General features: G+C 39.1%; 3 protein-coding genes across 4 annotated transcripts in view; 1 reads left to right on the top strand and 2 right to left on the bottom strand.

Moving 5' to 3' along the window:
* Positions 1–5434: 5434 nt before the first annotated feature.
* Positions 5435–83786, bottom strand: RFTN2 (raftlin family member 2). Its single transcript, XM_032860152.1, has 9 exons — positions 83141–83786; positions 56867–57050; positions 55005–55119; positions 50797–51076; positions 46824–47027; positions 37802–37923; positions 36497–36600; positions 20497–20575; positions 5435–6317 (listed from the first exon to the last, which is right to left on the bottom strand). The coding sequence occupies exons 1-9, from the start codon at positions 83277–83279 to the stop codon at positions 6048–6050; spliced, it is 1497 nt and encodes a 498-aa protein (XP_032716043.1). The 5' UTR covers positions 83280–83786; the 3' UTR covers positions 5435–6047.
* A 9528-nt stretch (positions 83787–93314) lies between these two features.
* MARS2 (methionyl-tRNA synthetase 2, mitochondrial) lies at positions 93315–98167 on the top strand. Its single transcript, XM_032860151.1, has one exon. It carries the CDS (start codon positions 93330–93332, stop codon positions 95112–95114), a length of 1785 nt encoding a protein of 594 aa, XP_032716042.1. The 5' UTR covers positions 93315–93329; the 3' UTR covers positions 95115–98167.
* Positions 98168–114829: 16662 nt separating this feature from the next.
* The window catches only part of BOLL (boule homolog, RNA binding protein), a 56507-nt gene continuing 44393 nt past the window's right edge, over positions 114830–126943 (bottom strand). Inside the window, exon 11 of one of the 2 annotated variants that reach the window (XM_032860149.1) lies at positions 114830–115618. In XM_032860149.1, coding sequence (XP_032716040.1) covers positions 115595–115618 — 24 coding nt within the window. In that variant the 3' untranslated portion in view covers positions 114830–115594. The remainder of the gene's footprint in view (positions 115619–126943) is intronic. The other variant, XM_032860148.1, reaches the window with a different exon arrangement.

Genomic DNA, 126943 nt, shown 5'->3' with positions numbered 1-126943 from the left:
TCAGTCACAGCAATATCTTGCTAGACACGTTTCCAAAGACAAGGGAAACAAAGGCAAGAGTGAACCACTGGGACCTCCTCAAGATAAAAAGCTTTTGCACAGCAAAGGCAACAGTCAACAAAACCAAAAGTCAACCAACAGAATGGGAGAAGATATTTGCAAATGACGTAACAGATAAAGGGCTAGTATCCAAAATCTATAAAGAACTTATCAATCTCACACCCAAAGATCAAATAATCCTGTCAAGAAATGGGCAGAAGACATGAACAGACATTTCCCCAAAGAAGATATCTAAAAGGCCAATAGACACATGAAAAAATGCTCCACATCACTCGCCATCAGGGAAACACAAACCAAAACCACAATGAGATACCACCTCACACCAGTCAGAATGGCTGAAATTAACAACTCTGGAAATAACAGATGTTGGTGAGGATGCCGAGAAAGGGGAACCCTCTTACACTGTTGGTGGGAAGGCAAGCCGGTATAGCCACTCTGGAAAACAGTATGGAGGTTCCTCAAAAATTTGAAAATAGATCTACCTTATGGCCTAACAAATGCAATACTATGTATCCAAAGGATACAAACATAGTCTTTCAGAGGGGCACCTGCACAATATTTATAGCAGCACTGTCCACAATAGCCAAATTGTAGAAAGAGCCCAGATGTCCATTGACAGATGAATGGATAAAGAAAATGTGGCAATAATATACAATGGAATATTATTCAGCCATCAAAAAATGAAATCTTGCCATTTTCAAGGACATGGATGGAACTAGAGGGTATTATCCTAAGTGAAATAAATCAGTCTGAGAAAAAGAAATATATAATTTCACTCATGTGGAATTTAAGAAACAAAACAGGTGAACACAGGGGAAGGGAAGGAAAAAGAATACAAAATCAGAGAGGGAAACAAACCATAAGGGACCCTTAGTTAAAGGAAATAAACTGAGGGTTGCTGGAGGGGAGGTCAGGGGATGGGGTAATTGGGTGATGGACACTTGGAGGGCACTTGATGTAATGAGCACTGTGTGTTATATGCAACTGATGAATCACTTAATTCTACCTCTGAAACTAATAATACACTATTAAACTGAGTTTAGGTAAAAAAAAAAAAAAAAAAGACGATAGCCATCTGTGTATAAGGAAGCAGAGTTTTCCAGACACTGAATCTGCCAACACCTTGATCTTGGACTTTGAACCTCCAGAACCGTGAGAAGCAGATTTCTATTGTTTAAAAGCCACTGGTTCACGGTATTCTGTTACAGCAGCCTGCGTGAGCCAAGTTAACAGTCACCCCCCCTCCACCGCCCCAACTCCATAAGCAGCCAATACTGTGATTTTCAACATCGAAGATTGGTTTCACCTTCTTGAAGGTTGGTTTGTCTCTGAACAGATTTGGGAATTTTCAGCCACCCGATTCCCTTTCTCCAATACTCCCCCCAGCCCCTAGAACTCTAATGATGTGAATATTACACCTTTGTTGTTTCATTACAGTCCACAACCCTGAAGGGGTTGTTCTTTTTTTTTTCTTTTTTTGATCTATTTCTCTCTGTTGTTCAGATCGAGTAATTTCTATTGCTCTTTCAGTTCATAGATAGCCCCCACCCCCATCCCCCGTTTTTTTTGTTTGTTTGTTTTGTTTTTGTCCTCTCCATTCTGTGCTGAGCCCATCCACTGAGCTTTTTACTTTGGTACTGCAACTCTCAGTTCTAAAACTTCCATTTGGTTCTTCTTTATATACTCTATTTCTTCACTGATGCTTTCTATTTTTTTTTTCATTTGTTTTAAGCACATTCATAATTGTTGAAGCATTTTTCATCGTAGGTTCTCCAAACACTTTTAAAGTTAATTCTGATGTCTCTGTACTGTTAGCATCTATTTTTTGTCTTTTTTTCATTTAGCTTGGGATCTTTCTAGTTCTTGGTTTGAGGGATAATTGTCTCTTGAAACTGGATATTTTTATATTATGAGATTCTAGATCTCATATATACCTTCTGTATCATCTGGCTTTTTCTGACCCGACTCAAGTGTGGGAAACGGGGTACTGCTTGCTCGGTGCTGAGTAGAGGTAGAAAAGTTCCCCACTCAACCTCTGTTGATGCCTGATGTGGGTATTCGTCTCCACTGCTGGCCTGTGCAGGGCTGGGAGTTCCAGTTGCGTACATAGTCCCTGCTGATGCCTCTGTGGAAGTGGCCTCATTACCACAGAACAATAGCTAAAGTCCTGACTCTGCACGAAGCCTCCTCTGAGGCCACCACAATGGGGAGAGAGAGACATACTCATTGCTACTGGATGGGGGTGAAGTCCAAGCTTCCTACATGATCTCCACTAACACTTTGGGATAAGGTTGGGGGGCTCTTACTGGCCAGTGGGGTTGAAATCATGGTTCCCTGCTTGCCTTTCTCTGACATCACCCTATCCAAGGTATTGGGGCCCCTTCGTATAGACCTGTGAGGGTGGAAATCCATGCTTCCCGTTCAGTCCACACTGGTTATAGGTAGGGGTGAGGTCACAGGTTTTATTGGAGTTTGTCTGGAGTAGAGTGGCTATTGTCTGAATATTTGCTGTCTTGCTAGGCTTTTGTCAGGGTGCTTTGATCTGCAACATGGGCATTTCTAGATTGCTGGCTTCTTCAGGTCTCAAGTCTGAGATATGTGAGGAAAAATAAAACCAACAAATTTGACACTGGTCATCTTGTGTTTGTTTTATATATAATGTTCAGGATTTTTAGATATACATATTTCATGGGAGGAATCTACTCCATCTTTCTGGGAGCAGAAGTCTCTGTATTTTCTTTCATTAAGTGTGTAAGCCTCTTGCCCATTTAAAATTGGGTACTGCGTCTTTTTGTTACTGATTTACAAGAGCCATTTATATATTCTAGATACGAATCTTTTGTCAGGTATGTATTTTGCAAACATATTCTCCCAGTCTGTTGCTTCCTTTTTCATTTCTAAAACTGAGTTTAATGAACAGAAGTTTTAAATTTTGATGAAGTCCAATTCTAGATATGTTTTGAAATAAATTTTGAAATTAAATTTTGAGCCAAGGTCAACTTCTGTTGCTTCTAACTAAAAATGCTGCTTGTATAAGCCTACCAAGAATCACCTTGATACTGATACATACAATGATATGAACGGTCAAAACATTTTTGGAATCCATTTTTGGAATGGATTTATGACCATATCAGAAACCGGGCTCATTATTTTAGAGTTTTACCTAATTTTCCACCTCAAGCCTCATCTCAGAACTTAATCACCTGTCAGAACTGGCTCTATAAACTTTAGGTAATTGCACAAATAAATTTCACTCTCAAGGTATGATAAATAGCCACACGGAATATTATGTAAATGGATGTGCTCCGAATTCTGATGGTTGGTATTTTAGCCAGCTTTCCTACATACCTGCTAGTGAATTGATTTCGCATGTTTAGTGACAGACGCTTTCCGTTTTTAACACATATTCCATGTGAATTCTCCGCTGATTAGGCTTTCCATACAGGGGTACTCTGGGGCCCTGAGGATCTGGGAGAAGGAAATCCTTTTTAGAAAGATGCTGAAAGAGCCACAGTCCTTTGGGCCCAGAAGGCATGGTGGTGAGGAGTCAAGGTCGTGGGGAAAGGCTAGGAAAATGAGACCGTTTCTCAGCTCTCCCAGGATGAAAGAAATGAAACCGCTTCTGGTACATTTATATTCAAATATATAAACACTTGCTCCTGCTGAATAACTTGACGATAGCTGTGGTTTGGGTTGACTATACAGCTCTGCCTCCTGCTTGTATGGGTGTCTGAAGATTCTTGAAAGCCTGTTTATCTGTTCATTTATTTAACACTGAAGGGAACGGCTGTGACATTGATAGAGCTGCTCATCAGCTCAGAGGCGGTTTCTCTGGGGAGCAGGTGTTAAATGTTGCTCATGGAAGATAAAAGGGTGACCTTCAGTTCAAATGGGAAGGAACTAACAGCTGGTCTTTAAGACCCCGGACAGAAGTCCTGGAGATACTATACCAAGGCGAACAGCAGAACTTGACACCCACATTTATGATCCTAATACTTTTTTGTTATAACTTATAGGTGTTAGTAATTCATATGTTCACATGCTAGGGCCCCTAGAATTACATAGTGTTATGAAAAGAACTAAATATATAGTTGGCAGATAATCATTGGTCACATTTAACTCTTTGGGCATATAGAGTCCAAGTTTTGTTATCTTTTTTTTTTTTTAAATAGACTTGGAGCTACTTATATATATTTAAGATGCTCTAGAACCACTTGGTCATTATTTATTCACAGTAATACAGTTTTGCCATGTAACTTAAGGGTAACTGTTGGAGTAAATGCTTATAACATAGGTTTTGGGGATATAACTGCTAAGTTTTCATATTAAGTTTTTTTTAACAAGAAGAAATAACATTTGGATTAAAAGCAAACTGTAAAAAATAGATGCTTAACACAATTTTTAAAAAATTAAGTGATTGATAGATTCCCTAGTTTTCCTTTAAATTAGAAGTATAAATTTCTATCTCTGTTTTTAATACTTGAAATCCCTTCTGTGTGGTGACAAAATGATACAGGAGTCTCTTTTAGATCTTGGTATTGGAATCACTGACCTTTCTGAGAACATTCTCTGTGCTTCATAACTCATGGCACTTTGTGGGCTCCAGAAGTAATGTTTGTTTCTACCCAAAACTCACCAACTCTTAAATATGGGACTCAAGTTCATCTGAAAATCAAAACAAACAAAAAAAAACATTTCTACAGATATTGTTGATAGCTATTTCCATGGAATAATACTAAGCAAAATGATCTTCAGCTCATTTATACTTACAGAGGTAATGCTTCTGCATGGTAGAAGTAGAGTAATTCCATGTTGATCTTGTTAACAATTCATGGAGATCTTCCCAGTTTAGTCATACTTTATATTTGATAACATGTAATAATTATCCATCATATATACAAAGCATATTATGAGCATTTGTGATAAAAAAAAATGATAGCCCAGTAACAAATGACATTTTATTATTCAAATGATCTTATAATGTCAACACCAATGCTAATAAAAATAGATAATAGGCTGCATTCATCAGTGGCAAAGTCAGTTGTATTTCACTTGAAGATTCCCACATTTCAAAGTAAGCCTTTCATAGATAGATGAAAATCCTCTATGATGTAGAATTTTAATCTTTATGAAAGACTGGGCAAGGCAGAGCAAGAAAAGCAGAGATAGAAGAGATGGGTCTCCATACACATGGACTTTGAGTACCTTTTTATTCTTCCAATTTAAGATGAAGAAAATTATTTCATTCTACTAAAGTTTTTAAATGTTGAGATTACGGATTGAAATATTGAATTTTGAGGAAGACTGCTTTGCTCTATATCTAGGCCATTAGAAGCAATAAAGTTGAGCTCAATAAAGTTGAAGCTCAACAGGGTTGGTAACTTGGTGACCCTTTCTTTAAAAGCAAAGACATACAAAATGATGTTTTTGAAGAAAATTTTAACAAATGGGAGCTTGCTTTGTATATACATGTCATCACTAAAAGACAAAATTTGGATTAATTGTTATATTCAGGAAATAGGTATTTCATTACTTTGCCCTTTACAGGTATGTGAAAGAGAGAGAGGGATTTCAAAAAAGAGAGAGAGATTGCTTTTTACCTTAAGTAAGATTCTGACTTCCTGAGAACTTTCTAATTAGGTGAAATACTGGTTGATCTATTTAGTTTTCTCTCCAGGAACTGAACGAAAAGTATATCCTGTACATTCATGAGAAACTGAAGTAGATTATTGGTTAATAACCTAGTGAAACATCTGTTTCAACAGATGTTTTCGTTGAGAGAGGTGTAAACATGATTCTAAATTTATACATATGTTGGTTATGTTTCCTTGTCTGAGGTTGAACCAAAGTTTATGCAGATTAGAGGAAAGCCCGAGTCTGGAAAAATTTAAGGTATTACATAAATGCAGATGAAGTAATATAATAAAGTCAGTTGGCGATTATTGGAATAATTATTTACAGGGCCTTCTGTGGCGTGACCTCGTCGGTCACATACAAGTGACTTGAGTCACTCCGTCTTCCTGGTCAAACTGCCCGTCGTCCAGTTCCCGCAGCGCGCTGTCGCTGCTGCTGAGCCCGGAGCCGCCGTGCGGGCCGGGCCTGCGCTCGCTCGCCCAGCACTCCCTCGACGGACAGAGGCGGCGCTCCTCGGGCAGGGTTCTGCTCGCTGCCGGCGGCGATGCGGCCGTGTCCGACCCGATGCTCCTGCTGGTGACTTTGCTCCTGTCCTCACCTTTCACGTGCCGGCTGGCTCTCCTCTGAAACACAAGAGATCGGCAACCGGAGGTGAAAAAGGTGGGGGCCTTCCTGCCCTTCCGCCCTAGCCCAGGCCACACTTTGCCCAAAATGTCCTTTCCGCGCTTCCCTTCAAAATCCTGCTCGTCTCCCAGGACCAGCTCCGAGCCACCTTCACCCCCCACCCCCACCCCCACCCCCACCCCCACCCCCACCCCCGCCCCAGGTGAGAACGAGCTCCTGTGTGTTGCACACGCCCAGCAGCTTCCCGGCGCATCCTTCTGCTCATTGATGGGTTGTGTACGAGTCTGGTACACGTACAGGGGTCCCTCGGGCTGGGGGAGAGAAACCTGCCGAGATCGTACTTTGGGGAACAAAACAGGGTAAAAATACATCAAGGTTCCATTTTTCTTCTTGGTGTCGCTTAGGAGCCAGACGGCACAAAAGTTCTGCGCTGGCCACCTCACACCCAGGTCCCATAGACACCGGCGGCGCCGAGGAGTCTCCGTGATTCCGACCACGTTTATACGCAGAGTGGCTGGAGGGTCTTCCCGGGTCGCGCTGCCCCGTCTCTCCTCGTCCTGCCGCAGCCCGCCGGAGCAGCTCGGTCTGCGGACTCTCCGAGAAACTGTGGGTGTGTTTGCGATGTCCCTGGTGCAGTTCAGAGTGAGGAGGACATGGTCTTTGCCAAGGTAACAAGTCAAAATAAGGTATCTAAGTCAAGAAAAGGAAATCTCGGGGAGAAAACTGTAGCAACTTAACAAGTGGATGTTCCGGGGCCTGATGACATTCCCCTACAACGGCATCTTTAATACTGATAACGGCACATACTAGAATCTGATCACATCCGGGACGCCTGGGAGGTTCAGTGGGTTAGGCCTCTGCCTTCGGCTCAGGTCATGATCTCAGGGTCCTGGGATCGAGCCCCGCAATCGTGCTCCCTGCTCAGCGGGGAGCCTGCTTCCCCCTCCCTCTCTGCCTGCCTCTCTGCCTACTTGTGATCTCTGTCTGTCAAATAAATAAAATCTTAAAAAAAAAAAATATGATCACATCCTCTTAGGTACAAAAGTCTGAACAAGGATAAACAGAAAAAGATAAAGATAAAATTTAAAAAGATAAATAAAAAAGCATAGTAATTTCCCAATTTACACAGTTTATTTCTTGGAAGTTCATTTACATGTTAGTTAGAACCTAGGATTGTATTTTCCTAAATGCAAGAGGTACAATTATAAAACTTAGGAAAAAAATGTAGAAGTCAGATGCCCAGGCTGGTCTGAGAAAACTCTGTTAACCCATAGGTTTGTTGAATTGTAGTGTGTAAAATACGAAAGTATTGTCTGCTGGTTTTCATGGCAAATATACAACGCAAACAAAAGCCTTATTAAATTAGATTTACTAGGCCAACATGGAATGCAACCACCACGTGTGACGTTGCTTGTGTGGGAAGCAGCAGCCCCCAGCAAGTCGCACAGAAGGCGTTTATAGTTCTTTTTCTTGGCAGAGTTACTGCAGGCCTTGGGCGAGTTTAAGGCGAGTGGGTCCTGCCTCAACAAGAGCCTTCATGGTCCCAAATCAGACAAGGCTGTGCTGTGACACTTCCATTGGCTCCCTTGTATTCACCAAATGCAAATATCAGATCTCAGATCCTTTCCTTTTGGATTCTCACACCAGAAGTATGGGATTTAATGCAAGCAGTGGAACCTGACGGCTTTATCCTCGGGTGTTAAGTTTGAGAATGGCACATTCTCTCTGTCCCTGGGAGCTGGTCAGTGATGATTCGGCCTCGCGGCTGCAGGAAGGACTGATGAGTGCGGCCAACCGCTGGCGCCCTCTCCCACACGCAGGAGGAACGCGCTCACTCTTGAATGACCTCTCAGTGCTGACTGAGAGAAAAGTAGGAAGGCAGGGATGCCTGGGAGCACTTGGCTGCCTGGATCTTTCCTTTCTCACCAGGAACAGGGCCAAACGTAAATTCTGCAATAAATTCCTTATTGTATGTCAACCAGTTCACATACTCAAGGAGAATTTTCTTTTTCTTTCTTTTTTTTTTTTAAGATTTTATTTATTTATTTGACAGACAGAGATCACAAGTAGGCAGAGAGGCAGGCAGAGAGAGAGGGGGAGGCAGGCTCCCTGCTGAGCAGAGAGCCAATGCGGGGCTCGATCCCAGGACCCTGGGATCATGACCTGAGCCGAAGGCAGAGGCTTAACCCACTGAGCCATCCAGGCACCCCTCAAGGAGAATTTTCTTAATAAAATGTGAGTGTTATTCAGAATGATATGATACTCATAGTAATTTACTTTTAGATAAGTATTAATAAGCAAGTAGCCACCAAATGTAAATTTCAAATATTAGAAGATGACAATACCTAGCATGCTAAGTCTAAAAAATATTTCAGAACACTTTTACTTTTTTACCATATGATCTTAATAAATACATCTTCAGCAATGCTATTGCCTCCCCTACCCCACTTTCCATGTGAGCTAATAGCTTTTCCAACAGATCAAGTTGCAATGTTCTCATAATTTAGAATGTAGGAGCCTGACCAGTTCTTGAGAGATCATCTACTATAACTCGTCATGCTATAGAGGTAGGATCCAGGCCCAGAAGAAAGACAGGATTTGCCCAAGGTCAGGGAATTGTTGGTCTCAAACTAGATCCCAAGTATCTTATCTCATTCTTTGAACTCAGTATCATCCACAGCTGCAAAAATATGAGTAGATTTAAGGTCAAAGATTTGTGTGTTTCCCAAATGTAATTTTCCTTCAGTTACAAAAATAATACATGTTCAGTGTAGAAAGCCTGGCAAAAACAGAAAAACAAAACCCACCCACAATCCTATCTTGCAGAGATACCTCTGTTAAAATTTGCCATATTTTACTGTTTCTTTCTGTAAATATGTATGTATTTGCTTATGCACACATAGATGTGTACAACACACTTTTTAACTTAGCACTTTATTTTTAGTATTTCTCTATGTCAATAAGGAGAAAATTTCCATGATACATGGTCAGGCTTATTCATGTAACTTTTCTTTTTTTTCCTGATATTTTCACTATAAAATTTAAAAATCTATTAACTTTTGAGAATCAGTGTCAATATTTGCTAAAAATGGGTGACCCATTTCAAATATATGAGACTCAATGACAAGTCAGTTGAATTTAGGGTATCCTACCATTCTGGCTTCCATTTTTCACTGTCAGGGTCTTAAAAACAAAAAGGAAAGAATGAAGTTTATAAAGCAGTAAAAACTTGGAGTGAACATTCAGGACGTGTCTTCCTTGTGTGTCTCGAGCTTGGGGGGCTGGGATCAGAAAGACTCTGCAAGCTGAAATGTAGCTCCAGTACTACATGGAAGAGTTTGAAAGATTTTTGAAAACATATGGAGAGACACAACCCGTGCTTGCTCACAGAACTTGTTCCTGGGGCATCCCAGTTTGGGGTTGTCAAAATTATTCAAGTCTGGGAAGGAAAAGCCAGCTTTCCTATCCACCTTCTTCTCTGCTGCTGCATGGACACATGGCCCAATCAGATCCAATCCGAGTCCTTCCCTGGGATTGCTAGATGGACTGTAAGATAAAGAAGCTCTTTATTTTTTTAGAGAAGAGGGTGGGAAAGGGCAGAGGGAGAGGGAGAGAATCTTTTCTTTTTCTTCTTCTTCTTTTTTTTTTTTTTAAGATTTTATTTATTTATTTGAGAGAGAGAGAGCGAGCGCAAGCAGAGTGGCGAGGCAGAGGGAGAGGCAGACTCCCTGTTGAGAAGGGAACCTAACATGGGACTCGACTCCAGGACCCTGAGACCATGACCTGAGCTGAAGGCGGATGCTTAACCAACTGAGCCACCCAGGTGCTCCGAGAGAGAGAATCTTAAGCGGGCTCCATGCCCAGTGGGGGCTCAGTCTCAGAACCCTGAAATCATGACCTGAGCCTAAATCAAGAGTTGGATGCTTAACTGACTGAGCTACCCAGGCACCCTAAGAAGCTCTTTTCGGTGAGGTGGCCATGCTCACCTTATCCGAAGCCCTCTGCACATACGCACATAGAAGATGAAACACGCCGATGAAGAACATCCTGGCAATATTGAATCTCTCATGTCAGTACCTGAGGGTTCTTATAGACCTTTTTTGATGTTGTAAGCTATGCCAGTATCCTTCCCACCTAGAAGCCAATAAATTCCCTTATATACATAGGCTGTCTGAGCAGGGTTTTTGTCCCTTACAAGCCCGGGGAGGGACACCAAGAGGTCATAGCATGGGCGGCCTCGAAGAGAGCTGTTTTCCAGCCTGAACCTTGCCCTGTGGCAGCAGGAACCACTCCTCTTCCGCTCATACCAGGAAAAACCCATTTGCTTCGAGTGAAAGCATTCCCTAGGTGAAGAATATCATTAAATATAAAAGCAAAATGCTTTTATCTTGAATTTTACTAAACGCTCTTTGAGACACGCAACATCCTCTGCTTACACTGGCACCTGACTTGATTTCACATGGACCTCAGTTGAGGGTACTAACAGTTGATGAGTAAAGTATGACCCTTGTGATTTTCAGATAATTTCATATCAACTTCAGATGACTGAAAAGGTAAGAACAAAGTCTAGTAATCGTCTCACTGTAAGGTAAAGAAAGAAGTTAAGGTGTACCTTAAATATTTCTTAGTTTTTTATGACCTTATTATAGCTACTTTGGAAAAGATCTAATTTAGAACATTTTCCTGCTGCTGCTTCTTCACTTCTAGGTTTGTGTTAGAGAAAGGATTCCATAGATGTGCCCAAGAAGGCTTTACCTCCTGAAATCATTCATTTTGAGGTAAATTTTAAAGACAAGAATATTATTTGAATGTTAAACTGCTCTAAAGAAGGAAAATAAAATAAATTAAACATTAAACTCATGTCTCCCTATTCTCTCCTTCTTTCAATAATGGGACTCCTCCCTGCTGATGCCTTGCAATTTGTGGCCGGCCATGTGCTATTTCACTGTGGCACCAGCACATGGTTGCCCAGATGGCATATCCCAGCCTCCCTTGCAGATCCTCATGGTGGCATAGATAAGTTCATGTCAATGGGATGCGAGAAGAAATATGTGACTTAAGGGTCAGTGCCTTTGAAGAATGTCTGGAATTCCTCTTTCCTTCTTGCTGGCTGGACATAGCAACAACTGTGACCAGCCCTGGGTCCAGAGGTAGAAGCCAAATGTTGAGGGCAGCAGGGCTGACCAGTCATGAAGCAGAGCCTTGCCCTACCCTGGAGGTCCTGCCCATCTTTAGACGACTGGGAGAGAAAGACTCATCTGTTGTATTAAGTCATTCTTTATGGGCCTTTTTGGTATAGCATCTTAGTAACTAGTTAGTTACTGATTAATAACATGAAAAAGTTGTTGATGACTAATGCTTTTTAGCTTGATTTTCCCCAACTTTCTAATTATGAAAAATTTCAAGTAGACAGAAAGTTTAAAGGATAATACAACAAACACTATACACTCATTACCTAATTCTAAACATGTTAATATGTTACCATATTTCATGTATATGTATATGTATATGTTTTTTGGATAATCAAAAACATTAATACACTACATTCCTGCGTACTAGCTGAAGGTAATTTTTAGCTGGAGAATGGAGTGTCATTACGAATTTCTAGATTCTTCTTCACTTTTTCCATAGAATTATTGTAGTGTTTAATTATCGAGTATTGAAAGAAAAATGTTCCTATTGAAAACAAAAGCGACATTTCATATGACCAGCCATTGTGCTAAGCTCTCTACATGTATTCTAATTGAATCCCCCTCACAACCCTGTGGTAAGTACTAACATTGTCCATATTTTATAGATGAAGGTATGGAGGCTTGGGGAGTGTGGCACGCTCGTGCACACATGTGTGCGTGCGCACAAACACACACACACACACACACACGCACCCCATCCCCTGGAATCCTTTTCATGTTTTGTTTTCTACTCCTGAAAACACCACTGAGTGGAAACTCTACTCTGAGTTAGTGGAAACTAAATACTTTTCTATAATTATCAAAGAGAAATGGGCTGAAGAATTTAACTGAAATAGAGACTTTTAGGTAATAAAAAATTTTGATTAGTTTTGAGTCTTCAAAAGAAACAAAAAAGAATCTTGAAATTCTTTTCTGGGGCACCTGGGTGGCTCAGTGGGTTAAAGCCTCTGCCTTTGGCTCAGGTCATGATCCCAGGGTCCTGGGATCGAGCCCCGCATCGGGCTCTCTGCTTGGCAGGGAGCCTGCTTCCCTTCCTCTCTCTCTGCCTGCCTCTCTGCCTACTTGTGATCTCTGTCAAATTAAAAAAAAAAAAAAAAGATATCTTCTCCCTTAAAAAAAAAAAAAAGAAATTCTTTTCTGAATTCCAAAGATCTTAGAAGAAAAAATCTTGGAAGAAAAAGTTGGGAACATTTAATAGATGGAGTTAAAATCCTGGTTGGGAATCTCTTATCCTACTGAATGTCACATCCTTGAATTCATTTAGGGGCCTCCCACCAAAAGAAAAATAAGAATAGATAAAAGGAACAAGATAGGAAGGACATTGCTTTAACCCTGCGTAGCCTTACTTCATGAGAATTTCATTATCAAGGACAGTCTTTTCTCTTTTTTTTTGGCAAGATTGTTTTTTTAATTGAATTAATTTACATATATTATTAGTTTCAGAGGTAGAGTTCAGTGATTCGTCAATCTTATATAATAACCAGTGTCATGTGCCCTCCTTAATGCCAACCCCCCAGTTACCCCATTCCCTACTCCCCCCACCGCCAGCAACCATCAGTTTGTTTCCTATGATTAAGAGTCTCTAATGATTTGTCTCCCTCTCCCATTTTTTTTTCCTCTTCCATTTTTTAAAAAAGATTATTTATTTATTTATTTGACAGAGAGGGAGAGATCACACGTAGGCAGAGAGGCAGGCAGAGGGAGAGGCTCCCTGCTGAGCAGAGAGCGCAATGCGGGGCTCAATCCCAGGACCCTGAGACCATGACCCAAGCTGAAGGCAGAGGCTCAACCCACTGAGCCACCCAGGATCCCCGTCTCCCTCGCTCATTTAGACTTGTTTTATTTTTCCCTCCCTTCCCTATGATCCTCTGTTTTGTTTCTTAAATTCCGTAGATGAGTGAGAACATACGATGATTGTCTTTCTTTCATTGGGTTATTTCACTTCGTATAATATCCTCTAGCTCCATCCCCATCATTATGAATGGCAAGATTTCATTTTTTTGATGACTGAATAGTATCAGTTGTATATTATATCTACCATATCTTCTTTATCCATTCATCTGTCAATGGACATCTGGGCTCTTCCCATAGTTGGGCTATTATGGACATTGCTGCTATAAACACTGGGGTACAGGTTCCCCTCCAGACACTATATTTGTATCTCTGGGGTAAATACCCAGTAGTGCAGTTCCTGGGTCACAGGGTAGCTCTATTTAAAACTTTTTGAGAAACCTCCATGCTGTTTTCCAGAGTGGCTATACCAGCTTGTCTTCCCACCAACAGTGTAAGAGGGTTTCCCTTTCTCGGCATCCTCACCAACATCTGTTATTTCCAGAGTTGTTAATTTTAGCCATTCTGACTGGTGTGAGGGGTATCTCATTGTGATTTTGATTTGTGTTTCCCTGATGGCGAGTGACGTGGAGCATTTTTTCATGTGTCTATTGGCCTTTTAGATATCTTCTTTGGGGAAATGTCTGTTCATGTCTTCTGCCCATTTCTTGACAGGATTATTTGATCTTTGGGTGTGAGATTGATAAGTTCTTTATAGATTTTGGATACTAGCCCTTTATCTGTTACGTCATTTGCAAATATCTTCTCCCATTCTGTTGGTTGACTTTTGGTTTTGTTGACTGTTGCCTTTGCTGTGCAAAAGCTTTTTATCTTGAGGAGGTCCCAGTGGTTCATTTTTGCCTTTGTTTCCCTTGTCTTTGGAAACGTGTCTAGCAAGATATTGCTGTGACTGAGATCACAGACTTAGCTGCCTGTGTTCTCCTCTCAGATTTTGATGGATTCCTTTCTCACATTTAGGTCTTTTGTCCATTTTGAGCTATTTTTGTGTGTGGTGTAAGAAAGTGGTCCAGTTTCATTCTTCTGCATGTGACTGTCCAATTTTTCCAACAGCATTTGTTGAAGAGACTGTCTTTTTTCCATTGGGTATTCTTTTCTGCTCTTTTGAAGATGAGTTGCTCATAGAGTGGAGGGTCCATTTCTGGCTTCTCTATTCTGTTCCATTGATCTCTGTGTCTGTTTGTGCCAGGGCCGTACTGTCTTGATGACGACAGCTTTGTAATAGAGCTTGAAGTCAGGCAATGTGATGCCACCAGCTTTGGTTTTCTTTTTCACCATTTCTTTGGCTATTTGGGGTCTTTTCTGGTTCCATACAAATTTTAGGATTGTTTGTTCCAGTTCTGTGAAAAAAGGTGATGGTATTTTGATAGGGATTCCATTGACTGTGTAGATTGCTTTAGGTAGCATAGACATTTTAACAATAATTGTTCTTCCAATCTGTTAGCATAGAACATCTTTCCAATTTTTGTGTCTTCCTCAATTTCTTTCATGAGTGTGCTATAGTTTTCTGAGTGTAGATCCTTTGCCTCTTTGGTTAGGTTTATTCCTAGGTATCTTACGGTTTTGGGTGTAGTTGTAAATGGGATTGACTCCTTAATTTCTCTTTCTTCTGTCTCATTGTTAGTGTATAGAAATGTAATGGACTTCTGTGCACTGATTTTATATCCTGTTACTTTGCTGAATTCCTGTATGAGTTCTAGCAATTTTGGGGTGGAGTCTTTTGGGTTTTCCACATAGAATATCATGTCATCTGTGAAGAGGGGAGTTTGACTTTTTTGTGGATTTGGATGCCTTTATTTCTTTTTGTTGTCTGATTGCTGAGGCTAGGACTTCTAGTACTATATATTGAACAGCAGTGGTGGTAGTGGACATCCCTGTTGAGTTCCTGACCTTAGGGGAAAAGCTCTCAGGTTTTCCCCTTTGAGAATGATATTTGCAGGGCACCTGGGTGACCAGCCATTAAGCGTCTGCATTTGGCTCAGGTCAATCCCAGGGTCCAGGGATCAAGCACCACATCTGGCTCACTGATCAGAGGGAAGCCTGCTTCTCCCCCTGCTGCTCCCCCTGCTTGTGTTCACTCTCTCAGTGTCTCTCTGTCAAATCAATAAAAATGAAATCTTAAAAAAAAAAGAAAGAATGATATTCACTGTGGGTCTTCATAGATGGCTTTTATCACATTGAGATATGTTCCCTCTATCCCTGCACTGTGCAGAGTTTTGATCAGGAAAGGATGCTGTACTTTGTCAAATGCTTTTTCTGCATCTGTTGAGAGGATCATATGGTTCTTGTCCTTTCTTTTATTAATGTAGTGTATCACATTGATTGATTTACAACTGTTGAACCATCTTTGCAGCCCGGGAATAAATCCCACTTAGTCATGGTGAGTAGTCTCTCTCTTTTTTTTTTTTTTTTAAAGATTTTATTTATTTATTTGACAGAGACAGAAATCACAAGTAGGCAGAGAGGCAGGCAGAGAGAGGGGGAAGCAGGCTCCCCACCCAGCAGAGCACCTGACTCGGGCCTCAAACCCAGGACCCTGAAATCATGACCTGAGCTGAAGGCAGACGCTTAACCCACTGAGCCACCCAGGTGACTGGTGAGTAGTACTTTTAACGTACTGTTGGATCTTATTGGCAAGTATCTTGGTGAGAATTTTTGCATCCATGTTCATCAGGGATATTGGTCTGTAATTCTCCTTTTTAGTGGGGTCTTTGTCTGGTTTGGGGATGAAGGTCATGCTGGCCTCATAGGAAGGGTTGGGAAATCTTCCTTCCATTTCTATTTTTTGAAACCACTTCAGAAGAATAGGTATCAATTCGTTAAATGTTTGGTAGAATTCCCCTGGGAAGCCATCTGGCCCTGGGCTCTTGTTTTTTAGGAGATTTTTTTTTTCAAGAGAATATTAAATCGTTTATTGATTACACATGATAATGGATGATACACAAGCTTTAATCCCATCTATAATTTTATCTGATACCATAATTCAATTTAGATATATTGCATAGGATGTGCCAACAATCATATTAATAACCAAATAAACTCCAGGACTTTGCTTGGGTGACCTTTTAATGGTGAACTCCAGGTCACAACACATTAACTGTCAGTTCAACTACACCAAGGTTTGTGGAGACAATGGCTTCTGTGCCCAAGCAGGTTGCAAATAAATTTCGAATGGAACCTCGCATCATCCTGAAGGAATTCTAACTTCACACTGTTGGGGTAGTATACCAAGATGGCTTCAGAGTAGACTAGCCTTACACAGCACATTTTAAAAAAAGACACATTTTTCAGTGTCATGATCAGACTATTACATTTAGCAATCAACAGCATGGGTGCAAAAAAAAAAATCTACATTAAAACCCTTTGTTGGAATGCTTTACACTTTCCACAGAACAGAAACTAAAATAACCTGTTATACAATTAGTCACAAATACAGTCCTTGAGTTTTTTTGCCCATACACATGAGTATTGTCTAAAACATGTCTTCTTTGTAGCAGCTAGGCCCTGCCACCACTGTGCTTGGCTGAGTTCACAAATCTGTTGTAACCTGTAGCTTCCCTGTCACTTCTCTGGCTCTCCTCTCCTGCTAAGCTTTGTTTCCTGGCAGTAATTAAAACCTTTTGCCACTGCCGTAGCTGCTGCTGCTGCTGGAACCACCATAGCCACCTTGGTTTCGTGGTTTGGCGAAGTATTGGCCCCCACCACCATAAGGGCCAGAGCTTCTGCCTCCAAAATTGCCTCCTTTCATGGGTCCAAAATTTGAGGATTGATTGTTGTAATCGCCAAAATCATTATAGCTTCCTCCACATCCAAAGTTGCTTCCATCATTACCAAATCCATTATAGCCATCCCCACTGCCACCATATCCACCACCACCTCGACTGCCATCAAAGCCACCTCGACCACTGAAGTTTCCTCCGCGACCAAAGTTGTCATTCCCACCAAAACCACCTCCACGACCACCACCAAAGTTTCCAGAACCACTTCGACCTCTTTGGCTGGATGAAGCACTAGCCATCTCTTGCTTAGAGAGCGCTTTCCTTACTTCACAGTTGTGGCCATTCACAGTATGGTATTTTTGAATGACAATCTTGTCTACAGAATCATGGTCATCAAATGTTACAAAAGCAAAACCCCTCTTTTTGCCACTGCCTCGGTCAGTCATGATCTCAATCACTTCGATTTTCCCATACTGTTTGAAATAATCTCTTAGATGATGTTCTTCAGTGTCTTCTTTAATGCCACCAACAAAAATCTTTTTCACAGTTAAGTTGGGCACCAGGTCTTTGAGAATCTTCTCTTGAGACAGCCCTCTTTGGTTCCACAACTCTTCCATCCACCTTGTGTGGCCTTGCAGTCATGGCTGCATCCACCTCCTCCACAGTGGCATATGTGACAAACCCAAAGCCTCTGGAGCGCTTGGTGTTTGGGTCTCTCATTACCACACAGTCCGTAAGTGTTCCCCATTGCTCAAAATGGCTCCTCAGACTCTCATCGGTTGTTTCAAAGCTCAGACCTCCGATGAAGAGCTTCCGCAGCTGTTCAGGCTCTTTGGGAGACTCTGACTTAGACATGACGATGCTTACTCGGCGGCGTCCACGGGCAGAAAGGAGTAATCTAACGAACGTATCTCTTTTAGGAGATTTTTGATGACTGATTCAATCTCCTTACTGGTTATGTGTCTGTTCAGGTTTTCTATATCTTCCTGTTTGAGTTTTGGTAGTTTATATGTCTCTAGGAATGCATCCATTTCTTCTAGGTTGCCTAATTTCCTGGCATATAGTTACTCATAATATGTTCTTATAGTTGTTTGTATTTCTTCCGTATTGGTTGTGATCTCTCCTCTTTCATTCATGATTTTATTTACTTGGGTCCTTCTTCCTTACTTTTTGATAAGTCTGGCCAAGGGTTTTTTGATATTATTAATTCTTTCAAAGAACCAGGTCCTAGTTTCATCTGTTCTACTCTTCTTTTTGTTTCTACCAAGGAAAGTCTTTAATGAAGGACAAAGACATAAGAAATGTAGTCTATGTGATTTATAAAGCAATCTTTTAATTTTTAGATTATTATACGCTAAAAGTATATATAGTTCTATGAATTTCTACAGCTATGCATAGTTTTGTGTAACCACAATAGGATACAGAACAGTTCCATTATCTCCTCTAAAACCTCCATAGGATCCCTTTATCACTTCCCTTCCCCAAAACTCTAATTCCTAGCAACCATTGATCTGTTCTCCACATTATAGTTTTATCTTTTTGAGACTATCATATACATGGAATCTCTATAATATTTTTATTTGATTATTTATTTATTATTATTATTATTTTAAAACTACAGTATTGGTAATGCATGGTAGTATTGGTAGTGCTATGTTAGTCTCAGGTGTACAAATAGTGATTCAACAATTGCATCCACTACTCAGTGTTCATCAAGATCAGTGCACTCTTAATCCTCTTCACCTATCTTATCCATCTCCCCACCCACTTCCCCTCAGTAACCACAGGTTTGTTCTCTATATTTAAGAGTCTGGTGTTTTTTTGTTTTTTGTTTTTTCTTTTTTCATCTGTTTTGTTTCTTAAATTTCACATATGAGTGAAATCATATGGTACTTGTCTTTATCTACCTGACTTATTTCACTTAGCCTTATATCCTCTAGATTCAGCCATATTGTTGCTGACCGCAAGACTTTATTTTTTTTATGGCTGAATAATATTCTACCGTATATATACATATACATATTGAGAGAGAGAGAGATCGCACCTTTTTTATCCATTCACCTATTGATGGACTGTTGGACTTTTCCCATATCATGGCTATTGTAAATAATAATAATGCTGCAGTAGACATAGGGGTGCATATCTTTTTTCAAATTAGTGTTTTCAAATTCTTTGGATAAATGCCCACAAGTGCAATTACTGGATCATACGGTAATTCTGCTTTATTGTTTTTTGAGGAGACTACATACAGTTTTCCCCAGTGGCTGCACCAATTTACATTCCCACCGACAGTACACAAGGGTTCCCTTTTCTCCACATCCTCACACTACTTCTCATTTCTTATCTTTTTTATATTAACCATTTTGACTGGCGTGAGGTGATCTGTCATTGCAGCTTTGATTTGCATTTGATTAGCGATTTGATTTGCATTTGATTAGTGATCATCATCGCTTTGATTAGCGATGCTGACCATCTTCTCACATGTGTGTGGGCCATCCGTATGTCTGTTGTAATATTAGACACTCACAAAAATTTTCCTCTACCCTCTTATCCCATGAGGCTTGCAAGTTAAACTAACAAAAGACAGGTTAACATGAGAAAAGGTTTGTTTTGGATGTCTATGGGGGCTTCACAAAGAAAAAGTGAAAACTTAAAGAGGCAGTTAGACCTGGGAGCTTATACATGATTTTAGCAAAGTGACTAGACAAAGGAACAGGGCTTTGGGCTTCTATGGGCAGCAGACTGTGGAAAGGTGCATATGTGGTGAACCTAATGGAAGATAAGGGTTATTTTAGTAAGATTTACTTATGTAGACTCAAGTCAGTCCCACATCTAGCAATAAGTCATCTCTGATGATTAGTAGGAGTCTTCTCTTCCTAGTACAGGGAAGGAGGACAACTTTACAAATGGAAATTTATGTTACTTTTTTTCTTTTTTTCGAGATTTTATTTTTTAAGTAATCTCTACACCCAACATGAGGCTTGAACTCACAACCCTGAGATCAAGAGTCAGAGTGAGCTCAAGATGAAGAGTCTACTGAGTCAGCCAGGCAACCCTGTGTTATCTTTAAAAAGGGGAATTTATTAAAAAAAAAAAAAGAAATTTATGCCCTGCTTTTTATCACAAAGGGAAGGGATAGAAAGTTACTCCTATGTCTGTGATTCTTAACTGCGTTCAGCTGAAAATTATACATTGCCCACGTGGCAGATTTTGGGGTGACATATTTTGATCCCCTTCAGAACTGTCTCCCAGCACTGAGTTACTGACACATTTCCTTTGTTGCTATATGTTGGTTTAGAGAATATTTCCATATCAAGTCCACATTTCCTCATCTGTATTCACCATTTAGAATCACAATGAGAGTTAAGGATTAAATGCTTCAATAGAACATTTAGTAATAAAGCATCCGTTTTACTCACTTCTGGTGTTTGAGCAGCTGAATTCCACATAACTGGTCTCTGAAGGAACACAACTTGTTTTGTAGCCAAATTCCCTTCACTGCAAATTAAAGCAATAACATTAGTATTTGCAAATTAGTAATTCTCAATTTCATCCTTGGCTAGAATATTTCATATGTATCCTTTGTAAATATAATCTTCTGATCCAAAAATAATTATGAAATATGATTTTATATAAGTTCTAACTGGAAAAACAAGAAAAAATGCCTAAAAGCTGAATACAGTCCTTACCAAAGAAAAATTTGTTTAGAACTTGTAATCTCAATATGCTAATGTAAGTATTTTTATATATTTTTTGCCCCCTCCTAGTCTTTATCAACATGTGAATTTCCACATTTGTGTTCTATGCTTTTCATTAAACACCCTTTTCCTTGTTTGTACACTTGTGGTCATATTCTTAATAGCTGCAGTCTCTCAAAGAATTAAGATACTAAAATGCATTACGCCTTTCCTGTATTTTTGGAAAATTAGGTTGTTTCCAATTTTCCACTAAATTTTAAATAATGCTGTGTAAAATATGGATAGTCTTCCTTATTCTTAACACTTATTTCTTTGAGATAAAGTCTCAGGAGTGGGATTATTAGGTCAAAAGGGCATGATTTAAGCTTCTTGGTATGCATTGTCAAATTTGCCTCATAAGAAGAGAAGACTAATTTAGGCTGCCACATGTGAGAGATTTTATATACATTTTCAGATGAGGGGCTTGAGCCACAGCTAGTTTTATTTTCAGATGCTTCTTTGTAGTCAGCTACTCAGTATTCTCCTTATTTAACTATCATCATGGCAAATTACCCCTTGCCAAAGACTCCTTGGGGTTTGTATTTCTCTGAAATGCTTTTCACAGTCTCCATGGATTTATGGGAGGAGTGTCTGTAGCTAATGTTGCTCAGTTACGACTTTTATTATGCAAAAAACCCAAACAAAACCTCACTATTAGCTGCATTTTATGCGGAGCTCTTTTTCTGGAAAACAAATGCAACATTGAAACTCCGGCCCTAGCGGTATATGTCAACCCGACGCCATCTGAAAATCCCAAATTTACTGCTACTGTTGGATTTTGAGAAATAGCAAAATTTTCCCCAAAGTGGTAATGAGAGACTGCTTCTTTTTTATTTTTAAAAGAATGCTTCTAGTCTAATATCAGTTTAGTTTAACTTTATCTTTGATTAGAAAAAAAGACTTGGTATGAAGTGTAGTTGACCCTTGAACAACGTGGGGCTTAAGGGCATCAACCCCCTCCCCTCCCTACCCCAGTCAAAAATCCACATGGGGGGCCACTTGGCTGGTTCAGTAGGTAAAGCATGTGATTCTTGATCTTGGGGTTGTGAATTTGAGCCCCAGTTTGGGGGTAGAGATTATTTAAAAATAAAATCTTTTTTTTTTTTTTAAGATTTTATTTATTTATTTGACACAGAGAGAGAGAGAGCACAAGTAGGCAGAGAGGCAGCAGAGAGAGAGGGGGAAGCAGGCTTGCTGCTGAGCAGAGAGCCCGACGTGGGGCTTGATCCCAGAACCCTGAGATCTGACCTGAGCGGACGGCAGAGGCTCAACCCACTGAGCTACCAGGTGCCCACAAAATAAAATCTTTAAAAAAAAAAATCCACATATACTTTAGACTCTCCAAAAACTTAACTACTAAGAGCCTGCTGTTGACTGGAAACCTCGCCAAATATATTAACAGTTAACTAACACATATTTTGTATGTTAAATATATTATAAACTGTATTCTTACAATAAAATAAGCTAGAGAAAAGAAAATGTTATGAAAAATATCATAAGGAGGAGAAAATACATTTACAGTTTTGTACTATATTTATCAAAATAAATCTGCTTATAAGTGGACCCGTGCAGTTCAAACCCATGTTGTTTAAGGGCCAACTGTATTTTGTTACTTTTGGGAACAAGCATCAGGAGACATGGGTTATGACATAGGCATACAGGGAAGAGGCTAACGGTGTGCAGAATAGGCTGGTCTGTGTTTGGGACGTACAGGATATGCTGGAAAAAGCAGTGGCTTTGGAGCCAAAGAGTTCCTGGGTTTAAATCCCAGCTCTTCCATAATAGCTGATGATACCACCTCATAGCTGGTGTCTTTAGCAAAGTTTTAAAATTCTCTAACTTTTTTTTAACTAATTTTAACTTTCATTTTAAAATTCTCTAACTTTCATTTCATTCAAAGGGACTTTGCGAAGGGTAAGTATGTGGATGTGTATGAAGACCTCCGCTGTGCCTGCCACTAGAATGTGTACAACAAATGTGATTTCCTTCTACTTTGTCTATTCCTTCTGCTTTTCCTATTCATTTAATGAGATGTACGGTGGAGTTAAGTGGAAGGGAAATGTCTCAGAATCTAGAATATCTTCTAAGAGAAAAGTGAGGGGAGAGGGTACCCCTCGTTTCTGGGTACTGTTCAAAGTGTATGATTCAGCTAGAGAATCCCACGAGGGAACCAGGCCTAGAACTATGCAAAGATGAGGAGGGATTTATTCTTCTTGAATAGAAAGCAGGAGAATGTCAGGGCAGGGATTGTGAATGACCCCTGTAGTGAGTTTTTTCCAACCCATTATAGGATGGTACAGGTCTGAATGCTCTAGGGTGTGATGTTTGAATTAGAGCAGGCTTCGCAACCTTTCCTAATGGGATAAAACAGTAAATGAATAGATGACTTCTTAAAGGCCAACTGTCTTAGGACAGTCTCCAGAAGCCCAGGTAAGACTGTGGGAGGACAGTCTCTTCCCATATCTTGAGGAGGTCCTGAGAACAAGCTCCTCAATTTGAAATATGTCTGAGACTGCTATGTTCCTGGCTTTCTGAGAGCCATTCTGAATTTTTTTTCACATTAAGTTTTATTTTTAAAATTTTTCTTTTGGTGTTGTTGTCTTTGTTGTTTATTTACTTTAAGTAATGTCTGTATCCACTGTGGGGCTTGAACTCACAACCCTGAGATCAAGAGTTGCATGCTTTTCCAACTGAGCCAGCCAAGCCCCCCAGGGCCATTCTGATTTAAAATGTGTCCTGCTATTTTCAGAACGACTGTGGGATATGGAACTCTTTCTGGTCTGAAGTATTTAAACATGGCGGAACTAAGGGAAAGAAGTCTGAAGCTTTACAGAGGGACAACTAGTTGGCAGGATGAGTGCTTCAGTCTCTTGTGGCTCCTGAAGTAATTCTATTTACTGAACTGGGATAGAATATTTGCCCCATAGCACAATTCTGAAAGGATTTGACAGATATGGCATTACAGGACCAGAGAGTTGTTCAAATGCCCTGGATGCTTAGAGGACAGAACCTTTGTCTCCTATTCCCTACAGCAATTTTCCTGCGAGGAATTTAAGAATCTTCAAATTCTCTTTTATACTATTATTAATAGACAATCATGCTTTGATGTAATAGAAATGAACGCGGCTTTTGAGAAACGGTTGATTTACACACAAGCTCTGAAAGATTTCTGGCACAACCTGTGTTGGTCAAGAGTATAAGCTGCAAGGATAAGCTGGTCAAGGGAATAGTCTACAAAGATGCAAAAACATCCACTAGTTCTTCCTTCCCGAGGGCAGCAGATAATCCCTTGTGCCCTTGTTAGCATGAGGGCACAGGCAGCATGAGGAACAGGTCAGCCGGGGCAGGCCTGGGGTTGCTCAGTTCCCTGCAGGCAGTGGTGGGGAGCAGGGAAGGCATAAAAGGGCCCAGTCTGGGGAAGGGGAAGGAGGGTCATTAGTGCAGAAAGGGGACCAGGAAAGTAGCATGACTCCAGAGGCCAAAGTCCATGTGGGATCTGGGACATTGATCCAGATTAAAGGAGATAAGGCAAAGGTCAGATGGTGAGGCCTCCTGGAAAATGAGACTGGTGGGAGAGCCAGGTCAGGTCCAGGCATCTTGCCAGACCAAATCTGTTGAAGTAGAGTGAAAGGTTAAAGCCCCAGTCAGCTCTCAGTTCATACCTAGGATCAGGCAAAAACCAGAGGGCAGGTATAGACCTAGAAGAAGCAAGAGAGGCCACCAGCACTGCTGCTGTCCCATGGGACAAGGGCCTTTTGCTCTCTGTCTTGGTATTACACTCACCTTTCAATGTGGGCCAACACTAGCGTAGGATCTGGGGAAAGTGAGCCCAGGATTGTATTTACAGCAGAAGCAGAGGAATCAGTCCACAGATGGGAAAGAAAATGGGTTTTTGACCAGCTTTGAAATGTGCGGACACATCATTGGTCGGTGACATATTTATTGGAGAGGTAGTCGAGTGTGGGGGAAACAGCATATATGGCTTTCGAGTCAGACCAATGCTGGGTTTGCATCCCAGTGTTGCCACTTACTAGCTACGTGATGCTGAGCTAGTCACCCAGGCTTTCTGAGCCTTCTCTTTCTCTTCTGTAAAACAGAGGTGGTTCTTACAGTACCGGTGAGGTGGTGGAAGAAAAATTCTTAGCACGGATCCTGCAGCGTAGTAGACGCTCAATAAATTTTCCTTCTTCTTCCTTACCTCCTCCTATGCCTTTCATGAGAAGACAAAAGGAAGACTTTCTGTTTTGGTGTTGTTTAAAGGAGTGGGGTTTGCTATGGCCTCAACAGACTACCAAGAAAAAGAACGACTTCCAACAGCAGAAGACCTCATGGACTGAACTAAGAAGGGTAACTTGGATTTGTGTTTGCTTTTGATGTACTGAGTCCTTTCCATGTAAATGAGCACGCTCGTTTCTTATCATAGCCCCCCACCTTCTAAAAAGATTTCATTTTTATGTAATCTCTACATCCAGGCTGGAGCACGAAACTACAACGGTGAGCTCAAGACGTGCACCCTCCACTGACTGAGCCAGCCAGACACCCCCTTAGGATTGCTCTTTAACGTGAGCACAGAAGATATTATTTTTCTCATTTTATGGATAATGAAATTGAGACCCAGAGTTTTTTCGGAGTTTTGTCTTGAGTCTCCTGTATTTCCTATAACACCATACTATCTTTACAAGAAATGTAGAGGGGCGCCTGGGTGACTTGGTTGTTATGCGTCTGCCTTCTGTTCGGGTTGTGATCCTGGGGTCCTAGGATTGAGTCCCACATCTGGCTCCCTGCTCGGTGGGAAGCCTGCTTCTCCCTCTTCCACTCCCCCTGCTTGTGCTCCCTCTTTTGCTGTCTTGCTCTCTGTCAAATAAATAAATAAAATCTTAAAAAAAAAAAAAAAAGAAATGTAGAATGAACTCAGTAAAGCCTTGACTACAGAGAGGAGAGGCCTTATTTAATTCCATTCTGACTGGAAAACTTCGTAATGAATGGATAAGCACAGACTGTTTTGCAGAAGTTCAGACATTATGTAGCATCTCCCAAATGTATCATTTCAGCTTATAATGTTTAGGAGTTGTATGGGAGAATAATGAAGAAAATAAAGACAAGTGTTCATTTTTTCCTTGGGCCAATTAGACTGTTTAAACAGACCGCACAGGTTCTGGTGTTTGTATGGCAAAAGGAAGGAGAGACAGGAGTAAGTTAGTTATTGGCCCGTTTGGCATTTAAGTACCACATATAAGGTGTATTATGAAACTGTGCCTTAAAAAATTTACCCCATGAATTCAGTTAAGAGTGAACAGCATTACTTAAAACAAGCACAAAAACAAGATTGAAAAGCAGTTCTATCACAGTTTGATAGTATCTTTAGTGATACTTAAACTTGTAGATTATTTTTGCAGGAAGTTATGAGGACAACATGAACTTGTGTTTGGTCCAATATTTGCTTATGATTTCAAACATCTTTTTTTTTTTTTTTTTAAAGATTTTATGTATTCATTTGACAGAGATAGAGCCCAAGCAGGGAGGACAGCAGGCAGAGGGAAGGGGGAAGCAGGATCCCCATTCGTCAGGCCCGGTGCGGGGCTCAATCCCAGGACCCTGTCACCGGGAGCTGAGCTGAAGGCAGACGCTTAACGGACTGAGCCTCCCAGGTGCCCCTCACGGATCTTTGAAACAGAGCTGAAGCACATAGAATTTGTGGGTGGATGGGAGCAAGTCTTTCTACGTTTTTTAAAGTGTAAAAAACCCCCAAGATTGATAGTCCTGTGTGAATTGTCAGTTGCTCATGTCTCATCTCGGAATTCCTGCTTGTGGCATTCTCCCACTGGAGTGCCCATGACACCAGCTCTGCCTCTTTCCAGGCTGCTCATCTTTTGAGATTCATTTTGAGGATGACCTCCTGCAGAAAGTCTTCAGTCTTCAGTCTTCAACTGAAGAGCAACACCTCCCTTTGAGGCCCCCATGGAACATCACATAGAGCTCATTCCCTTTCCCGGGGTACATGTTTCCCTGCTACCACGTCTGAGCTCCCTGAGGATCTTATCTCCCTACCTCTGCATCTTGCATGTTAACTAGCAGGAGATCCCCTTTCTAAATGGTGCTCAGTAAATATTTGAAGACTCAAATACTTTATGAAAAAGTGGTCACTTGGTTTCTATGATAATGTATTGGTATCCACAACATGCATTAGAAAAAAAAAATCATAACAAGTGAGCAAAGTCTTGGAGGCGAAACAAAAGGCTTCTTAGGTATTTTTACATCTATGATGTTCATTGATGTTTAGTATGACTCTTTTAAGCTTTAACTCTTCCTTCTCCTCCTCACAAAACTTACTCTTTAGGTACACCAGCTTATGATAACTGTACCTAGAGAATTTTATGTTAATTAGAGATATTAAAATGTCTCATATTACAGCCAAATGTAAAAATAATTCACTTCTCCCCTTTCCCCTTTCTCCTGCTTTAGGATAGGGGAAGATTCTTTTTTTATTTTTTGATTTAATTTATTTATTTGACAGACAGAGATTACAAGTAGGCAGAGAAGCAGACAGAGAGAGGAGGAAGCAGGCCCCCTGCTGAGCAGAGAGACCGATGCAGGGCTCCATCCCAGGACCCTGGGATCATGAGCTGAGCCAAAGGCAGAGGCTTTAACCCACTGAGCCACCCAGGTGCCCTGGGGAAGATTATTTTTAATATACCAAGAAGGGTGAAGATAGATACATTTGCCTATTTTAAAATTAAAAACTTCTGTTAATCAAAAGATATCACAAAAAGAGTAAAAAGACAAGCCACAAAGAATTAGGGAAGATAATTTCAACACATGTAACAAAGGACTTATATCCAATATATATATAAAAAAAGTCTTATAAATAGAACTTCAAATGTAGGAGAAAGATTTAAATAAATTTTTTACAAAAGAAAAATCCAAGTGGCCAATAAACATATGAAAATATGCTTAATCTCAGTAGTAACTACGTAAAAACGAATTAAAACCACACCGAGATCATACTGTATCCACACTAGGATGGCAAAATGTAAAAATCTGACAATATTTTTATTGGAGCAATAGGGACTTCCTGTTCTGTGGTTAGGAGCACAAATTGCAACATTCCACTTGGAAAGAGTTTGGCCTTTATCTAATAAAGCTAAAGAAATGCCCTATGGCCCAGCACTTCCACTTCTAGATCTATACCCTTGAGAAGGTCGTGGCCCCGTGCGCTAGGATCCCTGCTCATGTCCAGGACAGCGCTGCTTGTCAGAACCGAGCGTTTAGAGGCAACGCCATCACCAGTAAGCAGGATGGATTAATAAATTGCTACAGGAAACAACAAGGGTAAATCTTACAATGTTAAGTGAAAGAAACAACACGTTGAAGTATATTTTATGTATGTGTGTGTGTGTGTGTGTGTGTACATATATGTATGTATTTCAAAACCAGCATTGTTTAGGTATACATACATGAATGATCAAATTCTTAGGCCAAGCACGGGAGTGATTATCCTAAAAACTGGGATGTTACCCCTGAGTGGAAAGAGTAGGAAATACACAGGGTGCTTCTAAGGCGCCAATAGCGGTGGACTGTCCAGTGGAAATTACACAAGTGGTTACAGTTACCCCCGTTTGTGTTTTGGGTACTTCCTCCGTGTGTGTTGAAGACAGACTGTTTCAGGAGTACATGCAACGGTGACGTGCGGGAGAATGTTTGTAGGTTTACACGTGATACATATGCTCCCTCCCCTTTCACATTTATTATCTGGCAAAAATCAGTCTTGAATTCTTTGGGTTTTAAATTAGAGGAGGTCTTTAGGAATTCATCGGCCTGTATTCACTTTTCCTTGAATATATCTTGCACATTCCTGTTTTCTCTTGTTTGTTTGTTAATTTGTTTTTGCTTAAGGTTGCCAGAGAAAAGAGATAACTTGGGGTGCTCACACATCAACCTCCCGCCTTCTGCGCACGTGGCAGACGTCACTAACCGGTCATTGTGTTCCTTCTTGCTAAGCCTGGTTCTAGTCTCAGAATCCTTGTGTTTTAGAGTGTTAGAGGCGGCCACTAGATGAATGCTGCTACGGGAGGTGAAACTGAGTGATAAATACTTAGCCCTGTCTGCCATCGGGCGTATTCTCCTCTCCTCTGCTTTGGGGAGATCTGTTCTTTCCTGAAGGTCTCCCTCAGACACCACAGTTTTCTTAGCCCAGCCCTCCTCCTTCACTGAAGTCCTCAAGCATATCACCTGTCTTCTGCTCAACTCTTTCATTATTGCTTCCTCAAGAAGACTTTTTAGATATTTTTCCTCTAATTTCTTTTTAGATGTTTTTCCTCTAATTTCCCACATCCCCCATTAAATTTTTTAAAAAGATTTTATTTATTTATTTGAGAGAGAGAGAGAGAGAGAGGAGGAGCAGGGAAAGGAGCAGAGGGAGAGGGAGAAGCAGACTCCTTGTTGAGTGTAGAGCCAGGACCCTAAGATCCTGACCTGAGCCAAAGTCAGAGGCTTCACTGACTGAGCCAGGGGCACTGTGTCCCCTTCGCCCCCTTTAAATTTTAATACTAAATAGGGGTACCTGGGTGGCTCAGTTGATGAAGTGTCTGACTTTGGCTCAGGTCAGGATCTCAGGGTCTTGGGAGCGAACTCTGAGTCTGGCTCCTTGCTCAGCAGGGAGTCTGCTTGTCCCTCTGCCCCTCCCCTCCTGCTCATACTCTCAATCTCTCTCTCTAAAAAATAAATAAATAAATAAAAATTTTAATACTGGGGTGCCTGAGTGGCTCAGTGGGTTAAAGCCTCTGCCTTCGGCTCAGGTCATGGTCTCAGGGTCCTCGGATCGAGCCCCGCATCAGGCTCTCTGCTCAGCAGGGAGCCTGCTTCCCCCTCTCTCTCTGCCTGCCTGTCTGCCTACGTGTGATCTTTGTCCGTCGAGTAAATAAATAAAACCTTTAAAAAAAAATTTAATACTAAAGATATGCTGTGTTTGTGTTTATGTTCTGTGACCTTTTAGAGGGCCACAAACCACTGTAGTATCTTAAGATTTTTTTCACCTCCTCCCACAACCAATTTTCACTTCCCCGGGGCAGTATCACTGCTCCTGAGAATACATGTTCTAGCCCTCTGCGGAGGCACCTGTCACAGTCGGTTCTGTATTGTTACTTGTCTGTGTGTTTAAAATTTTTTTTTATTTAACTTCAGTTTAGTTAATATACAGTGTATTATTAGTTTCAGGGGTAGCTGCATTAGTTACTTGTAACTATGTTGTGTCTCCAAGACAATTATGAGGCCACAGTCAGCCTCTAGAGTGGGTAAAATATTGCCTTGTACATACCAGGCCCTCAGTAGATATTTGAGTTGAACTGAAAGAACATTTTAAAATAAAATGTGAAAATGTGGTTCGGTTTGAATACAGCTAAGCTGGTTCCAAATGAACTGGTTATCTACAACTGCCTGGTCATTTATGAAATAAACGTGCTCTTACAAAAGCGTTCATTGTTGGTTCCAAAATCCATTAGACTAGAGGAAACAGAATTGTTAGGTTAATTTATATTTCTGATTAGTTTTGCACCATTTCATTCATTCATTAATTGCCATGTTTAAGGTTTGCAACTCAGATAAATGAGTAAATTCTTGCTTTTAAAACAGGAAATAAAACTCACTTTTTAAAAAGCAAAATTATAAAACTCAATTTTAGCATGCACCTTTTTATATCTATGTGCTTAGTCACAAAGTTCCTTTGCCTGATGACCCTGGTTTGTTTCTCAGGGTCATACTCACGTTAGTGTGCTTGCATTACAAAACTAAAAAGAGCACTCCCACAGTTTAGCTCCTCCCAACCTCTCTGCCTGAAAAACGTTACAACTTCAAGTTCAGATGAGGAAGGGACAACTGGAAATATCTGCAGGAGACGAATAGATTATTTAAAAAGACGTGGCCTTATCAGAATGCTGCTCACTACACGATTACTATGAACTTAACTCTGAATTACAGCGTACTGTTTCTACAGAATTTAAATTAGAAGGGGAGAGAACTGCATTAAAACGGACCAGACATGAAGCCCTAGCCTGTCCCTCGCCTGTCTATAAATATGCAGCCCTGGCTTTGGCTGCCACTTGAGGGTTGAGAGGAAATCACGGGGGCACTTAAGTGTCTCAAATGGCTACATAGACTTCTCGTGCTTCTGGGCTGTGGTGACCACAGGGCTGCTGAGAATGCAAGATGGAGCAGGCCCCCCTCTCACCCCATCACAGAGAGAAGGCAGTTTCCTCTTTTTGTTATTCAGATCTTGTTCCTAAGGACCAGATTTTTTGTATTCTTGGAACAGTATAACTTGATTCATGGTACCCAAAAGACCCTGTCTTTAAATTTTGTCTTCTAAGATAAAAACAAGGGTATACAACTTTCTTCTGTTTTATGTTTGCTTTCTCTCTCCGTAAGGCTATAATTCAGTGTTCTGAAAGTACATCAGAATCACCTTGGGTTCTTGTTAAAATGCTCCCTCCCTCCTCCCTTTCCAGATTATTATTCAGGAAGACGGGAGTGACCTTGCTGGTTTGAGATAGCCAAACAGAGGGAACTTGGGCTCCTCTCGCATTTTATTCTGGTGATTATTTTAAGGTCGGCAATATTAGCTGCTCATTGAGGTAATTTGATCCTCTACCAGATTTGCCCTAAGAGTTTAGTGTCAATTTTCATCTTGATTTCTGGAAAAGAAAAGAATTGGGCCCATTTGTATAATTACATAGTGATAACGATTAAGAAGGGATTCTGGCAAGTTTTCACAGCTGACAACAAAAATCCTGGAATAATGTAGTGCTATCTGATTACCACATTATGAAGTTTCCATGGCAATGTCGCTTTAAACGTTGGTGGTGTGATATTGCCTAGGATAATGAAGCAACAACCTTAGTGTAAGGACACACTGGGAAAATACTTTTATGCAATCCAGGAACAATATAATTGAGTAATGAAAGAAATGCGAGGAAAATACCTTATGTATAGACCATTCAAGTTATGGTTTAAGTGACAGAAGAGTGGGGAAAAGTTGAAATTGCTTAAGACACTACTGTTGTGTAAGAGGCAAAAACATTTAAAGAAGAAAATTTTTATTGGCAATGGTTGGTTCTAAGTCATGTTTGCAGTCATGTGGGCGCTCCCAAAAGATCATAACAAATACTGGCTTTTCTCAGTGCGGGTATACTTGTATGTCTATATCTTTCTCTCTCTCTCTCTTTTTTTTTTAAACATTTTATTTATTCATTTGACAGAGAGAGAGAGAGAGAGCGCACAAGCAGGTGGAGTGGCTGGCAGAGAGGGAGGGGGAAGCAGGCTCCCAGAAGAGCAGGAGGAGCCTGATGTGGGACTCGATCCCAGGACCCGGGATCAGGACCTGAGCTCAAGGCAGTTGCTTCACTAACTGAGCCACCCTCGTGCCCTGTAAGTCTGTATCTTTATTTATTTATTTATTTTTAATTATTTATTTATTTGACAGAGAGAGATCACAAGTAGACGGAGAGGCAGGCAGAGTGAGAGAGAGAGGGAAGCAGGCTCCCTGCTGAGCAGAGAGCCCGATGCGGGACTCGATCCCAGGACCCTGAGATCATGACCCGAGCCGAAGGCAGTGGCTCAACCCACTGAGCCACCCAGGCGCCTAAGTCTGTATCTTTATAGCTGTTATTTATTTCTGTCCCTTTATTTGGCTTGTAATCCTTAGGGCTGATTTGGCATAGAGTGAACTATGGTATCTACATTTTCTGGAATATCCTGATTTAGGACAGGTGGAGTGATCACCCTTGTGTAATTAGTATAATTAGGTTCAGTTTCTTCAGGATTTTGGCTCTGCTAAAGGATTGGTTTCCATAAGATAGCTCTAACTTATTAGCCTGGTTTGCAGAGCCTCTGGCATGGGTATTTGCAGGTATGGTCTTGCTGAATCATTATGACAATCCAGTGAAGTTGATATTATTGTACCATTTTCCACATGAGGAAAATGAGACTTAAGGAGGTTGGGTGACTTTCCAAGGTCCCATGGCTAGTTCACGGTGAGACTGTAATTAAAATGAGCTGTTCTTAGTTCACAGCCTGGACTCTCCTAGTTTTAGAGACCAAAAAACTTTTCGGCTCTACCCTCTACCTTGACCAACATGAACTGTCTGTAGTATTTCTCTTTATGTTTAAAGATGGTATGGCTGACAGTGAGTACAACCTTTGTACGTACTGAAGCAGCCAAGACAAGATGTGACTGTGGCGAGATAGCATGTTTGGACAAAGCAGAGGATTAACAGGTTTTACCAATCATCTTTGTTACCAGATAATAACAATGAACTTTCACTTTCATCCTAGGCCTTGCAGACACCTGAAAGGACCCAAGTTACAAAAAGTGAAGGAAACAAAATAAATATCAATATTACATGATGTTCCTTGCATATGGGAGAACAGTAGAATAAACAGTGGTTTATTCTAGTGTGCCTTGTTGCATAAGGGTGATTATTGTTAAAAAGTATTTTTCCAGAGTGCCTGGGTGGCTCAGTGGGTTAAAGCCTCTGCCTTCAGCTCAGGTCATGATCCCAGGGTCCTGGGATCGAGCCCCACATTGGGCTCTCTGCTCAGCAGGGAGCCTGCTTCCTCCTGCCTCTCTGCCTGCCTCTCTGCCTACTTGTGATCTCTGTCTGTCAAATAAATAAATAAAATCTTAAAAAAAAAAGTATTTTTCTACTATCTTCTATCCAGGGTAAATAGCAGATTCTAAGTGGGGATCTGCTAAGTGGGGATGCTTTTTTAATCTCATTACTAAGTGAAGATTCCATCTAAATTGGAAGTTTAGCCTCTCCTTTTCACTGCTCTTGTACAAACTGCACTTGCTGAGGTACGTAAGCTTGACCTGCTTCAACCTGAATGCAAGCCTGGTTATGTACTAAATTCAAGCTTAACCAGTCACAGGCTCCTTCAAGACAGACACTATCTATAGGTTTCACATCTTTTAATTAATTGATTGATTTTTTTTAACTTTTTAAAATTGTATGTATGTATGTATGTATTTAAAGATCTTATTTATTTGAGAGAGAGGGAGAGTGAGAGCAGGAGTGATGGGAGGAGCAGAGAGGGAAGCAGGCTCTCTGCTGGCAGGAAGCCTGATGTGGGGCTCAATCCCAGGACTCCGGGATCATGACCTGAGCCAAAGGCAGACACTTAACTCACTGAGCCACCCGCGCCCCTAAAATCTTTTTTTTTTTTTTTTAAATCACAGAATAGATATGTATTCCTTGTAAGAAGACAAATCACAGAAAACTTATAAAGACAAAGTAGTCCTGACCCCCCATCTGTAATCCCAGGAGCTGACCATTTGCTAGAATTTGCTGTGCAGCTTTTTAGCCCTCACACACACCACTCCTTTCGATAGACATTGATATTGCATCCAGTTTTTTGCTATTACAAACAGTTGTTAAATAGGCAGTCCTGCAACTAGCTTTTTTGCTTCTTTACGCATTAGATGAGGCTTCACAAGGACGGCCTGAGAGCCCTGCTCTGACCCCATGGTGCCTCAAGCGTCCTAAGGGGACAGGAGAAGCTGGGATGGTGGTGAGATAGTGGTGCTACCTCTGCTTCAGAAACAACGTGCAGCCACTCCTCTTTCCAGCGAGCCGAGCCTTCTACTCAATGGGGACAGCCTGTGACCTTCTGGAGTTTGACACGCTGGACAAGATGGTCAAGTCCACTGTGGCTCCAGGTTCCGCCACCCTCTCCTTTCACATTATACTTGAGGGCTTTTCCTTCCCACCTTCAGTCTCAGTCCTGTCCTCATCCCCAAACCAACTGGAAGCAGGAGATGCTGGAGGAGCCCCAGCCCAGCCTGGTAGGCTAGACCTAATCCATGCCCAATCAGTCATTCATACCATTTTAAGAAAATATTTAAAAAGTTTTTATTTTAAGTAGGCTCCACTCCCAATATAGGACTTGAACTCAGGACCCCGAGATCAAGAGTCACATGCTCTACTGACTGAGCCAGCCAGGCGTCCCAAGAAAAACTTAGACTCATGAGAGTAGAATCCCTGAGTAAATGGAAAGGTGGTGATAAATATATTTTTCATTGATGAAAAAGGAAAATGAAAGGTTCAGAATTCAGAGTAATGAGCTGGATGACACCCTAAATTATACACCTGTGAGAATCACCAAAAAGAAATGAGAAGGCCGCATACACAAGTCACTCGGAGGGGTGTGGGGAGTGGAATAGATCAATGCTTGGGCATGATTGTGCGGGGTAGAAAGGCAGGGATGAGGTGTTCCTTTCTCACTACCTTCTGCAAAATTCCTCTAAAGTTAAGGAGCTTCAGGGACTTGTGAAAATGCAGATTCACAGGTCTCACCCTCGAAGCTTCTGACTGTTCCACTTGAGTGGGCCTCCAGCGTTTGTCTGTGCATGGGGTCCCCAGGGGGCCCACACTACTTGGTCTGAAGACCAAATCTTGAGAATTATCTCTGTACTGTGACCTAACAGGAATATCCCAGGTTTAAAAAGTTGGGAAATAATGCATCAGGGAGTTGTCACTCATCATCTGAGAACAATTACCAACAGATCCCTGAGACGAAAAGCAGACCAATTGCTTACCTAACCCCTCCTTTCAAAGCTTGAGTATCTTTACTTTGCATCGATCTTTGTCCCTCTCCCTGTCTGAAGAAGATGCGGTTTTATTACAAAGCCATGGCAATCACATGTTTTAAAGTTTGTGAGGAAGTTGGGATACCGGACAGGGGTAAATCCTGGGCTGGAAAACCCAGAGAAGGCGGGAGGGTGGGTGAGACCGAGAAAGGAGTTGCCGCCTTTACCCCTGACAGTTACTCAGTGTTGATCGGTGGGTCCCTGAGGCCGCTGAAGGGGAAGGCCATTGGCACTGTGCTGTCCTCTGCAGGCAGCCATGCCCAGGCAGAGCCAGGCTGGCACTCAATCATTCTCTGGAAGCCAAAGAAGGTAAAGGGAACATGGCTGAGTCCCTGGGACAGCAAAGCACTTTATATAGAAGACTTACTGGTTTCTGTCTTTCTCTCTCTTAAAAAAAGGTACGATTCATTTTTTCCTTCCCAGGAAAAGAAATAAGAAAGGTTGGTATTGTGGAAGTAAAGGCATTTTGGTTCTAATGTGCGCACTTCATTTGAGCGCGAACAGCTAACAAGTCTGGCGGGGGCGGGGGTGTGTGTGGGGGGGGCGCTGAGCCACCTCACTGGAGGCGGGGGAGGCCGCAGTGCCTGCGCTTCTGCATCTGGGCCTCCCGGCCTGCACCGGGGTCCTGATGCTGGCTGTGCACTGTGGCGAGGGCACATTTGCACACACAGTACCAAAGAGGACAAAGAGGTCTACAGAGGGGGCCGAGTTGTTTTGCTGATTGATGTCGACTCCATCTGCACTCGAGCAAGAGCTGGTATCTTGAGTAGCCCTGATCTGGGAGTCAGTCTCCACACCCCTGCCCGGTTCTGCCTGGTGAACCCGAGCTTGCCCGTGCCCCTGCCCGAAGGAGATGTTGTAGCTGGTACATCTACAACTGGAGGGGATTAGATGAGCTGATCTCCAAGGTTCATGAAATCAGATCGGAAGTTCGGTGAAATACCTTTTGTAGATATGAAATAAGCATTCGTTGAACTGAGTTCTCTAATAAATGAGCTATGTTTTAGGATTAAATGAGAGTTTGTAAGGATCCTTTGGCATTACCTGTCATGTCTTAGTACAGGTGTGGGCAACACGCTTGTCAGGAGCCATCCAAACTCAGCCAGAGTGTGCAGCAGGGGGCCGTAATCCGTTTTGATTTCATACCCCTGTGTGAATAAGCGTAAGAGCTCACAGTCTTAAAGGCAAAGACAACCCGCTACACAGGGGATTGCGATGAAAGGAGGTGGGTGTGACAGGAAAGGGAATTCATGCTCCATGAAACACGGTTTCACCAGCTGCACTCTTCCTTCATTTACTGCTACCTGCTGCCTTCTAACCCTGAACCAAGGTAGAAACACTGGGGATCAGCGTGGAGAGAGGTTTCTATATGGTTCTCCAGAGTCTGCGCCTTCCTTCTCTCTTGTTCCCCTGGTCTTCTTCAGGCATCAGACTTTAAGGTAGGGGCTTGGGGATCTGCATTTAAAAAAGCTCCCTTGTCATTTGGGTCCAAGTAGTTCATAGACCACAGTTTTAGAAGCACTGGTCAAGGGATTGGGAAGTGAGGACAAGAGTAGGGAGTGGAGATGGGGAAGTGAAAGGTGAGTGGGGCTTAGATGTGGAGTCGTTTTCCTGCTTTTTACTCATTTTTTTTTTTTTACTTGGAGCTTTACCTCTCTCCCTGCTCAGTGGGATTTCTAGTTTCTTTGAAAATGAGCTATGCCTCTCTCTATGCCCTTAGAAGGCCAGAACTGCAACCATGTCCACGAAGGAGCCCGTCAGTGAGGGCCTCATACACACAATGCGATATACCTGAATTCAGTCTGTACACCTCAAGGGCAGTCCACTCGGGGACATCTGAATGCAGAGCGCACAACATCAGCAGCAATGTCACCTCTGACTAGGAAGGACAATGCTGTGTGTACATATTTGGCCTGGCGAGAGAGAGAACACCTTTTGGATATTTTTGCCTTTGAAAGTCAATTCACAAGGTAAATAAAAAGTCAGTCACATTGCTTGCTTGGAGATAAAATCGTAGTTATTGACTGAGTTTTTTTCAGTTTTAGCTGGTTGTCATGGCATGCGTCAAGAGAATCTCGGTGCCAGGGAACTTTACTTCGGATTAGCATGGGGACCTACTGCTATCTAGATATAGGTAATTATTTTGCTGTCTTATAATGAAGTGGGACATTGAGTAAAGGAAATCGCCTTTTCATAAATGCGAACAAAGTCTCATTTTGTTGAGATGAAATTCTGAACCCTGCACAGACACGTGTTTGAAGGATGCTGCCTGGATTAGTCCATGAAGATCTTTGTCATGTGAAACTAAATAAAAAAGTAAAGCTAAATTGTCAGAAAACTGCAGTTTACCTCAATAACGGTCCATTGTTCTACTACGATGGCATCATTTCCTTTCCTAATGGAACCTGGAACTCCAGAACCCTCTTCTTCGTAGATAAAGAATCCTTCCAAAGATTTAGGCAGATGGTCCCCTGTGAGGAAAAGGATACAATTAAGAAGAGTTGCAAATACTGAGTGTCTCTTAAGATCATTTAAATCCTTAGATAACACTTTAGTAAGCAGAAATGAAAGCATACAAATTAATAAAATCTTGTTTTGGCTGAATCAACATCCCCCTCCTCCTCCTCTTTGAAGGTTATTATTATTATATTTTTTTGTGGGAAAGCCCAAGACAGGTTTGCACTTTACTGAATTAAAATCACACTGTAAATATGAAAACTACGATAAGAAAACCAAGATAAAATAATATTGTACAATGGGAAGCAAGTGGATTTCCTAAGCCTAGAAAGCATCGGGAAATGACCTTCACCTTGAAATCAAATTTTGGTTTCCGGTCTGTATGTTTATGCGTATGAATTACACCAGTAAGAGAGAAAACATAAAAAATGTTAATCATTGAAGTTACAGGTGTGATATTAAAACTAATGTGAGGTAAGACCACTTAAAAAACTGTAAACACAAAACAATTCTTCACCTCCATGATGCTTTAAAAAAATCATAAAAGAATGGTAACAGGAAAATCTTACACAGAGGTCATTGTCAAAAGAATTCCTGCTGGGAAGGAAGTTTTAAGGGAGGGCCTCTGACATTTTCTTGAATAGCTGACAATAACCAGCTGGTGAAAACTTAATTGATTTTATGGACGGTCTTTTGTGTCTTATTTTGCAATAGGAGACAATTTTCCCATGGTCACGTGCTGGTTAAACATTTTGGTTTTTTATACTGTACAATGTCACATCAAGGTCTCCCTGGTGGACAGTTATCTAAATTATAACCTACAAAGTTTTCAAGTGATCTTTTAAGTTTAAAGATAAAAAAGACAAACATAATTTCAATGTAATTTTTAGTTTTGATTTTTATTAATAGGCTGTGAACTTTAAGAGAAACTCCTTACTATTATTATTATTTACATTACTTACAGCTAGGGCAGAACATCATGAAGAATTTACATTGTTCAGACTGGTTCCCAAAAACCCGGTAAAGTTTAATTTACTAGTTGGAATTAGTTTTCTGATTACAGCATATGTATATGTTCCACTTCCTTTAAATGTACTTGTCCACTGTCACCCCAAAGTGACCAGGGGAAGTAAATCTTTCTGACTGTAAGTTTAGAGCATCATAACACCATCTATAAAACTATGTATGCCCCAAGTCCTTTTTTAGAACGGGGGTATGAATTTTAGAAATAATTATATGCTGTGATAATTGTGTAATTATAATCTGCCTCTTATTTACTTGGGGATTATATAATGTGAGAACCATCGGGTTTGGGCTCTGTGTCTGTTTCCTTGTTCTCAGTATTGGGGTACCCTAGTACTTCTAAATTCTTTTGGTTTAGAGAGAATGAAAGTGTGCTAGACTCATACAGAGCAATACCACACAAGAATAAACAAGCAAGACTCACTGCTGTGTAGCAACAGGGATGAATTTCAGATACTATGTTGAGCAAAAGAGACCAGACAGAGAGTACATACTGTATTTGTCAATCTGTGTGAAGGTCAGAGACAGGCAAGACTGGCTGTCAAAAGGGTGCTTACTCTGGGTGGGGGGATATTGACTGGGAGGGGTCATGAGGTGGTTTTCTGGGATATTGGAATTGTTCTGTACCATTTCCCTCCCCTCCAAATTCCCCCCTCCCAGCTTTATTGAGATACAACTGACCTATAAAGAGATGTTTTATATCTTGAACGTTTGTGTTCTATTTGGCTGTACACGTGAGGTTAACGCACTTTACTATGTGGATATTATATTTAGGTCCCTCCCTCTCACTTTAGAGCTCCCAGAGCCCTGGCTGATCTTCTTGGGGCCCATGCCAATGCCCAGAGCAACTGACGAAGGATAATTATAGCAGAAAGTACTTACATCACTTGAAAAATTCGCCCTAACGGAAGTGGTGGCAAGGCAGGGTGGCAGGGACGGTCTCATGGAGAGTGACTGTTTGGGTGCTTGGTGTGTTAAATCTTTCAGGTAATGGGGTGAGGTGATAATTCTGACCAATTACTTAATAACTGTTCCTGAACTGGGTCAATTCTTAACATTACACATCCCAGAGCTTCCCACCCAGTATGCCTTGGCTCACTGGTATGCAGAGAGCCTGCTACAGGAGTGCCAAGATATAGGGCGCCCCCTCCCACTCAGAAAAACGTTATCCTCTTCTACCTGTATGCTTTATATAATATTACCATTTTCTATGTGTACGTAATACGAAAAAGTTACAAGTCGTTGACCTGATGCAGTGCTGCTTAATTTTTTTTTAAAGCCAAATACCACCAATAGCAAAGGCAACTAGACCTTTGTCCTTGAGGATGGTCTCCAAGTACAGTTGGAAGTGTACTTCGGGTGTGGCAAGAATAATCCTTTCAATTCTAATGCTGTATCTTAAAATCCATGCAAACTTTGCATTCTTTTCAAGTATGTTCTTATATGTAAAAAAGTGTGGTTCTCCATCTCCCCATCTTGAGTAATACTGATACTCTAGGAAGAGTCTTATCCTGTGAACCTTTGTACGCCCTAGCGCAAGGCTGCATACCCCCAGGGTACTTGGACCCTGGTTTGAGAAGCACAAGCTTAAAGGACTCTCAGGGAACGGTTTACTTGTCTGGACACGTGTCCTGACACATTCATTTCAGCTATACGTGACATTGACATTTCTGTAAATGCGAGGAAAAGTAACCTTTTGTTTTAGTATTTTTGGTTCACGTGTCATTTTTGGCCTGGACCATCTCTGAGGACTGGAGAGCACATATAGAAACTCTCTTTTGGAGATTATTCATAAACATTCTGTCTCCAAAACAAATCTCAGCCTGTTTATTTTTCTCCGTCTCTACCCTCATCTCTGTATGAGTCAATGCAACAGCCTCTTAATGGCACCCCCCTTCCACTCTTGCCCTCCCTGATCCACTTCCCAAAATGAGGCCAAAGAGGTTCTTTTAAAAAATGCAGATCAGGTCATAAGTCCTTCTTTAAATTTTCAGCAGATGACTTGGAATAAAAATCCTGGTAGGATGACAAAAAAAGGAAAAAAAAAAAATCAATCCTGGCAGGACGGCTAATTGGCTAAGAGCCGGACTCCACCTAGATGCCCCGGTGCCTCACTGTCTCGTGACATGAGCATGGGCACATTTTTATTTAATATTTCTGTGCCTCAGCTTCCTTATCTATAAAAGGGGAATAATCATGCCAAACTCATAGTGTTGCCGTGGGGATTAAATGAGTTAAAAACTGTAAAGTGCTTAGAACAATGCTGGTATATAATAATAAGTACAAATACAGGTCAGCTCTTGTTGCGTTTTATTAAGACCAGCTGCCACTCACCTCTCCTACCTTGCCTGGAGCAGGTCTCTCTTCATACCCTGCTCCAGCGACCAGACATTTTCCCTGATCCTCCTTCCCGCCCTGGGGTTTCTGAACATCTGGGGGTGTTTCTTCTGCCTACAACGGTCTGTCTCTGGCTCTCGAATGCTGGCTTTCCAGTCTCGGTGTGACTGGTGATTCGTCAGGCAGGACCTCTCGACCCTCCTTACAGTATCACGTTGGGTAATGTCGCCGCGCTTCCCTCAGCTTTGAAGTCAGACATGTATGCTTCCATACCGTTGCTGCCCGACGGCCTTATGCCCCAGGGCCAGCTTTCGGAGAGGAGGGAAGATGTCCCTACTCTCGTCTGAGTAGGGAAGATGTCCGGTTTGCTCATCACTGTAAACCAGGTGCCTGGGTACATGTGAAGTGAATTAAGACATGTTGCTTTGTCAGTACTCTACCGCACTCCTCATTCTGGTGCGGCTTGCCTGCTAGCTCCACACAAGCGTTTTTATGGGGGTGAAGAGATCGAAATGAATTTAAGTCTAAAAATTCCTAAAAAGTAAAAATGTAGCCTTGAAATGTGAGTGTACTCAAGGTGGGGAGAGGCTATTCTCTGACAATGATGGGGGCGTTCATAGGCTAGTCAAGTATGAGGACCGTGTGTGTGTGTGTGTGTGTGTGTGTGTGTGTGTGTGTTTTCTACCAGCTGGCAAAGCTGCTCATCTCAGCCCGTGCCAACTGCCCACTGAAACTCTACACATTCTGGTAAAATAAAGTGCTTTGTCTTTGTTGGCTCATCTGGGGAAGCCTGTTGTAGGCTCTCCTGGGACCATTTGGGGTTTTTGCCCTACAGTGCATATGCAGTGACTCCAGCGGAGGACCGGTTTGGTGAGGGCCCGGCAGTGCTGGAGAAGGTCAGATACAGGAGGCCGCCGCAGTGGGAACCCTCAGGCTGTAAGAACAGCAAGTGGGCCACTGGGTGCCTCTCCCGGGGAGCTTTTCGAAGCAGAAAAGGCTTTGAGGGTGCGTGGGAAAGGACACTGAAGAAGAATTCACAGACCTCACGACCCCTCCACCGCGATCCCACCAAAGGAGAAAACTTTTTAAAAGTTTGTTCCTCCTCTCCCTGTCTCCAGAGGAAGATATTTTATAAAACGAGATTTGTGCAGTAATGTATTTAAACGTCTGTGCAACGTCTGGTTTTGTCCGTCTATTCCTCGTGACAGGCTGACTTCTGACAGGATTCTGGAAGAGGATGGAAGCGAGACAAAACAAAACACACATTGTGTCCCCCGCGCTCTAGCTGTCAGGCATCACATATCCCAGAACAAAGCAACCGATTCAGCCCTGCTTCCGCTGACTTGCTTCTCACAGTGGCACAGGCGTGGGTCACAGGTCCCCTCCGCTGCTTGCCTGCGCTCGTCGGGAAGTCCCGAGTGACGCACCGACTCGCCAGACCCCACACACCGTGGTGGCTCGTTAGGGCCTTGGCAAAGCCCTCCATGTAAGATGGCTAATGAGACGTTCCCAGTTGCTGAGAGGGAGAGCTTCTCCCCCGGGCTCTCTAACAGCTTCTGAGGCTTTGCAACAAAAGGCCTCCCGAGCCTCCGGCTGGCAACTGCTGGGGCTAATTTTATTTTCACCAGGCGAGGCCCAAGGCCGGCAGGCCTGAAAGGGATTTTGAAAGGAGTATTTTTCGTTTTTCCTTCAGCAGTTAGTCACGAACCAACATTTGAAATGGCTCCAACTTAGACTTTCTGGGAGGAAGAGAAGGAGAAAGAGAAGAAAGAGAACTACAGAAGCGCACACCGACCTCCGAGCGGGCGGCCCGCGGGGCTGTGAGGGCCCTCGGTGAGCGGCGGGGAGAGACAGCGGAAAGGAGCTCTGGCAGGGGCGGGGCACTGTGGAGTCACTTCGTACACCCTGTGTCTCACTAAATTTTCACAGCAGTAAAGTAGGGCATATTTTTATTTGCCTTTCAGGAAAATGTGGCTCCGCAAGCTCCCTAACTTCTCCACATCACCCGCTCCTAAGTTGAGGACATAACGTTTAAACCCTGGTCTTTCTTCTTACTAGATTTTGGTGCTTCCATAAAAGGCCAACTTGGGAGAAATTTATAATAACCAAAAATACTAAGGAATATCTATTGAGCACAGCTCTGGGCTGTGTGCTATGGGCCATAATTTCTGGGTGTTCCAATGGCCTAGATCCTTAGTCTTGGTTTCTAGTTAAAAGAACCTATTGGACCATGGTCCTTTTTTTTTTTTTTTTTAAAGATTTTATTTGTTTATTTGACAGACAGAGATCACAAGTAGGCAGAGAGGCAGGAAGAGAGAGGGGGAAGCAGGCTCCCCGCTGAGCAGAGAGCCTGATGCAGGACTCGATCCCAGGACCCTGAGATCATGACCTGAGCCGAAGGCAGAGGTTTAACCCCCTGAGCCACCCAGGTGCCCCTGGACCATGATTTTTGATAATTTTAGATAATTACCCAAAGCCTTTAGTTCTTTTTTTTTTTTCCCCATTTAATATATGTTGTATTATTTATTTCAGGGATAAGGGTCTGTGATTCATCAGTCTTACACAATTCATAACGCTCACCATAGCACATACCCTCCCTGATGTCCATCCCAAAGTCTTTAGTTCTGTTAGTTAAGGTATCCCTGGTTTACTGATAAACTGATTTTCTTTTTTTTTTATTTTTTAAAAAAAGTATTTAAATTCTAGTTAGTTAAACATATACTCTAATATTGGCTTCAGAAGTAGAATTTCGTGATTTATCACTTACATATAACACCCAGTGCTCATCATAACAAGTGCCTCCTTTTTAAAAAATTTTTAAAAAGATTTTTTTTATTTGACAGACAGAGATCACAGGTAGGCAGAGAGGCAAACAGAGAGAGAGAGAGGAGGAAGCAAATTCCCTGCTGAGCTAAAAGCCTGATGCGGGACTCGATCCCAGGACCCTGAGATCATGACCTGAGCCAAAGGCAGAGGCTTAACCCACTGAGCCACCCAGGTGCCCCAACAAGTGCCTCCTTAATAATCATCACCCATTTAGACCATTCCTGCCCTCCTCTCCTCCAACAACCCTCAGTTTGCTCTCTGTAGTTGAGAGTCTCATGGGGCACCTGGGTGGCTCAGCTGGTTAAGCGTCTGCCTTCTGCTCAGGTCATGATCCCAGGTTCCTGGGACTGAGCCCCATGTCTGGTTCCTTGATCAGTGGGGAGTCTGCTTCTCCCTCTCTCTCAGCACCCCCAATCCCTGCTCATGCTCTCTCTCAAATAAACAAATAAAATCTTTTTTAAAAAGTCTCTTAAAGGGGCACCTGGGTGGCTCAGTGGGTTAAAGCCTCTGCGTTCGGCTCAGGTCATGATCCCAGGGTGCTGGGATTGAGCCCCGCATTGGGCTCTCGGGAGCCTGCTTCCCCCTCTCTCTCTGCCTGCCTCTCTGCCTACTTGTGATCTCTGTCAAATAAATAAATAAAATCTTTAAAAAAAAAGTGTCTTATGATTTGCCTCCCCCTTCTTTTTTACTTCTTACCCTATGGTTCATCTGTTTCGTTTCTTCCACTTATGAGTGAAATTATATGGCATTTGTCTTTCCCTGACTTATTTTTCTTCGCATAATACACTCTAGCTCCAACTGACAGTGTTGCAAAAGGAAAGATTTCATTCTTTTTGATGGCTAAGTAATATTCCATTGTGTGCATGCATGTGTATATATACACAAACATACATACATCTTTATTCATTCATTAGTTGATGGATTTTTCGGCTTTTTCTCTAATTTGGCTATTGTTGATAGTGCTGCTATAAACATCGGGGTGCATGTGTCCCTTCAAACAGTATTTTTGTATTCTTTGGGAAATACCTAGTAGTGTAATTGTGGGATCGTAGTGTAGTTCAAAGTTTTAACTTTTTGAGGAAACTCCATACTGAATGATGGTCTTTTTTTTTTTTTAAGGATTTTATTTATTATTTGACAGAGAGAGACACAGCGAGGAAAGGAACACAAGCAGGGGGAGTGGGAGAGGGAGAAGCAGGCTTCCCGCTGAGTAGGGAACATGACATGGAGCTGTATCCCAGGACCCTAGGATCATGACCAGAGCCGAAGGCAGATGCTTAATGACTGAGCCACCCAGGCGCCCCCGGAATGATAGTCTGATATAATGATAATAAGGTATATTGAGATCTCATCTTATTTGCTTTTTTTTCTTTCCTCTAATCTCATTGAGGTAATTAATTACCCTGGTTTTCATAGCCTTCATCCTTCCTAACTTATTTTTCAAATCTCCTGACCATGAATTTTTCTTTTCTTTTACCACTAATCTCTTTTTCAAAATAGTTTCTCTAGAAAGAAATTTTTGGAAAGATTTGTTTGTTTTAGTGATAGACATGAATGATTACATGTTCCATTGCAACTAAGAGGAAGGCTAGGGGAAGTTGAAAGATAAAAGGGGGCAGAAATAAATAGTGTCAATATCATTTTTGAACCAAAGGTTATTTTCTATACAAATTATAGAGTCAGATATAGACTAGAATACATGGTAGATAGTGTCCAAATTTGAGATAGTGTGTAAGTTTGGACAGTAACTGTCAAATGCACTTACAGTCCTCCTAAATGGGCTGTTATAACGCATCTTATTTGGAAAATCCTAGTCAATCATACAGTTTTGTCTATTCCTGACAGTTACAACCCAACAGCAAACATTCCACTATAATTATACCACATATGACGGTTAAGCTTGCATCTGTCTGTCTATCTATCTATCTATCTATCTATCTATCAATCATCTATCCGTCTATCTATCATCACAATCTCTTTATTATGATTCACAGGGGGAATCTGTGCCGAGCCTCTGGGAGCATCAACTTCTTCAGGAGAGAAAGCTGAGCCCTGGGGAGGAGTATCCAGCTGTGGTGATGGGAAAACAGGGCTTGAGGATGTTCTGCTCATCTTACTGTCAAATTATCTTGCACAAAAAGGAACATAGGAAAGGCACAAGGGACCAGAGGGCATTGGATCCTCCAGGTTCTTAGTGTTCTCAGAGCCCCACTCACAAGCCTGTGCTTGGCTCGGAGACAGATCACAGGCCATCTCTTCAAGGAGGCTGAGCTTAAAGACCTTTGTTTCACAGGGATGTGGAAAGGCCTGCTGTTTACACCTTGCTGTTCTCATTTATGGTCATGCCAACCCATGCCATACAAACTGGAACATGATTGGGCTTCTTAGTCACTGGCCCAGACCAGATATGACACACTGTCCAAAATCTGGGTCATCAGGACCTGTGGCTCAGAGGAAAGGTTTTCCTTAGTGCTTTTTGGGTCTAGTGGAAATTCTGTCACCTGTTTATTTTCTTTCCTTTCAAGGATGCCAAAAGCAGCGGCAACAGGAAAGCATGATGGTTAAACTTTTAAATTAGAGCTACATGGCTATGTCATAATTGCAATCTAATTCCTAATGATTAATACCTGTCCTTTTAGCCACAGATCTTGAAAGGCAAAAACATTTCCACCAGCTCTGACACAGGTCAAATTCTTTAGTTATGAATATATCATAATATATAACTTACCTTTAGATGTTTCCCAGCATACAAAAGAATCAATTAAAGACAAGCCTTGCTTATAATAAAATGTAGTTAATTCCAGCCAATCAGCATCAAGCGTACTAATGACAGATCCTTTTCTTGTTACTTTCATTGACAGGACGCCTTCCTGATAGGTCCAACAGGTTGATTCATCATCAAAAACATTGAATACCATATACAATTTGTTATCTGGGGATAGATGTTCAGAAAGAAGAAAAAATATTTGTTTATTCACTTATTAAAAAGGTTCCTAAAATTTTCTTTTATTACTCATGTATTTCAAACAAACAGATAAGCATAGAGAATTAATAAAATTACCTACCACTCAGCTTTATTAAATGTTAACCTTATGCCATGTTTCCTTTAGACTTTTTTCCAGGAAATGAGAAATGGATGTAGTTGAGGCTCACTTTGTAATCTTCCCTAATCCAATTCTCCAGAATTAGCTACTATAATGATTTGGTGTTTATTATTCTCATTCAAGCTTTTACTCTCTTAATGCACATTTATATACCCATTAATATATATCATGTTTTGCAGTTTAAAAAAACGTTTAAAGCAGTATGATATTGTATATATGCATCTATAATTTTTTTTAATAGCTTGTTTGTCAGTCCCTTGTTTGTCAGTCAGGGATTTTATTTTTTTTTTTAAAGATTTTATTTATTTACTTGACACACACAGAGAGATCACAAGTAGGCAGAGAGGCAGGCAGAGAGAGAGGGGGGAAGCAGGCTCCCTGCTGAGCAGAGAGCTGGATGCGGGGCTCCATCCCAGGACCCTGAGATCATGACCTGAGCTGAAGGCAGAGGCTTAACCCTCTGAGCCACCCATGCATCTTATAAATTGATTTTTTAAAAAAGATTTTATTTATTTATTTGACAGAGAAGTCACAAGTAGGCAGAGAGGCAGACAGAGAAGGAGGGGAAAGCAGGCTCCCTGCTGAGCAGAGAGCCCGATGTGGGGCTCAATCCCAGGACCCCGAGATCATGACCTGAGCCGAAGGTAGAGGCTTAACCAACTGAGCCACCCAGGCACCCCTATAAATTGATTTTTTAGAAAGATTTTATGTATTATTTGAGAGAGAGAGAGAGCAAAGTGTTGTGAGGGGAGAGAAGAGAGAGAGGGAGAAGCAGACTCCTCACTGAGTAGGGATCCCAAGGAGGGGAGATGGGGGGAGGGGGCCTCGATCCCAGGAACCCAGATCATGACCTGAGCCAGACGCAGACACTTAATCAACTGAGCCACCCAGATGCCAGTATAAGTTGATTTTTTTAATGCTTGAGGTGGAATTAATACATATAGACATTCATTTAGTTAAACTGCAGTTTATTATTCTCGTTGATATATTGTTTCCAAAATTTTGTTATCGTAAGCATTATGCATGCCTCTCACGTAAGAGTGACTCTAGAATACTTATTTAGACATGGAACTGCTGGGTCATATCTTCTAGTTTTCCATAAGTTGACAAATTCTTTTTTTTTTTTTTTTTAAAGATTTTATTTATTTATTTGACAGAGAGAGATCACAAGTAGGCAGAGAGGCAGGCAGAGAGAGAGAGGAGGAAGCAGGCTTCCTGCCGAGCAGAGAGCCTGATGCAGGACTCGATCCCAGGACCCTGAGATCATGACCTGAGCCGAAGGCAGAGGCTTAACCCACTGAGCCACCCAGGTGCCCTATAAATTGACAAATTCTTAATTTAGGGAGTGGTCTATGGACCCACCTATATGGTTATGTTTTGGAAGACCAACGCCACTTGTATTGGAAAAGTACTTGGAGGTATGTATGTTATGTGCATTTTTTTTGTTATGTGCATTTAAAAAAAAAGATTTAATTAATTAGTTTAGAGAGTGCTCAAGTAGGGGAAGGGGCAGGGGGAGAGAAAGATAGAGAGAAACTCCAGCAGACTCCACTCAGAGTGTGGAGCCAGATGCAAGACTCGATCTCATGACCATGAGATCATGACCTGAGCCAAAACCAAGAGTTGGATGCCGAGCGAACTGAGCCACTCAGGTGCCCCCATGTACATTTTTCTGGATTGAGTCTCCATGGGTTTCAGCAGATTCTCTAAGACGTCTTTTGTGTGTGTCTCCCTCAAACTCATGTTGCCACCATCCCACCCCTGCACACAAAGTTAAGAAATACTGCCATAGACAAATTATTAAGAAGTTTATGATTTAAACTATTTAGAAAGTGGAGCCTAGGGGCTCCTGGGTGGCTCAGTTGATAAGCGTCTGACTCTTGATTTCAGCTCAGGTAGTGATCTCAGAGTTGTGAGACCAAGCCCTGGGTTGGGCTCTGCACTGGGCATGGAGCCTGCTTAAGATTCCCTCTCTGTCCCTCCATCCACCCTCTAAAAATTTTTTAAAAAATTAAAAAAAGAAAGTAGAAACTAAAGATGGATAATTTAATTAAATTGGTAGCATATTGGATTTAGAACTTAAAAGGACTGGAATAAACACCTGATGTTATCGAAGTTAGGATGGGAACCAGCAGGACTTTAAAGATAGCATTGTATGGAAGATAGAAAATAGGTCTCTGACCCTTTTGTTCCTAAAATGTTTGCACTGCAGGAAAATCAGGATGGTTGTTAGCTAAGGAGCTGGGGAAGAAAATGGGAGGGTGGTGGTGGTGAGGAAGGGTGAGATGATGAATTAGAAGATGCTTCTGGTTCATTCTTAAAAAGATGGTGCTGATCATGGTCGAGTGGGTCTCTGCCATCCTCAGAATGTTGAGTACATCTCACTACAACCTGGAAGGCCGGTGTGTGTGTGTGTGGTGTGTTACACCAGAGTGTGCAGTTTCAGCCCTGGCACGGATCAAAGGATCAGTCAACAACAGTTAACTTAATAAGGAACTGATTCTGCGGCAGGCACTGGACTAAGTGTCTTATCTTTAGCAACTTCTCACAACAACCCCCTTTCTATGAAGAAATTGAGGCAGTCTGACTCTAGAGCTCTTAATTCTAAGGTATGCATCATCTTTGACTTTCTCTAGTAGTGCCTTTTATTTTATTTTATTTTTTAAAAATATTTATTTTTATTTTATTTTTTTTATAAACATATGATATATTTTTATCCCCAGGGGTACAGGTCTGTGAATTGCCAGGTTTACACACTTCACAGCACTCACCATAGCACATATCCTCCCCAACGTCCATAACCCCACCCCCCTTCTGCCAACCCCCCTCCCCGCCAGCAACCCTCAGTTTGTTTTGTGAGATTAAGAGTCACTTATGGTTTGTCTCCCTCCCAATCCCATCTTGTTTCATTTATTCTTCTCCTACCCCCTTAACCCCCCATGTTGCATCTCGTAGTGCCTTTTAAAGCACGCCTGTGAAGGTAGCAGAAAACTCTGAGCAGGCCAAAATACATGAAAAAGCAGTCTCAATTTTTTGGAAGACTTGCCAGTTGGCAAAGTAGAATAAGACTAATGTTTAAGGTTATTTTAGGATGCAGGCACTATTGTTATATTAATCATTTCATCATGAATTGCATTTTCTTATTCTAACTGATGATCAAAGAAAGCCAATTAACTTCAAAGGCAAAAACCATCCATGAAATGGGAAAAGCCAAAACTAAAATTCTCACACACTGTTTTTAAAAACAAACATGAGTCAGAACAGCTCTCTATGTTTATAGAATCACTTTCTGTGCACACACAGCCTCCATTTTATGCAGGAGCTGGTGAATGACTAGATGGAAACCAATTTTCAAAACAAAACTTCCTTATGTGGAAGGCATTGTACGACCATGCCACGAGCAGCTGTTTGAAGAACTGCCCTATCTTATTTTTGGCTATAATAATTTCAAAAAAATTCAAGACAAGTTTGTATTAGTTTATTCAGTATTTATAATCTTTAGAAATTTACTTTGCCTCACATTTCTAAAAAAACATGAAAAATTTATTTTTGCTAAATTTAAACTATTGCACTATTTCTACTTCTCTTGTCTATTACCTTCTCCCCTTCTGGATTTAGAGTAATTGGGGCTGCCATCTCGGTCCATTTGACACTGTCCACTTTCATGATGAAGTTCTTCCTCAATTCCACTCTCAGATGATTGCCCACTCAATGTTCCTTCGTTCCAACTTTTACAGTTTTCCTCTGAAGTGTGTCTCACAGACAGTGTTGATTCCGTATCTCCATCATGGTTGGTTCCATTGCAGAATTTAAGTGGTGGGTAAGGCTGTGATATGAATCCAACAAATTTCATTCCTCTCTTAGCAGCTATATTAATCTGAAAATAGATTATAGAACAAAATGTAAAATTCATTTACATTGATTACTACATCAGTTAGCCTATAGGCTTATTAAGGAAACCCATAAGAAGAAATAAATTGACCACTAAGCAAAGACCCATTCATACACAGAGTAATAACCTCCAATAAAGCACTCCTCCTAAGTTACTATTACTGTGACTTCTTCAAACAGAACTTCAAACAGATACGCTTTAGAAATTATGAGAACAGGAATCATGTTTTTCTTCAAAAAGTTACTATTTGGGAAGAACTAATAATTCTATAACATGATTTTTACAGACTTGTTAACAATGGTTTCTCTCATTGAGGCAATATTAAAAACTATTCCAAGAAATCTAAAAACAACACAATCCTAATTAATAAAGAAGAAACATGAATTTCACTTGATCTTAGCCAAAAGGCCGAGAAGCGATGAGAAGAAACATTACTTTAAAAGCAAAAACATACAGCATTGTTTTCTTGATGCAGGTAAAGAAAAATGTTACAAGTCTAATTCTTGACAAACGTGTTACATATAATGCGTAGGCCTGATTCGCTCTCAGGAAGCTTTCACGTATGCTTATATCTTGATGCTGTTTCTATCGGGCCAAATGTACATGATTAGATTCAATCATGTAAGTTAAAGAACAGGATTCAGGAGCACATAATATAATGAGGTGAAATAATGTGAGACCTTGAGAGTGATGATTTTCTGCTAGGCACCTTTCCCTTACTCTGCTTTTGCTTCATTTCTTTGTTCTTTTTGTATCTAGTTTTTCTCCTCTGTTAAACTGGCAATTCTTTTGAGGGCTAGGACTGTATATACATATATATTATATATATATATATATGTGTGTGTGTGTGTGTGCGCGTGCGTGCGCGCGTGTGTGTATGTGTGTGTATATATATTAATTATTTCTGTATTGTGCTGTTTTGTACCTGTGGGTGCTCTATAAGTACTTGTTAAATAAGTAAAAATGAAGAAATAACAACATCTTTTATTTGGTCACTGTTTTAAACATTTAAATTAAATGATTTCTTTAAAGACTTATTTATCATAGAGAGAGAGAGAGAGACCATGTGTGGGGAGGGGCAGAGGGAGAGGGAGAGAGAATCATCCAGCAGACTCCTTGCTGAGTGAGGAGTCTGGTGTGGGGCTTGATCTCATTGACCCTGAGATTATGACCTGAGCCAAAACCAAGAATCAGAGACTTAACCTACTGAGTGACTGAAGCACCCCTAAATTAAATATTTTAAATGTTATTTGGGAGGGAAAAAAGACTTACGGTGGATGTTGCAAATGCAAACACCTATGGTCAGAAATGAAATAAATGAAAAGGGCCAGGAACAATTGGGGCAAAACCAGACAGCAATGCCCACAATGGTCATTCAGCTCCAGCCAAAAAAGAGAATTCTGAGCAGGACAGAGGTGTGGGTGTGTGGAGCTGGGACAGAGGCCAACACTGACACAGTATCATTTACTCTTATAAATGAACATACTGAGGTTGTAACAATGCATGAAGCCTTAAAAATAACCACAAACTGTCCTTTGTATCAGATGTCCTGGGGGAGGAAAGAGAAGTGGTAAGGAGGCATGGTGCTGCAGGTGGGAAGGGGTACATTTATTGTCAGTTCTTTCTCTAGGCCTTATTAGTTCATTTGGGTGAAAAAGTGCAGAAGGCTTTTTCTATTTTCTATTACTAGAAAGTTTTATCCGGAAAAGTCTGGTAACAAATAGAATATTAATGTTTTTTTTCCATTTTTTTTAAGTTGGGAGATTGATATTTTTTAAATGTTATTTTTATTTTAAAATCCCGAGAAAAAACACTCATAAACCTAATTTTAAAAATAGAGTAAATATTGATATAATGATAAAATGACTTAAAACCTAGCTATTTAACAATAAACTCTTTTTGTAAGACAGCTGTTCCAAAATAACTTTTGGCATCGTCTATGGCTCTTGTCCACACATGGAGCAAATGTTCAAAGAGCTCACGTGCTATGTTTCCTGAAGCTTTTCTCTTCATAAAATAACCCCATTACTCTAATTGCTGGAAGAACAGTTACTTTCCTGTTTAAATAGATCTTTAACTGTGTCCAGGAAGTTAAATGCAAAACAAGGGCTCTGATGGTGATCTATCAAGACTAAATTAGTAGTTACATTTTTGTTTCAAAAGAAATTTTTTGGAGTGATTTATTTCCAGAAAAACAAATTGAAATTTCCCAGAATAGTAGTAGTAAACAGTATGTGTAGGTTGTTTATAAAAATCTAGTCTCAAGGACTGTTCCTGAAAACATTACTGAATGGTGACATTATACCTAAAAGGGAACATCATTAGCAGCTATAACTGGCTGTACACTAAACTATAGACACACATGGCCATTTAAAACTTGGTGACAATAATAGAAACAGTGAACAAATTTCACAGTTGCTTACTTGAAATGCCTTAGGTTTTTGGCTGTATTCCTTTAAAAAAAAGCTAAAACCTTACAAATACATCAGTGCAACTAAGAACAAACTTTCACTTAAAATCCCATCAATTTAGAATACTCATGAATGTATAATTTTTCTGGGTTTTAATTAATATGTATATATACTGTTCAGTTTTTCATTTGAATTTCAATTAAGTTATATTGTGTAGACTTTTCTAGGTCAACAGCCAATATACTTGTTCAATCTCCATAAACTGTTACATTGTATGGATGTACCATTGCCGCCTCCTCGGTTTTCCGATATTGAGAATCTGGCCCCTTATTCACTGATCATTAAACTATCTTCATATAAAAATTATTTCCCTCCTTTTCTTTCTTCTTAAAAAGAGATTTATTTATTTATTTTAGAGGGAGAGTGCACATGCATGAGCGAGGGGCAGGGGGCGGGACCAGGGAGAGTCAGAGGGAGATGGAGAGAAGCGGACTCCCTGCTGAGAAGAGAGCCCCACTTAGGGCTCGATCCCAAGACCCTGAGATCATGACCTGAGCTAAAATCAAGAGTTGGACACAACTGACTGAGCCGCCCAGGCGCCCAAGTCTTTCCATTTTTTAGTTAATTTCTTGGATAGAGTCTAATAGAAGAGGTAAAATGGGATTTATGATTTTTATCACCAGACTGATATTCAGAAACACTGTACTAATTCATTACAATGCCAGTTGCAATATACAAACACTTTCTTAAAGCTCTTTCAACACTAGATTTAATATCTTCAATTTAATTTTTCAGTTAATATTGGTGAGGTATTAATACTGTTTTACTTAAAAAAATTATTAGTTAGGTTGACCCTTTTTCCAAGTGTCTTTCGTGTTTGCTTTTGTATTTTGCTGTCCATGGATTCTGTCTTTCCATTCAAGACTGGGTATTACTTTCATGTATTTGGATGTTTCCTGTAAATTCTAAATGAAGCTCCCATAGGACACATTTGTTGGGAATTCCTCCCCACCATTCTTTTTTTAAAGCTTAGTTTTCCTAGTATATAAGTTATATTTATATACTCAAACTCCTCAACCTATTTATAATTGAGTATGTCTACTCAGTATACTCTTTCATTTTCTTCTGGACTTTTTTTAGGTAAAAAAGTTACCCCTTTATCTCATTTAAAATGTGTAGAGCCTATTTTTCTACAGAACAATTATCCATTTTCTGAGCAGCACTTACTAAATGATGGTTGTACCCCATTTTATTTCATCAGGTTTATTGCCAAACTTCTTATATGTGTGTAAATTTATTTCTGGCATTTCCATTCTGTTTCATTGGCCTGCATTGCTGTTTCCAAGTGTACAATTTGGTATGTGTGCTTCAGTATGTTTTAACCTTTGGTAGGAGAAGTCACTGACCATATTTCCTTGTTTTTTTTAAAGTAAGAAAGGAAACTGATGAAGAAGAAATACCAAGTATTTCTCAATACCACATGGAAAAGTATATACATGTACCTTTTCTATCAGTTCTTTTGCTATGTCATTTGTTTGTGTCTCATCGGTTAGAGGACATTCCTCAATCACAAGTCTCGGGTATCTTTGTCCACTGGGTACTGCCGAATGCTTCGGGCTGTAACAGAGAATATATTCATGTTAAGTTAGTTGATTATTTTCAGCTAATATGTTAAAATGAGTGAGCAACTCATAAATAAGGTCAAGACTATTTTTTTCCCCTTAAGCCTAATGGTTGTTTTCTTAGGTAAAAATATTAGAAAAACAGAGTAACTTCTATTAATTTTAATTTTCTTAGTTTAAACCTCTATTAATTTGTTTTCTAATTTAATATGGAAGAAAAAAATTCACCAGTCATTTTAATAAGAACTGTGAGAAATGGTTTCAGATCACTGTTATACCTCATTTTTGTACAGAAGCACACATAAGTGTCCTATTTAAGTGCAAAAAACTATCATCCTGTCTTTTTCCTTTTTTCCTTTTCTGATCTTTACCCCTTGCTTATTCTTAGTCTTGTCAGAGCACTGCTAAGTCCACTGGAAGTTATGCTAAAAGAGGAACAGTAATTTATACATAGTTTAACAGATTTGTAGTTAGGATATAAGCGTTGCTACCCTGAGATAAAATAGCATGTTTATTCACTAATGCTTGAAAAACCAGATGAAGTTCCATCTCATGGTGAAAGCTGGGGCCCGTACAAACCCTCTCAGATTTCTATAAGTTGGCAGTTACTGAGTAGCAGGGCAGTGTCCCTTAAAAGCACAACTGGAATTGTTTTTTTTTAAAGATTTTATTCATTTATTTGACAGAGATCACAAGTAGGCAGAGAGGTAGGCAGAGAGAGGAGGAAGCAGGTTCCCTGCCGAGCAGAGAGCCTGATACGGGGCTCGATCCCAGGACCTTGGGATCATGACCTGAGCCGAAAGCAGAGGCTTTAACCCACTGAGCCACCCAAGTGCCCCACAACTGGAATTTTTTAAAGTCCTTTTTTGTTTGTTTGATTTTTCAATTCTCCTGTTTTTTTTTCCTTCTATTTTCATTTTTTCCCCTCTATTTCATTTTTCTTTCCTTGCTTAGCCCTTTCCTAGTTAAAGTGATCAATTACTAGGCCAGCACTAAAAAGAGAAAACAGTGTTTACCCTGGTCTTTGAGATGGCTTGATACAGTGCCAGAGTTGTGTAAAAAAAAAAAAAATTGATGTTATTGATATGTTATTGGTTATTTTCATTCTTCATTGGAAAGGGCAACTGTATTTTGAAAACTATCAAACTTACAAGCGAGGCTGACAAAAATGGTTGCAGTATTGTTTGGGAAAACAGCTATTAAAAAAAAGTTAAAAAATGGTTTTTACATCCTACTTTTTTTTGGAAAAAGCTGTTAAGTCTATCTGATTTGTGAGAACTTGGCAGGTAGGTCTTTTCGCTGTGAAAGTTTTAAAAGGGAGAGATAGTTTCTGTCGCTACTATAAATAAAATACTATAGGACAGTTAAAAAAAACAACGCTCAGTGAAAGTGGCCTTCATTGGTCCAGTCAGCTCTTTCAGTCCAGTGACAGGACCTGTAGCTGACGGTTACTCTGCTGAAGGTTCTAGGAGCTTTTTGAGTCTATTTTCCTTTTCCTTTGTTCACGGACATCCTCAGGTAGGACCCATTTTCTGCAAAGCACTAAAATCAATGAGGAGCTTTAAAAGGAAGGAGGTGTAAGTTTCCTTCTCTAGTCCAGGTTGAATTACTGGAAAATGTGCTCTAAACCAACCTCCCTAATTATCCTTTAATCCTCATCACTACATTGAAACTTCCTTTTCTTGTAGCTGAAGAAACTGTCTCAACAGCTCCTCGTCTGTGTCCTTGAGCCCCAGGCTTACCTTGATTTCCAGCGCAACAGCACCACTCTGTACATGTAACTTGCTGGTAGGTGTTTCCTCTGCCCCACAGGTTGTATCACAGGATGAATGGCTCCAACAATGTATCCCTTAAGATAGTAGTCTTCCACTTTTGTTACTATATCTGGAATTGAATTTATCTTGATGACTTCTGGGTTCGGCGAAGCTGAAATAGCAAATGCAATGAGAAATTTGCACATTTATAAAATATTATTTTATAAAACATTATTTCTATCTATGTGTGATAATTCTAATGAATAGGAAGCATATTCATATAATTTAATCTCAAATAAAGTTACACTAACATGTATTATATCTAAATTAATTGTGGAAAAAAGCAAAAGTAACCTTCTAAGGTGGTAGATATGTAATATTACCAGTATGTTTTAAAGTAGAGTTGCCTTATACATATTTTTCAATTAAGGTAGCTTTATTCTTTAGGATTTCCTTTGAGTGACTGTATTCCATTAATAGATACTGAAGACATACATAAGAGAAACAATATTAAGTTGAAGAGCTAATTGTTTTTACAATTCTGAACAGGATAAGATGCATATTTATTTATTTATTTATTTATTTGTTTTTAAATTAAATTAAACTTAAAAAAATATTTTATTTATTTATTTAACAGAGAGAGAGAGCAAGCAAGAGAGCACAAGCAGAGGGAGCAGCAGCAGGAAAGGGAGAAGCAGGCTCTCCACTGAGCAGGGAGCCCAATATGGGACTTGATCCCAGGACCATGACCTGAGCCGAAGGCAGATGCTTAACAACTGAGCTACCCACGTGCCCCTGATGCATAATTTTTTAATATAAAATTAATACAAATCTAAAAATTACAAGTGGATGTAATGATATTTGTTAAACAGAGGTCATCACGTGCTTTCTTATTTCTATCACGTGTAATACCCCGTGCTCATTTCTGGCAAGTGCCCTCCTTAATGCCCATCACCCATTTAGCACACCCTACCTTCCTCCCCTCCAGCAAGCCTCAGTTTGTTCTCTTACCTGTAAAGTCTCTTACGGTTTACCTTCCTCTCTGTTTTTAAACTTATTTTTACTTCCCTTCTCCTGTGTTCATCTTGTTTTTTTTTTTTTTTTTAAAGATTTTATTTATTTCTTTGACAGACAGAGGCCACAACTAGGCAAGAAAGGCAGGCAGAGAGAGAGAGGGAAGCAGGCTATCTGCTGAGCAGAGAGCCCGATGTGGGGCTCGATCCCAGGACCCTGGGATCATGACCTGAGCCAAAGGCAGAGGCTTTAACCCACTGAGCCACCCAGGCGCCCTTCTTGTTTTGTTTCTTAAATTCCACATGAGTGAAATCATATGATACTTGTCTTTCTCTGATTTACTTCACTTAGAAGAATACTGATTTCAATACTTATATAAATGCTTGAGGAAAGGAATTGAAAAGTAAAGGAAACCAGAAATTCTTTTTTCCCGAGAGAGGGAAAGAGAGAAAAAGAATTGGGGGAGGGGCAGAGGGAGAGAGAACCTCACGCAGTCCCACACCAGCACAGAGCCTGACACGGGGCTTAACCACACAACCCTGAGATCATGACCCTTGGTGAAATCAAGAGTTGGACCCTTGGGGCACCTGGTTGGCTCAGGCAGTTAAGCGTCCGCCTTTGGCTCAAGTCATGATCTCAGGGTCCTGGGATTGGGCTCCTTGCTCAGCGGGAGCCTGCTTTGCCCTCTGCCTTCCACTCTCCCTGCTTATGTGCTCTCTCTGACAAATAAAACTAAAAAAAAAAAAAAAAAGAGTTGGATGCTTAACTGATTGAGCACCCAGGTGCCCCAGACGTTCTTTTTTAATAAGTAAAATTCCTAAACGTAGAGGAACTTTAAATGCAAAATTGATACGCAGTTGAATTATCTCTTTGAAGCAGAGCAGATCTGTAGAAACTACAGAGCAGTATGTTGTGTACAGTTTTTAACAAAAGGAAAAGGGTGTGTTATTTGGGAAAATGTTCTTCATGTTCAGGCAGAATTAATTTAAAAAACAATTTTATTTTCTGTAACAATATTCCTCATTTTCTGGAAAACAATCAAGAATTTGTATCTAGAAATAGACCTGCAATTTGATTCTCTTGAGTAAAAAAACATATGAAATTAATTCCAGGTATAGGCAATGCTGGCTGTTGGCCTTCTGTCAGTTTGGTCAGCGGAGTCTAGCAAAAAAACTGCTGCTAATTGCCTGAACACAGGAAGGAGGTTAAGAGGCAGACAAAGAAGAAGGGTCAGAGGAAATCCCCACCTCCCCTAACACTAATATCCACGTGATGGAACAGAACCTCCAACACTGGGTATTCTTGCCAACTTCCCAAAAGAAAATAAAACACTCAATAGGAAAGTTAAATAAACCAAGACAGATCCGTTTCCTCAAATTCTGATCCTCCTTTGGATTTACACGAATCTATTTACAATATATTTTCTTTATCGTTATGTATAGGAATGAAAACACAGAGAATCATCTTGGACTTTGAAGGAACAGCTGGGTTTCATGGCAAAACGGCCCTGTCCTGCGTGGTTGTGTGGTGATCACTCTGCCATTCATATGGTTTTACTCTTTAACGACCAATCCTGATTTTCAAACAAAGAAAAGGACAAACTACAAAACAGAATAAACTGTTAAGACTAAGGAATGAAACATAACCTAAACTTATTTTTAGAATTGCATACCAATTCCACAACATTTTAAAGAAATGCAATCTTTTAATAGATCTTGTTGCTTACTGTCCAAAGTGGAAATGCTTTGGCATGATAGCAAAGAATCTTCATGGTCTGGCCTCTTTCTTCTCATTCAGCCTTCCCTCTTGTCACCGGTTTTCTGGTGCGTCTTGCTGGGCGGGCGTGTGCTACTGCACTTCCTGAACCTTGCACACTGTCTCACGCCGCCAGGCTTTGATTTCCTTTCCCGCTCCATGCGCCTAGTGAATCACCTCTTCCCCTGTGCTGTGGTTCTGCTAGTTCCCTTTCAGACTTGATGAGAGTTACTTGTTTTTATGTTTGTCTCTTCTTCAGGACAAGGAACCTACCTTATGACTCTTTCTGTGCCCAGTGTTTTCCTTAGGTTATTACGTTAAGTTGGAAATTCTGTTCATAAGGGGATCTAGGAGGTGAAATTTTTGCATAAAGGAGGGAAAGCCGTCAACGTTAGCTAATGGAAACCAAAAAAGTTATCTAGTAAGTTCAGGAACAAAAGTACAATTTCTCTAGGACTTGTTGGAGGGAGACACCACAGGGAATGAACACATGGGCAGTGTTGTGGAATTGCTACTCTTTTGATTGTAAAAGTGAAGGTGGTCAAGAACCTGGTGAGAATCTAACCAGGGAGAGTTCAAGGTCATATTCACTTCAGACGGCTCTAACTTCAGGCCCCATTTTATGGTCCTTACATTAGTAATATTGCGATGAGAAAACCACATAGAAAAGGAGGTTAAAAAGGAATGAGAGGTGGAGCCACATCGGGTGTAATTAGCTCCATCTTGGAGTAAAAACTGGAGAAATTTGTCAAAGGGCCACATCCCATACACAGAATGAAGCTGTAGGCTTGGAGAGCTTCTCCATCCTGCTGCTTTTGCTTCCCTTGCTGCTGTGCTTGGAGTCACTGTTTGGTCCCATGTTGTCTCACCTAGTCTACTCTCATGCCACAAGTTGGAATGAAACCCCAGAAACCAAGAACTGAGGATTGGGAAAAGTCTGCTTTCCTCAAGCAATTCAGGCAACCCTCGCTCTGCTTGTTCTCTGTGAAATTGCCCCCATCCCAGGGAATGGAGGGCTGCAGCAGCCGATATATAAGAGGTACTTACTGAGTTCAAAAGGCACTTAAGTTGTTAGTAAATACAGAATATTTGAAAATACTTCAACGATTCTGTGTTTTACCAGGTGCTCAGCCGTTCATAATAATTAATATTATTTATTTTGGTTCCATAATGCCACCTTCATCATTAAAGATTATATGGTATCTGCTTATAATCTTTATCTGCATATAATGTGTATGTACTTAATGCCACTAACTGTACACGTAAAAATGGTGAAGATACGGCACCTGGGTGGCTCAATTGTTAGCCTCTGCCTTCAGCTCAGGTCATGATCTCAGGGTCCTAGGATCGAGTCCTGCATCGGGCTGTCTGCTCAGGAAGGAGCCTGCTTCCCTCTCTCTCTCTGCCTACTTGTGATCTTTCTCTCTGTTAAATAAATATATAAAATTTTAAAAAAAATGGTGAAGATGGTAAACTTTATATTTTCCCACAATAAAAAAGGTTCTATGTCAAAGAAAATATATATCCTATATGTACATATTAAAATCTACTTTCTCCTTCTGAATTTGATGACCTTAGATACTTTATATAAGTAGAATCATACACTACAGTTGACCCTTGAACAATGTGGGGTTTGGGGCATCAGCCCCCACGCAGACAAAAATCTGCGGATAACTTTTGACTCCCTGAAAACTTAACTACTAATGGCCTCCTGTCAACTGGAAGCAACATAGTCGGTTAACACGTTGTATTAGGTACTGTCTCCTTACAATAAAGTGAGCTGGGGAAAAGAAAATGTTATGAAGAAAATCTTCAGGAAGAGAAAGACATTTACAGTACTGTACTGTATTCATAAAAAAACCTGCATGTAAGTGAACCGGTGTGGTTCAAACCTGTGTTGTTCGTAGGTCAACTTATTTTGTCTTTTTGTGACTGGCTTATTTCACTTAATATAACGGCACATGGTTCATCCATGTTGTAGCATGTGACAGGATTTCTTTTCAAGACTGAAGAAGTTTCCATTGTATCTATATACCACATTTTGTTTATCCATTCATACATCAGTGGATGTTTAAGTTGATTCTACTTGCCTATTGTGAATACTGCTGCTATGAAGGGAGATGTGCTGATATCTGTATGAGATCCTGCTTTCAGTTCTTTCGGATATATACCCACAAGTGTGATTGCTGAATTATATGGTTAATTCCATTTTTAATTATTTGAGGAATGGCCATATTATTTTCGATAGTAGTCGCATGATTTTACATTCCTGTCAACATGATTTTACATTCCTGTCAATGGTGTATATAAAGTATCTAAGGTCATCAAATTCAGAAGGAGAAAGTAGATTTAAATATGTACATATAGGATATATATTTTCTTTGACATAGAACCTTTTTTATTGTGGGAAAATATAAAGTTTACCATCTAATTTCTTTATATCCTTGTCAACACTTGTTTTTAGTACATTTTTTTTTTAATAGTAGCCATCCTAATGGGTATGGGGTGATATTTCATTGTAGTTTTGATGTGCATTTCCCTAATGATTAGTGATGTTGAACATCATATGCTCCTTGGTCATTTGTGTATCATTTTTGGAGAAATGCCTATTCAAGCCCTTTGCCCATTTTTAACTTGGGTTATTTTTGTTGTTAAGTTGTAGGAGTTATTTATATATTCTGGATATAATATTTACTCCCATTTCATAGGTTGACTTTCTACTCTGTTGATTGTGCCCTTTGATGTACAGAAGTTTTTAAGTTTGTTATAGTCCCATTACCTATTTTTGCTTTTGTTGCCTCTGCTTTTGGTATTATATCTGAAAAATCTTTGCCAAATCCAATGTCATGAAGGTTCTCCCATATATTTTCTTCTAGGAGTTTTATAGCTTTAGGTCTTACATTTAGGTCAAAGTTTTTTTTTTTTTTTTTTTTTTTTTTTTTTTTAAGTATAATGGCACTAGTTTATTGGTTTAAAAAGTTGTTTTTTTTTTAAGATTTTATTTATTTATTTGACAGAGAGAGATATCACAAGCAGGCAAAGAGGCAGGCAGAGAGAGAGGGGGAAGCAGGCTCCCTGCTGAGCAGAGAGCCTGATACTGGGCTCGATCCCAGGGCCCTGAGATCACGACCTCAGCCGAAGGCACCCAGGCACCCCGTTAAAAAGGTGTTTTATTACTTCTTCCTCAAAATGATGACATATAAATAAAAAGAAACTTTGATGCTTTCCCATTGATTTTAATGATGACCTTAATGTACGGTAGGCTGCAAAATGAAAACGTAAAAATTCATGAAAGTATAAGAAATTTTGAAGTTTATGAGAAATACTATTTACCTGACAAAAGTGAAACACAGATGTATGTAGATTACAGATGATAACTTAAAAATACATGAGTAGAGATGAGCATTTCATTTTTATGAAAGTGTGTCTGCATAAATTATAAAATTCAATACAAGAGTAAGGGATATGCCTTGGCTTGAAAATCTATCCTGGCATTAACCACTACTGTTGGCAGGTGATAATGACAGTGGATATCATTACCTGTGTGAAGTTGGGTTGTTTTTCCATATGGCATGCCTAAACAGAGTGCTTGAGGTTTCAGTCAACAAACCGTTTAAGGATCACTTGAACTAAAACAGTGAGTCCTAGTTCCCTGTTTCTTGCCTGAAAATTGCCATTGGTACCTTCTGGCAATATCAAGGAAGCCCCAGTGGCAAACCTGTAGAATGGGTGTCAGGTGCTTCAGAGAGAAGGCCAACAGTCTTTTAAGAAATGTGGCATTTCCAATGCTCCTGACAGCCCAGAGGAAAAAATTATGTGGAAAAAAGGGGACACATAGGCTCTGAGTTTGAAAATGATTTGGAAGAATTGGGGCTTGAGTGTAATTAAAGATGTTTTAAGGATATCTTTATTGCACTTAGTTTTCCTTTTTCTATGTATGTAGGAGAGAGGTGGAAGGAATAATTAATGTTTAAAAATGTCTGAAAGATGTTTTATCATTGGTAAAAATTAACTAAGTGAGAAAGTAGTAAATCATAGTTTAATTCATACATTTTTTTCTCCCTTAGCAGTACATAAAGTAATAATGTGTTTTACAATCAACAATGTTTTGGAGTCAATGAAAAATAATAATTAAATACAAAGAAGTGTTGCAAATACATTGGCTAAGAGAATGAGGATTTGAAGAACTCTTGGTTGGGTGCTATAAATGTTAAAAAAAAATCTGAACAGGGATAAATTCTTAGTTCTTTTCATAGCTCAAAACACAGAATGAGGTTGAGGTCAAGATGGCGGAGAAGTAGCAGCTGAGACTACTTCAGGTTGCGGGAGATCAGCTAGATAGCTTATCTAAAGATTGCAAACACCTACAAATCCAACAGGGGATTGAAGAGAAGAAGAACAGCAATTCTAGAAACAGAAAATCAACCACTTTCTGAAAGGTAGGACTGGCAGAGAAGTGAATCCAAAGCGACGGGAAGATAGACCGCGGGGGGAGGGGCCGGCTCCCGGCAAGCGGCGGAGCAACGGAGCACAAAATCGGGACTTTTAAAAGTCTGTTCCGCTGAGGGACATCTCTCCAGAGGCTTAACCGGGGTGAAGCCCATGCGGGGTCAGCATGGCCCCGGGTCCCGCAGGGTCACAGAAGGATCGGGGGTGTCTGAGTGTTGCAGAGCTTACAGGTATTAGAACGGGGAAGCCGGCTACAGAGACGGAGCCGAGGAGTGAGCTCTCAGCTCGGGCTTACCTTGAACCGGTCGCAGGCTCGGTGAGCTCGGAGCACGGCCGGAGGCCAGGGTGACGGGAGCAATTGGGCGCTGTTCTCTGAGGGCGCACTGAGGAGTGGGGCCCCGGGCTCTCGGCTCCTCTGGGCCAGAGACTGGGCGGCCGCCATCTTCATTCCCGCCCTCCAGACTCTACGGAAAGCGCTCAGGGAACAAAAGCTCCCGAAAGCAAACCCGAGCGGATTACTCAGCCCGGCCCCTGGTAAGGGCGGTGCAACTCTGCCGGGGCAAAGACGCTTGAGAATCGCTACAACAGGCCCCTCCCCCAGAAGAGCAACAAGAAATCCAGCCAAGACCAAGTTCACCTACCAAGGAGTGCAGTTTCAATACCAAGGAGAGCGGCGGAATTCCAGAGGAAGAGAAAGCAAAGCACAGAACTCATGGCTTTCTCCCATGATTCTTTAGCCTTTCAGTTAATTTAATTTTTTTTCTTTTTCAATTATTTTTTCTCTTCTTCTGTTAAATTTTTTTAACTTTTACCCTTTTCTTTTTTAACGTTTTTTAACTAGTTTATCTAATATATTATTTTCCTTTTTATATTTTTTCTTTATTCATTTTCTTCTTTTAATTGTTTCTTTTTTTTTTTTCTTTCTTTCTGAACCTCTTTTTATCCACTTTCTCCCCACTCACGATTTGGGATCTCTTCTGATTTGGTTAAAGCATATTTTCTGGGGGTTGTTGCCACCCTTTTAGTATTTTACTTGCTCCTTCATATACTCTTATCTGGACAAAATGACAAGGCGGAAAAATTCACCGCAAAAAAAAAAAGAACAAGAGGCAGTACCAAAGGCTAGGGACCTAATCAATACAGACATTGGTAATATGTCAGATCTAGAGTTCAGAATGACGATTCTCAAGGTTCTAGCCGGGCTCGAAAAAGGCATGGAAGATATTAGAGAAACCCTCTCGGGAGATATAAAAGCCCTTTCTGGAGAAATAAAAGAACTAAAATCTAACCAAGTTGAAATAAAAAAAGCTATTAATGAGGTGCAATCAGAAATGGAGGCTCTCACTGCTAGTATAAATGAGGCAGAAGAAAGAATTAGCGATATAGAAGACCAAATGACAGAGAATAAAGAAGCTGAGCAAAAGAGGGACAAACAGCTACTGGACCACGAGGGGAGAATTCGAGAGATAAATGACACCATAAGACGAAACAACATTAGAATAATTGGGATTCCAGAAGAAGAAGAAAGAGAGAGGGGAGCAGAAGGTATATTGGAGAGAATTATTGGAGAGAATATCCCCAATATGGCAAAGGGAACAAGCATCAAAATCCAGGAGGTTCAGAGAACCCCCCTCAAAATCAATAAGAATAGGTCCACACCCCGTCACCTAATAGTCAAATTTACAAGTCTTAGTGACAAAGAGAAAATCCTGAAAGCAGCCCGGGAAAAGAAGTCTGTAACATACAATGGTAAAAATATTAGATTGGCAGCAGACTTATCCACAGAGACCTGGCAGGCCAGAAAGAGCTGGCATGATATATTCAGAGCACTAAATGAGAAAAACATGCAGCCAACAATACTATATCCAGCTAGGCTATCATTGAAAATAGAAGGAGAGATTAAAAGCCAGGACAAACAAAAACTAAAAGAATTGGCAAACACCAAACCAGCTCTACAGGAAATATTGAAAGGGGTCCTCTAAGCAAAGAGAGACCCTAAAAGTAGTAGATCAGAAAGGAACAGAGACAATATACAATAACAGTCACCTTACAGGCAATACAATGTTACTAAATTCATATCTCTCAATAGTTACCCTGAATGTTAATGGGCTAAATGCCCCAATCAAAAGACACAGGGTATCAGAATGGATAAAAAAACAAAACCCATCTATATGTTGCCTACAAGAAACTCATTTTAAACCCGAAGACACCTCCAGATTTAAAGTGAGGGGGTGGAAAAGAATTTACCATGCTAATGGACATCAGAAGAAAGCAGGAGTGGCAATCCTTATATCAGATCAATTAGATTTTAAGCCAAAGACTATAATAAGAGATGAGGAAGGACACTATATCATACTCAAAGGATCTGTCCCTTCTTCTTCTGTTAGAAGATCTAACACTTTTAAATATCTATGCTCCTAACGTGGGAGCAGCCAACTATATAAACCAATTAATAACAAAATCAAAGAAACACATCGACAATAATACAATAATAGTAGGGGACTTTAACACTCCCCTCACTGAAATGGACAGATCATCCAAGCTAAAGATCAACAAGGAAATAAAGGCCTTAAATGACACACTGGACCAGATGGACATCACAGATACATTCAGAACATTTCATCCCAAAGCAACAGAATACACATTCTTCTCTAGTGCACATGGAACATTCTCCAGAATAGACCACATCCTCAGTCCTAAATCAGGTCTCAACCCGTATCAAAAGATTGGGATCATTCCCTGCATATTTTCAGACCACAATGCTCTGAAGCTAGAACTCAATCACAAGAGGAAATTTGGAAAGAACCCAAATACATGGAGACTAAACAGCATCCTTCTAAAGAATGAATGGGTCAACCAGGAAATTAAAGAAGAATTGAAAAAATTCATGGAAACAAATGATAATGAAAACACAACGGTTCAAAATCTGTGGGACACAACAAAGGCAGTCCTGAGAGGAAAACATATAGCGGTACAAGCCTTTCTCAAGAAACAAGAAAGGTCTCAGGTACACAACCTAACCCTACACCTAAAGGAGCTGGAGAAAGAACAAGAAAGAAACCCTAAACCCAGCAGGAGAAGAGAAATCATAAAGATCAGAGCAGAAATCAATGAAATAGAAACCAAAAAAACAATAGAACAAATCAACGAAACTAGGGTCTGGTTCTTTGAAAGAAATAATAAGATTGATAAACCCCTGGCCAGACCTATCAAAAAGAAAAGAGAAAGGACCCAAATAAATAAAGTCATGAATGAAAGAGGAGAGATGACAACTAACACCAAAGAAATACAGACAATTATAAGAACATACTATGAGCAACTCTACGCCAACAAATTTGACAATCTGGAAGAAATGGATGCATTCCTAGAGACATATAAACTACCACATCTGAACCAGGAAGAAATAGAAAGCATGAACAGACCCATAACCAGTACAGAGATTGAAACAGTCATCAAAAATCTCCAAACAAACAAAAGCCCAGGGCCAGACGGCTTCCCGGGGGAATTCTACCAAACATTTAAAGAAGAACTAATTCCTATTCTCCTGAAACTGTTCCAAAAAATAGAAATGGAAGGAAAACTTCCAAACTCATTTTATAAGGCCAGCATCACCTTGACCCCAAAACCAGACAAGGATCCCATCAAAAAAGAGAACTACAGACCAATATCCTTGATGAACACAGATGTGAAAATTCTCACCAAAATACTAGCCAATAGGATTCAACAGTACATTAAAAGGATTATTCACCATGACCAAGTGGGATTTATTCCAGGGCTGCAAGTTTGGTTCAACATCTGCAAATCAATTAATGTGATACAACACATTAATAAAAGAAAGAACAAGAACCATATGATACTCTCCATAGATGCTGAAAAAGCATTTGACAAAGTACAGCATCCCTTCCTGATCAAAACTCTTCAAAGTGTAGGGATAGAGGGCACATACCTCAATATTATCAAAGCCATCTATGAAAAACCCACCGCAAATATCATTCTCAATGGAGAAAAACTGAAAGCTTTTCTGCTAAGGTCAGGAACATGGCAGGGATGTCCATTATCACCACTGCTATTCAACATAGTACTAGAAGTCCTTGCATCCACAATCAGACAACAAAAAGAAATTAAAGGCATCCAAATCGGCAAAGAAGAAGTCAAACTATCACTCTTCGCAGATGATATGATACTATATGTGGAAAACCCAAAAGACTCCACTCCAGAACTGCTAGAACTTGTACAGGAATTCAGTAAAGTGTCAGGATATAAAATCAACGCACAGAAATCAGTCGCATTTCTCTACACCAACAACAAGACAGAAGAAAGAGAAATTAAGGAGTCAATCCCATTTACAATGGCACCCAAAACTATAAGATACCTAGGAATAAACCTAACCAAAGAGACTAAGAATCTATACACAGAAAACTATAAAGTACTCATGAAAGAAATTGAGGAAGACACAAAGAAATGGAAAAATGTTCCATGCTCCTGGATTGGAAGAATAAATATTGTGAAAATGTCTATGCTACCTAAAGCAATCTACACATTTAATGCAATTCCTATCAAAGTACCATCCATTTTTTTCAAAGAAATGGAACAAATAATCCTAAAATTTATATGGAACCAGAAAAGACCTCGAATAGCCAAAGGAATATTGAAAAAGAAAGCCAAAGTTGGTGGCATCACAATTCCGGACTTCAAGCTCTATTACATTACAAAGCTGTCATCATCAAGACAGCATGGTACTGGCACAAAAACAGACACATAGATCAATGGAACAGAATAGAGAGCCCAGAAATAGACCCTCAACTCTATGGTCAACTAATCTTCGACAAAGCAGGAAAGAATGTCCAATGGAAAAAAGACAGCATCTTCAACAAATGGTGTTGGGAAAATTGGACAGCCACATGCAGAAAAATGAAATTGGATCATTTCCTTACACCACACACGAAAATAGACTCAAAATGGATGAAGGACCTCGACGTGAGAAAGGAATCCATCAAAATCCTTGAGGAGAACACAGGCAGCAACCTCTTCGACCTCAGCCACAGCAACATCTTCCTAGGAACATCGCCAAAGGCAAGGGAAACAAGGGCAAAAATGAACTACTGGGATTTCATCAAGATCAAAAGCTTTTGCACAGCAAAGGAAACAGTTAACAAAACCAAAAGACAACTGACAGAATGGGAGAAGATATTTGCAAACGACATATCAGATAAAGGGCTAGTGACCAAAATCTATAAAGAATTAGCAAACTGAACACCCAAAGAACAAATAATCCAATCAAGAAATGGGCAGAGGACATGAACAGACATTTCTGCAAAGAAGACATCCAGATGGCCAACAGACACATGAAAAAGTGCTCCCATATCACTGGGCATCAGGGAAATACAAATCAAAACCACAATGAGATATCACCTCACACCAGTCAGAATGGCTAAAATTAACAAGTCAGGAAATGACAGATGCTGGCGAGAATGCGGAGAAAGGGGATCCCTCCTACAGTGTTGGTGGGAATGCAAGCTGGTGCAACCACTCTGGAAAGCAGCATGGAGGTTCCTCAAATTGTTGAAAATAGAACTACCCCATGACCCAGCAATTGCACTGCTGGGTATTTACCCTAAAGATACAAACGTAGTGATCTGAAGGGGCACGTGCACCCCAATGTTTATAGCAGCAATGTCTACAATAGCCAAACTATGGAAAGAACCTAGATGTCCATCTACAGATGAATGCATAAAGAAGATGTGGTATATATACACAATGGAATACTATGCAGCCATCAAAAGAAATGAAATCTTGCCATTTGCGACGACGTGGATGGAACTAGAGGGTATCATGCTTAGCGAAATAAGTCAATCGGAGAAAGACAACTATCATATGATCTCCCCGATATGAGGGAGAGGAGATGCAACATGGGGGCTTAAGGGGGTAGGAGAAGAGTAAATGAAACAAGAGGGGATTGGGAGGGAGACAAACCATAAGTGACTCTTAATCTCACAAAACAAACTGAGGGTTGCTGGGGGGAGGGGGGTTGGGAGAGGGGGGGTGGGGTTATGGACGTTGGGGAGGGTATGTGCTATGGTGAGTGCTGTGAAATGTGTAAACCTGGTGATTCACAGACCTGTACCCCTGGGGATAAAAATATATTATATGTTTATAAAAAATAAAATTAAAAAAAATACACAGACTGAGAAAAATCTGATTTAATACATGTTCATTTGCTGGGGGATGGAGGAAACCCTAGAGACTTCAGCTGACCACAGATTAATTTTAAGTTAGCAGTTCGGGGTGCCTGGGTGGCTCAGCCAGTTAAGCATCTGCTTTCAGCTCAGGACATGATCTCAGGTTCCTGGTATCAAACCCCACATCGGGATCCTTGCTCAGTGGCGAGTCTGCTTCTCTCTCTGGCCCTTCCCCCTCTTATACGGCCTCTCTCTCTCTCTCAAATAAATAAATAAAATCTTAAAAAAAACAAGTTAGCAGTTAATCTAATGTGATTATGGTCATCTGAAAGAAAATTGCCTCCACAGGAAGCTGGCTCACTGAATTCTGTGCTCAGTATAGCAACACTGGAATACTTCGTGTTTGTTTTCCTTCCCCTACACATTTATCACCATCTAAATAATAATCTGAATATACTTGTGTGTTCACCTGGTTATCTTTTCTAAAGATTGATTTATTTGAGAGAGAGGGAGTAGGTACCTGCGTGCACATGCCCATGCGGGTCAGGGGAGGGGCAGCGGAGAGAATCTTCAAGCAGACTCCCCGCTGAGTGTGGAGCCCGAACTGGGACTTGATACCTTGACCCATGAGATCATGATTGAGCCTAAATCAAGAGTTGGAGGCCCACCTGACTGAGCCCCCCAGGTGCCCGTCACCCCGTTATCTTATTTAAGGTCTGCCTCCCTCACCACACTGAAAGCTCTAGGAAGGCAGGGGGATAGTCAGACTTTATTCACCACGACTTCTTTATACCTGGAACAGTGCCTACCACACTGATGCTCATTTAATATTTGTTGAATTAATAAGTGGATTATGTTCAATTTAAGGGCCCAATCAGACGCAGTTTCAAGCTGGGGTACATTAAAAAAAGGTGTTCAGGATAGTGAGGGGTCTGAAGGCCCTTACAGGTATTCCACAATTATGTGTCAAGGAAGGGAGGACCCAGGATGCCATCTGGATGTATGTGGAGGGCTGTCCCACAGAAGCAGCAGGCTGGTGTGGCACTGGCTGAATGGTGGAGGCGACAGCCACCTGGACGAGTATTCACCCCAGCTGCAGCTGGCCGGGAAGCACAGCATGAGTCTGACACACTCAGGTCTGTAAGTGTAGGTGTGGGCCTCGCAAGGATCACCCGCTTTTCCATGAGAGGCCTGGAGCCTTCAGCTCCCCTTACTACCAGGCGTGTTTGGACTGAGGTCACTGAGCAGACATTCACAATTTTTGTCATATCTGAGTACCATTGGATTTCCATATTCTTAAATTTCCTCTTTTAATTTTCTTTTCTTTTTTGTTTTTTAAAGTGTAGAGCCCAGTGCGGGGGCCTGAACCCACGACCGTGAGATCAAAACCTGAGCTGAGAACAAGAGTCAGATGCTCAACTGACCGAGTCACCCAGATGCCTCTTACTTTTCATTTAAACTTCCATTTATTTCAAAAGGAATCTCTATTTCTCATATGACCATAAAGGCAGAATCATTTACCATAAGTAGAAAGCTGTCATACAAAGGAATACAATGAAAATACTAGATTCTAGCCAGATACTGATATCTACCAAAGATTCTGAACCATACCTCTGTTCTCTCTTTGTTGAAAAGGAAAATTAGCCATTAGAGAGGTGTTAAAGATACATTAATTCCAAACTGATTGGGAGGGCTAAAAAGAATTGAAAAGGGCACAACTATGAGACTCAGTGTTATTTAATTCTCTGCCTGTGTGTACAACTTGAAAGCATCTCATGTCCAGTGCCAAGTGATTTGGTCGAGGCTCAGAGACCCACTAAGGAGGAGTAAGGACACAATGACAGTAACAAGGAGACAGATGACATCAGAGGGATAAAATGAATTCTAAAGCTAGATAAAAGAACTATAAAAACTTTACAGTTTAGGGTCACTTAATGGGCTTTCTATACTTCATTGTCCCAAACTGATCATGAAAATGAACTCATTCCCTCCATTCTCTTGTTTCAGAATATGGTTTTCAAAGGCAGAGTTATGTAACATGTTAAAAACTATCACCAAGAAGATAGTTATAACAGAATAACATTGGTGCTTAAGGGGGTTCCTGTTCAGGTGGAGAATGTATTTCTAAGGAACACCTCATTCTCTGGTGATGTCAATGGAACAAGTCCAGCTTTCCAGGTCAACTCCACACCCTCTTGCACTCTCACTAAAGTAAGGTTATTGTCTTGAGTCTCAAAGCAAAAGAAATGTTAATGCACTAAACACACACACACACACACACACACACACACACACAGCGGTTTTGGGAGGAATTACAAACTGAGAAATCTAGAAAGGTTAGAGAGGGAGGAAAAAATTATACAACTATATCCTAACATAAGTTTATGTAAAGCTCATGTTTCTTTGGGCTCAGTGCCTTATAGTCAGTATTGAACTGCCTCAAGTGTGTATGTTCTTCTATCTGCAGCTCTGTGCCTTTTGTTAGTTTGTTTTTAAGATTTTATTTACTTATTTGACACAGAGAGAGATCACAAATAAGCAGAGAGGCAGGCAGAGAGGGAGGGGGAAGCAGGCTCCCCGCAGAGCAGAAAGCCCGATGTGGGGCTCCATCCCAGGACCCTGGGATCATGGCCTGAGCTGAAGGCAGAGGCTTTAAACCCCTGAGCCACCCAGGCGCCCAGGTCTGTGTCTTTCGATAAGCAGCCCTCAGCACAGACATGACAGTTATGGTAAGTGCTTAAGAATACTTACTAAAGGACCAACAAATGAACAAATTAGGTGTAACATATTCAATGAACAGAGCTCCAGGGTTCTCATGGAGCATGGGTTTAGAAAATAGACTCTAGAACCTGGAATCGAATTTTAGCTCTGACACTTATTAGCCTGGAAAGTGAGATTGAGAATAGGATCTGCAAAGTGAGAATGAGAATAGGATCTACCCCTCCCTTCCCCCACCCAAAATAGGATCTACCCTATAGGATTGTCCGAAGGATTAAATAAGTTAATATTTGTTCCTAGAAAGTAGCTGGCGTGCAGTATGTGCCATACAATGGTTGCCTGCTTTGTTAAATAAATAAGGTCCTTACCTCCGGAAAGAGAGGCAATGCAGTATTTTCCTCAGGGTGTTAGGCTCTTGAAGCAAATCACCTGGGTTCAAATCATGATTATGCCATTTACTAGATCTGAAATGAGTTACTTTGCCTCTCTGAGACAAGGATAAGTAACTGCAGTACTTCATAGATTGTTCAATAGTAACATGAGCCCAGTGCCTGGCACAGAGTAAACACTCAGACACCAGGGCTGTGTCTGTCTCTTGGTGGTCCAGTTCAGGAAAGAGAACTTCCAGTGAAGGTGTCTTCAAGGATGTCATTGTTGGTTTAAAAATCTCCAGAAAGGGACGTCTGGGTGGCTCAGTGGGTTAAAGCCTCTGCCTTTGGCTCAGGTCATGATCCCAGGGTCCTGGGATGGAGCCCCGCATTGGGCTCTCTGCTCAGTGGGGAGCCTGCTTCCTCCTCTCTCTCTCTCTGCCTACTTGTGATCTCTGTCTGTCAAATAAATAAATAAAATCTTAAAAAAAAACACTTAAAAATTTTCCAGAAAGAAGATCACTGTAGAGATTTGGATTTATTCCAAAAACACAGCCTGCTTCCCATCCTGTAGAATTCTAGAGGTCTCTAACTCACACTCTAGATCAGAGGTCCTTATGCATGCTCTAGATCTCGTGTCCCAACTCACCCTGTGGATTCGGTGCTCCGAAGCTCACAGTCCAGATCAGGACTCACTGACTTAGTACACTGAGTCCCAGTAAGGACACTTAAGTGTCCAGTAAGGCAGCTGAAGGCACCAGGCTGTTAAAATGAAGAAAGGACCTGTTCTGGAGGGGGCTGTGGGACCTAGAAAAGACTCAGAACCTCATCCAAAGAGAGTAGTAGGTTCAGCTAAGGGCTGCCATATAAGCATGTGGGCCCAGTTGTTATTGGATCTTCTAATTTTTAAGAAGAACCCCAAATCCAGATTCTTATGTAATATTTGCACATTTAAAAAAAAGATAGTTAATTCAAATATTTTAATACTGTGCACACCAAGTGAGACCTGTCTGGAGGCTGAATATGGCCCATTATCTCCTTGGTTTGCAACTTCTGCTGTGGGTCACACCAGGAACTCTGCTGACTAGAGCCTGCTCAGGTCCAGGCCGGGCCACCTAGATCACAATAGACAGTGTCCAGCATCCTAGGACACAGAAAAAATGATCCAATTCTTCATTAATGGGAAGAGGAGAAGGATGGTGATAGAAGGGCTGGGGTTCACTCTTTTAACAAATTGTCCTCCTTATCTGACATTGGGACTTGCTTTAAACATCATTCAAGAAAAGTAAAGCCAGGAGCATAGAGAGGAAAAATAAATCCAGGAATTTTTATGAGGACTTCCCTTCATGTAAGTCCCTTCGATTCTTACTTGTGCTGAGAAGAGACTAGAAGTCTGACTGAGCTGAGAGGTGTGAGGAAGGGGAGAGTTGTGCACACAGAGGAATTTATTTTCATCAGAGCTGACCAGAGTGAGTACTTTCCCTCCACAACATGCTCGGTGTTTGAGGCCAAGCCTTTGATCTGATGTCTTTATACTGGGGCAGTAATATCAGAGGGTCAATTTGTTGTTGTTGTTTATTTTTCTAATTACTTTTTTTCAAGATTTATTTTTTAAATTTTTTAAAAAGATTTTATTTATTTATTTGACAGACAAAGATCACAAGTAGGCAGAGAGGCAGGCAGAGAGAGAGGAGGAAGCAGGCTCCCCACTGAGCAGAGAGCCCGATGTGGGGCTCAATCCCAGGACACCGGGATCATGACTTGAGCCAAAGGCAGAGGCTTCCCACTGAGCCACCCAGGCGTCCCTAAGACTTTGTTTTTAAGTAATCTCTATACCCAATGTGGGGCTTGAACTCATAACCCTGAGTTCAAGGTCGCATGCTCTACTGACTGAGCCAGCCAGGCACCCCTTGGCTCTATTACTTTTGATACCAGGAAATTCAGGGGGGAGGTGGTAGTTGTTTTGGCTAGAATTTGAACAGCACAGGCGGTGAGCAGCGGCTGTAAGCCATCCGTCTTCCTCCTCCTAGCTCTGCAGCCACCCTCCGTTCTTTCTCAGTTCTTTGGGAGAAGGAACAAATGGTGCTGTTCACAGCATTATTGGGTGTGGTTGGTTACTGTGAAATTGATGCTGCATTATTTGTAAATGCTTTATTATACCTTAAAGACTATTGTGGATTACTGATGAAAGAAAATATTTTGTAATTGCTTTGAAAACTGTATAAATGCAAAGTGGATTTCTATGATTAAAATTGAAACACACTGAAAGTCAAGCAACATTTTAACATTTGTCTTCATAGTTTCTAAAATAAAATATCAACAGACTTTTTTATGCTCATTTGCTTAAAAGCTTCTTAGGCAAAGATCACATTTTAGAAACAGAAAGATTTACCTTCCAGTATAAAGCTAAGAACTTGCTCAATGACAAAATCTTTGCTCTGATGACATAACTCCATGAAAACTGTCCAAGACATATATATGTTCTTTCCACCAATTTACTTCTGAAGATTGGTATGTGTTTTTGAAATATTTATGAAACATTATTTCCTCAGATAAACATACAATGTACAAACACTGGCAAGTAATTTCGCCATATTTTCAAAAGGGAATAGACTGTCAATCTCCATATATATTTAGGAATTATAGTAAAAAATAATAGGTAACATATACCAAATGCCTATTTTGTGCCGGGCCCTATGTGAAATGCTTTACATGCCTAATCTTAATTAACCCTTACAAAACTCCATCAGGTAGATACTATCATTATTCTCAGATAAGGAAACCCAGGAAGAGAGAGATCTGGTAACTTGTCCAAATTGCTAGTAAGTGATGAGGCTGCAATTAAACCAGACAAGATTACTCCACAGCCATACACTTCAGTGCCTTTAAGAAAGTAAAATTCCATTGATTTGGGTCATGTTAAGAATTTGTGAACGTTCAGACATGAGTTAGGCTAAAGCTTTTGGACTATAATAAGTTGTTAAGCAATTTCACATATGGATATTAAAAGGAATATTTGGTTTACTCTACTTATCAAAATGCTTAAAATTATTTAGCAATATGAACTGCTAGATGAACAATATACAAATTATGTAATCTTTTATGTTTCCATGGAAGCTGCCATTTTTATAGTCACTCATTAGTATATTTAATCGAAGTAATGTAACTGTAGTTTTAAATATGCTAAAACTCTATTGAACTACGGGTTCATTACTATAGACAGATAAATGAAAGATCAAATTATGACCATTTCAGACTCCTGCAGCTTTCTGTTTCACTGCTGCCTCCTTCCTGAGCTTCTCTCCATCCATTCTGTTTTATCTGTGGTTCCCGGACAGACCATGAAATTTTCTTTCGTTTCTGAGTTTGTATATCTTGTCTTTCAGCCTTATTTGCTTTACCTATACTTCCTACTTAGCCTTTTTTTTTTTTAATCTTTTAAAGATTTTTGGGTAGGGGTAGAAATGTCACTGCCATACAAAAATAAAATAAAACATAAACACTGACAGGACGTGGGTAACCACCATCCGTTCAAAAATCAGAACATGGCGGGCACTCCAGAAGCTTTCCATTTTGCCCTTCCCAATCACAATCCCCCTCTCCGACTCTGGGCTATCTTGGATTTTATGGCCATCATTTCCTTTCTCTTCTTTCTAGTCTACTATCCAAGAATGCAGCCTTAAACACCATAGTTCAGTTTTGCCCATTTTTGTTTTATATAAATGGAATCATATGGCATATCCTTCTGCATCTATCTTCTTCTTTTTTAAAGATTTTTAATTTTTATTATTATTTTTTAAAGTAATCTCTACACCTAGTATGGGGCTTGAACTCACAACTCAGATATCAAGAGTCACACATTGTATTCACTGAGCCAGCCAGGCGCCCCCAGTGTCTGTCTTCCTTCATTCAGCATTTGCCTGTGAGATTTGTCTTGTGTAGGTTGCGTAGTTTTAGTTCATTCATTTTCACTGCAGTACAGTCCAGGTTGGCAAAGTACTGACTATGGCTTATTTCATAACATAGGGTATGTTGGTACTACAATGGCAGAGCTGAGTAATTGTGATGGACACCACGTGGCTCACAAAGACTAAAATATTTACTGTGTAGCCCCTGACAGAAAGAGTTTGCTGACTTTTGCAGTATAGTGTTCCATTGTGTGAGTATACCACAACTGATTTTTCTAATCTCTTATTCTTGGATTTCTGTGTTGTTCATTCTTTTGGGCCATTATAAATAACACTTCCCTGAACACTCTTGTATGTGCCTCACAGTATGCATGTGCACACTCCGTATTTGGTGTATCTTCAGCTAACCAGGTAATGCTAAAGCATTTCCCCCCCAAAATGGTGTACAGTTTAACATGTGGTATCGTCAGTCTTTTAAAATTTTAGCCATTTTGGATAATTTTTAGTGGTATCTCACTGTGGTTTTCACATGCGTTTTCCCGGTTACTAATAAGGTTGAGCACAGTTTCATATGTCCATTGACCTTTTGGATTAACTATTTTGTGAAATGCCTGTCCAAATTCCTTGTGCATTTTTTCCCTATTGGGTTGTTTGTTTTTTCCTTATAAATTTGCAGTTGTATTTTCTCAATTGTGGGTACAAACGTTTGTCTAAGTCCTACTCATTCTTTACATCCTACCTCAGATTGAGGTGACCCATCTTTTAAGGAATCTTTCTGGATCACACCAATCAGGTATATGCTTCTATAACCCTCACACTTCCAGCATAGCCTGTATCATAGTATAGTGTATGATGTACACATTTTTACTGGGTGTCCCTCAGTAGGATGCTCACTAGGGTTCAGGTTCATAAAGACCAGGGACTAGGCTTTATTTATCTTTGTACCCTAGCTCTTAGCTCAGTAGGTACTCAGCAAATATTAGTTCAATGAATGAGTAGCTGTCCACCCAGATATAAGTAGTATATGCAGGATAGGAGATATAAGTTACACTGCCGATAGAAATGTATATGTATTTTCTCTCAACATCAGTATTTAAGAGGATCAACTATACGCTATTATCAGAGACTCTCTTCTCTCTCAGTTCAGGCTGGGATCATTCTCTTCCACAATAGTCTGGATTTGTGAGGTTTTATTATTCTTCTAAACCAAATACCTCACCATTTCAAATATAATGGAACTCCCCATATAGGTTTTATCACCTGGTAGGAATTTGGGCTAGGCACTATGACAGGGATTACATTCATGTTTGAGTAAATTTCGTCACTTTTGACTGTTTGAGGAAATGCTCATGAACTTAATAGACTCAGACAGATACAGAAAATTTAGTTGGACCCGCCCTTCCTTTCTCTTTTTCTTCTCCCATTCGCTTCCTTCCCTCATTTCTGATCCTTTATTCGTTGCTTGTTGATTCCTCAACGTGTTCTCTTCAGGGCTGTATCTTCATTCTTAAAAAGTTCCCTACAATTTAAAATTACTGACCACTTCTTGCTTTTTGAAGCCGTTCCTTTCCTTGTGTTCTCTGGTGCTACATGGTCCTGACTGTCTTCCTTCTCTGTCGTTTCGTTGAATTGTCTCAATATGGCTAAATATGCCTGACAACTCAGCCCAAGATGCTTACACCCTTCCCACAGTCCCTCTCTTTAAGACTTCCCCTCTTTCAGCTCATCCTTGTGGAAATCACCATACTCCAGCTCCGGTATCTGTAAGAGTCTCTCATAGAAGCAGTCCTTATGTATCTGTAAGATGTCCACTGCCCCCTCAAATGCATGCCTGTGACGGAACTGCTCTTTACCACACACCGACTCTCTGGGATGCCCTTCCTGCTGTGAGAGGCATCATTATTTCCACAGTTACTCAGGCTCAGTCACTCACTTACTCAAAAGCAGGAAGTCATCCTGGATTCCTCATTCTTTCTGTCCCTTCATATCCAGCCAGCCACAAGCTAGTAAGTTCCTTCTTCATATTGTCTTATATTTGCCCCATGCATTCCATCCTTTGGCTGTTCCCCACATGCGTGTCCTAATTGTCCACTTGTAGCCTTGACCACTACAAGAGGCCTTCTAAATCAGTAGCCTCGCTCCCATCTCTTCCCACTCAATCTCACACTAATCTTCGAAACATACTTCTCTGTACCTGTTGACTACTCTTTCAAAAGCCTTTACAGCTACTTAATTCCAGTAGAATAAAAGAATCCTTCCTTAGCCAGGTCACAGCATTTCATACTCCATTTATTTCCAACCTCATTTTCTCCCTTTCTCCAACAACTCCCCCCGCCCCTGGCTCTTTGCTCACTGCTCTAGTCAGTGGTTCTTGAATATGTCTCAACCTCTTAATCCTTTTCTGACTAATAAGCCCTATATGTTCATCAGGGTCAGTTAAAGTCCTGGTTCCAATTCCAACTGATCCTATTCAAAATTGATCTTTCCTTTTTCTGATACCTCTTGTATCTTGTATTATAATTTTTTATTCATTAATTCAATAAAACTTATTGACCGTTGTTCATGTGCCAAACACTGTGCTAGCCACAGGGGATACAAAGGTGGATAAGATCTAGTTTCCGATTTTGAGGCATTCATGATCTTGTCCAGTTTGACCCTTTAGAATATAAAATACTTGAGGGCAGAAACTGTCTCATTCCTCTTTGTATTTCCAGTACTTATCAGCATCTTCTACAGAATACATATGTTATATGTACTGATTGCTGTGAACAGCAGTGATAAAAAAATGAGAGTTTCTTCTTTTAATAATAAGGAAGCAAGTTAGGGGCCAGCAACATTTTACTTCATATATTTTACATAATTTTAATAGAAATTCAAAGCTACCATCTGTCCTGTTGGGTTTTTAGTATTGTAAAAACTCCTTTAATCTTAAAGCTGTAAGTGCTTTAAAAATCCTTAAGGCTATTGTTATTCAGATTCTTTTCTGGGCTTTAAGGATGAAACCAACACTTTTGGATCCTTTGCAGAGTTAATTTAACTATTCATTAAGAAATTCTGTAACATGCTCATATATACACTCACACACGCTCATAAATACGCATTCGTGGGTTACTATACAATAATCCAGAAAACTTATCACAAAAATTGTATCAAAATCTCACTAGTGCAGTTGGTAGACCTGGCACAAAGCCAGGATGGATAATAATAGTTAACTTTTATTAAGTGGATTATCTTGTATTATCCTCTTTAATCCTCAAAACAACTCTATTATGTGAGCACCATCAGAACCCTTCTTTTTCAGAAGGGGAAACTGAGATAGAGCAACGTTTATAAACCTGCCACAGTTAGAGAGTGAAAGAGCCTGATTCGGAATCCAGGAACTTTGATTCCAGAGTCCTGTGTACTTAATGACTGTGCTATTATTTCTCCCATGGAGATGTAAATAATGGCTCAAAGTCCCCATGCCCACCCATCCAAAAAAAGTGTGGGGAAGCAGAGAGAGAGAGAGAGAGCACGCGAGAGGGAGAGGGAGGGGGGTGGGAGAGAGAGAGAGAGAGAGATAGAGAATGAAACTGAATGGAAAATAAAGAAATCATTCAGGATAATTAGGCATCCGAACACGGGGTCCTGGTAATTTCAAAGGGCCTCCTCCTCTTGACCCACTGAGACTTTACTCTCTGTCTCATGTCCTCTGTTTGGAAAAAACGGAGGAAAACAAGGTACGAGACAGGCGGGTCATGAGCACACACAGCTGTCACCAGACGATTCTGTTTCCTGAAAGGTCACTCACAGTGGCCCCTGAGAAGCAGGAGGTGCCACCAGTTAGAACTCACAGCAATCCCAGGACAGAGCTGCCCGCACTGAACAGAAAGCTGGCATGTTCTCCCCACTCCCCCACCCCCGGCCTGGTTCCTCTATACACTGGAGGGGCAGGTGGAGGTCAGAGAACAGGATAAAGAAAGGTGGCTTGTGCAGTTGGGTGGGGGGAGGATACAGAGTCTTCGCTTCTGAGGCAAAGGCAAAGGCAAAAACAAAACAAACACAACAAAAAAAAGTGTGGAAGAACTGGACAGAAAGGGGCACCAGGAGACGCGGCGCCTCAACCAAATAGGAACCAGATGCAACTTTAAAATACGTGCCTGCTTTCTGTGCTAACCTTGGCCATCTGTGCCCTACCTACACTTCACAGTGTGACATTCCGTTACCTCCTCCGAACACCTAGGGTGGAGGGAGCAATGACACTCCTCCACAGAGAGGAGGGCTTCCGGGAAAAACAAAGCCAGAATGCCTCCTGAAGAAAGCTGTAGACCTTTCTGATTCAAGAATGACTGCATTTATACACATTTGTTTGAGTCTGTTAGCATGGTTAGAAGGAAATAAATCAGAAAAAAAATGTCAAGTTACTTTAAAACCTGGGATCCTAGGGCGGATTGTGCAGCAATTCTTAAAGTGCAGATCAAAATGGCTCTGGACTAAAGTTTGAGTAGACAAGGTTTTAAGGTTAAGGAAAGTGTGTGTTTGTGTCCTATGAATTTACAGAAACTTGCCCTAAAAATAACGGATAAGAACAATCAACGGAGAAAACATGGCACATCATAAATTTTTCTCAAAGGATGGTTTTTGAAAAGTATGGAAAAAATTCACATGATTGGTTAGTTCTCTGATTGTCACTGTTTCCTCCATCCACTTTTAACTTCCATAATTAAAAATAAAATGAAGAGTATTGACTTTTTTTTCCTTGGCAGCCTTAGGTTTAGATAAAAATAGAAATGTGAATATGTTGAAAGTGTATGTACAGATTTTGTATGTCCCTGGAAGGGAGTTTGCTTGCTGGCTAGCTCAATTTTTGACAAAGAAAAATGGGCTGTTCTTGCTTCTGGCACAAAGATGAACTGTTCACACAACAAACCAAAAAATGGAGAATTTGTGTTTAAGTTGAAAAGAAATTAATATCCAATGATAACTTATTTAGTATAAACTTTCTATTAACTGATAAAATGTGTACCTTATTAGAATGAAAGTGTAACTTTGTAATAAGAACTTAAAATACTGATATCTGGAAATTCTAACAGCAAGCAAGACATCCTAAATTTCGTTTTCAGTATCTCATGATTAAAGATATTGTTCTATTTTAAAAGCTCGGTTTTATCCATGCAGTTGTATACTCTAAAGTTTCCAAAAGAAGTGAGGCAAAGTATTTGTGAGTTTGAGTTGCCTCTGCTCCTTCCACAGGGCTGCCATCTGGGCTTGTTTATTTGTGTTTCTAACTTTCTGGAACAGGGAGTTTCTCTGTTAGGGACGGGGCACCAAGCAAAGGAAGTGTCTTACAGAAGACTATCTTTTTTTCCTTCCTTTTTTTTTTTTTTTTTTTTTACTGTATTTTCAAACTTCAAGTTTAGCTTGTTCAAAAATATAAAATGATTAGCACAGTCACAAAATTTTACATAGTTGGAAACCTCAGAATTATCTTAGCAAATACTCTTCCTCACGATGCAAATCATGTACCCTACATGCTACCTTCTTGTGACTTTCAGATCTTTTTCAAGACATGTCATTAAGGCTACAGCTATTTAGCTGGGAAGTCAAATATTTTTATCTATCCTTCTACAAATAAGCATTTGATTTAAAAATGAAAGAAATAATTTCAGGCATTTTTTTCTAATTTTATAAAGTACATATGAGCCATATTACAAAAAATGAAGCAAACAAAACAAAAATCTTTCAAAAATATAATCAAGAAACAAAGCATTATTGTTAGACTTATACAATCTATCGTGAAGACTAGTCTAAAAATTCACAAGCAACACTTAAAAAAACTAGTGCCTTCTCTGAAAGATTTCATTTAACAAATAAAATAGAAGCAAAAATTACCTTGTAAAGTAAAATCCAGCAATACATATTCGTAAGCAAATTCTGTCTTTGTTTCCACTTGCGGTCTCTTCAGGGTAGAAAATATTTTTCCAGGACTGCTATCATCAGGGTCTTCTAGCTTTCTAAGTCCGCACCCCATAGCAAAATCTGTAAGGAATTAAATTGCAGGATAGGGGAGGGAGAGCAGCAAATTCTGTTGTTTTAGCTGCAAAAAGAAAGTTACAGACTTAACTGCTTTGATTTTTCCAGCTAAACCATAGGTAGTCAAAAAGAAAACATTTGAGTCCAAAGAAAGGAGCTGAAGACTTTTTCTATCCATTTTTCTGTAAAGTCGTTGAATCCATGATGATTAAGCTACAGCTCTGGGAGGCTGGGCTTGATCTTAGGAGAAACATGCAAGCTGCTACAACTTAGCGGAGAATTTCCATGCCACGTCAATTTACAGCCAGCCCCCTACCAGAGTTCTGTCGCTCAGGGCACCAACAGTGCTTTGTCTGTCCCAGTTGGCTGGATGATAAAAGAGGTGTCCAAAAACGGAAATAAAAGGCAAAAGTGCAACTCGGATGGAATTATCTACAAGTAAAGGATATATTCAGGCATAATGGCATGCAATTCTTTCTCTGTTTTCTCTTTTCTCTCTTCCCTGTGCCCACCCCCTCCTTCCTCTCTGCTATTACCAGAAAAGCAAAAGGACGGAGGAAGGGTGGGAGAAAGAGAAAGAATAAGAGAGAAGGAATGAGAAAAAAAAAAAAAAAAGGATTCTCAACATGGTTGGAAACAAAAATCTTTTCCAGAAAGGAAGTCACTTTAGGAGGAAACTGCTTCTGGAGTCTAAAAGGAGAAAAGTAGTTTTTTGTTTTTTTGAAAACAAACACTTTAGTCTTTAGGTAGCACTTTTGAGGATTTCTTTCCACAGAAGAGTCTTTCTACTGGAAAAATAATGTGCTAATGAAAACTGCCAAATATAAAAAAAATTATATTACAATATTTTAATAAAAAGATTTTATTTAGTTGCAAAGGAGGACAGTTATGTGGATAATTAGCTTAAAATACTCCATAGTTAGGCAGCATATGAGAGTAACTATTAACCCTTTTACAGGTCCCAAAGTATCCTTAATTAAAACAAAGGCAACAAAACTGACAATTTGATTCTTTCAGTGCTATAAATTGCCATTTACCTGAACTCAAGAACAATTTACAATGGATCAATCATAATGAGTGTTTACTGCATTTTACCATGTTCAGCTCAGGTAGTGTGGTGCACTCATCAAAACTCTGAGTCCTGGAGTCAGACTGCCTGGCTTCAAATCCCGTTTCTAATGCTTACCACAGACGTGATCTTGGGCAAGTTACTTGACCTCTTCAAGTTTCAATTTCCTCCCCTACAAAATAGAGTTAATAATAGGACTTACTTCATGGGCTTGTTATGAAGCTTGAATGAGATCATCTTATCTCATATCTTAACACTATGCTTGGCTCATAGCACTAAATAAATTTTTTAATGTGCTTCCATTATAAAACAGGGTTGAGGATAGGAATAGGGAGGAAGCGATTCTGCCAGCACTCCCATTATTTACAAAATAAACCTGATCACATTTCAGATTCAACATAAACCTGTAAAGATTTTTCAATTCCATTGAAGAGTACATCTGAAAACTCTCAAAGTAGGGGTGGGAAGGGCATCTGGGTGGCTTAGCCTGTTAAGCGTCTGTCTTTGGCTCAGGTCATGATCCCAGGGTCCTGGGATTGAACCCCACATGGGGCTCCCTGCTCAGTGGGGAGCCTGCTTCTCCCTCTCCCTCTCCCTCTCTCTCAAATAAATAAATAAAATCTTAAAAAAAAAAAGGGTTTGGATTAGTTGATAGATCACTACGATCTCTTGTCTCTTCCTTCTGCCTACTTGTCTTTAAATAGTTTGCTTCTCAGAAGTGATCTTAACTGAAGAAAATTCCACGGTCCTTCATTCTCCTGGATGAGCATGATTGATGGTAAACAATTTCAATTTGGCTAAAAAGACAAGTGACTCTCACCCAGTGTGACTCATTTGACAGTCACAGTGCTTTCATGCCGGTTATTTCTCAGGTCCTCTTTTTTATGGTGGGCTGTGAGCTCCTGGGTAGCAGAGATTGGATATATGAAGTTCACTAGTCCCTGTTACAGGACCTGGAAGATGACTTATTAAGTACTCACTGTATTTACTAAGTGCCTGCTGTATTCCAGGCACTGAACTAGATGCTGGCTAGTTCAAGATGACTAAAAAACTCATGGTTCAATGGAGAAGACAGACTTATAAGCAGATAATTTCAATATGATTTGGTAGCTGATGAAATAGATGTATGCATAAGATGCTACAGAAACCCAAGAAGGGGTCTCTAACTCAGTTTGGAGGATGACATTTGAGCTGTCATGAAGGATGAATGTGCATAAAATAGATAAAGGTGGGGAGCGTGTGCCAGGGAAAGGGAAAAGCTTGAATAATGTCACAGAATCGTGAATAGTGTGGCAGGAACTTGAAAGAACATGAAACAGTTGCAAATTGCTAGGCATAAAATTTGAAACAACTAAGCTGTAAGAGAGGTAAGAGCTAAGTTGTAATGGTCTTATATACCATACAAAGGTCTTCGTATACCTTTTTGGTCTTATATACTATACAGAGGGAATTTGGACTTTATTTGTAGACAATAAGGGAGAATTAAATAATCAAATGAGTAACAGCAAGTAACAGCACTTTGTATTTCTGATGAATCACTATGACTGCCTTGAGGAAAATGGTTTTAATGGATCGAGAACGGAGGGAGACCCAGCCAGGAGAGTACTGCAGTAGTCCAACTGGGCACAGATGACTTAACAAACGAATGAATATGGTACATCATTATGCCCTTACATATATTTTTTAACTCTTTTGTAAAAGAAACTACAGTTCCTTTAGGTCATAACTGAATCATCGCTTCCATTTTTCTCTCTAAAATCCAACAAAATAAAATTTTGACACATCATTATCACCCAGAGTCCATAGTTTACTTTATGATTCACTCTTGATGTTGTCCATTCTATGGGTTTTGATAGATATATGACAAATATATGTATGCACCATTATAGTACCATACAGAATAGTTTCGCTGTCCTAAAAATCTGTGCTCCTCCTACGCATCCCATCCTTACTTCTTGTTTAACTCTGATGCATCTGGCAATTGTTATATAAAGGGTAAAATATGGATTCAAGTTAGCTTCTCCTATCCTGATATCCACATTTGTTTCCATAGATAATTTTTTTACCAATCATGTTTCCCGAATCTTGTCATATACTGATACTTGTAGTAATTAGGATAAATTTTTGGAATAAATGTTTTCTATCATTGGTCATTTTTTCTGTATGGAATTATATATGTTTGCTGACAATTCCAGTTTTCAGGGACGGCTTTCAGTTCTGTACTGCAAATAGGGTTTTCCCAAGTGCAGGCTCTTATGTGGCTGGATATGATGAAAATATATTATCAGTTCTTGTCTGTGTTCTATTATGGGCTCACTTAGTCCTTGAATGAATGAATAAACCTTATGAAAACATTCTCCATAACTGGTAGGCAAGTTATTCTCATAGTTACTACTCAAGTCTGGATTCCCTAAGTTCACTAAAGTCTTAAAGCTTCTAAGAGATATTTATATATCATCCAATCCATTCCCTACAAAGTTTTGCATAATAGTAGCTTTTAAATTCAATCTATTTTATGTGACCCTGATCCAAAGAAATAAATTCAACAATAATTCAACTAGTTTTTATGGGGCACCGACTATATATGTAGGGCACATGTGGATACAAAGATGAAAAAGTCTGTTTATGTTCTTCAGAATTCACAAGCAAGCAGGCCAACGTTGAGTTTTAACTAATGTACTGTTAGTTTCATAATGCAGTCAAATTTTCTAAGTAACTAAGGACTTATTGAAAACCTTACTTACTGGGTGCCTGGGTGGCTCAGTCGCTAAGCGTCTCCCTTCAGCTCAGGTCATAATCCTGGGGTCCTGGAATGGCCCCACATTGGGCTCTGTGCTCAGCGGAAAGCCTGCTTCTCCCTCTCCCATTCCCCCTGCTTGTGTTCCCTCTCTCGCTGTGTCTTTCTCTATCAAATAAATAAATAAAATCTTAAAAAAAAAGAAAGCAGTATTTACTTAAAAAAGGCTTTCTTTTTAAATCATTTCCATTTTAATCATTTCCAGTGATGGAGTGGGAGGTTTAGGTGAGCCTGGTGGTGGATATTAAGGAGGGCAAGTATTGCAAGGAGCACTGGGTGTGGTGCACAAACAATGAAGCTTGCAACACTGAAACAACAACAACAACAACAAAAGAAATGCCACACTCATACATACTTAATAGTTGCATAGACTAAGATTTTCTTTTAGCTTTTTATTTTGTTCTATGGTCTGCCTTCTCAACATTACATATTTGAAAAATTTTTAATGGCTCTATAATCTTTCAATGTCCCACAGTCCACAATATTATTATTCTTTTTTTAAAAAAATATTTTATTTGTTTATTTGACAGACAGAGATCACAAGTAGGCAGAGAGGCAGGCAGAGGGAGAGGAGGAAGCCGGCTCCCCGCCGAGCAGAGAGCCCGACGCAGGGCTCGATCCCAGGACCCTGGGACCATGACCCGAGCTGAAGGCAGAGGCTTTAACCCACTGAGCCACCCAGGTGCCCCAACAATATTATTATTCTTTAAAAAAATTTTTTTGGGGTTCCTGGGTGGCTTAGTTGGTTGAGTGTCTGCCTTCAGCTCGGGTCATGATCCCAGGGTCCTGAAATCCAGCCTGGAGTTGGGACTCCTTCCCCAGTGGGGAGCCTGCTTCTCCCTCTCCCTCTGCCTGGTGCTCCCTCTGCTTGTACCCTCTCTCTGTCAAATAAATAAATAAAATATATATTTTTAAGACTTTATTTGAGAAAGAGTGAAAGCGAGGGAGATCACAGAGGGAGAGGGAGAAGCAGACTCACTGCTGAGCGGAGAGCCTGATGCAGGGCTCAATCCCAGGACCCTGAGATCATGACCTTAGCTGAAGGTAGACCAGATGCTTAACAGACTGAGCCACCCAGGTTTCCCTATTCTGTCAAAAAATTATTGAATATTCTTTTTAAAAAAGATGTTATTGATTTATTTGAAATAAAGAGAGGGAGAATAAGCAGGGGAGGGGTAGGGAGAGAGGTTAAAAGCAGATTCCCCATGGAGTGAGGAGACCTGACGAGCCTGATGTGGGGCTCCATCCAGGACCCTGAGGTCATGACCTGAGCCTAAGGCAGATGCTTAACTGAGTGAGCCACTCAGCTGCCCCTTATTGAATATTCTTAACTGTTTATTCTTCTAGATCAGAACTATGTATGGCAAAGCCATAGAGGTGTCAGTTTTGGTGAAGAGAGGGGGCTGTGATCAGGAAGGGAGGCCAAGCAGGCTGGGCTCTGGGACTACCATCCACTTTTTCTTCAAACAGAATAGCTTAGCCTTCGTCAGTTTCATCATTTTCATATACCAGTAACAAACAACTAAACTCCCATAATTTTCAGAAAAGGATGCCATTTACATTATCAATAAAATATGTGGTTTCTAGGAATAGATCTACTATATATAAGTCAGACTTGTATGTATAAAATTATAAAACTTTACTAAGTAGCATTAAAGGAGAGGCAGGTAAATGGAGAGATACACATAGTCCTTTTTAGGAACACTTACTATTGTAATTATCTCTCTACCTAGCCCTTGACACGTCTTGTTGAGCTATAGATCTGATGCAAAGGTGACCCTAGCCCCAACAAGATTTTTGCATGGAATTGTTCCATGCAAAGTTGATTTTAATATTTATGTGGAAGATAAGAAGACCAAGAATGTCTAAGATACTTATTTTTTAATTTTTAAAAAGGATATTTATGTATGTATGGATGCATGTATAGAGCACAGGGAGAGGGAGCAAGAGAGCCTTAGCACAGAGCTGGTTGTGGAGCTTAATGTCATCACACTGAGATCACCTGAGCTGAAATCCAGAGTCAGATGTTTAACCGACTGAGCCACCCAGGCTTCCCTAAGCTACTTCTGAAGATGAAGGAGGAGCTACTAAGACTAAATATTAAGATTTATTATAAACCTATAGTAATTAAATCTGTTATTAACAAGGTATAGACCAATTAACCAATACCATAGAATAAAGAACCTAGAAACAGAAGCCTGCATATGTGGAAATATAATATATGATGGAAGTAGCATGGCAAATCAGTAGAGAAATGGAGCTGGGACAATTGATCGTCTAGATGGGGATGAAATTGGTTCCCCATCTTGTATTATGTATAAAAATTTCAATTTGACATGAAGAATTTGAACATCAAAAGAATATTTTTATATTTAATTTATTTATATATATTTATATATTATATTTATATATTATATAAATTATATTATATATATTTCATTTATATTTATATTTATTATATTTATATTATTTATTTATTTATATTTTTATATGAAAATATGGATAAATATTTATTCTGACATCAGAGTACTAAAAAGCATTTTTAAAGCAAAAAAAAATCAGAAAATAATCACAATGATTAACCATAAAATGACAGACATAAGATAAATTTTGATAAATTCTACCAAATTAAAATTAAGTACTCATTAAGAAGTTTAATGTGAAAATGTGGTATATCAACCGATAAAGGAACAGCATCAAGAATATATAAAAACCGGGGCGCCTGGGTGGCTCAGTGGGTTGAAGCCTCTGCCTTCGGCTCGGGTCATGATCCCGGGGTCCTGGGATCGAGCCCCACATCGGGCTCTCTGCTCGGCAGGGAGCCTGCTTCCTCCTCTCTCTCTGCCTGCCTCTCTGCCTGCTTGTGATCTCTGTTGGATAAATAAATAAAATCTTAAAAAAAAAAGAATATATAAAAACCTTATGAAAATAAAAAGACAAGTCAATAGAAAAAACAGACACAAAAATACAAATAGGCATGTCCAGGCAAAGAAACATACATGGTTAAAAAACACACAGAGATGCTTAGCTTCACTTCTATTTCAGTAACTGCAAATTAAGATCATAGTGAGATAACACTATATTGTGGTAAAATACACATAAAATTTATCATTTTAACTATTTTAAAGTGTACAATTCAATGACGTTAAGTACCTTCACAATATTGTATAATGACCATCACTATCTAGATTCCGATCTCTTTCATCACCCCAAGAGGAAAACCCTTATCTTCTAAGCATTCAGTCTCCATCCCAACTTTCCCCTAGCTCCTGGCAACCACTAATCTCCTTTCCATCTCTATACATTTGTCTATTCTGGATATTTTATATAAATGGAATCTTCATTTTGCAGTCTTTTGTGCCTGGTTTCTTTTATTTATTTTTTTTAAAAGAATTTAGTTAATTATTTATTTGTCAGGGAGAGAGAGAGCGAGCGAGCATGAGGAGGGGAGCGGCATGCAGAGGGAGAAGCAGGCTCCCTGCTGAGGAAAGAGCCTGATGCAGGACTCAACTCCAGGGCCCCAGGATCGTGACCTGGGCTGAAGGCAGTCGCTTAACAGACTGAGCCACCCAGCATCCCTGGTTTCTTTTATTTGGCACATTGTTTTACCCATGTAGGGTTTACCTATGTGATAACATGTATCAGTGCTTCATTCCTTTTTATGGCTGGATAATATTGCATGGATATACCACGTTTGTTTATCCATTCATCAGAGTATAGACATTTGGGGTGTTTCTACCTTTTGGCTATTGTGTGTAATGTTTCTATGAACGTTAAGTGAGATAATATTTTATACTTATTTAACTGGCCAAAAATTAAGGAGCTAATACCAAGTATTGGAAAGACTTCTTTAATACTATGTTGTGATGGGGATGTAAATTTGTTTAACCATGTTGGAAAACAACTTAGCATTATCTTGTGAAATTGAACTTTCATATCCTCTATGATCCAGCAATGTCATTCCTAGATACATAGCTAGAGAAACTTTAGCATGTAAGTACCAGAAGATTTATACAAGAAAGTTAATAGTATGCTCCTTAGAGCAAACAACTTGAACCACTCAAAGTTCTCCAATAGCCATTTCCTCAAGGAATTTGCTATAACGGGAAGGAAATTAATGGAGCAGTAGTGCCGGTTGAGTTTCTTCTTTCTTCCTTCCCTCTCCCCTCCCCCTTCCTTCCTTCCAATGATTTTATTTATTTATTTATTTGACGCAGAGAGGGAGCACACAAGCAGGGGGAATGCCAGAGGTAGAGGGAGAAGCAGGCTCCCGGCTGAGCAGGGAGCCCAAGGCAGGACTCGATCCACGACCCTGGGATCATGATGTGAGCCAAAGGGAACCTCTTAACTAACTGAACCACCTAGGTGCCCCCTAGAGTTTTTTCTCCTTAAAACAGGAGAAAAACTAGCATATTTGTATGCTAAAGAATTGATTCCATGGAAAAGGGGTGGGATGGGGCGTGTGGAGAGTTACTGGAAAACTTGATTTCTTAGACATTTAAGACTGGATTTGTCTCCTTGTCCTGGAGGGTGTTGTACATACCCTCCAGTTTTAGGTTTTACCTATTCTTCATCTTCCTTTCCAAAACTGCTGGATTAAATAGAGCATATCAATTAAGTATTCAAAGAATATTTACTGCTACCTCTTGTAACTTGTATAGAGAATTTGATTTCTCTACTTTCCATATCACCACAGAAATCTGATCCAACTTACCAAATGCCTCCATTCACAAATTATTATCCAGCAGTCAAAATGAAGTAATAGAGTTACAGAAAGAAAATGAATGAATCTTAGTAACAGAACGTCGAGTGAAAATGACCAATGAAAGAAGACCACATATAGCACTATATCCTTTTTTAGACTGTTTAAATACAAGCAAAATTAAACAATATGTTGCTCAGACATACTATATATGTGATAACATGAATGCAAAAGTACGGAATTTAGGATAATGATGACCTCTGGGAGGAAGACAAGAAGTCAGGGAGAAAAGGAGCACATAGATCTAAATCGCTGGTAATCTTCTCGTTCAGTGGTTCTCAAACTTGAAGGTGCATCAGAGTCACCTGGATTGCTCATTAAAACCTGCATGGCTGGGTTCCACCCCTAGAGTAGGTGGGGCGGGGGGCGGGGTGTGTGGCCGGAGACGGTGCAGCTCTAACAAGGTCCCCGGGGCTGCTAATGCTGCTCTTCGTAACCTGTTAGAGACCCGCTTCTGGTTGTTAGGTTGTGGGTTCACAGGCGTTGGATTGCATTTTATTAGTAAGTGAACATAGTATTTAAATGAAAAAAAAAATAGCCAATCGTGGGCCAAAGATGAGAGTGTTTCACGGAGCGAGGATTAATACTAATCCAAGTCTGGTCTCCAGAGGCATACTCTCCATCACTAAAAGCAAACTCGAAAAACTGCTGCTGAAGAACTGCAAGGCCACGTCAAACGAAAATTACTAACAATACTTTGAGAAATAAGGTTGAAGGTCGATTCTTATCAGTGACGACAGACTGCATTTCACGTCTCTCGAGGGATCTCCGCGATCTTTACCGAACACTTGGCACAGGGCAAATCTACCCCCTTGGCTGATGTAACAAGGTTGTGTTTAGGGAGAGGATTTCCATTAGTTTGCCTATTCTTATTCTGCCCTCAATTGATGAGATAATTATTTTTCTTCTTTCCTCGCACCTCCTTCCAGATTTATTGTGTCCACTAGGAACTGAGATCAGACTAGGCGGATTTCAGACCCCGCGTCGGCCAGGGTGTCTGTGGAGCGCGCGCCGCTCCCCGCAGGGTGCCGGCCGCTCACCGCCTGGGGTCGGAAAGGTGCCCGAGTGTAAAACTCTCGCTCCACAAGCAAGTCGGCCTAGAGAGGAAATCAGATCCACCAAAACAAATGACAGCCCAAACGCAGGGCACACAAGATGTTACACAAGAATCCGCTTTCCTAAGCTCTCCCCAACTCTGTTCCTTTAAGCTATCTTTCCCGCGCGCTGGCACATCCACAGCCACAACTGCGGAGGCGGGGACCGAGAGGCGGGGCGGGCCGGGCGGCCGAGGGCCGGCGCTCCGGGCCCCACCGCATTGGCTTTCCGGCCCGGCGGAAGCCGCGGGACGCCCTGGCTGCGCATGCGCCCCTCCCACGTGCTTCCAGGGCGCAGTCTGCGGCGCTGCGGCCCGGCGGGCAACATGCTGCGAGCTTCTGTCCTCCGGCTGCTGGGGCGTCAGGGAGCCAGTGGAGGAGCCTGGCTGCCGGAGTACTCCGGCCCACGCCACTACAGTTCGGGCCCTCTGGGTGCCCGCGACGATGCTGGCGGCGCTCGCGCCTTCTTCACGACACCCATTTTCTACGTGAACGCGGCGCCGCACATCGGACACCTGTACTCCGCTCTGCTGGCGGACGCCCTGTGCCGCCACCGTCGCCTCCGAGTTCCCGGCGCCGCCGCCACGCGATTCTCCACCGGTACGGACGAGCACGGCCTGAAGATTCAGCAAGCAGCAGCCGCTGCGGGCCTGGCCCCCACCGAGCTGTGCGACCGAGTGTCTGCCCAGTTCCAGCAGCTTTTCCGGGAGGCCGGCATCTCCTCCACCGACTTCATCCGCACCACCGAAGCCCGGCACCGGATCGCTGTGCAGCACTTCTGGGGACTGCTGGAGGCCCGGGGTCTGCTCTACAAGGGGCTTTACGAAGGTTGGTATTGCGCATCCGAAGAGTGCTTCCTGCCTGAGGCCAAAGTCACCCGACAGCCGTCTTCGTCAGGCGGTTCGTGTCCTGTATCTCTAGAGAGTGGGCACCCCGTATCCTGGACCAAGGAAGAGAACTACATTTTCAGGCTTTCTCAGTTCCGAGAGCCGCTTCAGCGGTGGCTGCGGGGCGACCCTCAGGCAGTCACACCCGAGCCATTTCATCGCGCAGTTCTTCAGTGGCTGGAGGAGGAGCTGCCGGACCTGTCTGTTTCTCGAAAGAGCAGCCACTTGCATTGGGGCATTCCTGTGCCCGGGGACGATTCGCAGACCATCTACGTATGGCTGGATGCCTTGGTCAACTACCTTACTGTAATTGGCTACCCAAATGCTGAGTTTAAATCTTGGTGGCCCACCACCTCTCATATCATAGGCAAGGACATTCTTAAATTCCATGCTATCTATTGGCCTGCCCTCCTCTTAGGGGCCGGCATGAGCCCACCACACCGCATCTATGTCCATTCTCATTGGACGGTCTGTGGCCAAAAGATGTCTAAAAGCTTGGGTAACGTGGTGGACCCCAGGACTTGCCTTGATCGCTACACTGTGGATGGTTTCCGATACTTTCTTCTTCGGCAGGGCGTCCCCAACTGGGACTGTGATTACTATGATGAAAAGGTGGTTAAGTTGCTAGATTCTGAGCTGGCAGATGCTTTGGGAGGTCTCCTGAACCGGTGCACGGCCCAAAGAATAAATCCTTCTGGGACCTATCCGGTTTTCTGCACGGCCTGCTTTCCCAGTGAGGCAGGGTTGGTGGGGCCATCAGTTCGTGCTCAGGCAGAGGACTATGCTTTGGTGAACGCAGTGGCTACTTTGCCCCGGCAGGTAGCTGAGCACTATGAGAACTTTCAGATCTATAAGGCTCTGGAGGCAGTGTCCAGCTGTGTCCGGCAAACTAATGGCTTTGTCCAAAGGCATGCACCATGGAAGTTGAGCTGGGAGAGCCCAGTGGATGCCCCCTGGCTGGGTACTGTGCTTCATGTGGCCTTGGAATGTTTGCGGGTCTTTGGAACTTTGCTGCAGCCTGTCACCCCAAGCCTGGCTGATAAGCTGCTATCCAGGTTGGGGGTCTCTGCCACAGAGAGGGGCCTTGGAGAGCTCTGTTTCTTGCCTCGATTTTATGGACATCCATGTCCTTTTGAAGGGAGGAGGCTGGGACCTGAAATTGGGCTCTTATTTCCAAGACTAGACCAGTCCAGGGCCTGGCTGGTAAAAGCCCATAGGACCTAGAAACTTAGTTCTAATTGGCTTGTAGTAAAAAAGCAAACGTGTTATTTTCTTATTTTGCATTTTCAGGAAAGTCATACGAATGTTTTCTGAAGTGCTGCATCATATGAGCACATAAACAATGTCCCTGTGGAAAGAGATTTGTTGCCTTTCAGGTGCCTACGCCCTACTCTTCGTTATCTGTGCCCATTAACCACTATTCTTTGTACACCAGTGTCTGTAAGATGTTTCCAGGGTAAAGATGGGTAAGAGAAAACTTTGCAGATACTGTTCCTTCTCATTGTGCCTCCTTCCAAGCCACAGTTAATGTTACCTGCCCAGACTACCTCTTATGGCTTTTCTTTGGTCTGGCTTCTGCTGGGCAAATTAGTGAAGAGTGGGGGTTGGAGGTCCCCTACCTCAGCTTTTAGTAGTCCAACTTTGTTATATATGTTGGGTTTCCTATTAGAAAGAGATTCTTTCATTAAACCTTTAAAAACCAATATCCTAGACGAGGTGGTTTTTGCCCTTGTTTATATTTTCAGTTCTTAGAGCTGTTAACTCTGTACTTTGTTAGTTAATAGTCTAATAGTTGTGCTTTGTAACATTACACTTCAGCCAGTAGATGTCCCTAATGTCTCAATATTTAATTACTTGGCATTGACATTTCAGAATACTTAGAAAAAATTAGTTTTCTGCTTTCTGATTATGCAGAATTTAAACGTAAGGAAAAAATTTTATTGCTTTTCTTAAAATAAGGGATAACTGTAGCCACTAGTTTCACCTAAAACAATAAAAAAAGATCAGAATCCTGTTTTTTTCAAACTACTAAAAAAGGACTTTTACTCTATTAAATGTTTAGTAAGCAATTAAGTAAATGTATCAAATTTGTTTGGACCATGTGTTATAAATTCTAAAGCTCTCGAGGTAGTTGGTATGTTAAAAATTTTAAACTTTAATAACATTAGGTTTACAGATAATGATTACAAAATCTGTAAACGGTTCAAAATAGTTACATTTTCTTTTTATTTCTTAGTCATAATTTTGTCACCACATAGATAATTTACCTATGATTTCTTTTGGTCAATCAGAATCTATAATACAATATAGACATTGTGTAAGTAGTTTTAAATGTTAATACATTTACTTTCAAGTACTTTTTTTTACTGATTATTTCTTTTGCTTTCTTAAGTTATTAAAGCTTAAAAATTTGTGAGTACCTTATTCAGATCTGTTCTGTTGAATTTGTTGAAGATGATGGTGCAGGGAGGAAATGATCAAAGCTCCAGGAATCTCATACTGGATTTAGGGATCTCTCCAAGGCTCCATAAGAGAACATCACAGAGAAGATGTTAAGGTATCAATTTATACAGTGACTACAACACAGTAAGCCAGCATTATATCTCATAGGCGATTGGACAGCTAGGCCAAAGTTTAAAATGAGAACTTGCCTTGAAATATCCATTCTAAGCATGGTAGCAAGCAGAGAGGGCTCACTATGAAGTAAACTAGTGTGCTGGAAGTTCCCCCAGATTTATTCTAGGTGCTGCTATTCAGCTCCAGTTTTTGTTTATGAACCAATGTGGTGAGAGATTTCTGGTTGCTTAGAAACACTGCTTAGAAAAGAATGCTTGAAGGCATTCTAAAGATGGAAGGACCATTTCTACAAATGTTCCTTCAGACCCTCCTTATTCTTCATGATGGAATCCTGGTCTTTCCACATGACATATTCTGGTTACCTGCTGGGATTAGTAGGGCTGATTACTGGGGCTGAGGAGGGAGTATAGTATGTGCTAGGGCTGGATGGAGCAGAGTGGTGAAAGATGACATGTGTTTATATGAATGAACAAAAATGGGCTTGGAAAACCAGTGAAATGATAACCTCTGCCTTTGAAGTAACCTTAGAGCAGTCTTATTAAACCTATCATGAAAGGAGAGACAGTGTCTTCCACTTGAATGTTCTTTCCTGTGGCCTAGTGCTAGTCAGTACACAGGACCTAGGCTTGCTGTGTGTTAATGGAATTCCTTTTGTGCAGTCTGTTGTTTGTATAGGCACTTAACTGGCTACCAGAATATTTGTGATACCAAAGAGCACAAGAAAATAGAGGAACCGAAGAGGAGGGGGCATAATTAAAGAAGATAGGATACTTTGAGTGAAGAAGTATGGATCTGAGTTATTCTGTGGTGCTATGGAAGGTAAATCAGTTGGATTTCTGTTGGAGGCAAGATATAGGTAAAGCCGATAGCCTTTGGGTTCTCAGTTGATGTGTTCAGTTTGATATAACAGTTTAGGAATGGCAAGTGGAGAATAGGTGAAACTTAAAACTGGAGAGCATGTGCTTTCCAGATAGGACATCTTGTGGATCCCTTGACAGAAAGGAGGTTTCTCCCAAATTACAACCTTGAGGCTCTTAATATTCATTTTGGGGTGTTCTTGGGAGGAGAGTTGCAGAAGGTGATAGAGCAGGTGTTCACAAGATGTCACAGTAATCTGTAAACTCAATAGGCTAGCCTCCTATCAATGAAATCATGCAAGAAATTGTGGACAATGCATATGTTAGGTGGCAGTGCTGTGTATGGAGAGCCATTCTACAAGTGCACTCATAGATTCGGCTCCTCAGAAGTCTGAAGACCATGGAGGTCAAGAATAGGCGGGAATAATAAATAGATACAATCTCTGGTTTCACTGAAATTTCTGAGTTCTTCAGAAGTAGGCCTCATTATTTTTCTTGACAACCTGTATGACCTCTACAGGGGCTGAGAAAGGCCTGGTAAGTTGAATATTAAGTTGATGTCAAAGTACTCATGAAAGCCTTGGGCTGTAAGGCACACATCTTTTTTTGCACAGTTATAGCTGTGGTTGGGACATAGCTCTTTATTTTTAAGTAATCTCTACAACCAACACAGGGCTTAAAATTATAACCCCAAGGTCAAGAGTCACATGCTCTGAATGAGCCAGCCAGGCACCCGCCCCTTCCCCCTGGAAATAGCTCTTTAGATCTGGGGCGTTCCAAGACTGAAGTAAAGCCAGTAGTTGGTCAGGTTGTGGATCCTTATTATCAAGGAGTATCCTTATTATCCTTATTATCAAGGAGATCCTTATTATCAAGAAGGAGCATGGGTAGCAGGTGGCAGTACCAAGCATTCAGCAGATTCCTCCTTGGGCATTATGGTAGGGACGGTTTCCTGGATCTCTGACTGCCCCACACCTCGTAAGTATGTAGTTGTATTGTTGGCCTACATTAGTGCAACCCTGAGTTATGGGGGAGGCATGCCTCTGGACTAAGGACTTAGTCCATAAAACTGCTATGTAATGATCTAAAATTGTCTCTTGGGGGCAATTACCCACTATCCATAATTCTACCAGATACAGATCAACTGTTCTTGTTGGTGAAGTCTTGGGTACTGTAAAGTGTGATGGGTCCTTGCCCTCATCTTTTGGCTGAGTGAATAATATGGGTGGACCTATAAGGGTTTGGATATATTGACGGCCATGTGTGTATTTTTGCAGCAAAGGTTTACTAATTCTGAGAGCTTGGAGGGAGACAGGGCATAGATTGGGGTAACCAAGAACATAGGGGAGTCAGTTTTAGAAGAAAGCCTTTATGTCCCTTGCAGAACTAAAACACTATGACATATGTCGTTTCAACACAACAGCTGGGTGGTCCTGATCTTCGTCGTACAGGAGCTTTGCACAGCATTGGTTAATTTTTATCAGTAGGAATACACCAAATTTGGGGGTTAATATTGCTGGAAGGGCCAAACAGTAACAACCATGTGAATTAAGGTTAGTAAGTGGGGATCTGAATCTTCCAAGAGGAATGTCTTACTCTTTTTTTGAGACAGGATAAAAGAAACCCAGCTTAAGCTACTTTCCTCTATCACTAAGAACTACTTTGAACTGAGGGGAAGGGACTAACCAATTTAGTGGTGAAATAGCTGCTTTCTCTTAGTTTTTTGGGAGCCCTGGGTTACCCATTACAGATCCTCTGAAATAAGAGAACCATCTAACGGGGAATAGTTGATCACAGTTAAAATACCCTGTGTAAGATTATATCACATTAATCAGTTTCTATTATATTTTCATGATGAGGAAAGAGAACTGGGAAGATCTACAGAGGAGAGGATCTTCCTATGGCATTGATAATTAGAAATAATGTACTGTCTCCTGTGCCTATTTCATGACTAGCTATTGAGAGTTTTAGCATACTTACCTCTTTGAAGTGAGACTAAGTACCGAAGTTCCATCCTTGGCTGTTAACTGAATTTCACCCGCATTTGGTTTATGGCATGGATTACTCACCATAGATTCTGAAGTCCACAGCTCCTCACTTAAGAACGGGAAGGTATGAGATGTCAGGATGTCAGGAAATCAAGTGTGCCATCTGCAAGAAGAAAATTAGAGCTCCAAGGAGAGATGAGCCCTGCCTTCAAGTTATGAAGGGTTTTGGATGAAAAATCTGCAGAGGGCCTGGAAGACTCATTGGGTAAGCTGGAGGGACAGCTCTAGGAGTAACTGGAAATGGATGATGCCACCTTTCTTAGTGTATGGTATGGGGAAAATGGTACTGTCCTCCCTGTACTACTATTCCTAAGGCCATGCCTTATGCATGTACCCTTCATTAGTTGATAGGCACTGGTTTGTGGGATTTAACATGAAGATGAACCTTCAAAAACCAGTTTATGATCGACTGTTATAGATTAGAATTTGTTTTCTTAGAACATTTAATAAAAATATAACTATACATTTTTCTCAAAATATTTTAAAAAGTGTAATAACTTACTTTGGAAAACATTAAATAAGATAGTTTCAGTAATTTGGCTTCCTTAGAACTAGTCTAGAAGAGTGTCTTGGTTAAAAAGCTATAAATATTAAAAATTTAAAGCTAGTAAGAATGTTACACAGTTTGGGTTAAATCACTAAAATAATACAAGTAGAAGGTATTTCTTTCAAGCTGGATGAAAAATGTTAAAACTCAACCCAATAGAAGATAGGAAGGAGAAAAACAGGCAAAGAAAAATGAAAAATTTGGTAAAAGATAACCTGTAAGATGACAGTAGAAACAAGTATAATTACAAATATTTTAGAATTGTAATAAACATCATAGGATGAATCTTTCTGTCAAAAGACAACAATGTTCATGCTTAAATTAAAAAGTTAGCTATAGGGGCACCTGGGTGGCTCAGCGGGTTAACGCTTCTGCCTTCAGCTCAAGTCATCCCAGGGTACTGGGATTGAACCCTGCATCGGGCTCCCTGCGCACCCCGCCCCCCGGCCCGCGCTTGCCTCTCTGCCTACTTGTGATCTCTGTCAAATAGGTAAATAAAATCTTTAAAAAAAAAGTTAGCTATATGTAATTAAAAGGTATATGCTTGTAAGAGAAAATGAGACATGAAGAAACACTAGGCATATAAATAAACCAAAAGAAAGCTGGTACTGTAATATTAATAGTAGACAGTCTATATTGAGAGGGAAAAACATTACTAAAGATAAAGTGAGACTTAATATAAAAGAAATAATGCACCAACAGGTTATAACAATTAGGAACTTGTATGATCTAAGAACATATTCTCAAAAGGTAAAAGGATAAAATTGAAAATAACAAGAAATGTTCAAGTCTGCAAAAAAAAAGAAATCACCATTCATGAGTTCAGAGGTAGGCAATGAGAAAGTAAAAACTTAAACTGGATATTAGTACTTCAGTCTTTAATGCTCACTACTAAGTGTATCATTACTGTAAGTGTAGAAAGAAAATTTTATAGCAGGTAAGGTTTCTGACTCTAAAACTTTGACTTTTTCCATATATGCCTCTGTGAAAATAACTTGCCTTTTAAATAGAAATGTCAGCAAATATATCTGTTCAGTAGGTCCTCTCTTTGGATTAAAAGGGGAGAATATCATGGTCATAATTTTGCCACATTTTTTTGTTACTAGTTCACAGGAACAAAGGTGAAGGGAGAGAACCAGTCTTTCTATGCTCCCTGATTGTGTTCTTTCATTTTCTTTTCCCATCAACTCTGAAGTATTTTTCTTTCTTTGTTTAGTTGAGGCACAGAGAGAGTAAGTAATTTGGCTAAGGTTATAGCTTGTAAAACGGAAGAGCCTGGACTCGGATTTCTCTTGATGTCAGAGCTGTAGCACTAACACCACAACAAACATAATCAGTCACTGAGTGTATTAAGGGCATTGTATAGTGGGGAAGAGGAAGTAGTATAATTAGAGCCAAAGATGTGAAGATGAAAAGTCTAAATAAGAACCTTAATTGGGACTCCTGGGTGGCTCAGTGGGTTAAGCCTCTGCCTTCGGCTCAGGTCATGATCCCAGGGTCCTGGGATCAAGCCCCACATCGGGCTCTCTGCTCGGCAGGGAGCCTGCTTCCTCCTCTCTGCCTGCTTGTGATCTCTCTCTCTGTCAAATAAATAAATAAAATCTTAAAAAAAAAAAAACCTTAATTGAAAAAAAACACAATGATTCAGGATGAGGAATTATTCTTAATAGCTACGTTATGAAATAGATTGAGTGCCAAAACATGAACTTAGAAAAAATACTTAACCTTTATCATGAAATATATTTCTCTCTTGCTTTCATCATGAAATATATATTTCTCTTTTGCTTTCAGTAGTTTCCTTTATATCCTAAACCTGCTTATATGTGCTGGTGTAAACTGTTAAAAGTTTTAAATAACTATAGTCTCCTTTTCTTTTTCCTTAAGATTATTTTGTTGTTTTCAGAACACTGGTCCAAATTCTTGAATCCAACTGTTCTCTAAATGAAAGTATGCTGTCGTAAGTTTATGAATCTAAGTATTTTGAGATACCATTTTACTAATACACATTTATCTCTAAACATGTAAACATACTCATATTCAAAAGTTTTATTTGAATTGACTATTAGAGTAACGAAGCCAGAGAATTTTATTAGAGCTTACAAACACTGAAACTTTTTCATTTCATACATACAGTTTTAATACAAGCAAACTTATGAAAAGACTCATCTATTTACTAACAATTTAAATTCTATGAATTTACTGAACATTTATTGCTATATTCTTAGGTCTTTCCTAACAAGCCTACAGAAACCATAAATGCCTTTTGGCTCCAGTTGTTACCAAAGCAAATACCACTCTGTTAGCTAAAATGCCACATATTGAATAATTCCTGGTAAATTATCTCATACATGACCATCAAGACATGTTCTAACTTCCCCTAATTAGAGATTTTATTATGAACTGCACAAAATGTCATATTTTGCATTTTTAATGATATGTACCATGTACCTATTATATTGGACATAAGCTACACCTTGAAGAAGTGTGATGAAACCCATGTTTATGTAGATCTCTACTATTTAAATTGTATTTTTAAAAAGGTATAAAAAAGTATTAAAGTCCTTGCTAACTTGGAAGCCAAGAACACCTACATCTTTATGTTTAAGTAATTTCTTCAGAGTTATGTTTAAATTCAAGTTACAAAGTTCCAAGTTAGCAAGGCATGATGGGTACTTTAGTATTTTTTGCATGGTAGATTATGACTTGTTAATACAATCAGACTGGTGCATTATAAAAAATATATAGCATTTTTAGGTTGTCTTAAAAATCACTTACTGAAGCAATTTATAAAGGCTTTCATTAAGCAAAGAATCTTCAATCCTGAATTTACTCCATTAACTTTTTTTTTCTCCATTAACTTTTTATATTTAAATTGCTATAAAACTTATTTTTTAAAAAAGCAAACCTTTTATTCCTGGGTTCAGTTGCATTTTATAACTCATCACTGGAATGTAATTAAATCAAGTAACAATGTGTAAGAAGCCTATTTTGGTATTATAGAAGAAAAATATAAGCACTGAAATGAATTTTTGGAAATAGGTATGATTCACTACATGAAAACTGATGGCTTGATTTTCACACCATTTAAAATATGGAAGGAGTACCTTTTGCTGAATATAAAGGAAAAATTTTTAACATTCATTATGACATTATCTGACCTAGCATTATAAAAGAATTGTTAATAATCCTCAAATTTTTCTTATTTAAATGTTGTCCACATAAAAATCAGCCTCTAAAAGGTAATTTATAGCAAATTTTAAATAAAACATTTTCAGATGTAACTGATGTCATAAAATTAGTTTTCTATGCTAAGGAGCATATATAGGACTTCTTCCTTTTTCTGTAATCTATGAAGACTATCTAAAAGTAGAGCTATCCATTCTGGGGCACAAAAGCCAATAAAAATGTCTAACTGACGGTGTGTAGCTAAGTGTAAAAATTAGGCAATCAACCTGATCTCAGAAAAGCAAAGGAAAAATAGCAAAAACTTATTGCTTAACATCAAGAGTAGTGAGAAGGGGACTAGCCAAGGCCAACCAAGTTATCAAAACCCATCACTGGCAAGTCTGCAGTGGGAGATGTTTTAAATATTTATAAGTGAAGGTAGTTTAAGTTTGATCTAAAGAGTTTTGAAACAAGTCATTCTCTAAAGATAGACACATAGGGCACAGACATAAAAATCTAAATAGTAAACATAGGACTGTTGCTGAACTTATTTTCATTTTTCCTTTGCCATGGACATAAGGATATTATATGTGTTATTTTAATTGAAAGCTGTTCTCACAAATGGTTGGATATAGCCTGAATAAAATAATCCCAAGGTTAACTTTAATAGTCAGCACTTAGATTGTACAGGAAAAATTTACTTGTATTAGTATCTTTTAAAAATAATTTGCTCAATAGGTCAGATACTAATAAGGATTTTAGGAAGTTTCTTTTATATATTGCTAAAAATATTTAAGTGGAAATACTGTATAGTTTGCTTGGTACCAAAGTTAGACATGTTAAAAACAAAGATCCTAAATATGATCATCAAGCAACACATTGAAAGTATTAAAACCATCTCAAATTGTTGATGTTTACTTTAAAATTATTATCCTTTAGGTATTTTCTATAAACATCAAAGAAAAAAATACGCTTTTTTGGTAATACTTTTTGTGTTAAGCATTTCCTTTATATATTATCATTTGTCATTTCAGAACTGTGAGGCTAAGGATGAGGGTTTAGTCTCCATATCTTTGTCTATTCTGATATCCTGACTTGTAGCATAAAGGACCTTGATAATTAAAAGCTAAAACATTTATCTTTTAAAGGTATTAAATTTGTTTTTGCTATTACTGGTATCTTATGTTCTCTATAAAATAAGAGCCAGATATCACGGTTTAAGCATAACAGGGTTCTGTTTTGTTGTTGTTGTTATTTTATATTAACAACTTTCATACCATCTTCATTTTTCTGTAATTTATATCTGGAGAGAAAAATGAAGTGTTATAATCTTTATAGAATTGAATGGATGCACTGTGAAAGTATATCAGTACATTTTGGTAAAGAATACAATTGCCTAAAATAAATTAGCTAAGGAAAACACTTCACATAGATGTCTTTTTTTCGAAGGAAAATGCAATTACTCTTGGACTCTTGAAATCTACAAAAGTTTTAGAACAAAAATGCCTTGGTATATACTGAATAAGCCTGAATAACAAATACAGGATTAAAATGAAAATGCCAAACAAGTGAGTATTAAATAGAATATTTCATGATATTTTTGACTAGGGCTCTAATTATAAAATACTGTACCTTAACACATAGCATGTTACTTTCTGAATAAAGGTAGCAAAATAAAATATTCTTAATAGTTGGAGTGGACTTAGTGTGTACCAAAATAATTAATATGACTATGCTATTACATTTTATTCCTCCACCTAAATATTTTAGCCTAGAAACATTTTGGCAATATACTCAAAAAGTAGATACATCAGTGGATAATTCATTATCCTTTATGAGGCAAGATAAAAAAAATTAAGTTAATTTTTAAATAATTGGGTTATCTTCCTAACAGAAGAAGGTTTTAATATATAATATATAATAATAAGAATAATATAATTCTTACTCTTTTCTAACAGGTGCAAAATAGCTTTAGTTTTTGTAGTAGACATGAAATTAAAATAGTGAAAAAAATAAGACTCTTTTCTACCACTGTGCAATCAAATTTCAGTAAATGCTAGAATAAATTTACATGTAGTTAATTTAAATGTTGCTAATTTATGTAACTTTTAATTGTTTCATTATCAATCCTGTTTTGTATATAAGGAATATGATGTTTTTATAGAAGAAAGGTTGGGATATACAGTAGACAGCATTTAAAGAAAAGTTGGCATGGCCATTTTTTTATTCTAAAAAGTTCTACATAGTGCTGCATATTTTTAATTATAAAAAACTTTCAATTCTGTAACAGCAGACAGTCATAGCTTCTTTGTATTTAAAAGGTGAAATATAATGTTATGGGTTAAGTTTTATTCAAAGTTAATGTTTGAAAACCTAGAAGCCTCAAAAACTAAGAGCTGAATGAAAGATAAAAAGGAATAATGATAGTGTTACAGTGTTAAAGGAAGAAATATGTATTGAATCTGACATGGTATATTCAGTGAATACTTATATACTTGCTAAGATGCTCTAAGAATCCATATACTTTTGGTGTGAATGACAGAAGAGGGCCAGAGATAGAGATATCTTTAAACATATTTAAGAATAGGGTCTGCTCTGGTCATAGTAACTGGTATAAAATAAGTGATCATAATATGACAGATTTCCAGATACTATATGTAAATTATCTTTTACATATACTAATATATGTCAAAATTTCTAATGTAAATCGTTTGAAATGTTTTATAAAAAATACTTAATGTAAATGAAATATATATAAACCTAAATATAGCAAAACCAAAATGATGTAGAAGCTAGAGTCTTCTACATACATTATCTCCCTAGGAAGATAGTGTGGTTTTGAATTTGCCATACTACAACAAATGGCCTGTTGCTATGCATATTCTGTATATGCCATGGTTTATGTCTACAAATATGAAACATCTGGAATAAATCTGAAAAATCCAAACACCAAAAATGTTTTTAAGGGCTTATATAGACATTATCATGTTGGTAAGATAGCCAGATGATAACCAAATTTTTCAAACTTTCTCAAAATACTTGTTATTCTGTTGATACAATCTTTGTTCTATTTGTTACAAGTTTATGTTACTTAAATGTGTGTAAATTAATAAAGGAAACCATGATTTTATCTTACACTTCTAGTGTTCTGGCTACTAAGATTTCTTTAATGCCCTTAAAAAAGCAAAAATATTTTATGTTGGGCACATTCAAACCCCTCATATTTGTTATCAGACCACACATGGGGCTAGTTGTTTTCTAATACTGGCTGTAATAGTTATCTAAGACTCTACTTAACAGAATCAGTAGAGGAAGGTGGAGTAAGAATGGAATCCTCTGCTCTGAAATATTTTCTAGGATGAAAGTGTGGGCTTCAAGAATATCAAGGTTGCAAACCTACAGATGAAGGTTGAGAAAAGCTGCTTCTCACAGAATGTAACCTTGGTTCCGATTAAGAGATTTAAAGGAAATTAGGGTTTTAATGCATTTTAAATGGCTCTTATTTTATAATTACTTAAGGGGAAAATTTAAAATAGAGTGTTAACTGGGCCTGGATTCTGAGGAGAGGTGTGCTTTAGGAAATTCCCACTATACAGAGTCGGCTACCTTAAAACCTGCTGGGGGACCAGACTGTATCCTAGGTCTTTAACAAAGACTCACTACAAAGGATTTCTCAAATGGCCATATCTTAATGGCATTTCTAAATTATTAGGTTATACTTCCTTTGTGTTATCCCTGAACTTTGGTAAAGATTGTTTCAAAGAAAGATTTTTGTACTTAGTTATATATAAATTAGATCCTATGGTCGAGAAAGCAACTATCCAGAGAAAATCAGGGAATTATTCATAAACTTTCATATTACTAGATTAACATTTTATCCTGTTAAGTAAAACATCCAATGAATAGACTCTGTGTTCCCACATACGATTTTTATTTGATCCACCACTGAACATAATGATTGTTAGAAGATACTGCTTCGGTCAAGATAGTTGAGAACAGGAAAATTTCAGCTAAGGTGTTTTTATAATGAGTAAATGCCTACTTTAGAGCATCACTGGTTAGCAAAATCCTTTTGGCTAAAAATCTCATCATTTTTTCTGCTTTAAACTATCTGTGTTTGAATATTGTGATTCAAGTGGGATGCTTGCATCAAGCCCGAGTTTCTCTATTAAAACTGATTAAAACTCCAGAAATAGCATGAAGGCTAAATCAGTTGCCCAGCCTGAATCTGACAACAGAAATTTAATGCCCAGTGTCAAGTACTTCTTCTAAAAACTTAAATAGCAACATATATAGTTAGGGGAAATGAACTGAAGCTTCTAACATAAAAGGTAAAATTTCTGCAAGAGGCATGGTTGATTATGTATTCTGGTTTCTGTGATTTGGGTACAGATGCCACTCTACTGACCTAGCAAGCCTCTGAGCATGTCTACTAACAATGTAAGAGCTTGCCAATGCTATAAGAATAGGTTAATTATCAGGAGTAAGTCATAAAAACAATAAGAAATTTAATGGTGTATCAAACCTACATGCTTCTAGGGTTAAAATGTTTTTAAATTGTGGGTTTACACAGAATTTATTCACATCACTTTAGGATAATTTGTGAAGGTACAAAATAGTCTTCTAACCAGAAAAGAAACATTTATAAAGTATTGTGAATTAAAGATAGTTATCAAAATCTGTGTTTGAGAAAATTCACTCCAATGACATCATGCCTAACCTTAGGCACTGTTAAAATTTTTGACCTAAGGAGACTTTAGTAGGCAATTATGATAATGAGCTCTTAAAATGATCTCTTTATCTTAGAATCCCACATTTTGTAAGTATAAATAGTAACATGAGTTTGGCCCTTGTATTAGGATGTAAAAAAAGAAAACTAGAATAGTCCTTTCTCAAAATAACAAGCAATACACGGAGGGTCTATACAAAGTGATAAATGTCTCCGTTGCAGTTATTTGCAAGAAAAGTGGAAAGGAAGAAGAAAAGCAATAAAAGGCTGTTTTTGTTGATGGATTTTATGCTTCTCAAAACAGGTGGAAATGGCCATGTTCCCAAAATATAGAGTAGATGGTACCACTTATAGGTATCTTTTGCTGTCAGAGGAATTAGACTGCTCAGAGATAACTTAAAAGGCCGTTCTTTTCACCTTACGTTCCTTCTTATATTTGCCAGAATGCTGAAATGCACTGCACTCTTAAGGAAAATTTTTTGTTAACAATCTAAAAAATTAAATTATAGGGCAATTCTGTTTCCATTGTTTTGGTTAGGAAACTTCATACTTCAGTTACTTGCTAGAAGCATGATTAAACAGTTTCATGTTTATCATAATTTATTTTAGAATTGAAATATTTTCTGATTCTGAATCCTAGATGCTGAAGGGATTAGAATAGACATTTTGTGTTTAAGATTTAATTTGTATTAGATTTAATTTTTAGCGATTCAATGGAAGATGGTCCATAACTCTTAGATTGGACAAAAATTATTTCTAAAATGTATTATGTTCTTTAAGGATCTTCCTCTCTCAGCTCTTCTACTCTCCAGAAATGACTTGCCTCCTTCCTGGTGAAATTTATTAATAATCAAAAGTTTGGGTTCTGCCACTTAATACTAATGTCATTTGGGGCAATTCTCTTACTCTAATCCTCACTTCTCTTATAAAAGTTGCCTGATTATTTCTCAAATATATTGAGTGGACAAAATGAGATAATAGACAAGAAGCGCTTGTAAATTATAAACTGCTATAAAAATAAGAGGTTATTGTTGCTTTGGAATAATACGATAAGCAAAAATGTGATAATCTAAGCAAGATTTTATAGCAAATTATCAACAGAGTTAACACAGTTTTATAAGGAATATTATCATGGACTTTAAATAATCTTCAATGACTAAACCAAAGCTTTTCTTGAGAACTACCTAGTTATTACATAGCAAATTTAGTTACAAGGTTAAGTTACCAGTCTTTTAAGACTGATATCTTAAGAGTATTTTCCACAGTTGTAGACTTTGTAGTTTTCAAGTTAATATGATTCTGTGATTTTGTGTCTGTAACATAGGGAAATAGGCTTATACCTAAACAATTAATTTATATAGCTGTATCAATGGCTAAACCAGAAATCATAGAGCTTCAAGGACCAAAGTAATAAAGGAATTTAGGCCTATTCCTTGAGGCTTAAACCCTTTCAGACTATAATTTTTGATCCCAGTTTAATGTTAATTTCATTTTGTAATATATTAGTAGTGTTACCAACATTCTAATTTCCATGGGACATTCTAGGTTTATGTCTACTATATTATTAGAATTTTATTTTTGAAAAGTAGACTTTGAATAGAATGATTTTATAGGTCTATTGGTAAGATCAACTTCTTTATTGTGAATAAGTACATATTTCAAAAATTGTATCATTTAATTATTTTTAGTGTCCCCTTTCACTCTCAAGTGTCCTGATTTAATGATGAATATATCATTTCCGCATATAGTAAGAACTTGGGGCAGAGATTAGCAAAGTTGAAAATGACTTCTACAAAGAGAAGTGAAAGCAGAACTTCCTCTGATTGACAAAACATCAGAGGACCTTGTCTATAGATAACAGCTCCGATTTCTATAAAGGCAATCAAATCAAGGCTGTCTGCTGCTCATTAATGAAGTTGGGAGCGAGATTCAAGAGGAAATAAGTGCTGGAGAACAAGGACTCCTAATTCTGAATCCATATAATCTTATTTCAGAGAAGCTTAAAGCTAATATTCATATTGGAATTTGGCAAGTCTCTGAGTATGTAATTATTTCTGAGAAAAAATGTACTTATATTCTTACACATGACCCTATTCAGATAGACCCTAATTACAAGTTTATCTTATTATAATAGAACGGACTGTACTTTATTAACAATAGAGACAAGATTCTTTTGAAACTGCATGACCTGAGATTAAATCATGTCAGTGAAAACTATATTGTTGGTTATCTTTACCTATAGAGTATGAATATGTTTATTTCGAAGGATGTTTAATAAAGAAAGATCAAGTGGATGATTTATTTGAAGAAATGATCTTTAGAATGAATTTTGAATATTTCCCCAAATAGTTTATCATTTAAAAGAAAGCCGAAAAGCTAAATTCTCTGTTGGATATACAACTTTTAAGCAAAAGTGACAATGATTTATAATGTAATTTTCAAGAAGCAAGAGAATGATTAAATGGCTTGTGTAGTGTTAGGTTTATATCATAAATCAGAATCTATAAAAGAAGTTTTTAACTTCAAAAATATAAATCTGCTAAAGTGCAATACAGAATGTCTGTATTTCATTATTATCCAGGGTGGCATCGATAAAATCCTTTTGGGAAACAGTAAGAATAAGGCACAGATATACAGAAAGATGTGTATTAATTAACATATTCTCTTCTCTATAGTTGTATCTGCCCTTTAGGAGTTAGACACTGAGGTAACTCTTCCTGATCGTCATCTTATATTTATAACATATAAAGCAAAGTAAGTTTAAGATTAAAAGGATATAACATTCCATGTTAAGCAAAAACTTTTTTGGTTCTTTTTTCATACTTCCAAAATGCTCACTCTATTATTGGAAACCATTGTGAGAAAAATGGTGCTATCAGAGTACCAATAAGCTCAGAAACGAAAGAAAGAAAGAAGCTGTGAAAATCAAGGATGACACTCTTTTAAGCATGAATTAGTTGCTTTTAAGCTAGATTCCTTAAGCCAAAACATCTTTCCCCATAGAGCCTGTTTTTTTTTCTTTCATGTTAGATTATACTATTAGAAATTCTACAAATTGGATTATTTGGTTTCATTGGAATTCTCTTTAATCCTATTCTAGTCAAGTTGAGGCAAGGAAAGATCCTTGTTTTCTCTCTTGCTTTTATTTCCAAAATCTACAATTCAAGTTAGTATTATTAGATTATATATTTAGCCCAGTGCAGATATCTTTTGTAGGACTATCCTGTGAATTTCAACATCATTAAATATGGTTGGAATGGGGCAAAACTCTTCCAAAGTTAAGTATACTAGATGGCATTTCTTTTCTTTCAGTTTAGAACCACATTTGAAAATGAAACCAGAGATAACTGCAGAAATAATGACTACACAGTAAATATCCTTAAGCTCTGTCATTTTAAGTCCAAGAAAGTTAACTAAATCGGGTAGATAAGAAAAGAAATATGGTCTTTAAAATTTGGAGAAATTCTATGCAAAATAGAAAACAGAGGTGCTTCAGAATGCTAATAGCCAGTATGGGGAAAAACCAGATGGAGGGAGGTTTTTCCTCATTGTTAGCACACTCAGCTTTTTTTTTGTTTGTTTGTTTTTTAAAATTGATTCAAACAATAAGGAAATGGTACTTGGAAAACAAGTTGGAAAGTAGATATTCAGATGAATAGACAGGGAATTCTTTCCAGATTGAAAGAGGACAACTGGAAGGCTTAGGGAATTCATGGGGCATGAAGAGTACATTTGATTTGTAGTTTGGAATTTTCCAAAGGGAAAACTTCTTAAAATACTGAAACCTATCAAAGACTACAGAAAATGCCACAGAACTTGCTAATGTTCAGTAAGAGGAAGAAAATAAATGCTAAAAACTTGGGAGACATTTATTTTGAAGGCTTTAGATTTTAGAGCAGAAACCTGACTCTCCTTATAAAACAACATATCAACACAAAAAGTTAGCGTCTTCTCAAAAGTGTTACTTTCCCCATGAAAGAAAAAGTCTCAGAGATGTATTTTATCTTTTCTACTCCATGAAAGAGGAAATGAAGAAAAATGTAAGAGTCTAATCAAGGGACATTCTTATTAAAATTTTTCTTTTTAGGCCTACTATACTTGTAGGTATATCCCAAAGAAGTGCGAGGATCTAGGGCCTCCCAAATTTTCTCTGATGAGAAACAAAAACCAGTAAGTAAAAGGGTTAAAGTGGGGAAAAAACTCTTAGCAGGGAAGGTTGGGGAGAGATTTAGTTCCTAGGTATAGGGATACAGCTTCTCATATCCCTGTTTTCCAAAGGCAAGAAGTAAGCCACAACGTTTATGACTCATCTTTAGAGAAATACTAAATGACATTTACTTATGGGTACGTACCTTGACAGAAATGCAAAACTAGCTTCACTAAGAAAATTATGTACCAAAATATTAGTAAATAATCTAGTATTGGCTTGTTTTAACTAAGAAATACATATCAAATGAGGAAAACTGACAAGTCAGCTGGAAAAATTTTTAATTACATGTATTAAAAATAAGTCAGATGTCAATATAATATCACTCACTAGCTTAGATAAAATGTTTTAGTGACTATTCAGCCTATTACTGTGTATCTTTACTTCAATACAATCAGGGTTGGTATTATATTAGCTGAAACTATTTTAAACAGCATACCTAAAAAGAATGGTAAAACTGGAAAACCTCAATCTGTTAGTTCACTGATTTAAAATCAATGCCTGCTCTTTTGTTTTGCAGATTCTGACAGGTCAGAAAGTAGGTATTAAGATAACCAGTATATAGAAAACTGAAGAAAATTATATTGGGTGGAAAGGACAAAAATGACAATGTGAAAACAAGTAGTCTTGAATGACACTTGATTTCTGAGAGGAATCATGAGAATGCAGGAAATACTAGCAACTTTATGCAATACATAAAAGTAAAGAGACAAAAACACATACAGCAGGTCCAACAAACAATAGCTGTTAATCAGAGAGTGGTACTCAACGTGGAAGGACAGCGCTGATAGCATATTTTTAGGAATTTATGTATAGGAATGGAAGCATTGGATAGAGTTGAAAGAAACAGCACCAGTTAAGATATTATACCCACCCTTTGGAAAATTTTGCTCTTTTCCCCATTAGTCTATAGAGATTTCAGAATACATTTTAGTCAAAGTATAGGCCTAGAGGCCAATAATTTATTATCATAACAGTAGGGCATGTTGAAGCATGATATCAAAGTTGGATAGGATGTCCCTGTGAAGTCTTCTCTAGTCCCTTGGTTCTATATTTTAATACTATCCAAACACTACTTCTGGGAAATACAAAAAAAATTCTTGTGTATATGACCCCAATTCATTATTTTAATTAAATATAGCATTAATCCATGAAACACACTCTTATATCTGGGAGTTTTGTATAAATTTGTTTGAAAATATTGTACTGACATTTTTGGCAGAAATTTATAAAGTAGTATTATAAACTAAATCATACCTCTTTTTCTAAGCCATCATTCTGAAATTGGCTGACAGGAAAGGAAGTTAAAGTCTTAATTTTCCAAAATCCTTTATCTTTTGAGATGCTACTATTGTTCTGTCTCTGATTGTATAAGAGATTTTAGGAAAACAGGCTGCAGAGTTATTACTTTGTGATTGGTACATGTACTAATATTTATATTATCCATTTCACTCTAACACAGTGAATTTCAGATATCTTCGGATTGGCCTTTCAAAATGGGAACTAAGTAAATAAAAACTTTATATTTATATATAGAAGATACTCTGCAAAAAAAAGAAAAATTAAAATGGGCTTTACTTAGTTATATAAGAAGAATTTTTACCCTCTTACTCAGTTTTTAGAAGTAACATGTTTGGTCTGTCAAGCCAGGCCATAAAGAAAGTTGATGATGTTTTCAATATATACAGGTTGACAATAAATTCTTCAGTTTTAATTAGCTTCTCAAAATAAAGCTAAATTCCAAGAAAGTGTATACATGTGAGTTATATATATGCATATGTATATAATGTGCATATGTAAATAATTTATATATGTGTATACATACACATATGTGTGTATGCATATCATCTATACAGCTCTGTGGAAGAAACATACTTGGGTATCAATTATTATTCGAGATTCCTTATCCAATAATACATCATTAACTTTTATTAACAGTCCAGGATTTGTTTAGCATCATGTTTAACATCTTGAAAATAAAAACATTAACTTTTTTTGTTCTCAAGGACAATGGTATTAAAATATCTTTAACATCAGTGGTTAATAATGTTTACTTACAGAACAAAAACTTTTGATATTTCATTGTGGGACTTTAATAAGTCTATTAACATTTAATAAGTCTATTTATATTTCTAAAAACAGAATAATTAATGTGCATGGGATACTTGTATGCTAGTATATAATCATATAGTCCTATTGTTCTCATGAAACCAATTGGCTGGCAAACATACTCATTATGGTTTCAAAAGGAACATGCTATTTGACTCACTGGGAAAATCTTTAGGATCTAAGTCCTATTATTTCCGCTTCTGCTGTTGGACATGTATACATTTGGGGATGGAAAAGAGGAGGGGAGAGATATTTATTAGGATAATGCTAATATTTGTGGATTTTCTCTTCTCTCCTAAAATTAGGAGGTTAATAAAAGAAAAAGCAAATGAATGTAGAATGGATTTTTTTATACTAGTACAGCAATTTTAGTAATTAAAAACACTTAAGCTTTGTTCTGTAACTTTTGAACATGGCTTTTCTTCCCCACCTATTTTCCAATTTTATAATAAGAATTGGCTTTAGAATCAGAATTTAAAGTTTTCCTTTGCTGTAAGAAATAGTTTTGCTTTTTTGTGAAAATAATTGTCTTTTTAAATATTAATAACATCTACAATTGCATACATTGGTAACCTAGAAGAAGAAAAGTTCAAAAGATTAAAGCATTCAAAGAACATGAAAATATAGTGGAATATCAGTCAGTGTTACGGGATCATGTCAGAGGTGAACCCTTCTTTTATCAAAACAATTCTACTAGGTGATCCATATTATATAAATTTTGGTACCAGATGGCTTATATTATAGGAAGGCTGCAGCATTATCACAAATATGAGAGAAAAAGTTTAATATAGTCAAATTAATCACATGAAAAGGCAAGAACACTGATCATGTTGAATTTTTTCTAATATTTGGAAAATGTTATTAAAAAAGAAGTATAAATATTACTCAAATTTTGAAAACCATGGCAGAAGCAAAATTAAATAAGGAGTAGCAGTACCAAATAAATAAAAACTTAGACAAAAACATATTAAATGACAAAATAGCAAGTAGTGGAACTGAATCATTAAGATCAAATGTACTTATACTAAAAGGCATGAAAGTATTAAAATTCTATTAGGAAAGACTCATCCTAAATATTAAAATAAATAGCAAATACTATTAAACATTACTTCAAAAAAATTGAAAAGAAATAACACAAAGCAGAGAAAATGAAAGACACCTCACTATTCCCAATGTGATTATTATTTATGGAATGGATAAAACATGTAGAAAATGTCACTACAGTTAGATTAACACATAAACAAACCAACATGCCACAACTACCTAGTTTTGTAGAACAGTTGAAAAAGCAAATTTCATCAAATTTAGACAGCTTATAATGGAATAAATAAGTATGGCGAGGTATTAACTAACCCTAAGTGTCACAACAGGCAGCTTCTAGCCGGTTCGTCGAAGCTGGATCTCGGCCACACAAGGATCATTGGACAAGAAATCAGTTGAGCTGGACTAGAGCTGCCCAATTGTCTTAATAATGAATGCTCCACACTGTCTGTTAAGCAAAGAGAAAGAAAATATAGATCAGAAAGACTGAACAGGAAAGAAAAAGAGCAAGTTAGGGTAGATGAATGTAGGACATCAATGAACATTTACTCAATACGTGCAGAACATGTGTACAAATTATATTAGAGTGTTAAGAAGTGAGAGACTAGAGATGAGGAGGGCTCCAGAACTGCTTCCTGCTCCCTGAGAGCTTACAATCTATTTAGACAATCTCTAATCTAATCTAACCAGTACAATGCTTGGTATATAAGAATGAGGAACAGGTTAACACAGAAACAAGTGACTTCAAACATTCCTTCTACTTTTGAAAACATTATTAGGTGGGTTTTAAAAACATGCTTTTAAAAGGGAAGTTTGGCAGAAGGCTCTTCAGAAAGTTGTTCAAAACCCAAAGGATACCCTTCAAGTTGGCAGTGGTAGGTTAGCCATATAATAGAGTAATTCCATATATCTGTACATCCTGAGATTTTGTGTTAAGATTAGTTTGGGTCAAAGAAACACCTAGTTGCTACTATTCTTTTGGTACTTTGAGTGTTGGTTAGCTTCTAATTTATGTAACCAAGCTGTCCTAAGACATACATATTTTAAAATTTTAGATAGGCTCAACATTTTCCATATTTGTTTCAGTATCTCTAGAGCAGTATTGTCTGATAGAACTTGTTAATGGAAAAGTTCTGTATCTACACTGTCAAATATGGTAGCTACTAACTTAAAATGTGGCTAGTTGCAGTTGAGGAACTGAATTTCAAATTTCATTTAATTTTAAATAATTTAAAATTGAATTTAGCTTTATGTGGCTAGTGGTTACTATATTGGGGACAGCATGACTCTAGGGGTTTGAATTCATCTGGTTTGCTAAACTCTACAGACTGACGTGAATTTCTCTGGCTTGTTCACTACTGTCCAATACCACTCAGTATTGTTCATTGCTTTATTCTCAGTATCTGGAATACTGGCTAGCACATGGAGGTGCTCAATAAATATCTGGTAAATTAATGAAATTTGTGGTAATATTCGAGTCTGGTCAACTACCCACAGCTCATTGGCAATATGCTCTGGTACTCTCAGGGAAAATAGAGAAGTGAAGACAAACTGTTCTATGTGAGTGGAACTGCTTGAAGACTTCATATATCTGGGGAGAACAGGAGCAGTCTTGCTTCATTATAGCTCAAAGAAAAGAACGAGAAATAGCTGTATATGAATAATTTAGGTTGGTAAGTTTGTGAATACTGAAGGGAGAATATAATATTTAATGGTAAGGGATTTAGAAAGGATGTGGATAACAGTTGATGAGAGTGACTAAGAGGGAAAAAATTACTTCAGATTAAAAACCTAAATTCAGATTGTATACATGACTGAAGGATGGAAACTGAAGATAAGGAAGTTTTGAAGAAATAGTAATCTGGTAAGGCAATAATGGAGTTTAACAAAGGGATTTGGCAATGGAAAGAAATATATTATTTTTATAAAGTTAACTGAAAAGGGGACATAAAATAAATGGACCATGTAGCATCAAGAGATCAGAAAAATCACTGGTATTGTTTTAATTTTAGGGGAGAAGAAAGATGGGCAAACTAACATTAAGAGTTATGGATTTTGAAAATAAAATGTGAAAAATTGTGTATTTGTGATTTTGAGTTAGAGGAGGGAGTGACCACCTATTCATGTGGTTTATCTTTCTTTCTTTTTCTTTTTTTGGCTTAAATTAGGAAAAGAATCAGAGCATTAAGGTCAGATTCACTATTAAACACTATTAAAGTACAGAAGAAAACAGGAAAAACTCTCTTATAAGACTGTGTATAGAACAAAGGGAATAGTCAGTAGCCATAATTAGTAGTTGGTAAAAGAAGAAATATATTTTTGAAAGAGATTCTGAAAACTCATACTGAATGTAAGGAAAGAGAACCACATCTGAGTTTAATAAAATTTGAGCACAGGCTGTTGACAGTATTGAATTAAAGAGAATCTAAGAGGACAAGAACTAAGAGAGGACCCTTGGAATTTGGCATCAAATCTTGGCAATCTTACATGAGTAGTTTGAATAGATCTCAGGACTGAAGAAAAAATAATTTCATATGGAATGAAAAAGACACCCTTATACTCTTCTTCTTGCCTTTCCAAAACAGATAAATTTAAAATATCATTAGTGAAGTATGTAATACAAAATCCTACTGCTTATTATCATATATCCTTAAAGTAGGGGATGATGTGATCCAAAAAACGTTTCTAATTCTGTAAGGGATTAAGATTTGATGAGTTGACTCTTGTGAAAAAAAAATTGTTCATGTGTGCTAAGGGGAAAGAAGATTGAGTAAAACGAGAAAAAATGTCCAGTCAGAGGGAATGATAGACTCAGAATGCAAGGAAATTAAGTGCTCAAACTTGGAATGGAAATAATGTAACGGCATATGCAAATAAAGTGTGCTACACAATGGTATAGCTTTCTCCCCATAACAAAAGCATAACATCGACTTAGAATACTATATCAACTAATATCTACCTTTGTGGTGTCATTAATATATACCTCAAAGTGTCTTTATCCACATGTACCCCACATTGATTGATAACTATTTTGGCTGGTAAGAACTTATGACAAATGTAAATATTAAAGTAGTCCAGAGGCCCAGGGTAAAATAATTCATATTAGGTTAAAAATGATTAAAAGGAAATAATTTAAAATAGAAATATATGCAAAGCATTTGTACTGTATTTCACATTATATTTTATGAGGATGCATGATCCCAGCAATGGGCTAACCCAAGAATTGTGAAATTATGGCCTTCAGGCCAAGTCTGGCCCATCTTTTGTTTTTGTAAATAAAGTTTTACTGGCACAGAGTCAACTCGTTATTTATATTTTACCTGTGGTTGTTTTCATGCTACAAGTAGCAAATAGTTGAGATACGCACTGTGTAGCCTCAAAGCTAAAAATATTTACTATTGGGCCCTTTATTATATAAACTTTGTTGACTCCTGCTTCAACCTGTACAGGCTGCAAAAAAATTTTCAGTCTGAGAGCTTCTGAAAATCTATGAAAGAAAACCTTAATAAGATGCCTTAAATGTAAAGAGTGTATATACTCCATATTGTGGAAGTATATTATCACCAACCTCAAATATATTGGATTCACCTTGATTAAATGAAAGTCAAAATCAGACATTACAAGTTTAATAGAAACCTTGAGAGAAGTTCAGAGCTGTGGCAATTAATGTTTTTGAGACTACAAAGAACAGGATTAACTAGGAACATGCTTAGATATATGAGATTAGTGAGTATCTGTGAATTAGTTACCATAATGTTTAAGTTAAATCTATTCTTATTCTATATTTTACCATAAGAAATTGAGTTTCCTGTCTTTACAAAAGCACAAAGAACTATCCTGTAATACTGAAGTTTGTTTCTAATACTTCCAAGGCCTTGACTTTTTAACACTGAATATTAGTGTTTTTTAAAAAGAAAATTACATTCATTATAATATTTGTTGTAGTAAGTTGTGTTTATTTAATGTGGAAAACTGTATTTACAATGTCTGGTTGGTATTATTCCTTATCAACCTGCTTCCTATATTATTGCTTATCTAGTTTGAATAGCTTCAACCAGTATGGAAGACTTAAAAGCTCTTAGAATTAGCAACATGTGGCTAAAGACATTTCTCCTTGCAAAAATTTATGTTACAAGTGGAATAAAGTAACTCTAACACAGAAACATAGAAAAACTTGTTTTTTAATTCTTGTTTCTTCTCTCTCTATATTACAGGTACAACATAGGTTTTCATAAATAGTTGTCATGGACTCCTTTGGCAGTATACTGACGTGTATGGACCCCTTCTCAGAACCATGTTTTTAAATATAAAATATATAGGATTAGAAAGGAAACAAGTTATATTGTAATACATTTTTATCCACAACCTCTCTGGGAGGGGTCTTTGGACTAGATTAACTTTAAAACTCAATGTAGAATATTATTAACTCTTTTCCTTGAACTCAAAGGTTAAATGTAAATGATTAGAACAGCAGTTATTCTATAATACCACTAAGAAATCAGTATGTAACTTTTTTCCTACAAAGGTACTCAGGACAGCATATAGACCCCATCTCTTGTATGCATTCATCATTAACGTTTCAAGTATAAAAAATGACATAATATTCAGTTTGGCTATCTTAATGCAGTCTTAGATGCATTTTAACATTTCAGGAAAACCAAAGGCAACAAGATTCAGTTCTGTATATTTAAGAGCAACAACAGGATTCTGAATTTAGTGTAATTCCCTAATTCTTTTAGAGAATCTGGTCGAGCTGGGATATACTATCACTTAAAATGTATTAAGAAGATAAAAAGAAAAGTATAGTGATATGAATTGCCATTTGTGTGGAAAATAAAAACTTCCAACAATTATACATTATAATGACTAAATATATAATATGTATATTGTGTATAATGAACGTTACCTTTTGAAGAAGATGTAATACAAAGAAAAGATTGTCATAATTATGACAATATAATCATGGACTGCTAGGAAACAATTTTTGACAGTATTTCAATGTTCATTTTTCATACGAGGCACATCCACAACTAATTATACTACTGAATATAGGAAATCAATAATTAAAAATATAGATTAGAAACTGAGTACCTGAATAACTAAAAAGAAACAGGCTAAATTTTTTAGAATGGATTTAAGTTCACAGCAAAAATCGGTCAGAAAAGTAGAGTTCCCATAGACTCCCTAACCCCATACATGAGTAACCTCCTCCACTAACATCTGGCAGTCAGAATGGTGCATTTGTTACAACTGATGAGCCTACACTGACACATCATTATTACCTAAGGTCCACAGTTTACATTAGGGTTCACTCTTGGTGTTATATATTCTATGGGTTTTGACAAATGTATAATGATGTGTATCCATCACAATACTATCATATAGTTTCATTGACCTAAAGATTCTCTGCTCTATTCATCTCTCCCTCCCTCACCCCCTAGCAACCACTCACCTTTTTACTGTTTCCATAGTTTCACCTTTTCAAAATGTCATATAGTTGAGATTTTATAGTATGTAGTGTTTTCAAACTGCTTCTTTCTCTTAGTAATGTGTATTTAAGTTTTCTCCATGTCTTTTATGGCTTTATAGCTCATTTCTTTTTGTTGCTAAATAATATTCCATTGTTTGGTTGTACCACAATTTATTTATCCATTCATCTACTGAAGGGCATCTTGGTTGCTTCCAAGTTTTGACAGTTGTGAATAAACCTGTTAATAAACATCTGTGTGCAAGTTTTTGTGTTGACATACGTTTTCATTGTTTTTTTTAAAGATTTATTTGACAGAGATAGAGCACAAACAAGCAGAGGGGCAGGCAGAAGGAGAAGTAGAACCAGGCTCCCCACTGAGCAGAGAGCCTGACGTGGGGCTCTATCCCAGGACCCCAAGATCATGACCTGAGCCAAAGGCAGATGCTTAATCTACTGAGCCACACAGGTGCCATGGACATAAATTATCGACTCATTTGGGTGAATATCTGAGAGTGAGGTTAGATTCTATGGTAAGAGTATGGTTGATTTCATAATGAACTGTCAAACTGTCTTTCAAATTGGTTGTATCATTTCTACCAGCAATAAACGAGAGTTCCTGTTGCTCCACATCCCTGTCAAAATTGGTACTGTCAGTGCTTTGTATTTTTGACAGTGCAATAGGTGTGTAGTGGTATCTCTCTCTCTCCCTCTTTTAAAATAAACATATAATGTATTATTTGCTTCAGGGGTACAGGTCTGTGAATCATCAGTCTTATACAATTCACAGCACTCACCATAACACATACCCTCCCCAATATCCATAACCCGGCCACCCTATCCCTCCCTCCACCCCAGCAACCCTCAGTTTGTTTCCTGAGATTAAGAGTCTCTTATGGTTTTTCTCTCTCCCCAGTCCCATCTTATTTCAATTTTCCCTTTCCAACCCCCCATGAACCCCGCCCTACCTCTCAAATTTCTCATATCAGAGAGATCATATGATACTTGTCTTTCTCTGATTGACTGATTTCACTTAGCATAATGCCTTCTAGTTCCACCCATGTCATTGCAAATGGCAAGATTTCATTTTTTGATGGCTGCATAGTATTCCATTGTATATGTATACCACTTCTTCTTTATTCATTCATCTGTTGATGGACATCTAGGCCCTTTCCATAGTTTGCCTATTATGGACATTGCTGCTATAAACATTCGGGTGCACATGCCCCTTTGGATCACTACATTTGTATCTTTAGTAGTGCAATTGCTGGATCATAGGGTACCTCTATTTTCAACTTTTTGAGGAACTTCCATACTATTTTCCAGAGTGGATGTACCAGCTTTCATTCCCACCAACAGTGTAGGAGTGTTTACCTTTCTTCACATCCTCGCCCACATCTGTCTTTTCCTGACTTGTTAATTTTAGCCATTCTGACTGGTATGAGGTGGTATCTCTTTGTGGTTTTGATTTGTATTTCCTTGATGCCAAGTGATGTTGAGCACTTTTTCATGTGTCTGTTGGCCATTTGCATGTCTTCTTTGCAGAAATGTCTGTTCATGTCTTCTTTCCATTTCTTGATTGCATTATTTGTTCTTTGGGTGTTGAGTTTGCTAAGCTCTTTATAGATTTTGGATACTAGCCCTTTATCTGATATATCATTTGTGAATATCTTTTCCATTCTGTCAGTTGTCTTTTGGTTTGAAAAAGCTTTTTATCTTGATGAAGTCCCAACAGTTCATTTTGTCCTTGCTTCCCTTGCCTTTGGTAATGTTTCTAGGAAGAAGTTGTTGTGGCTGAGGTCGAAGAGGTTGCTGCCTGTGTTCTCCTTAAGGATTTTGATGGATTCCTGTCTCACATTGAGGTCTTTGACCCATTTTGAGTCTATTTTTGTGTGTAGTGTAAGGAAATGGTCCAGTTTCATTCTTCCACATGTGGCTGTCCAATTTTCCCAACACCATTTGTTGAAAAGACTTTTTTTTCCCCCCCTTGGACATTCTTTCCTGCTTTGTCGAAGATTAGTTGACCATGGAGTTGAGGGCTCATTTCTGGGCTCTCTCTTCTGTTCCGTTGATCTATGTGTCTGTTTTTGTGCCAGTACCCAGTACCATACTGTCTTGATGATGACAGCTTTGTAATAGAGCTTGAAGTCTGGAATTGTGATGCTGCCAACTTTCGTTTTCCTTTTCAACATTCCTCTGGCTATTTGGAGTCTTTTCTGGTTCCATATAAATTTTAGGATTATTTGTTCCATTTCCTTGAAAAAAATTGATGGTATTTTGATAGGTATTGCGTTAAATATGTAGAATGTAGATTTGTGACCCAGGATGTGATCTATTCTGGAGAATGTACCATGTGCAGTAGAGAAGAATGTGTATTCTGTTGCTTTGGGATGGAATGTTCTGAATAGATCTGTGACGTCCATCTGGTCCAGTGTGTCATTTAAAGCCTTTATTTCCTTGTTGATCTTTTGCTTAGATGATCTGCCCATTTCAGTGAGGGGGTGTTAAAGTCCCCTACTATTATGATATTATTATCGATGTGTTTCTTTGATTTTGTTATTAATTGGTTATATAATTGGCTTCTGCCATGTTAGGGGCACAGACACTTTAAGTATGATATAGTGTCCTTCCTCAACTCTTATTATAGTCTTTGGCTTAAAATCTAATTTATCTGATATAAGGATTGCCACCCAGCTTTCTTTTGATGTCCATTAGCATGGTGAATTGTTTTACTTCTCCTCACTTTAAATCTGGAGGTGTATTTGGGTATAAAATGTGTTTCTTGTAGATAGGATATTGATGGGTCTTGTGGTTTTTATCCATTATGATACCCTGTGTCTTTTGATTGGGGCATTTAGATATGAATTTAGTGTCATTGTATTGTCTGTAAGGTGACTGTTATTGTATATGTCTCTGTTCCTTTCTGGTATGTTACTTTTAGGCTGTCTCTTTGCTTAGAGGATCCCTTTCAATATTTCCTGTAGGGCTGGTTTAGTGTTTGTAAATTCTTTTAGTTTTTGTTTGTCCTGGAAGCTTTTTATCTCTCCTTCTATTTTCAATGACAGCCTAGCTGGATATAGTATTTTGGATGCCTATTTTTTTCCTTTAGTGCTCTGACTATACTGTGCTAGTCCTTTCTGGCCTGTCAGGTCTTTGTGGAGAGGCCTGCTGCCAATCTAAAATTTCTACCATTGTATGTTACAGACACCTTTTGTCCCAAGCTGCTTTCAGGATTTTCTCTTTTTCACTGAGACTTGTAAGTTTTACTATTAGATGATGGGGTGTTGATCTATTTTTATTGATTTTGAGGGGGATTCTCTGTGCTTCCTGGATTTTGATGCTTGTTCCCTTTGCCAAATTAGGGTAATTCTCTGCCATAATTTGCTCCAGTATATCTCCAGTATACCTTCTTCCCCCCTCTCTCTTCTCTTCAGGAATTCCAATTATTCTAATCTTGTTTCATCTTATGGTATCACTTATCTCTTGAATTCTCCCCTTGTGTCCAGTAGCTGGTTATCTCTCTCTTTTTAGCTTATTTATTCTCCATCATTTGGTCTTCTATATCACTAATTCTCTCTTCTGCCTCATTTATCCTAGCAGTAAAAGCCTCCATTTTTACTTTTTATTTTATTTTTTTTAAAAGACTTTATTTATTTATTTAACAGACGGAGATCAAAAGTAGGCAGAGAGGCAGGTAGAGGGAGGAGGAAGAAGGCTCCCTGCCAAGGAGAGAGCCCAATGTGGGGCTTGATCCCAGGACCCTGGGATCATGACCTGAACCGAAGGCAGAGGCTCTAACCCACTGAGCCACCCAGGTGTCCCAAAAGCCTCCATTTTTAAAAAAGATTTTATTCATTTATTTGATGGAGAGAGATACAGTGAGATAGGAAACACAAGCAGGGTAAGTGGGAGAGGGAGAAGCAGGCTTCCCATAGAGCAGAGAGCCTGATACATGTTTGATCCCAGGAGCCTGGGATCATGACTTGAGCTGAAGGCAGACGCTTAATGTCTGAGCCACCCAGGCACCCCAGAGTCCCCATTTTTTTATTGCACCTCATTAATAGCTTTTTTGATTTCAACTTGGTTAGATTTTAGTTCTTTTATTTCTCCAGAAAGGGATTTTATTTCTCCAAAAGGGATTCTCTAGTATCTTCCATGCTTTTCTCGAGCCCAACTAGCACCTTGATAATTTTCATTCTGAACTCTGGTTCTGACATCTTACTAATGTCCACATTGATTAGGTCCCTAGCCGTCAGTACTGCCTCTTGTTCACTTTTTTGAGGTGAGTTTTCCTGCCTTGTCATTTTATCCAGATAAGAATAGATGAATGAGAGAACAAAATAATAAAAGGGTAGCAATGACCCCAGAAACATATATGCTAACCAAATTGGAAGAGAAGAAAGGAGAAAAAAAAATGTGTGTGTGTGTGTGTGTGTATGTGTAGTGATATATATATGTATCACACAGACATATATAATATATTTAGTATATATTATATATATTATCATTATTATCAGACTGGTGAATAGAACAGAGCCACACACTTGATTTTGGGTGTATTTTGGTCTGTTCGAATAAACTGCTTCCCAAAATTTTAAAGAAAAACTTATATACATACAAAAATAAGGGTAAACGTGGTGAAGGGATGGAATATGAATGTAAAGATGAAAACTGAAAAAGATTCTAAGAAGAAATTGATAAGAAGTTGGTTGAAAAAAGAAAAAGAAAAGAGGAAAGGATGTGATTAGACTGGAGACTAGAACAAACCTATGAGCTAGATTTAGGGTATATTTTTATCTATTAGAAGAAACTGTATCCCAAAATTTTTAAGAAAGAAAAACCTATATGTATACGAAAAATAAGGTTAAACAAAATGAAGGAATAGAATATGACTGTAACAATGAAAATTTTAAAAGATTTTAAAAAGGCATTGATAAAATATTAACTATTAACACTAAATAAATAAGAGAAAAATTTAAAAAATAGAATAAGAAAAAATAAAATTAAAAAATTTAACGTGGAAAGACTAAAGAATCATGGGAAAAATGCCATGAATTCTATGTTTTGTATTCCCGTAGCTCTCAAGTTTTGCAGTTCTCATTGATGGGTGAACTTCGTCTTAGCTGGATGTTCTTGGTGACCTCCTGGGGGGGTGGCTGTTGCAGTGATTCTCAAATGTCTTTGCCGGAGGTGGAAGTGCACCACCCCTGCCAGGGGCCAGGCTAAGCAATCTGCTCAGGTTCGCTTGGTAGCTTTTGTTCCCTGAACGCTTTCCGTAGAGCTTTGGAGGATGGGAATGAATATGGCAGCCTTCTAATCTCTGGTCCTGTAAGAGCCAAGAGCTCAGGGTCCCCCTCTTCAGTTCACCCTCAGAGAAAAGCAGTCAATCCCTCCCATCTCCCTGGTCTCCAGCCGCAGTCTGTGCCACCCAGCCTATGACCAAGTATTTCTATCTCTGGTGCATAGCCCCGTTTGGAGTGTCCACACCCTGCTGATTCCTGCAACGCATTCCCACACTGCTCCTCCCAGAGGAAGAAGGAGGGGGTGTCCCCGGATCTGCCACTTGTGAGGTCTCTGCTCAAAGAGCAGTGGCCCGACTGTGCCTTGGATCATGGTTTAAGGTAACCCTGAGCTGAGCGCTCACTCCTTGGCTCTGTCTCTGCAGCCAGCTTCCCTGCTCTGATACCTGGGCAGCTCTGCACTCAGGCGCCCTGGGTCTTTCTGTGACCTCGCAGGTCCTGAGACTCCACTGTCCCCACGAGGGCTCCACCCCCGCTTAGCCACTGGAGCACTGTCCTGCAGAGGAACAGACTTCTAAAAGTTCCTATTTTGTGCTCCACTGCTCTACCACTTGCCAGGAGCTGTCCCCTCCCCCCGTGGTCTATCTTCCTGTGTATCACCTTGGATTCACCTCTCCGCATGCCCTACTTTCCAGAAAGTGGTTGCTTTTCTGTTCCTAGAATTGCTGCACTTCTCTTTGATCTCCTGTTGAATTTGTAGGTGTTCAGAATGGTTTGTTAACTTGCTGAACTCCTGTACCTAATGATATTTAGGTCTCCTACTCCTCTACCATCCTACTTCTCCTGTGGTATCTCATTTTAATTTGCAATTCCCTCTGATGTTAAATATCTTTTCATACGCTTACTTGCCATTTGTATATCTTCTTTGCTGAGGGTCTATTAAGGATTTAGCCCTGTTTTTAATCAGTTTGTTCATTTTCTTATTGTTTAGCTTTAAGACTTCTGTGTATATTTTGAATAACATTTATCAGATATGTTTTTGTTTTCTTTCAATCTATGGCTTGTC

The sequence above is a fragment of the Lontra canadensis genome, unplaced genomic scaffold (genome assembly GCF_010015895.1).
Source record: "Lontra canadensis isolate GAN:19392208 unplaced genomic scaffold, GSC_riverotter_1.0 scaffold18, whole genome shotgun sequence".
NCBI classification, from domain to species: domain Eukaryota; kingdom Metazoa; phylum Chordata; class Mammalia; order Carnivora; family Mustelidae; genus Lontra; species Lontra canadensis.
This window is presented reverse-complemented; position numbering and strand designations above follow the sequence as displayed.

Excerpts from the sequence above, each read along its gene's own strand:
- MARS2 (XM_032860151.1), top strand. The coding sequence starts at position 93,330 with ATGCTGCGAGCTTCTGTCCTCCGGCTGCTGGGGCGTCAGGGAGCCAGT.
- RFTN2 (XM_032860152.1), bottom strand. The coding sequence starts at position 83,279 with ATGGGGTGCGGACTTAGAAAGCTAGAAGACCCTGATGATAGCAGTCCT. Across the intron at positions 55,120-56,866 it reads CTGTTGCGCTGGAAATCAAG|CCCGAAGCATTCGGCAGTAC; the intron begins GTAAGCCTGGGG and ends TCTCTGTTACAG. Across the intron at positions 47,028-50,796 it reads TAAATCCAGAAGGGGAGAAG|ATAACAAATTGTATATGGTA; the intron begins GTAATAGACAAG and ends ATCTATCCCCAG.